General features: G+C 42.7%; 1 protein-coding gene across 4 annotated transcripts; it reads right to left on the bottom strand.

The window, feature by feature from the left end:
* Positions 1–40,143: 40,143 nt before the first annotated feature.
* Positions 40,144–129,177, bottom strand: ZFP64 (ZFP64 zinc finger protein). 4 transcript variants are annotated; one of them, XM_049869191.1, is made up of 9 exons: positions 128,754–129,175; positions 124,332–124,571; positions 105,885–106,046; positions 104,162–104,224; positions 99,490–99,741; positions 60,921–61,070; positions 60,602–60,664; positions 45,410–45,661; positions 40,146–42,101 (listed from the first exon to the last, which is right to left on the bottom strand). In XM_049869191.1, the coding sequence occupies exons 1-9, from the start codon at positions 128,797–128,799 to the stop codon at positions 41,392–41,394; spliced, it is 1,938 nt and encodes a 645-aa protein (XP_049725148.1). In that variant the 5' UTR covers positions 128,800–129,175; the 3' UTR covers positions 40,146–41,391. The 4 variants fall into 4 exon arrangements, with proteins under 4 accessions (XP_049725149.1, XP_049725148.1, XP_049725145.1 ...); XM_049869192.1 differs by lacking the exon at positions 99,490–99,741 and having other exon boundaries at positions 40,144–42,101; positions 128,754–129,177; XM_049869188.1 differs by lacking the exons at positions 40,146–42,101; positions 45,410–45,661; positions 60,602–60,664; positions 60,921–61,070 and adding an exon at positions 89,685–91,308 and having other exon boundaries at positions 128,754–129,170.
* Between the last annotated feature and the right edge of the window lie 15,002 nt (positions 129,178–144,179).

Below are 144,179 nucleotides of genomic sequence, written 5' to 3'. Positions count from 1 at the left end.
TATGAACACACATTTCACTAAAGAAGATATTCAGGCAGCCAACAGATACATGAGAAAATGCTCTCGATCATTAGCCATTAGAGAAATGCAAATTAAAACTATGATGAGATTCCATCTCACTCCAACAAGGCTGGCATTAATCCAAAAACACAAAATAATAAATGTTGGAGAGGCTGCGGAGAGATTGGAACTCTTATACACTGCTGGTGGGAATGTAAAATGGTACAACCACTTTGGAAATCTATCTGGCGTTATCTTAAACAGTTAGAAATAGAACTACCGTACAACCCAGAAATCCCACTCCTCGGAATATACCCTAGAGATACAAGAGCCTTCACACAAACAGATATATGCACACCCATGTTTATTGCAGCTCTGTTTACAATAGCAAAAAGCTGGAAGCAACCAAGGTGTCCATCAACGGATGAATGGGTAAATAAATTGCGGTATATTCACACAATGGAATACTACGCATCGATAAAGAACAGTGACGAATCTGTGAAACGTTTCATAACATGGAGGAACCTGGAAGGCATTATGCTGAGCGAAATTAGTCAGAGGCAAAGGACAAATATTGTATAAGACCACTATTATAAGATCTTGAGAAATAGTAAGAACTGAGAAGAACACATACTTTTGTGGTTACGAAGGGGGGAGGGAGGGAGGGAGGGAGAGGGTTTTTTATTGATTAATCAGTAGATAAGAACTGCTTTAGGTGAAGGGAAAGACAACACTCAATACATGGAAGGTCAGCTCAATTGGACTGGACCAAAAGTAAAGAAGTTTCCGGGATAAAATGAATGCTTCAAAGGTCAATGGAGCAAGGGCGGGGGTCTGGGGACCATGGTTTGAGGGGACTTCTAAGTCAATTGACAAAATAATTCTATTATGAAAACATTCTGCATCCCACTTTGAAATGTGGCATCTGGGGTCTTAAATGCTAACAAGCGGCCATCTAAGATGCATCAATTGGTCTCAACCCACCTGGAGCAAAGGAGAATGAAGAACACCAAGGTCACACGACAACTAAGAGCCCAAGAGACAGAAAGGGCCACATGAACCAGAGACCTACATCATCCTGAGACCAGAAGAACTAGTTGGTGCCTGGCCACAATCGATGACTGCCCCGACAGGGAGCACAACAGAGAACTCCTGAGGGAGCAGGAGATCAGTGGGATGCAGACCCCAAATTCTCATAAAAAGACCATACTTAATGGTCTGACTGAGACTAGAGGAATCCCGGCGGCCATGGTCCCCAGACCTTCTGTTGGCACAGGACAGGAACCATCCCCGAAGACAACTCATCAGACATGAAATGGACTGGTCAGTGGGTGGGAGAGAGATGCTGAAGAAGAGTGAGCTAATTATATCAGGTGGACACTTGAGATTGTGTTGGCATCTCTTGTCTGGAGAGGGGATGGGAGGATAGAGAGAGAGGGAAGCTGGCAAAACTGTCATGAAAGGAGAGACTGAAAGGGCTGACTCAATAGGGGGAGAGCAAGTGGGAGTACGGAGTAAGATGTATGTAAACTTATATGTGACAGACTGATCGGATTTGTAAATGTTCACTTGAAGCTTAATAAAAGTTAATAAAAAAAAAAATAAAGCCCTGATTATCATTTTTTTCCCACCCTTCCTTCTTTTCTTTCTAGTACGCATGTACGAAACATCTCCTATGTTCTAAAACACACACCAAGCAACGTAAAGGAGAGTAAAGAGCAAGAAAAACACGCTGCTCTCATGAAGCTGAGAGAGTTTAGGAGGCAATCAGGTGTTAAACAAATGCACAGATACCCAGACGTGCCTGCCTTGGTGATGGGTACCATGAAAAAGTCATTCTCAACACAACGAGACGGTATAATGAAGGGCCCTGACCCAGGTTTGGGAGGTTTAGGGTGGGCAGTGGAGTGTCCCAGAAGAAGTAATTTTTTGGTTTTCTAGATTAAAAAAAATGAATCTTTATGTCCATATGGAAATGCTTGGGAGTACTATCCTAGAAGACATCATGAAGAAGTCTGATGATTGTTCCAACCAATCATGACTAGGTTTGGATTAGGAACAGAATCAAAATAGGAAAAAATACCTTGAGACTGTTCAATCCCGATTTCTTTCCCCTACCAACAAGTGCCTTCTTGATTCTGTTATCTTCAGCTCATCATGAACAAGGACAAAGGAAAATGGTCCCAGGCAAGTTCACGGTCCTGAGTTTAGGACGAGCCGTACACTCAGGGCCGGGTGTGATATGCCCAGCTTCCTGCTAAGCATCTATGCACGTTGTTTCACTGAATTTTCCCAACAACCATAGAAGCCCCAAACTTATGTCCACTTTGGCTGTGGGACCCAAGGTAATTAAAGGTGGGGGGAATAAATGCAATTTAAAATGAATACGATGACAAATAGGTCTCATAAAAAAACACAAAAAAGGTCTTTAAACTCAACTAAAATAACAACAGAAATTAAAAAGACCATTGAAAGCAGCGACTCAAACAAGCACGTGTGCGCCAACAATCCTGCAACACTATCCACAAAACCCAAAAGGTACACACAAACCAAGTGTCTATCAACAGATGAATGGATAAACAAGAAGTGGTACATCCATACAATGCGATATTGTTCAGCCATAAAGAGAAATGAAGTTCTGATACATGCTACCACATGGGTGAACCTTGAAAACATTATGCTGAGTGAGTTAAGTCACACACAGATGAACAAATATTACATGATCCCACTTATATGAAATACCTAGAGTAGGCAAATCCATGTATATAAAAGATTAGTGGTTTCTGGGGCTGGGGGGAAAGGGAAATGGAGAATTGAAGAAAAAAATAAGACTGGCTATTGAATCAGCATAGTCTCTCCACTTTCTTGGAAATATTAAGCTCCCAAGAAGTAGATTAAAAATGTTATCCTCCATTAAATCCTACAACAGTGAAAGTGAATGATCCATTTCCAACAGTGCCATATTTCCAGGGGGACAGTGATTATGAATCTCTCTTGGATTTGTACGCTTCATTAAGCCCTGTTAGGAAGCATATTCTCAAGTGCCGGGTGACAATTAATATCTTACTGGCAGTGGCATTCTTGAACAGATGACGGGGATTTTAATTACACTTGAGCAGAAAGTAATACTTTCTAGGGCTGGGTAAAAACACTCCTTCGGAAGTAAAGTCGGGGCCATAAAAGGTGGAGATTAGTTAGTCATTCATAACAGGTAAATGGTTGTGTTTTAACTTCCTGGAATAAGGGCTGGGCAAGCAGGTGGGGGCACCTCAGGAGAAGGGAGGAGAGTTCAGTGAGGGAGGGAAAGGTCTTTATGATTTTTTTTAAAGGGTTGTGAATTCATAAATAACAATAGTATACATTGTAAGAAGGACAGAACTTCAGGACTAACCTTTTGACCCATTTGTGAGTGTGATGGCTGAGGTTATGTGTCAGTTTGGCTAGGCCATGATTCTTAGTGGTTTGGCAGATACTATGTAATCATCCTCCATTTTGTGATCTGATGTGAGCAGCCAATCAGTTGAAAGGGGAGTTTCCTTGGGGGTGTGGCCTGCATCCAATATATCTTTATGTTCTGGCAAAGCTCGTGCTCTCTCAACCCTGCATCTGACTCGTCATCCTCTGGTTCTTGGGACATGAGCCAGCAGCCTGTTGTCTGACCTGCCAATTTTGCATTTGTCAGCTCCTGCAACCACGTCAGAAGTCTCCAGTCTGACATGTGACCCATGGATTTGGGACTTGCCAGGTTCCACAACCGTGTGAGCCATTTCCTTGAAATGAACCTCTCTCTCTATCTGTTTATATATACACGCTTCACTGGTTTTGCCCCTCTAGAGAGTCTAGCCTAAGACAGTGAGGAACCTATGCCCCAGTAAAAGAGGCTGTTGTTTGCTCTACCAATCAGTCATTCCTGTAGGACAGGGAAACGTCGCACCACAAGTTGGAAAGAAAAACTGGGAAGCTGTCACCTAATCTTCAAGTGACTTGAGTGGTCCAGCCCACGGGTTCTCAAGTGAGGAGATTTTATCTGCCAAGGGCATTTAACAAAATTTGGAGACGTTGCTGGTTGTCACAACTGGAAGGTGCGAAGGGGAACTACCCTCTATCTAGTGGGTAGAGGCCAGGGATGCTTCTAAACATCCTACAGTGCACAGGGCACCCCCACAAGAGAATTATCCTAAGTAAAACATCAGCAGTGCCGAGGCTGAGAAACCTTGCTCTAGAGCTTTGCTGGATGACATATAGGAGGGAACTCTTCTCTTTGCAAGTCACTGCATTAGGAATTCAGAGCAATAATTCCTTCTTTAGGATGGGGCCTGTCATGGAATGAATGGTGTCCCCCCAGAATGTGTGTCAATTTGGCTAGGCCATGATTTCCAGTATTGCACGATTGGCTACTATTTTGTCATCTTATGTGATTTTCCTTTGTGTTGTAAATCCTACCTCTACGATGTTAACGAGACAAGATCCGAGGGAGATATGTTAACAAGGCAGGACTCCTTAATCTCCAAGATTAAGTTGTATCTTGAGTCAATGTCTTTTGAGATATAAAAGAGAGAAGTGAGCAGAGAGACGGGGGAACTCATTACCACCAAGTAAGAAGATCCAGGAGAGCATGTCTTTCATACCCGGGGCCCCTGTGCTGAGAAGCTCCTAGACCAGGGGATTGATGACAAGGACTTTCCCCAGCACTGACAGCCAGAGAAAGCCTTCCCCTGCAGCAGGCACCCTGAATTCGGACTTCTAGCCTCCAAGGCTGTGAGAGAGCAAATTTCTCTTTGTCGAAGACATCTACTTAGGATATTTCTGTTATAGCCGCACTAGATAACTAAGACAGGGCCTAAACCATGACAGATAATTTCGTTTGGGAAATTGCTCAGATCCCAGGAGGACATTCCATTCACCAGAAAAACACTGGAGATCATTTAGGGAGCAAGGAATATATTATTTGTCTCTATCATAAACACCACAAACCCCATCACTTAAGAAATAGCTAAAAAACATGGAAAACAGAAATAAGATATTTAGTTATTTCCTTTGGTAGGAGTGGTGTAGAGGAAATAAAAAAAACGTTGAAGAAGAAAGTTAGGCTTCTTGGTAATCTCTCACTGATGTACCATTATGTAAAAGTCTTGGAAGGAATTCAAGTGGGTCTGTGAACCTCCTTGAAATTAAACGCAGAATGGAATCTGTATGTGGACTTTACGGGGCAGAGGGGCTACAGTTTTCATCAGCTTTTCATTGGGATCTTTAGCCCATAAAAGATTAAAAACCACCACTGCCTCCATGAACAACTGCCTCTTTTGTCTTGAGAACAGAACTGGGTGGTGTCCAGTTACCATTACTGAACATTTTGATCAAAGATTCTATAAAAGGATCCTGATCAAAAAGGGGAAAATGCAGAACAGAATTTCAAATTCTCATGTAATCCACACTTTCTGGAGCCATGGAGGCTGAAGGAACCCCTGAAACTACTGCCCTGAGATAATCTCTAAATCTTAAACCAAAAATATGCCCTGAAGTCTTCTTAAAAGCAAACAATAGTTTAACCTAACTAATAAAAAAGGTCTGCCTTGAGCATTATGCTCTTTTAAGAACTGTGTATATGGGACCAAACTGACAACAGCAACTTGAAAGATTAGATAGGAGCCTTAGGGGGAAGTGAGTTTATGTTAACGAGGGAGCAACAACTCAGAAAAGGAGGGTGACAATGATCACACAACTCAGAAAAGGAGGGTGACAATGATCACACAACTCAGAAAAGGAGGGTGACAATGATCACACAACTCAAAGAATGGAATCAACACCGCTGAACTGAACAGGTAGAAACTGCTGAATTGGTGTATGTCTTGTTGCATATATTCTCAATAAAAGCCACAGAATAAGTGATAATAAAGAACCACCACTGGAAAGTATCCCAAATACTGCCTGTGGCTCAGTGCACTTATTTTCTTTCTATTTTTTTAATAGACCAAACTTGCACATGACGAAAACGATTTCAACAAGGAAGGGGAACCAGAACTGGGACTCGAGTGAAGCAATGCCTCATTCTACTCAGACGCAGAATTTAAGGGGGTGCCAAAAAATTTGGTAAGCAAGATAAATACTGTTTTGATATAAAGTTTTTTAAAAAACTAAAATTAAAGGAAAAATCCTTGATGAGCGAAATATAAAAATTTAAAGTAAAGACAGAATCAACAATACTGATTTTTGCTTTTGCCTCAGGCTGCAAAATGGCTCGAAGAGCACTCCATGACTGAGCTGTTGCAAGTTTCTAGGGTAGTCTTACTGAGAGTTCATGCAAATGTAAACAAATACGTATATACTTACCACCTGCATGCCTGCTTTTTCATAGCACGATACACGCCATTCTATATCTTGATTTCTTCGTTTACTATATCTTTGAGCCTGTTCCATATTAATATGGAACGTATACATTCATACACTTACATATTAAACACTTATATAAACCAAAACCAACCTCGTTGCTATCGAGTCAATTTCGACTCATAGTAACCCTATAGGACAGGGCAGAACTGCACCATAGGGTTTCCAAGGAGTGGCTGGTGGATTCAAACTGCTGACCTTTTGGTTAGCAGCCGAGCTCTTAACCACTGCGCAACCAAGGCTCCATGTAAGCATATATAAATCTCACTTTGTATATTATAATTATGCAAGAAAACCTACTTATGGTCTTCTCTTTTAAAGTATTGATGAAACTAATTGCATTATATCATTGATCAACCAAAGGCAGAGCATAGTTTTTACTTTAAAATCCATGTCTCTAATAACTTACCAAGATTTTGGTTTGGCAGGTTATATCATATAAACATCCCCAGAGAACTATATTTAATTACTTCTCTATTTTTTAAAAAACATATGCCCCCATTCCTCCCTTGCTGGTACTGGCAAAGTGGCTAGAAACGGTTCGATTGATTTGGGGAGACACCCAAGTAAGTTGAGTATCCTAAAGGGCACGCTGGCCTCCTCAAGTTTCTGGGCACTGTTAATTAGTTTAGAGAGTATAAACCCTTCATATTCTCAAATTCCATTTTCAAAGAAACAGAAGTCTTAAGTCACCACAGATGCGAATGATGTCAGTAAGAGGGGTCTTGTGAGCTGTTGCCGAAAATCACCTGAAGCCGGTAACACGACACAAACCCATGACATGGCCCTCTGTTAATATAATTTAGCCAACACAAGAACCATACCACTTGTCCCTTCAGGAGCTCACTGGACGCCAATAAATTCTGAAGAAAATATGCCTTTTGTTGTTTCAGCTCAAGCTTATGGAAAGAAAATTTAAAAAATATAGCTGGGAATATGGCTTTCATTGGAAATTTGACCACCCCTTTTGCTGGTATTATTGGTATTTTTGTGATGCCAGTAACAGCAGTAATTTAAACAAAGTTTACTTTATGGGTTACAGTGTTGGCAAAGAATATTGAATATACCATGGACTGCCAAAAGAACGAACAAATCTGTCTTGGAAGAAGTATAGCCAGAAGTCTCCTTAGAAGCAAGGATGGCAAGACTACGTCTCACGTACTTTGAACATGTTATCAAGAGGGATCAATCCCTGGAGAAGGACATCATGCTTGGTAAAGCGAGGATCAGTGAAAAAAGAGGAAGACCCTCAAAAGATGGACTGACACAGTGGCTGCAACAATGGGCTGAAGCATAAAAACAATCGTGAGGATGGCGCAGGACCAAGCAGTATTTCGTTCTGTTGTACACAGGGTCACTATGAGTTGGACCAACTCAACAGCACCTAACAACAACAACTTTTTGTATGCAAGTAAATACAACTCCTCTTTATTGGTTTTCTGATGGCAAATTTACTATATGTAGTAATTCAACACAGGTATATGGAGGGACTACTTTGTGCCTGGCATGACTGAAGGACAAGATACAAGGATGAAGACGACAAAACAAATAAAAAAAAAAAAAAACCCAGGGGGACCTCATACCACCAAGAAAGCAGTGCCAGGAGCAGAGCATGTCCTTTGGGCCCAGGGTTCCTGGGCAAAGAGTCTCCTAGTCCAGGAGAAGAGTGATGAGAAGGCCGACAGAGAAAGACTTCACCTGGAGATGACACCCTGAATTTGGACTTCAACCTACTAGACTGTGAGACAATAAATCTCTCTTTGTTAAAGCCAAAAAAAAACCCCAGAAAAACCCAACTGTTAAAAAGAATGTTTCACAGAAAGTTAAGACTATGGTCCCATCCACACCAGGGATGATATATTTGTCTAATTTTTTCTTCTATGCAAATACTAACATTTTATTATTTTACGAATCTGGGTTTTTGTGTGCTTCTACATACGCAGATATGTAAATATTCTCAATAACATTGTGAGAGGAAAAAGAATCCCCCAAATACGGAGACTGGAGGGACCCTGGAGGTCATGGTCCCCAGACCTTCTTTTAGCCCAAGACAGGAACCATACCCAAAGCCAACTCTTCAGACAGGGATTGGACTGGACTATAAGACAGAAAATGATACTGGTGAGGAGTGGGCTTCTTGGATCAAGTAGACACACGAGGCTATGTGTGCATCTCCTGTCTGGAGGGGAGACGTGAAGGCCAAGCGGGACAGAAGCTGGCTGAATGGACACGGAAACACAGGGTGGAGGGAAGGAGTGTGCTGTCTCATTAGGCGGAGAGCAACTAGGAGTATATAGCAAGTTGTATATAAGGTTTTGTATGAGAGTGACTTGATCTGTAAACTTTCACTTAACCCACCCAAAAAACCCAGTTAAAAAAAAGCACAATAAAAAAAAAAGAATCCCCCAAATAATTAAAAAAATATTCCTGTTTAGCTTTAATTTTTACACAGAGCATTTTGAGCCATTCACTATATTTAACAGAATTTCTGCCTTATGATCATGAATTGATATTGTCACTCTTATAAAGAAAATCACACTTATATGATTAAAAACGACAGCAATAACAATAATGGCAATGAGGATGATCCATTACTGAGCTCTCACTATGTGATAAATACAGTACAAAGCATGTCACCTAGGCTTTTTTTTTTTAAATAATAATATTTTATTGTGTTTAAGGTAAAAGTTTACACAGCAAATCAGGTTTCCACTTAACATTTTCTACAGAAATTATTCAGTTTTTTTTTTTTTATTGGTTACATTTTTCACATTGAGTCATCATTCTCATTCATTCTGTTCTGGTCGTACTATTTCCAGTATTCTAGTCTCCCTGCCCCTTCTCGTCTTTGCTTTAGAGTAATTGTTGACCACGTGGTCTCTTTCAGATGATTTTTTAAAGGAAATCATTACCCATGGATAATATTCTTTATTTTATGATCCAATCTGTTATTTAGCTAAAAGGTGGTCTCAATGGATATGCATATATATATATTTTTTAATAATATTTTATTGTGTTTTTGGTGAGAGTTTACCTAGCAAATTAGGTTCCCATATAAAAATTTCTACACAAATTATTCAGTGACATTGATTATATTTTGCAAAATGTGTCAACGTTCTCATTAATTCTGATCTGATTGTCACGAATTTTTTTTCCTTCTAATTTTTATTTATTTTGTAGTTGTTGAGAATATACACAGCAAACCATACACCAATTCAACAGTTTCTATATGAACAATTAGTGAGACTGATTACATTCTTTGAATTGTGCAACCATTCCCCCCCCTTTTCTGAGTTGTGCCTCCCTCGTTAACAAACTCACTGCCCACCAAGGTTCCCACCAATCTTTTGAGTTGCCGTTGTCCATTTGATCCCATACCAATGATGAAGTAAAAGAGCTGAACAGAATATTTCAAAGAGTAGCTCGAGATGGCAAAGTAAGGTACTACAATGAAATATGCAAAGACCCGGAGTTAAGAAATCAAAAGGGAAGAACGCACTTGGTATGTCTCAAGCTGAAAGAACTGAAAAAAAAAATTCCCAGAAAGAATTGGTCAATATTCAGCCATTTCAGGACGTAGCATATAATCAGAAACGAATGGTGCTGAAGGAAGGAGTGCAAGCTGCACTGAAGGCACTGGCAAAAAAAAAGGCTCCAGGAATTGATGGAATACCAACTGAGATGTTTCTATAAATGGATGCATCTTGGGAGGTGCTAATTTGCCTATGCCAAAAAATTTGGAAGACAGCTACCTGGCCAATTGCCTGTAAGAGATCCATATTTGTGCCCATTCCAAAGAAAGACGATCCAACAGGATGCAGAAATTATTGAACGGTATCATTAACTTCACACACAAGTAATATTTTGTTGATGATCTTTCAAAAGTGGTTGCAGCAGTACATCAACAGGGAACTGCCAGAAACTCAAGCCGGATTCGGAAGAGGATGTGGAATGAGGGCTATCATTGCTGATATCAGATGGATCTTGGATGAAAGCAGAGAATATCAGAAAGACATTTACCTGTGTTTTATTGACTATGCAAAGCATTTGACTGTGTAGATCTATTATGGATTGACTGTCCCCCCAAAATATGTGTAAACTGGGCTAGTCCTTGATTCCCAGTATTGTGTGATCAGGCACCATTTTGTCATCTGATGTGACTTTCCTATGTGTTGTAAATCCTACCTCCATGATATTAATGAGATGGACTAGTGGCAGTTATGCTAAAGAGGCAGGACTCAGGCTACAATATTAGGTTGTGCCTTAAGCCAATATCTTTTGAGATATAAAAGAGAGGAATGAGGAGACCTGGGGACCTCATACCACCAAGAAACAAGAACCAGGAGAAGAGCACGTTCTTTGGACCTGGGGTTCCTGTGCTGAGAAGCTTCTCGACAGTGGAAGATTGATGACAAGGACTTTCCCCCATAGCCGACAGAGAGAGAAAGCCTTCCCCTGGAGCTGGCACCCTGAATTTAGACCTCTAGCCTACTAGACCGTGAGAGAATAAATTTCTCTTTGTTAAAGCCATCCAGTTGTGGTATTTCTGTTATAGCAGCACTAGATAACTAAGACAGGATCCTAACAAACTATGGATAACATTGCCAAGAATGGGAGTTCCAGAATACTTAATTGTGCTCATGTAGAACCTAGACATAGACTAAGAGGCAGTTGTTAGAACAGACAAAGGGGATACTTTATGGCTTAAAATCAGAAAAAAGTATGTGGCAGGATTGTATCCTTTTACCATACTTATTCAGTGTGTTCTTGTTGTTGTTGTTAGGTGCCGTTGAGTCAGTTTCGACTCATAGCAACCCTATGTATCACAGAACGAAACACTGCCCGGTCCTGTGTCATGCTCACAATCATTGCTGCGCTTGAGCCCATTGTTGCAGCCACTGTGTCATTCATCTTGTTGAGGGTCTTCCTCTTTTCTGATGACCCTGTACTTTACCAAGCATGATGTCCTTCTCCAGGAACTGATCCTCCCTGACAATATGTTCAAAGTATGTAAGAAGCAGTCTCGCCATCCTTGCTTCTAAGGAGTATTTTGGTTGTACTTCTTCCAAGTAAGATTTGTTCATTCTTTGGGCAGTTCATGGTATATTCGGTATAATATATATTTGATGTTACAATTCAAAGGCATCGATTCTTCTTCGATCTTCCTTATTCATTGTCCAGTTCTTGCATGCATATGGGGTGATTGAAAATACCATGGCTTGGGTCAGGCACACCTTAGTCTTCAAGATGATGTCTTTGCATTTCAACACTTTAAAGAGGTCCTTTGCAGCAGATTTGCCCAATGCAATGTGTCTCTTGATTTCTTGACTTCTGCTTCCATGGGTGTTGGTTGTGGATCCAAATAAAATGAAATCCTTGACAACTTCAATATTCTCTCCGTTTATCATGATGTAGCTTATTAGTTCAGTTGTGAGGATGTTTGTTTTCTTTATGTTGAGGTGTAATCCATACTGAAGGTTGTGGTCTTTGATCTTCGTCAGTAAGTGCTTCAAGTCCTCTTCACTTTCAGCAAGCAAGGTTGTGTCATCTGCATAATGCACATTGTTAATGAGTCTTCTTCCAATCCTGATGCCCCGTTCTTCTTCATGTAGTCCAGCTTCTTGGATTATTGGCTCAGCATACAGATTGAACAGGTATGGTGAAAGGATACAACCCTGGTGCACACCTTTCCAGACTTTAAACCATGCAGTATCCCCTTGTTCTGTCCGAACAACTGGCTCTTGATCCATGTACAGGTTCCTCATGAGCACAATTAAGTGTTCTGGAATTCCCATTCTTCACAATGTTATCCATAATTTGTTATGATCCACATGATCGAATACCTTTGCATAGTCAATAAAACACAGGTAAACACCCTTCTGGTATTCTCTGCTTTCAGCCAGGATCCATCTGACATCAGTTGATAGTCCGTCAATTCCTGGAGACTTGTTTTCGCCAATGCCTTCAGTGCAGCTTGCACTTCTTCCTTCAGTACCATTGGTTCCTGATCATATGCCACCTCTTGAAATGGTTGAACATCGACCGATTCTTTTTGGTGTAATGACTCTGTGTATTCCTGCCATCTTCTTTTGATGCTTCCTGTGTCATTTAATATTTTCCCCGTAGAATCCTTCACTATTGCTACTCTAGGCTTGAATTTTTTCTTCAGTTCTTTCAGCTTGAGAAATGCCAAGCGTGTTCTTCCCTTTTGGTTTTCTATCTCTAGCTCTTTGCATATGTCATTATAATACTTTACTTTGTCTTCTCAAGCCACACTTTGTAATCTTCTGTTTAGTTCTTTTACTTCATCATTTCTTCCTTTTGCTTTAGCTGCTTGACATTCCAGAGTAAGTTTCAGAGTCTCTTCTGACATTCATTTTGGTCTTTTCTTTCTTTCCAAGGACCTCTTGCTTTCTTCATATATGATGTCCTTGATGTCATTCCATAACTCGTCTGGTCTTCGGTCATTGGTGTTCAACGTGTCAAATCTGTTCTTGAGATGGTCTCTAAATTCAGGTGGGATATACTCAAGGTTGTATTTCGGCTCTTATGGACTTGTTTTAATTTTCTTCAGTTTACTTGAACTTGCTATATGAGCAATTGATGGTCGATTCCACAGTCCCACATTAGTCTGTCAGTTTGTGGTACTGTGGGGGCTGGCATGTTGCTGTGATGCTGGAAGCTATTCAGTCTGTATGCTGAGAAAATAATCTGAGAAGCTGGACTATATGAAGAATGCAGTATTAGGACTGGAGGAAGAATCATTAACAACCTGCGATACGGCAATGAAACAACCTTGCTTGCTGAGAGCGAAGAGGAATTGAAGCACTTACTAAGAAAGCTCAAGGACTACAGCCTTCAGTATGGATTGCACCTCAACATAAAGGAAACAAAAATCCTCACAAGACTGAAGTTGTCAAAGATTTCATTTTACTTGGATCCACAATCTCCACACTTGGAAGCAGCAGTCAAGAAATTAAATGATGTATTGCGTTGGGCAAATCTGCTGCAAAAGACCTGTTTAAAGTGTTAAAAAGCAAGGAAGTCACTTTGTGGACTAAGATGTGCCTGACCCAAGCCATGGCCTTTTCAATCGCCTCATATGCATGTGAAAGCTGGACAATGAATAAGGTAGACTGAAGAAGAATTGATGCCTTTGAATTATGGTGTTGGTGAAGAATACGGAATATACCATGGACTGCCAGCAGAACGAAAAAGTCTGTCTTGGAAGAAGTACAACCAGAATGCTCCTTAGAAGTGAGGATGGCGAGACTTCATCTCATGTAATTTTGACACACTATTAGCAGGGACCAGTCCTGGAGGAGGACATCACGCTTAGTAGAGGGTCAGTAAAAGAGAGGAAGACCCTCAACAAGACAGTCTCACACATTGGCTGCAATGATGGGCTCCAGCATAGCAACGACTGTGAGAATGGCATGGGATCAGGCAGTGTTTTCACTCTGTTGTATTATAGGGTGGTTATGAGTTGGAACTGACTCAGTGGCACCTAACAACAACAGCAACAGATAGTTCTTAAAAGTGCATAATGCTCAAGGCAGACCTTTTTCACTAGTTGAGGTAAACTATTGTTTGCTTTTAAGAAGACCTCAGGGGATGTTTTGGTTTAAAGATTATCTCAGTGCAATAGTTTCAGGGGTTCATCTACCCTCCGTGGCTTCAGAAAGCCTAGGGTCCATAACATTTTGAAATTCTGTTCTGCATTTCCCCCCTATTGATCAGGATTCTTCTATGGAATCTTTGACCAAAATGTTCTGTAATAGTAGCTGGGTACCATCCAGTTCTTCTGGTCTCATAGCAAAGGAGGCAGTTATTCATGGAGGCAATTAGCCGCACATTCCATAGCCTTCTCCTATTCTTGACTCTCCTTCTTTGTTGCTCCAGGTGAATAGAGAGCAATTGTCATGCCTTGGATGGCCGCTTGCAAGCTTTTAAGACCCTAGGAATCTTAACTAGGAGGTAGGACAGGAGCACTAAACATGTTATTAGGCTGATTAACTGGAATGTCCCATGAAACGATGACCCTAAACCTCCAAGCCAATGAACCAAATCCCATGAGGTGTTTGGTTGTACGTAAGCAGCCTCAGCAGCTAGTTTTTATTTTTGTCATTGTTGTAAATATATCTATCACACAACTTTTGCCAATTCAACTTTTTATAGGTGAATGGCTTATTGACAGCAAATGCAGTAATCAGTTGTGCAACCCCACCCTTAATCAATGTGATATTTCCATTACCATTAACCCCTCTTCCCCCCTTCTACCTCTGGTAACCACTGATTAACTTTCTTCTCCATACATTTGCCTTTTCTTGTTTTTTTATATAAGTGAGGTCTTAGGATATTTGTTCTTCTCTGACTGGCTTATTTCACTCAGCAGACTGTCTTCAAGATTCATCCATACTGTAGCATGTATCAAGGCTTAATTTTTCCTACTGGCTGAGTAGTATTCAAGCAATAATTTTGGTTTGAGGTTTAAAGCGTATCTCAGGGTGATAGTCTCAGGGAGTCCTCTAGGCTCAACTGGTCCAGCAAGTCTGAATGTTTTAAGAATTTGAGTTCTGTTCCATATTTATCTCCCGTTCTACAAGGATCCATGTATTGTGTCCCGGATCAGAAGAGTCAGTAGTAGTGGTAGCTGGGCACTGGGCTGGCTTTGGATGTCACAAAAGAGCCCTGGGAGGCTTGGAGGGTACATACCCCAGCTGGAGATGGGGTGAGTAAGGCTCAGAGCAACTTATCCATCACAGGCCTGCCTAGTTCCCAAGCACCACATTTTCCACTGCAATGCCAACTTAATAACTGAATGAGTGCCCGTTGTCATGGAGTTGGTTCTGACTCATGGCGACCCCACAGGTGTCACAGTAGAAATATGTTCTATATGGTTTTCAGTGGCTGATTTTTCGGAAGTACATAGCCAGGCCTTTCATCCAAGGCACCTATGCGTGGACTTGAATTTCCAACCTTTCTATTAGCACTGGAGAACCTTAATCATTTGCAGCACCCAGGGGCCCAAAGTTGTGATGTGCAACATGTTTGTGAAAATAATATAGCAATTAAGACTTGAAAAGTATTTTGGAATTAACAAATGTTTCCTTTTCTTTTTTAAAAATATATGCTATCTGGCTTAATTCTCATTGGTCTCTCTTTGGGGTCCTTTGTGTGTGTGTGTGTGTGTGTGCTTTAGATGAAAGTTTACAGAGCAAATTAGTTTCTCATTAAACAATTAATACACACATTGTTTTTGTGACATTGGTTGCCAATCCCACAACATGTCAACACGCCCCTTCTCGACCTAGGGTTTCACATTACCAGCTTTCCTGTCCCCTCTTGCCTTCTTGTCCTTGTCCCTGGGCTGGCGTGCCCCCTTAGTCTCGTTTGTCTAATGGGGCTGTCTAATCTTTGGCTGAAGGCTGAACCTCAGGAGTGACTTCACTACTCAGTTAAAAGGGTGTCCAGAGGCCATACATTCGGGATTTCTCCAGTCTATCAGACCAGTAAGTCTGATCTTTTTTTGTGAGTTAGAATTTTGTTCTACATTTTTTTCCAGCTCTCTCTGGAACCCTCTATTGTGATCCCAGATTAGTCAGTGGTGATAGCTAAGTACCATCTAGTTGTGCTGGACTTAGTCTGGTGGAGACTGTGGTAGTTGTGGTCCATTAGTCTTCTAGGCTAAGCTTTCCCTGTGTCTTTGGTTTTCTTCATTCTCCCTTGCTCCAGACAGGGTAGGACCAGTGCAGTATCTTAGAGGGCCGCTCACGAGCTTTTCAGATGGGGTCTATGTTTTGAATAGTAATCTCATTTTGTAGTTGAGGAGAGGGGACCTGATTCACCTAAATTATCACCTGTGGTCTGCACTGCTATTTGTCAACTGCGGTATTCCAGGGAGGAAGTACCACTAAGGAAAAGGAGACAGGATCTGGATTTTAAGTCTCTAGGACTGCTTCAGCCACTCACCAGAGGGTGATGGTAGGTGAATCAGGTCTCTTCTCCTCAGTTACAAAATGACATTACTACTGAAAACATGGAGCCCTGGTGGTACAGTGGTTAGGAGCCTGGCTACTAACCAAAAGGTCAGCAGTTCAAATCCACCAGCCACTCCTTGGAAACCCTGTAGGGTCGCTGTTAGTCTGAACTGACTCGATGGCACTTAATAGTAACATTCAAAGCATGGACGCCAAAGAGATACCATGAGGAATAAGCCAGATAGTGCATATTTAAAAAAAAAAAGAAACATTTATTAACTCTAACACGCTTCCCAAATTTTAATTACTATCCTTTGGGCACCACAGGCTTTATTATTTTCTCTCTTTAGTAATGTAGTGCTCCCCAAGGACACTAGGCTCTCCCAAGCCCCAGGCCTCTTGCTCATATTGGGTTTCCTGCCCCTTCTCAATCTCATCATTGAATTTCAAAGTTTTACAGTGCGCCTGACAAATTGCCATGGGCATTTATTCACAGTGTCTTTGATATACGTAGGGTTTACAAAGCAAATGAACGTCTGGGTCTGATTGGCCACAAAGCAGAAAATAATCCAGATAGAGAATGTTTTCATTATAACAAGACTTAGTTTTAAAGGTCCCCAAATACTGGATATTTGTACACAAACTTAAAATAATTCCCCTGCTGTTTTTGTCAGGTTGTTTGGCTGAGGATGGACTCAATGTTTACTGCTGAAAACTTCCAGAAATAAAAGTTGAGTTCAACATTTAATTCTTTCTAATCCACTGAAATGTAAAAGACAATTTGAAACCTTTTCCATATCTGATAACTTGAGCTACGATCCCTTTCACAATGTAAATAAGAGATTTTGAGTATTATTAGGGGGAAAGAAACAAAAACAAAACTAAACTGGATTATATGGACCACAGGACCGCAGGATTACTTTTAAAAAACAGTGGATGTTTCCACAGCCACCAGCCCTGTTTCAATTCCCAAACAGGTAGTTTTAGAGTTTCAGAAATAAAAGGTGACCTGGCTCTTCTCTGAAGCCACCAAAAAGCCCTGTATTTCTCCACACTCTTATGAAACGCAGTTTGTTAACGATTACACCAGTAGCAGTATCCAGTGCAAAATGGGGGAAAGAACAGTTCTAACAATGCAAAAATTTCCACAAGTCCCATGTGGTCAGCCAGGCTGCTCCCACAAAGGGAAATGGTATCAGATCTGCATCATAATTGATCCCCCAGATTTCCATCCACAAAAGAAGGATGTGGTCCATAAGAACAAATAACCCAGGGGCTCCAGAAAGAAGCCTTTGAGCAAACTTTCCCCTCCCTCCGCCCACCCAACTCAAACAACCTCCATCAGTTTCTGCGGAATCACTGGAGATAGCATCATGGCGGACGTGTGTGAAACCTTACAAAGGGCAGCGGACGAGCATATCTGCAATTTTTTTCTCACCGAGATGTGAACAGTCAGGTTTTTTTCCCATACTTTGATTGTTCAGAAGCCAAGCCATCGGAGAAGTCAAAGCTTTTTTGGTACTTTGCCTTCACAAGGAGGGGAAAAGAAGGATGAAAGTGAAGGGGAATAAGAGCAAATGGAAGAAATTTGACACAGATAAAAGAAATTAAGCCAGTCATAATGTCTGGGCTGTATTTTAACGGGGCTGTACTGCCTGCTGGGCAGCCTCTAATCCAAGCTGGGAGAGAGGCCCCTGCTGGGTGGCTAATTAAAACAATTATAAATACAAAGACAGTATCAATGGCATTCCAAGACTCAAACAAAGAAACAAAGCACTGAAGATTTAAGTGGTCAGTAGCCAATCTCTCATCAGGCACTTCTAAAGAGAAGTCAGTGTCCCCAAAACCTCCAAACTTCTTTGTTTGGTTACTTGGGGCCCTTCTCCCTCCTTCTATGGAGTTTATAGACATCAAAATGTCAGTGATGGAGTTAAGGGAAATTGTCTTATAAGCCCACAAACACTCCATTGTCTTAGCATGTCAGGAGAGTGGATCTCAGTTGAAAAATAAAACCCTGCCTCAGAACGGCCTGTGACCGTCCTTATGGAATCAATATTTACAAAAACAAGAAAACAGAAAAGATTCTGGGTCCCTTTTGTAGGAGTTCAGTGACAAAACGAAAGTATAGGTAAAATGTGATTACATTGTTTTTAGAAAGTATTTTAGGCCATTGTAGGAATGTTAAAATGTAGCCGTGTGCTAGAGCACTTCCTTTATGTATTTTTAAAAAATGATTTGAAGAATTCAACTTATCTAACAAAAAACTGAATACCTTCCTAATTTTTTAAGCCAAATTTTCCTTTTCCACTTTGGTTTCTTGTAGATTGAACACTCAAAGGGACACTTGAAAGTATAATAACCCATGTATACATACAACGGAATATTCTGCTCTCAAGAGAAATGAAATTCTAGTACATGCTATAACATGGATGAGTCTTGAAAACATTAAGTGAAAAGAAACAAACAAACAAAAAAAGGACAAATATTGTATGATTACACTTATATAAAATATCTAGAATAGGCAAATCCACAGACAGACATCCAAGGCAGCAGCAGTCAAGAAATCAAATGAGGAATGGCATTGGGTAAATTTGCAAAAGACGTCTTTCAAGTGTTAAAAAGCAACTATGTCACTCTAAGGACTAAGGTGTGCCTAACCCAAGCCATGGTGTGTTCAATTACTTCATATACATGCGAAGCTGGAAAATGAAGAATTGATGCCTTTGAATTACAGTGTTGGCAAAGAATATTGAGTGTACCATGGACTGCCAAAATAACTAACAAATCTGTCTTGGAAGAAGTACAGCCAGAATGCTCCTTAGAAGCGAGGATGGCAAGACTTTGTTTCACACACTTCGGAGATGTTATCAGGAGGGATCAGTCCCTGGAGAGGAACATCATGCTTGGTAAAGCAGAGGGTCAGTGAAAAAGAGGAAGACCCTCGATGAGATGGATTGACACAGTGGCTGCAACAATGGGCTCAAACATAACAACAATCATGAGGGTGGTACAGGGCTGGGCAATGTTTCATTCTGTTGTACATAGGGTTGCTATGAGTCAGAACCGATTCTAGGGTACCGAACAACAACAACATAGACAAGAGATTAGAGTTAGCAGAGGCCTCGGTGGGGGGTGGGGTGGGGTGGGGGAGGTGCGGGATAAGGGGATGGGATGGGGGTAGGGTGGCCTGGGAATTTATTGCTTTATAGCTACAGAGTTTCTGTCTCAGGTGGTGAAAGTATTTTGGGACTAGATAGTGGAGATGGTTTGCCCAATGTGAATATAATTAAAGCCACTGAACTGTATATGTAATGTTGGTTAGAATGGCAAATTTTATATTATATAACCTGCTGCCATCTAGTTGATTCCAACTCAGAGTAGAACTGCCCCATAGGGTTTCCGAAGCTGTCATCTTTACGGAAGCAGGTTGCCACAACTTTCTCCTGTGGAGCTGGCTGGTGGGTTCGAACTGCAGTCGTTTTGGTTAGCAGCTGAGCACTTAACCACTGAGCCACCAGGGCTCCTAATATATAGTTTACAACGATGATAATAATAAACAAGTATAAATTAGCATAAATTAGTTCTCTGATTATGGTAAACAGTCTCAAAAAGGGTAGGAAACTTAATACCATGGGCAAGACTGTATCCAGGAAAACGGCAGGCAACTTTGAGTAGCTTATAGCACAGGATGAAATAGGCTTGTCAAGCATTGATTAAAATGTGGGAAAAACAACTTTCCCAACTCCTTTATTAAAGAGCAATCTACCTTCCTGGGAACAATCCAGTCTATTAACCATGGAAAGGATCCCAAATACTGTCCTGCACACACCTTGACACTTCTTCCCAGCCTGTACATCCTGAGAGAGGAGCTCCACACAGCTGAAGGAAGGTCTCCTGACTGCAATCTGAATGGCCCAAATGGACAGCAATGCTTCCAGGTGAGCCCCTTGGGGAGGGTGGTGGGTTTGCTCTCAGGAGCTTGGTGTGGCCAGTGAGAGCCTGCTCTGTGAGACCTGGTCAGCTGCGCTTCAGGAGACAGAGCCCATGTTCCTCCTGAGAAGGAGGTTGTTACAGCTACTCAGGCTGGGCCTTCCTTTCACCGTGGAAGGAGTAACTGCTAAAAGCAAAGCAGGAGGAAGGTAGTTAAAGTCTAGGAGACAGGTAAACAAGAACTCAGGAAGGGTGAGAGTCCTAGAAGTCTCCTTTCCACTTCCTTTTCCCCTCCCTCCGCCTCTTCCTTCTCCAGTTTCTCCTCCTTCTCCTTCTTTTACTATTACTTCTCTTCCTTCTTATTTAAGAACTCAGCTTTTGCCTCTTCTTGCCAGGGGATTGAGACTTTTCCTCTTTAGAAATATCAACGGACTCCTACTTTTTGCCATTGTGTTATTTCTTCACATGTAATTGGAAGACATGTCTCTTTCCTCACATGGAAATATTATCAAATAATAATGTCCGAGGCCTTGGCCCAAAGTACTTTAAACACCTGATGGTGATCACTAAAAAGAAAAATAGGATTTGACCAAAAAGCCTTTTTTTCTAGGGGTAAAAATGTTGCCTGATAAGCCCTTTAGCTGCCTGCAGGGTATTAATAAAAAAAACGTCCAGAAATTTCTCTATTCCTAAATATTCAATTCAAAACTTTTTATTGATTTGAACAAAACTCCATGTAGAGGCAAAAGTGTGTGACAACCCTGCCCACCACCAACAGAGGGTGACAGAGATTGTGCTCTGTCATTTGAGCCTGGGCACAATTTTTAAGCTAAGGCAAGGACTGAAACTCAAAGGCACTCGGGGCGGAGGGGAGCTGGCCAGCAGATGTTCTAACATTTGTGGGCCAGGGCCTCCATACCATGTGCCAGAATGTGTAAAAGTTATAAATCAAGCTAACAAACTCATACATGAAACATGTCATGTCCTCCTTCAGCAAATACGCACTCATAGTGACAAAAGCAAAACGTGTGTAAAACTATGGTTTATGTCTGAACGTCAAAACCATCAAAGATGAAAGAATTTAATTATTCTACATGTCTGGGTGTTCCGTTTATAGGTCAACGATATTATGAGTATGAGTAACAAACATAAAGGTGGCGCAGTAGTTAAGTGCTCAGTTGCTAACTGAAAAGTCAGAGGTTCGAACTCACCAGTGGCTCCGGGGGAGAAAGACCTGGAGATCTGCTTCTTTAAGATTATAAACCCAGAACCCAGTGCCTCTGAGTCGATTCCGACTCATAGCGACCCTAGAGGACAGGGTAGAACTGCCCCGTAGAGTTTCCAGGGAGTGCAGCTGAGGAAGCCCTATGGAGCAGTTCTACTCTGTCACGTGGGGTGGCCGTGAGTCAGCATCGACTGGATGGCACCCGACAACGGCCAATGACTCATGAATTGTTATACATTTATTCTACAGCATTTCTTTTTGTTGCTTCCATTTCAGTGAAACCACAAAATAAGTCGTTATCACCAGGTTTTTACGAAATTTATAAATCTATGGACCAGGGGTTGGGCTGTCAAATGCGTTTTATAGAGTCAGACAGAAAATGTTTAGGCTTTGTGGGCCACATACAGTCTCTATCACACGTTCTTCTTTGTTTGTTCATTTTACAGACTTTTAAAAATATAAGAACAATTTTTAGCTCACGGGCCAGTGTTTGTTAACCTCTGCTATTAACAATGATGACTTAAAAGATGGAAAAAAGAAAAAAAATCAAATGCAGCTCTATTGAAAGTGTAAAAAATTTGAACATTTACTCATAAAAATGTTAAATAAGTGTTAGGATAAATATTTCATAGATGTTTTCTTCTAAAATATTCAAACTTACCTAAGGTTGAAAGGTAAAATACAAATGATAATTAATTGATACCAAGATTTTACTTCCAAATTACTTCAACAAAACTGAAATATATTTACTTTTTTTAAGTTTTAACTAAATCTTATTAAATATTTTTTATAAAAAAATGATTTTCAATCTAAAATTATTTCATCGATTTGACCAGAATGGCTTTTTTCTGGCGGTAAAAATGTTGCCCGATAAGCACCTTTGCTATGTTCAGGTGTTAACAGGATGTACAGAAATTCCTCTATTTATAAATGTTCAATTTAGAGCATTTATTTACGGTGAAACCTGTGAGAGCCAGAATCTGAAGGGGCTGTCTTGATTTTCTGGGTCTCTCAAGTTTTCTGCCTTTGACAGTGTGCAGTCTTACCACTTTTTAATTGCTTGTTTTAGTGGAAAATACTTGGGTTTTTCTTCTCTGACAGTTTCTGCCTTACACAGGTTCTGGCTTTCACAGGTTTTACTATATAAAAATATTTTTCTTCTACTAAAGTATTCAAAATTATCTATGACCGAAAGGTAAAATACAAATGATGATATCGAGATTTACATCTAAATTGTTTAAACAAAGCTAAAATATATTTAATCTTTAAAGAGTATTAGCTAAATCATATTCAATATTTATTATGAAAAATAAAACTATTTTCAATCTCAATGTTCAATGTCCATCTAATCTAGTTGCCAGTGTAAAGAATTTAAGCATTTACATATAGACCCACATATAAGCAAATCTAAGAACAGTATGAATTGTTTAATATTGCAACATGTTCCTCAGCTGCCCTGTGCAACTGTTACAAATACTGGGCTCTTTGTACACATCTTTGGAAGAATGAAGAGGGACAATAAGAAGCAAGAAAGCGGATGCTCAGATATTGCTGGGGATACTTTGCTATGTTCAAGTATCTGCGGCATTCATGCTATGGGAGAGTAGGTGTGGACAGTTAATTCAGTTGTATTTTCTCTTTCCTAAGAGCTTGGCTGCTAACCAAAAGGTTGGCAGTTCAAATCCACCAGCCACTCCTTCGAAACCCTATGGGGCAGTTCTACTCTGTCATTTATGGTCGCTATGAGTCGCAATCAACTTGACAGCAGTGGGTTTTTAATTTTTTTTCGTTTTCCTAAATGCTTCCACTGTTCAAATTCTCCCTCGCTGTAGAATAGTGTCTATCTGAAGTTGGTAGCAGCATAAGACACAACTTTAAGACATTCAGAAACAATTGTCATTTGTTTTGCAGACACAGGACAAGAGGTGTGAAGTGGTTCCCTGGGGCCTGAGCAATGTTCATCAGAGGGTGGCTGTTTAGTGCGATGGGTTGTACAGCGCCATCACCGAGTACCAGATGCTGAGAGACAGATTTGCCCATAAAAGTTTTGTGTGTGCTTTGGTGAGTGGCATCTGGCATCTTAAATGCTAGCAAGTGGCCATCTAAGATGTATCAGTTGGTCTCAACCCACCTGAAGCAAAGGGGCATGAAGGACACCAAAGACACAAGGTAATTATGAGTCCAAGAGACAGAAAGGGCCACATAAACCAGAGACTACATCAGCCTGAGACCAGAAGAACTAGATGGTGCCAGGGAACACAACAGAGAATCCCTGAAGGAACAGGAGAACAGTGGGATGCAGACCTCAAATTCTCGTAAAGAGACCAGACTTAATGGTCTGCCTGAGACTAGAGGAACCCTGGTGGTCATGGCCCCCAGACCTTCTGTCAGCCCGAGACAGGAACCATTCCCAAAGCCAACTCTTCAGACAAGGATTAGGCTGGACTACAGGATAGAAAATGATGCTGGTGAGGAGTGAGCTTCTTGGATCAAGTAGACACACAAGACTATGCGGGCAGCTCCTGTCTGGATGGGAGATGAGAGGGCAAAGGGGGTCAGAAGCTGGCCTAATGGACACAAAAATACAGAGTGGAGAGGAGTGCGCTGTCTCATTAGGGGGAGAGCAACTAGGAGTACATACCAAGGTGTATATAAGTTTTTGTATGAGAGACTGACATGATTTGTAAACTTTCACTTAAAGCACAATTTTAAAAAAAGAAGTTTTTTTGTGTGCTTTTTATAATCTGAGCCACTAAAGTGAGGTGGTCAGGGCAGGGGCCCCTCTTGCTCAAGTCTAAAGGTAGACATCAGGTTAGACTTAAAAACAAAAACTCAAAGGGGACATAAAGGGTTGCCGACCCTGGGCATCAGGATGAGATGACAGGAAGTGGTATAGATGGTAGTGATCTGGGGACCCACGTCCTCTAAAGAGAACAGCTGGTATTCTGCTCTTATCGAGTACTGACACATAGGAAGTGGACCTAGCACTGCTGGACTGTCGGATTTCTCAACAGAGAGCCACATTTTAGATGCTTATGTAAGAAAAATTGATATTGTCAAATAATTCAAATTAAAAAAATAAAGATAAAAAGCCCAGGTGGGGAGACGGCTTCTTTAGGCTAGGTTTGCTGCCAAGGCCCCCTGTTCAGCCTATTCTTCTGTTGCATTTTGCTGCATCTGTGGTTACTTTTGAGACGTTTATGATTATTAATTCCTCATTTTGGACAAATACTAAAGCAATGACAGGGTCAAAAGCATGGAAGAAGAGGGGGTATATGGTTAGGTTAAGTTTACACAGGTGTGAGCACAAGGGTTCCCTTATACTGCCACTTTGATTTAGCAAAACATAGACTCAGCAATATTCTGTTTATAAAGAAGCTTCCATACCTGGAAATATAAGTCTATTTTTGGTTCTGCCACTAAATTCAGAAAGTTTTAAAAAAATCTTCATAGTTATTGTTTGCTGTTAGTCAATTCCGACTCATAGCGACCCCACAGGACAGAGTAGAGCTGCCCCATAGGGTTTTCGAGGCTGTCATCTTTATGGGTCAGAGCTTGGAACCCACTAGCCGCTCTACGGGAGAAACATGTGGCTGTTGACCTCCATAAAGATTTACATACAGCCTTGGAAACCCTACAGTTCTACTCTGTCCTGTAGGGTCACTATGGGTCAGAATCGACTCGACGGCAATAGGTTTGGTTTGGGTTTTTTAACCTTGATGGGAGCAGGTTGCCAGGTTTTTTCTCCCACAGAGCTGCTGGTGGTTTCCAACTGTTCTACCTTTCAGTTAGCGGTCCAGCACTTAACCAACTGCGCCACCAGGGCTTATCTTCATAGTACTTCAACTTATTTTCAGTAATAGCAGAGTGAGTGGTGAAAAATGTGAGATTAGAAAGTGGAAGAATGGAGCTAGATAGCTGGGGGGAATATTTCCAGATATGGGGATTCAGGACATGTGGTTACAGCCCTGTGGCCCTGGGCAGGCAAACAGGAGATAAGGAGCAGGGGAGCAGGAGAGGGAGGGGAGAACAGAGCAGGTTATGTTTTAGGCATCTTGGAACACAAATAAGATGGCCTAATGTGGTTCAGCATTCAGACTGTCCCAAGTTCAAATCCCAGGTTTAGCACTTAAAAGCTGGGAAAAGTTGTTTCTCCCTCGGAGCTTCTGTTTCATCACTTGGAAGAAGGTAATAATGAGGGCCTACCTCAAGGGCTGTTGTGAGAAGTAAATAAGCTAATAAAAGTCAAAGGAGCCCTGGTGGCACAGTGGTTAAGCGCTCGGCTGCAAACCGAAAGGTCAACGATTCGAACCCATCAGTCGCTCTGTGGGGGAAAAGACCTGGCAATCTGCTCCTATAAAGATTATGGCCTAGGAAACTCTATGGGGGCAGTTCCACTCTATCCTATAGGGCCACTATGAATTAGAATTGTCTCAAGGGCAACAGATAATGAAAGTCATTCCTAAGTGAGTACTCAATAATGCTGGCTATTATTAATAGGAGAATGATTGGGATTAGTGGTGGGAATTTGGGAATCAATGTGGGAGGGAGGGGAGGAAACAGTCGAAACTTGAAGGCAGAACCCAGTGTTGGGGGCATATGTATTTGGGAATGTATGTATTTAGGGCACAGGGGAAGGAAGCAGAACCCCCAAAAGGATCAGAGAAGAGTCAGGAAGATAGGAGGAAGGCCAGCCACATGAAAATAGAGACCTATTTTCAGAATACTGCAGTGCTGAGAGGGAAAGTGACATTAGAATGACATTTTAAAAGCTTTAGGGTACTTAAGAATCACCTGGGGTGGAGGGAGGGTTGTTACTGATGGGTGCCATGGAGTCAGTTCCAACTCATAGCGACCCTATGAGAGGAGAACTGCCCCACGGGGTTTTCTAGGCTGTAATCTTTACAGGAACAGATCGCCAGGTGTTTTCTCCCATGGAGCCGCTCCATGGGTTCGAACCACCAACCTTTCGGTCAGCGGCTGAGCACTTACCCATTGCGCCAGCAGGACTATCTGTCCAAGGTCACACATCTGGCAAGTGGTGGGGATGACGATTCATTCCCAGTTTTGTTTGATCTCAGGAATTCGTTCACTGCCTCTGCAATCCTAAAACATGCGGTATCCATACCGACAAGCTAACGCTGCCTTGTCCACTTTTTATTTTGGGTTACTTGGATTTACAGGAACATTGCAGTGGTAGCACAGTGAGTTCCCATACACACTCCACCCATCTTTCCCTACTGTTAACATCTTACATCACCGTGATACATTTCTCAAAACTAAGAAGTCAACATCGGTACATTACTAACTAAACTATGGATTTTATTTGTATTTCACTAGAGTTTCCATTAATGTCCTTTTTCTACCCCAGGATCCAACTCAGAATACCACGTTGCATGTCGTATCTTGTACTACCTTTCACTATTTCTCTTCTGTATGTTTACCTCCCCAACTACTTCATGAAAGCAGAAGTGGTATTCAACATTTCCCTTGGGTTTTCCACCCTAGTGTCCTAGGGATAGTGCTGGATTCCATACAGGGAGTCAACTACCATGTGACTTGATTTATCAGGCTCATCCTGATTTACTGCAGTTCTGGCTACAGAAGAAAACAAAGATCCAGGGCTCCAGAATATCAAGTGTGCTAATGGGAATCTTGTAAACCCAGGTAGGGCACATCAGCACCTTGTCTGCCAGGTGCTGGAGGAAGTGGGAGATTTGTTCATAACACCAAGTCATTTCCTCCTTCCTGTCCTGACTGCCCAGTTCTCACCCACAGCCAGGGGAAGCCATGGCCAGATCACGTAGTGACATCTTAAGGTGAGACAAAGAACTGACAGGGCATGCTGGTCCTGAACTCTGAGGCTGCTGTTGTTGTTGAGTGTAGTTGAGTTGATTCCCACTCATTGCGAACCTACAGGACAGAGTAGAACTGCCTCATAGGGCTTCCTAGGTGGCACAGTGGTTAACTGCTCATCTGCTAACCGAAAGGTCAACGGTTCGAACCCACCAGCTGCTCCATGGGAGAAAGATGTGCCAGTCTGCTTCTGTAAAGATTTACAGCCTTGGAAACTCTATGGGGCAGTTCTACTCTGTCCTATAGGGTTGCTATGACTTGGGATCAACCTGATGGCAATGAGTGGTTTGGAATCTTTACGGAAGTAGATCCCCAGGTTTTCTTCCATGGAGCCATTGGTGGGTTAGAACCTCCAACCTTGAAGTTAGTAGCCAAGTACTTAACCGTTGTACCACCAGGGCTCCTGAATTCAGAAGGAATCCTCCAAATCCAGAGTTCCCTTCTTTTGATGGGTTGTCACATTGAAAAATGAGAAGTCCAGATACTGAATGGACATCAGAAAATAATGAAAGAATTTTTTTGCTACGTAATTTTACCTGACGTCCATGGTTACACAATACCTAAGGAGATTTTTTTTAAACATGTGAGGTTCATTCATTTATACGCTCAACAAATATTTATTGAATACCTACTATGTTGTTGTTGTTGAGTGCCATGGAGTCAATCCCGACTCATAGCAACTCTGCATATACGACAGAGAAGAGCTGACCCATAGAGTTTCCTAGGCTGTAAACTTTACAGGAGCAAATCTCCAGGTCTTTCCTCCTGGCGAGCCAGTGGTAGGCTTGAACTCCCAAAGGTTAGTGGTCTAGTGCTTAACCACTGCACCACCAGAGCTCTTTCTACTACATTAGGGTCTAGGTATTAGCAGTAAAAGATATAGTCTTAATTCCTGCCCTGAAAGAGCTTATACACTTATGTAGGTATAGGAGGTACTTCCTCAATCTATCAATAAAACAGTAAACTGAGAAGCCAAATGTTAGCCAATTGTGGTAAATGTTACATTTGTTTAATAAATATTTGAGGATCTCTGTGTGCCAGGCACTGTTCTAAATCCTAGATATGTAACGGAATAAAACAACCCTTGCTTTTAAGGTTAGATGGACCTTAATAAGTTTGTTGTACTACAGTGGCTTGGGTGTTGCTACGATGCTGGAAGCTATGCCACTGGTATTGCAAGCACCAGCAGGGTCACCATGATGGATGGATGTTAGCAGAACTTCCAGGCTAAGACAGACTAGGAAGAAAGGCCTAGCAATCTACCTCCAAAAATTAGCTAACGAAAACTCTATGGATCACAGGATATCGTCCAAGATTTTGACTTGCTTACTTTGGATGTGTCATCAGGAGGGACGGATCGCTGGAGAAGGACACCATGCTTGGTAAAGTAGAGGGCCAGCAAAAGCACAGGATCCCTCAATGAGCCGGGCTGATACAACAACCACAACAGTGGGCTCTAACATACCAACGATCATGAAGATGGTGCAGTGCTGGGCAATGTTCCATCCTGTTATACATACGGTTGCCACGGGTTGGGGCTCGTGTGACGGCAACTAACAATGTTTGACGCTTTTTAAAATTATAATAAAAAACAGAAATAAGATTACCTAGAAGAATACAAATAAATCATATATCAATAAGTCTCTCTTGTGCCTTCCAGGGTCTTGTACAATGCCAGGCATATGATATTTCTGAACCGAAGGCACCGACTTTTCTGTTTTCTATATAACAGTATTAAAAGCAATAAATTCTTCATGGTAGCTATGGCATCATTACGGTATTTTGGGATAAGATCATAATATTAAAGGTTTTGTTCTCTTGGTGCCGTTTTTTTTAGTTAAATTACACAAAAAACCCATTCTATGGATATAGAAACAGAAATGTTGGATGTCAGATTATCTATTTGAAAAATGAAATCAACAAACCATGTACACCCTTCATATCCTTTTACCATGGATGAAGCCTTTTTTGTATCATAGGTTTTCAGCTATGCTTAAAAGAAGCTGTTTTGTGCCAAAGCCAAATCTTCCAAATAATTAAACGAAGTTTCTGAATTGAGCACAACAGGCGGCCCTTCATAAATACCAGACAAGCATGTCTCCTTCCTTTGCAATATGGCAAGTTTAAAGGGGTCGCTTACGCTGTATTCCCTCCGTCCTCCCCTTCCCCTCCCCAACGTGGCTCCCATTTATCTTCCGACATAAGGAGCTTTGTCAATTCCTGCACATTCCAATGTTCAGGTTGCCCTCAAGAGTTACTGAAAATCCCGCAAATCTGGGCATTAATTTTATTGTAGTGCCCAGCCCCCGGCCCTTTCCTTCATCACAGCTTTGTCTAACTATCAAGATTTACATTGAAATATAGAAGTAGAAACAGTCTTTGAGGCTATTAGCAATGAAAGGTAATCAATTGGAAATGGTTCCCTGCCGGGCAAGTTTCAGGCACAGTCATCATCAAAAACCAATTGTGCCGGCAGCTTTTGGTCATCATGAGCATCGCTGTCCAGTTAGGAGTCACGGCATCTGCTGAGTCCTCTCATTTACACACTGGTGGTATTTAGTGTTTTTTAAGCAAATCAAGGCCCATGGGATAAAATCCCAACATTGTGGGGACAAAAAGGGAAAGATTTGTAGAACTAATTTCTCATTTTGCTGGTTTCTACAAGAGTTATGAGCTCAATGAAATGGTGAACTTTCAAATGATTTTACATATACATAGAATGCTTACTAAGTTCCCCGACTAAGGGCTTGGTAGATTTTATATCTGTGTATTGATGTCTGGTCTTCACAATACTCATCATTCTTGATGTTTCTGGTACACTTTTGTTAAATGTATTATTACTTAAATTATGTTAAACATGACCATGTATGAATTAAAAAAAAAAAAAAAACTCTTCTACTAACACCATTAAAAATTACTAAGCAATAATAATTATCAGCTTATCTAAGTATATTCTTAAAAAAATAATACCCATTTCTGGAGAAGGTGACAGTAAACTGAGCTGTTTGGAGATTGCTGGTAAAAGGGCAAACTGGCACAACCTTTGTGGACAGCAATTTGGCAGCATTTAGCAAGAGCCTTAAAAATGTTCATAACCTTTGACCCAGGAATTCAATTTCTGGGAATCTAACTGAAGAAAATAATCTTCTACACGGAAAGAGCTTTCTGCATTAAGATGATAAATGTGCTTTATTTGTAGTTATAAAAAATAAGAAGAAACCCAAATGTCCACTAAGGGAGTAGCAGTTAAATAATTTACAATTATAAGTAGTATATAATCACATGGAAAAAATGCCATGTTTGGCTTTGAAGAGGTGGAAATATAATTTTCATATTGTAGACACGTTAACATACATGATGCAATGACGTAAAACTAAAGTAGGCAGAGCAAAAGGCTAAGAAAAGAAAGCAAGATGTCAGTAGCTGTTGTCTATGGATTTGGGACTAGATTATACATGATTTTACATTTCAGTATTATTGAATATTTTCCAAATTGTCCACAAGCATGAATTTATATAAAAAATAATTACAATAGTTTATAAATTAAGCTCAATAATTTATTTTGATGTTAAAGTATCGTTAATACATTGTATTGTCTCCTAATGCAATATTAACTGTTCCTAAGAGATGCCTTTGAATTACGGTGGTGCCAGAGAATACTGACTATACCATGGGCTGCCAGGAGAAGGAACAAATCTGTGTTGCAGGAAGTACAGCCAGAATGCTCCTTAGAAGCCAGGATGGTGACACTTTGTCTCACATACTTAGAACATGTTATCAGAAGAGACCAGTTCCTGGAGAAGGTCATCATGCTTGGTAAAATAGAGGGTCAGTAAAAGAGAGGAAGACCTTCACCAAGATGGATTGACGCAGTGGCTGCAACGATAGGCCGAAGCGCAGCAATGATTATGAGGATGGTGCAGGATCGGGAAGCTTTTCGTTTTGTAGTACATGGGTCACTATAAGTCAGAACCAGCTGACGGCACCTAACGATGACAACAGATGCCAGAATGTTCTTTGGGAATATTTTGTTAAACCAAACCACAAGAGTAGAAGGTAAGTTATAGATGGAATCAGGGGAAACAAATTCAAATAGATTCACTCTCTGACTGCACTTTTTTTTTGCAGAAATAAGGTTGTCCGCTGAACTGATTATTGCACTAATTGAATAAACTCCTATTTTATCCTGAAGTTACAATCTCAGAGGAATCACAAAGAAACCCATGAATGCAATCAATCTTTCCAGGCTTTCCTTTGGAAAGAAGGGGGATCTGAGCAATACACCAACTGAATCTTATAGTCCTCTTTTCAGTTTGTCATCCAAGTACTTTCTAGAGACTGGGGGGAAACGAGGTCAAAAATGCCCAAAAGGGGAGGTTGAAAGATGAGTACAGAGGCAGAAACAAACAAAAACAAAACAAAACTAACATTCTTGCAAGAAAGAAGTAAAATACAAGAAGAGATGTTCACAGGATGTTTAAATTCCAAAGGGTTTTAGACATTTTATTTAATGTATCATAGATATTCACAACATGGACAACAAGGTGAATACATCAGTATCCGGCAGATAAATTTAAAAAGTATTTTTTAAAATTTATTTATAAATTAGTTATAATAAACTTATAAATAAATTATAAATATAATCTATTTAATACTTGCTCGTAAAAAGTCTAAAAGGAACAGAAAGGCATTCCAATTTTAATAACTCTCTCCTTGCTCTCTGTTTGCTTCACTCTCTAGAGGTAGTTGAGTGTTGTAGAGTCAATTCTGACTCATAATGACCCCATGTGACAGAGTAGAACTGCCTCATAGGGTTTCCTAGGCTGTAATCTTTTTGAAGCAGATCACCAGGTCTTTCTCCTGGAGCCACTGGGTGAGTTCGAACCACCAACCTTTCGGTTAGCAGGCAAGCACTAGCCACTGTTAAAGTTATTCCTTATCTTTTGAGACAATTTCCATGCATCTACCTTCTTTTGCTTTTCTTTTTACTTAATAATTGACCTTCCACCACTCTCCACATAGACACACATGAATCGACCACACCTTTTAACAAGACTGAGGTCATCCCCTGCATGGCTGCATCATAATTTGACCAACCCTTTTACTCAGGAAGGAGTGGTCAAGCAGTGGTGGTGCAGTGGTTAGCCACTGGTGGTGCAGTGGTTAAGTGCTTGGCTGTTAACCCAAAGATTGGTGGTTCAAATCCACCAGCAGCACCAAGTGAGAAATGTGGTAGTCCACTTCCGTAAAGATTACCCATTAAAAAAAACCCATTGTAATCTGTAAAGATTACAGCCTTGGAAATCCTACAGAGCAGTTCTACTCTGTCCTATAGGGTCGCTGTAAGTCGAAACTGACTCCATGGCAACAGGTTTTACTCATGGAAATTTAGGTTTTATTCATTTAACTGCTCTTATGGACAGTAAAGAGCTTAACAGAAGATTTCAAAGGGCGACTGGAGAAAACAAAGTAAAGTATTACGATGACACATGCAAAGACTTGGAGATAGAAAACTTAAAGGGAAGAACACGCCCAGCATTTCTCAAGCTGAAAGAACTGAAGAAAAAATTTAAGCCTCAAGTTGCAATATTGAAGGATTCTACAGGGAAAATACTAAGCATCAAAAGAAGATGGAAGGAATATACAGAGTCACTGCACCAAAAAGAATTGCTCGACATTCAACCATTTTAGGAAGTAATATATGATCAGGAACCTATGGTACTGAAGGAAGAAGTCCGGGCTGCACTGAAGGCATTGGTGAAAAACAAGCTCCAGGAATTGATGGAACCTCTATTCTATTGTGCCTACTCATTCCAAGTTTGTCATTTATTTTCAAAGTACAAGTATCTTTTGCTTGACCAAAAAGTAGGGCGATAAAGAAAGATCTGTGTTGTTGTTAGGTGCTGTTGAGTCGATTTCGACATAGCGACCCTACGTACAACAGAACGAAACACTGCCCAGTCCTGCGCCATCCTCCCAGTTGTTGCTATGCTTGAGCCATGTGTCAATCCATTGTTGCAGCCACTGTGTCAATCCAATTCAAGTATGAGCATTAGAAATTATAATTAGCAAAGTAAATCCAATATAAAAATTATATAATAAATTCCAAAGTCACATACAAATGATTTGAGGATTAAGGAAACTCTCGCACCACCTCACAAACCGAAAACCAAACCTATTGCCCTTCAGTTGGTTCTGACTCATAGCGACTCTATTGGACAGAGTAGAACTGCCCCATAGGTTTTCCAAGGACCAGCTGGTAGATTTGAACTGCTGACCTTTTGGTTAGCAGCCGAGCTCTTGACCACTGCGTCACCATAGGCATGGGTAATCGAGAATCGTCTGCAGTTATTAAGTGCTCATTTCAAAGTATAAATAACAATTAGCTATTGATCTGGGGCTCATTACAGGCCAGGTACTGTGCTAGTTCTTTAAATATATTACCTCATTTAATCTTTGCGACAACTCTGTGAGGTAGGCATTGTCATTATCTCATTTTATAGATTAGAAAAAAATGTGGCACAAAGGTCTTAAGCTGCGTGATCTTGGTCACGTTGCTACTTCCATATTTTCTCCATTTATCATCATGTTGCTTATTGGTCCAGTTGTGAAGATTTTTGTACTGTCCATAGTGTTTTTGTTGCTAGGTGCCACTGAGTCGGTTCTGTCACATTGCTACTAAAACAATGAAGGCAGAATTCAAGCCGGGCACCTTGACTGCAGCCTGTGGGCTCTTTAACTACCATGCTGTATTCAGAGTTCATCTTTAAGAAATAAGGATTCACTCCAAAGCTCTCTACAAAGCTTTGCATCATAGCATTTCCAAAAGGGAAAAACTGCAAGTTCTTTACTTGCCTGAGGGCATTTGAGTTGGAGGTGCCCCTGATATCAAGCACATTGCAATGGCTGGATTTTAAGTTTTAATTTCTAGCTTGCTGGTCTACCTGTCCTCCAGTGAGCACGTATTGCTTTTGTAATCAGCAAACAAGGTTACTTTAAAATACTGAAAGTTCTTAAGGCAGAGCACTTTCAGTACCAGAAATGGCTCATCTTCCTGCCAGTGTCTCATCCGACCTCATGTGCAAACAGCCACTTAACATTGGGAGTGTTTCATTGCATCAAACAACAAAACCACTTAGGCACTCAGAGGCAAAGTATCAAAATTCCTGGTTGTAAATTATACCAGGTTGGTGTTTCATACATTTCATATACAATTCAACCAACCTTCACAGTCTGCCCCTAACTGGTGTGCGCTCACAGAACCTAGCACAAACTTGAACACCATAGGAGTTTACCACTGGAAGGGACTAAGATGTACAAAAAGATAATATGATGAGAACTACTGACTGCTTTGAGAAAGAAGAAAAAGAAAGGACTTCTAGTTGGGGCAAAATTACGTGATGGCATTTGAAAAGGGCCTTAAAGGATCAATAAATCAAAAAAAAAAAAAAAAAACCCAACCCCATTGCCATCAAGTCGATTTCTATTCAGAGTTACCTATAGGACAGAATAGAACTGCCCCATAGGGTTCCAAAGAGCTGCTGGTGGATTCGAATTGCCAACCTTTTGGTTAGCAGGTAAGCTCTTAACCACTATGCCATCAGAGTTCCAAAGGATGAATAAAATTCCAATAAAGACTGTAAAAAAGGAGCCCTGGTGGTACAACATATAAGTGCTTGGTTGCTAACTGAAAGGTTGGCAGCCTGAACTCACTAGCTGCTCTGTGGGAGAAAAGACCTGGCAATCTGCACCTGTAAATATTCGGCCCAGGAAACCCTATGGAAAAATTGGTGTCATGTGGGATCGCTATGAGTCAGAAATTGCCTTGATGGCATACAACAACAACAAAGACAGTAAAGGTGCTGTTAAGTGCTGCTTTGGGGCCCTCAGAATACATCTCATTCAATGTAATTTTATGCTTAACTTCATCTACTGAGTAGTACACACAGCACTTAGAATGTCTTGTCCCCACTGACGCTGAGTTATGGCAGAAGAGACTTGGAGTAGGTCAGTGGTTAACGCCACTTCATCTCAGGCCCGGTTGCCTGGGTTGAATCCCAGCTTTACCACTTACTATCTTTATGACATTGGACAAGTTCCATAGTCTCAGCTGACTCATCTGTAAAATGGGGTTAAGAGCGTTGATTACTTCATGTAGTCTTGTGACGACTACACGAGTTAAAGTAGGTAGAACACTCGGGAGAATGTCTGGCACATAGTAATCACAAAACGTGTGTAAGCCGTTGTTACTAGAGGGATTGTCAACTGTGGTAGGTTGCAGTGGGGTCAGCAAACCTTATCTGTAAAGGACTTTCCAGGCCAGATGATCTGTGTGGTAACTACTCACTTCCACCAGTGCAGCACAAGAATGGCTATAGACTATACATAAATGAACGGGCACGGTGTGTCCCGGTAAAACATTATCTATAGACATCTAAGTGTGAATGTCACACAATTTTCACGTCGCAACATATATATTTTTTTTACCACTCAAAAATTTAAAAACCACTGTTAGCTTGCAGGTTGTACAAAAACAGGTGGTGGGTCATCATTGGGTGAAACCAGACAAAGTGTACAAGGGATCTCTTTGTATTATTTCTTACAACTGCACGTGAACCCTACAATTACCTCAGCTGTAGGTTGAGACTCTAACAAAACATTTACAAAAGCAGAGGGCAGGCTGGATTTAGCCTGGGGGCTATAGTTTGCTGACCCCTGGATTAGACTAGGGTCCCAGTTCTTTACTTCCCTGCACTATTTACCTGTGGATTAAACATCCACACCCTTTGCCATATAACTCTGCAGAGTCCTCCTACTGAAGAGGAAACATCTCATTGCCTCATTGACGTTGTGCTTGTTTTGGCCAATGGACGTGGCGCAAACAGAGGCTTTCAACAGGTCTGCTGGGATTCCTCTTGCACTCCTGCGGACCTGCCATGAGATGACTATGGTAGTCACTGACTCATGGAAGAGACTTGAACCTAGCCTGAAACCTGAGCTAAGCCCATTTAACCAGAAGCCCAAACCAGAGACACAACAGTCAACTGTAAGCAAGAAAAAGAAACTTGTAAGCCACTAGGTTTTGGAGAGTGGTTTGTTATACAACAGTATCTCAACAATAATGAACACACCATCTAACCCTCTTAGCCAGTGAGCACTAGGGTGTTGCTTTCCAGTTTGAGTGGCCCGTGTCAGGGTATACAGTTTGGTCACTCCACTGCAGTCTGCATTTTCTACATGAAGCGTTATTGATAGGCAAATAGTCTGACTAAACGTACATTAAAAAAAAAAAAAATACATGGGAGCATTTTAATAGTCAACCATACCCACTGAATACAAAAGTGAAAGAGGAGGAAGAGATGATGAAGGTCAGGGGATGTGTGTCCTGTTTGTCTTGGCCTCCACAAAAACAATTTTAGAGAACTTAAATAACTTGAAAGAACAAGAAGAGCACATTAGTCAGTTCATCTTTAGAGGGATGATTACAAGCGATGCGCTATAATCTGCAGAAACGCATCTCATGGTGACTTCGATGACCCTTGGGGCAGCCTAGTGTTGCATGCCCATCTCAGATGGGACACATGTATAGCTGGAAGAAGTACAGAAGGAAAAGTGGGGGGATGTCAGCCATAAGGAAAAGTGGGAGGATGTCAGTCACAAGGTGGGAGAAACAAGGATTGATGCTTCTTGGTGTGCAACAAAGAGTTTAGGGGACTAGAAGGAGCTCAAGGGTAGAGAGAAGGCCTTCAATGCCATGCCGAGGCACTTCCATGCAGGCGATGGGAAGTCATCACAAAGTAGTGTCTCCTTTGGCAGTAGGGACATCTCCTGGGATCACTGCCTGTATCTGATTGCTCTTCTCCCAGGAGCCTCATCTGTAAAGTGGAGTCCGCATCACCCATGTTGCAAAGTTGCTATGTGGAGTGGAGATGCTTGCCGGACTCAGAGCAACATCTGGCACTGGTAGCTACTGTAATTATTTTTGGCAGCTCATCCAACACAAATACAGTCACAATGACAAACTTTAAATCAAATCTTTTATAGGTACCCAAGACACTGCTAATGGTGACTGCCTCTTGAAAGGGAAAAGGAGAAACAGGGATGGGAGACAGACAGATCTTTCACTGTATATTCCTTGGGTGTTGCATTAAAATATTTCATGGTTAGAGTTTTTGGTGCCCTTCAATTTAGTGCCCAAAGTGAGTGCCTTGCTTGCCTCCCTGGAGTCCCAGCTCTAAACAGCACCTGGGGAGAATCAAAGAGGTGAATATAGGTAAAGTTCTTAATAGAACTCCGGGCTCATCACGAGTACTCAAGTGGTGATTAGTCATGACAGCAACATGAATTGAAGCTCAGCCTTTTTCTTTGAGGAAACAAAAAAGTCATGTGGGAGCAAGAAAGTTGAAGCAAAAGAGGGTGAAAGAGGGTATCACCTTGATTTCTGGACTCTTCACTGGGAACTGTATGTTGTTATTGGGTCCCGTTGATTCCAACTCCTAACAACCCCATGTAAGAGTAGAACTGCCCCATAAAGTTTCCTAGGCTAAAATCTTTATGGGAGCAGATTGCCAAGTTTTTCTCCTGCAGAGCCACTGGGTTGGTCTGAACTGCCAACCTTCCAGTTAGCAGCTGAGTGCTTAACCATTGCACTACCAGGGCTCCTTGGAGATTGTATAGTTGATCTGAATAAAGATATAGCAACAAGCTATGCAAAAGGGTCCAGATTTGCCGAGGACGCTTCCTAGGACCCAACTATGTGTTGCATGAAGCAGCACTTTGCTTCAAGTGGCCCCAGGAAATGTAGCATTCTTAATGCTTTTTCCCTGTCCTTAATCCATGACCTGTGGCTTACACTCAGTGGTCTAGCTCAGGGCTTAGCAAACTATGGCCCAAGTAGTAGCCCGTTTTTGTAAACAAAGTTTTATTGACACACAGCCAAGCCCAGTCATTTACATATTATCTATGACTGCTTTCCTTACCGTGGAAGAGTTGAATAATTTTGACAGAGTCTGTCTGGGGCCAATAAAGCCCAAAATATTTATGATCTGACCCTTTACAGAAAGTTTGTGGACCCCTGGTCCGGGTGTAGTCAAGCTGCAAACACAATCAATTTCCCTTTCTGGATCCATTTCGGTTTTGCAGACCACCATTCCCCACATTTGCAGCCCCTCAGCCACGAAGGCTGTTTCCCAGGTCCAGACTACTGTTCTCTGTACATTTTAAATCTCATCCTAGCAGGCTTAGCCAGTTCCCTCTCCTGCTTACTGAATCATTTAACCTCGTCCACTGCCACGTTTTAGTTTTCTTGCCAATAAAAAAGGAGTAAAACCACCTCATCCTCCTAGGAGTTCGATTCTTGGTTTCCCTTATAACCCACTTGTTTCCGAATCCTCTGATGCCAGTCTCAACGTTCTTTTTTGAAGTTTGTATATTTGTACAGTCCTAACTCAACCTCACTCACTTGAACTGAGTTCTCAGCTTTGTGCAAGTGTTATTTATGTCTCTCCCAGAAACGTCAGTCTCTCCTCACATGTTCTGCAAGTCACACTTACCCAGTCAGATAAAAACGCTCTACAGCCACCAGCTGCCCATCGAGTCGATTCTGATCCATGGCAACCTCATGTGTCAGAGTAGAACTGTGTTCCATAGTGTTTTCAATGGCTGGTTTTTTGGAAGTAGACTGCCAGGCCTTTCTTCTGAGGCACCACTGGGCGAACTTAAACCTCCAATCTTTTGGTTAGCAGCCGAGCATGTTAGCCTTTGCACCACCCAGGGACTCTTGCTCTATCACCAACCAAAACCAAACCCGTTGCCGTGAGTCAATTTCAACTCATAGTGACCCTATAGGACAGAGTAGAACGGCCCCATAGGGTTTCCAAGGAGCGGCTGGTGGATTTGAACTGCTGCCCTTTTGGCTAGCAGCCATAGTTCTTAACCACTGCACCACCAGAGCTCCTGCTCTACCTCAGGGTTTGGCAAATTATGGCCTGTGGGCCGAATCTGGCCTGCCACCTGCTTTTGTAAAGCTTTACTGGGATACATTTGTTCTTTTACTTATTGCCTATGGCTACTTTTGTGCTAAATCACAGAATTGAGGAGATGCTAAAGAGACTTGATGGCCCCACAAGGCCTAAAATATTTACTATCTGTCCCTTAACAGAAAGATTTTGCCGACCCCTACTGTACTCTGAATCCAAATTTACTAGGCAGTACTAAGGTGAATCTAAGCCCTTTAACTGAGGAGAATCAAACAGATGAATACAGATAAAGTCTTTAGTCCAGTGCCTCGTTCATCATTACTACTGAAGTGTTCACTAGTCATGATGGCACCATGAATTGAAGTCCATACAACTGTTAATGTCAATAACAAAACAGTGCCATTTTCTAGAAAGGTTGATTATCTTTCCTGTTTATCTGAAGAGTTAAAATTCCAGAAGTTCAAGGAATATTTATAAGTAGTTTTGATCTATTGGTTCCCACTATGGGTCAAAGACCCTTCTGTTTCTAGAACAGAAAATGTAGATAAGATTCATGACCAACAGCATCAAGGTAACAACAGTATCTGTACAATAGCACCGACATTCACCAGCCACTTTTCTGAACAGTCAAAAACAATAGTTCCAAAGGAAAGAAATGATTAATACCATCATAAAGTCTCTGCCATCATTTTAATCTTTTTTTCCCTTACAATAAAGAGATTCAACAGTGTATTATCACTGCCTGATATAAGGTTTAAATAAATGGAGTCGCATTTGTTCAAACAATTGTCATAACAAAATAAGCTATGTACCTCTTGCTATTTCATAAGGGAACTATCCCCACGCAAACAATCTATAAAAATTGGTTTTCACACCCCTTTTCCTAATTTATCGAAAACAACGGAATCTAATCTATTCGAAAGCATAGGTGTTTCGTTGGATAAGGGCACACAGGAATTTATATTTAACAAAGACCGTGTTTGCAAAAAGATGTCGGCATAGACCAAACAAAGCAGCATTGGATAAATTACATATCTACCAGGGTGCCATAGTTTCTAAGCTTGGGTCAGCTGAAACGTTCATTGATGTAAGGGCTGGGTTTTCACTTGTGCATTGGTTCAGCAAACATTAAGTGCTTCCTGTGGCAAAAACCACGCTGGTCTGTCCCACACATCACATATCCCAGAACTACGCTCAGGGCCCACTGGGCTCCTAGTCTTTCCTCTATGAGAAAATATGAATGAATTTTGAGTCTCACAATCACTGGCTGGTCTAGTGTTACCTTGATCTTTGGCGCCACCTACAGATTAAACTGCATTTCATTTCACCGTAGTACAAAATTGGATTTCCTCACTCCCACTGACAAAACCCATGTGCATTTATAATTCAGTTACTGAAGGTGGGCATGGAAGATGTCACACTATAACCAGTTTATGGAGGAATGTAAAAAAAAAAAAAAAGTGTCCCTCTTAGTTTGCCTTTTTATGGTAAAACAACAGATCAAGGAAACCACACAAACATGTACAAGGTGAAGACTCTTGAGGCTACCACCCAGGTTAGGTACTAGAATATTTGCAGCCATCTGGGACCCTCCACGTACCCGTTCCCATCTTAACTCTCTTCTACTACACGGGTCAGTTTTCTTTTTCTACGCCATCTAAATAGTTCAATAATTCCCTCAGAGAATTTTTTTTTTTTTTTTAAAGATTTAGGAATTCCAGGTCAGTTTTAAGGCTGGAATCCATCATGAAGAAGTTACTCCTACTGGACAGAGCAGCACCCCGTGGCTCCCACCTTTGAAAGACTGAGCCAACTGGCTTAGATCATTCTTGGAGGGAAGACGGCAACAAGGAGGAGTGTCTTTACCATGTCATTTGGTATCTGTCCTCACGCCAGGGTCACTTGAGCCATTAATTCTAGAAGCCTGAAAAGTAGACAACAGGCATTGTCGGGGCTTATGGCCAGTCTGGCTTGGAGGGTTGGGCAATAGCCTTTGTTTGGGATTCCTGACAGCTGACAACCCTCCTTGGTTGACCTAGAGGCCTTGGCTGGGCTCCAGGGGCGCCTCAAGCTGCCCAACAGAGACCAGGGTGCCAGGCTGGCTTGAGGCACTGCTCTCAGATGGGAAGGTGACCAACTCCGAGTTCTTATTCTCACTCTGGTCACTGTGCTGCTTCTTATGGCATCTCAGAGAGTCGTCCCTGACGAAGGAGGCGCCACAGGTGTCACAGCGGAAGGCCCTCTGGGTCACTATTTTGGCCACGTGTTGGGAGCTGCTCTCTCTGGGCCCGTCTTTGCCCGCTGGGGCCCGGTTCTCTATTCTGGCCTCATCCCGGTGCACCTTGTCAATGTGCTTGGCCAGGCTGCTGGGCCGCTTGGTGTCGAAGCTGCAGAAGTCGCACTTGAAGGGGCGGTCGGTGCAGTGGACCCTGCTGTGCACACGCAGGGCGGCCGCGCTGGAGCAGGAGTAGCTGCACTCGGGGCACTTCTCGGGGTGGTCAGCCTGGTGCAGCCGGCTGTGCTCCAGGAGGTCGGCCCGGTCCCGGCCCTGGAAGGCACAGTGCAGACACTTGAAGGTGTGCTTGATGCGGATGTGGGACTTGAGGTTTGCCTTCATGGTGCAGCGGACGTCGCAGAATTCGCACTTGAAAGGCTTCTCCCCCGAGTGCACGATCATGTGCCTTTTCAAGTCCGAGCTGATTTTGAACTTGGCGCTACAGAGCCAGCACTGGAAGGGGGTGTCCCCTAGCAATGGAAGGTGTGTTTCCATTAGAGCAGGCAGGCAAAACACAACTCCCCCCAAACATGCGTCAGAATACCTGGCTGCAATGAGACCGCTGGGTCTTTTGAATTCCTACTACCCTGCAGCCTCCTACAGATGACAACACGTACTGAGCTTTCCTGCAGGTGCCGGTCACTGTGCTAAGCACTTTATGCATATTAACCCCTGAATCCTCCCAAGAATCCCAAGAGTGGGCACTGTTGCCTCCACTTTACAGATAGGAATACTGAGGCTCAGAAGTCAAGTGACTTGACTCAGTCAAACAGCAGGGATTTGAATCCACCAAGCATCTTGGTATCTAAATCCACACTCTTAATGAGGACACTTTGTCAATGTCAATTCTAAGCTCTCATTTGGCTTGATGTCTCAAAATTGCACATGGAAGACGGGAGATTTAAGTTACATATAACTGTCCCAAAAGAAGCTGAGACTTAGGAGCTTGCTTGCCGTAGTGCTTAAGTTACATTTTATCAGGGAATTGGCTTGCCTTACTAGTTTCATCACTTAATAACTACAGAGTGAATTTTTTTCTATAAAATTAACACAGGAATATGGTAGTAGGAGACAGGGCTCAAATAATGAAAAGTCTCCTCACTAGCTTACAGACCCACTCCCAAGAGGCACTGCTAATGATTTTCAGTTCTTTCGGAAGTTACTTTAAACAACCATCAGTTGATGGTAAGCAAAGATGAGACACTTATTCTGTACCCCCGTACCTCCAACCCCCCCCAACTCCTCCCACAACCTCTTGGTTGTGATTTTTACTTTCTACCTTTACCTTTTAACCAAGCAAGGGCCTCACATCTGTTAATCCACTAGCTTGACAGGTTCTTTGAGGACGCCTCTTCTTTCCACTACTCCCCGCTTGTTGGAAAGAGCTTTATTTTTACCTCTCAGTTCAATAATATTTGCATTCTGCCTTGTGAATTCTCATGCTTTATCTAGTCATTTTCAATTTTCAACTTTAGAATCAAATTACAAGTAATTCACATCATGACTCTTGTCGCTGCTGTCATGTGCCGTCAAGTCGATTCTGACTCACAGTGACCCTATAGGTCAGAGTAGAACTGCCCGTAGGGTTGCCAAGGCTGTAACCTTTGTGGGAACAGATCACCAGGTATTCTCTCCCGCAGAGCAGCTTTTGGGTTTGAACTGCTGACCTTTTGGTTAACAACCAAGCACTTAACCATTGTACCACCAGGGCTCTTACATTATGACTGGGTATGTGATATTCACCAGAGCCAAATACTATTACCTCCTCTCTACAGGGTCATATCACACCTGGGTCATTTGACAGTGTCCCTTAGTATCAGGTCAAGCCAATTTATCTTACATGCTCATTTTGTGCCATATTTTAACTTGCTTCTTGATTGGATCATGCACTTCGTGAGGAAAAAGATTCTTCCCATAATCTCAAAGTCATCAGGTCTCTTGATTATATAAACGTCATATGGAATATCTTACAGATTTTCTGAATTTCTGATCTACTGAATTTCTTAAGTTTCCATACAGGTATCACCCTGATATTTCCTTTTATTGCAATCTCAGGTATGTAGTCATATATTAAATATCTCACACCAAATTTTGTTTTTTCCCCTCACTTAGTGAGAGTTTATCTTCCAGTAACCTCCACTGAACGATGGCTGGGAGTAATGTCGTTCAGTCCTTGCGTTTCTTTGTCTATTCTGCCCTCAGACTTGAGATAGTTTGGCTGGGTATAGGGTTCTAAGTTCAAACTCATTTGCCAGCTTTGAGGATGCTCTTCCACTGTCTCCTAGGAGCCAAATGACAGAGAAGTCTGCCTACGTAGGGATCTCCTCTGCTATTCCTTTCGTCCTGCTTGGCATCTCATGAGGCCTTTCACTCTGAGGACACATGGCTCCTTAGAATTGGGAAATTCTTATTTCTCATTTGAGTTCCTCATTTCTGTTTCCTTTTCTTTCTAGACCTAGTCAGAAACCAGATATCCAGCTTCTTATTCTTTCTCAGTTCTCTAACCTAAATTTTTTGCTCCAATCTCTGGGAAATTTCTTTAACTTCTCAGCAACCCTAGCTTAATCCAATACCTCTTTGTTCTCATTAACTTTCCATAGAATCCTATTTGGATACAACATTTCTGCCAGTGGGTGGATGCCAATTAGAATTTAAGAATAGTTGTCTATTATTCAAGTTACCTCCGGGGTTAGTTATTTACGAGATTTGGCCCATCTTATGCCACTCATTTCCCTCAAATGACTGGCAATACTTGGCTGACTATTTAGATTTAGGAAGAATGGGTTGTTGTCATGGGTTCACCTGCTAGTGGGTCTATGTTGGGCTGTTTTGCTGCTAGGCTTCTCCCTTGAGCTCTGCAGTCTTGCCAGTCTATATGGTGGTTCTAAGTCCAGAACTTTCAGGCCAGACAGACATTGGCTGGAAAGGTTGGCTCTCACGTCTGGCCTCCTTCCATTTGTCTGCTAGAACAGGTTTTTTTATTATTATTATTTATTTATTTTTACTCAATTTCAAATGTAAGCAGACTCCTATCTCCTTGCCATCTTTGACAAATCCATCAAAAATTCTCATCTGCTTACAAACCTTCAAGTCCTATTTTTATGTGCCATGATGGATCTATTTCTTTTGTATCTTTTTTTTTTAATTAAAAAAAATTTTTTTTAAACTATCATTTCAGTTGGGTCTCAGAAATGGAAGAAAAAATTATTTGCAAATTCTAACTTCTGGATCCCAAAGTTTATGCTATGCAATTACATTCTAACTGATTTTGCTGCATGTTTCTGAATTAAGTCATACAACCAGAGAATAGGTTAAATTATTGAAACACTTAGCTTATACATCAGACATTTATTCAAGATATGCCCTTTGCTTCTTGATTGCGGTATTGGGTACCCATCCTTAGCTGCATTCTACGTCCCATATCCATTGCCGTTGAGTCAATTCTGACTCATAGAGACCCTATAAGACAGAGTAGAACTGCCCCATAGGGTTTTAAAGCAGCAGCTGGTGGATTTGAACTATCGACCTCTTGGTTAGCAGCCATAGCTCTCAACCACTACACCACCAGGGCTCTGCATTCTACATACTCAAGTTATAAAACTCCGCTATCATACTTGCAGGTTTTACCGAAAGCTATTGTCCTGGCAATAGAAATGCCACGAACCTCACAATCATTGCAAAAATTCCAAATACTTTTACTTATACCACAAAGTTACTTGAGTTGCTTGGGTTTTAAAGTAAATGAAGGACAAGAACTTAGAAAGGGACAGGGACTTACCCGTGTGGGATCGGAGGTGGACGGTGAGCTGGCTGGAGTTGCGGCTGGCGTAGGGGCAGAGCTGGCACTTGTATGGCCGCTCGTCAGAATGTATCCGCAGGTGTTTCTTGAGGCTGCTGCTGTCCACGGCGGCATAGTCACAGAGGTGACACTTGTGGGGCTTCACACTGGTGTGGCACCGCATGTGCATGGTCAGGTTGTCCTTCCGGCTGAAGCATTTGTCACAGAACTCACACTTGTGGGGTTTGTCTCCTGGAAAGACACAAGGACTCAGAGTGAAGGGTTTCCATACTGAGACGGCAGCACAGAAAGCTGACCAAGATGGTAGCCTGGGCATATAGGTTTTCTTCCTCCTTCTGCCTACATGCCCAGAGACAGGAAGACACTGACGTGTCAGTCAGCACACTGGAAAGAAGAAGGGATGCCATTGATAGCTCAGAAATTTTGAACAATCCTTGAGGCAGACTAGATAAAAATCAGATTGATTGAAAAAGCTTCGTTTAGGAAAATGGGAATGGCTACAGAAGTATTCAAGATGAGAGGTGGCAGGTATAGGGATCTTGGGACAATTTTTCAGCTCACTGGTTGATGAACTATGTGGATAGTAGTCAGGTTTACTGCTTTCCTCACGTGTTATCTGTGAAGGAAAGGTATCTGCCCCCAGACTGTTAGCAAATCAAGGTGGTTAGGCCAGAGAAATGATGCTAGGGTCCCAGATGGCTAGAGATAACCCGACACAGAGCACCCCATGCCCAGAACACCTCCACCCAGCTGCGTGTGTAATCTGTCCCCTATAACCACTCCAGGTTGATCATGTCCAAATAAAAATGAATATATGCAATAACCAAATACTTGGGGAAAGCCAGAGCCATGAAGACAAACCCAACTCAAGACCTTGAGGAAAGTTATTAAAATAAACAGGAGGATTGAAATCAATCATTATAGAAATGAAAATTATGATTGTCCAATTAATAAGTCGAATGGCAGAAAAGGTGTTAAAAAATGATATAGAAGTGGTAGATAGAGCTAAAAAGTTTCCAAAAAGGCTGCATAAGAAGATAACAGGGCAAGTTTGGTACTAATAGCCTCTTAATATGCCCGTGGGGCCCTGGTGGTGCAGCTATAGCTGCTCACCAAAAGGTTGGCAATTAGAATCCACCAGCCACTCCTTGGAAATCCTATGGGGCAGTTCTACTCTGTCCTGTAGGGTCACTATGAGTCAGAATTGACTCGACAGCAATGTTTTTTTTTTTTTTTTTAATACACCCACGGAGCCCTGGTAGCACAGTGGTTAAACACTGGGCTGCTAACCAAAAGGTCGGCAGTTCAAATTCACCACCCACTCCTTGTAAACCCTATGGGGCAGTTTTACTCTGTCCTATAGGGTCAGCATGAGTTGGAATTGACTCAGTGGCAATAGGTTTGGTCTGGAATATACCCATGTCCTAATCCCCAGAATATGTGACCACGTTATAGTTGACATGGCAAATAGAAAGTAAGGCTTTAGATGGAATTAAGGTTGTTAATCAGCGGGCCTTGAGATAATAATCACAAGAATAATCACAAGCGTTCTTATAAGCGGAAGAGAGAATCAGGAGAAGAGAGGGTTGCATAGGAATGACTCAGCCTGATGTTGCTGGCTTTGAAGATGGTGGGAGAACAGGGCCATGAGCCAAGGAATGCAGGCGGCCTTAGAAACTCGATAAGGCAAGGAAACGGGTTTTCCCCTAAATAGATTCTCCCCTAGAGCCTCCAGAAAGGAATACAATCCCGCTGACATCTTGACTTGCTCAGTGAGACTCATTTTATACTTCTGATTTCCAGAATTGTAAGATAATAAATTTATATTATAAATATAAATGTATATACATTTGAATGAATTGTAAGGTAATTTTTATACCAAGCTTGTGGTCATTTGCTACAGCAGCGGCAGGAAAACTAATACAGGCAGTATGAGACAGACTAAGACACGAAAGCTCGTTCTAGATGTCTCAGGATGAAACAGAGAAGATAACTATTTCCCAACACAGAAGACAGACGTGAACCTAAAGACGGCTTATCTAGAGGCAGGGTGGTACAACTTTCAAAACACTAAGAGCAGCAAGATCTTAAAGCGTCCAGGAAGAAAAGGCCCCTCTAAAATGCTCAGATTAGGCCAAAGCTCCTCAAACAGCACTAAATACTAGCAAAATAAAAACGGTATCTTCAAACCTCTACAGAAATTATTATAATGAAATCCTATACTTGAACTAGCATTAAGTGGAAAGAGAAAATAAAGCCAGTTTGACAGGTGACTCAGGGTATCATATTTGAATCATGAAAAAGGGCAAGAATGCCTTTATCTGGTGGGTTTCGGACAGAGGCTGTTCCACCAGTTGGGTCCCGGAAACCAGGCTACAAGAGCAGAGCCGTACTGACTCCTGGTGGAAACTGGTATGAGCAAAGCAGTCTTCGGTGGCCTTGAGATTGAGATTGTTATCACACACTCCAAAAAGAAGCCAAAAGCAGAAAGATTATCATAAGCAAGTTCTATGTTTGGTTAACTGTTTAAACAGAGAGAAGACAGAAAATGACTCAACTCACTTTGTAATAGATTTATAACAGATTAACTCTGATATAAATGCCAAATAAAGAAATACAAAATAGGATAATAGGAACCTTATAAGTCAATCTTTCATAATGTTAAATAAATATCATAGGACCATTAAAACAAAACAACAAACGGCTACCATTACGGAACATTTTGATCAAAGATTCTATAGAAGAATCCTGATCAAGAAGAGGAAAATGTAGAACAGAATTGTAAATTCTCATGGAATCCAGACTTTCTGGAGCCATTGAGGCTGAATAAGCCCCCAAAACTATCACCCTGAGATAATCTTTAAACCTTAAATCAAAAATATTCCCTAAAGGCCTCTTTAAACCAAACAACAGTTTAACTTAACTAATAAAAAAATGTTTTTCTTGAGCATTGTACATCGTACTCACTTAAAGCGTACCGTATTTTTACACAAATAACGCGTGTCTTCTAAGTTTGCTAACCAAGCCCTCCCCTGGCAAGGTATGCAATATGTTAAAAAAAAAAAAAAAAATTGGCACAGCAACACTTAGGAAAATACCTTAAGGGAGGGTGGGTGCAGTCGGCAAAAAACGTAGAAGGTGTGTATTATTTGCATAAAAATGCGATGTTTATGTGGGATCAAATTGGCAATAGCAACTCAAAAGATTAGATAGGAAACTTAGGGGGCTGTGAGTTAATGTTAATGGGGAAGGAACAGCTTGGAAAAGGAGGGCGAGAATGGCTGCACAACTTGAAGAATATAATCAATCTCACCGAACTGTACATGTAGAAATTGTTGAACTGGTGTATGTTCCGCTGCATACATTCTCAACAAAAAATAAATAAAATTATATACATATAAAACAAAAGCAAAATTGAACCATCATTCCTGATTCAAAAAACCAAAACACCCACCTTAGCAGGCTAAGAATAAGAAGCTTCTTTAACGTGATAAAGGCTTTCCACGAGACTCCTAAGGCATCTAACCTGAGGAGGTGTTGTAAAATCAAAACATTCTTCTTAAAGTAAGGACTAGATATGGTTTATATTTTCACAGCTCCTCTTCAACTTTGTATTGGAGGGCCCAGGCCAAGGGACTTAAAAGCAAACATAAAGATGGAGGAAAAAAATTGTCATTGTTTGCTTATGATAATCCTGGACAATCCAAAAGGATCAATTTAAACGATTAGAATCAAAATGAGAGGACAACCAGGAGCCTGGAGATATTAACACCCCAAACTTATTTTAATATAGCTTTGCTACCTATTAGCACTCTATACAGGGTCTGTCTCCCCTGTACCCATATCTCCAATCCTAGACTCCCTAAAGATAACAGGATTTCCTGAATGGGTAGTGTGGAGGGAGGGCATGGTGATGGTTACATTAAATGCCAGGCGATATGTGGTACTCTGTGATTCACTTTTTTTAAATATGGTGCTTCTTAGCCAGCCTGATGAGGAAGATAGAGTATTTGTGTTTAATTTGCATTTCACTGCTTACGGGCTTTTCATATGAATGTCAGCCTTTATATTTCTTAGGTGAATGGCTTGTTCATACCCTTTTTCACCGAGGGTGGCTGTCTTTGATCTGTGGGAGTGCTTTGTGTGGTCTGAATACTAACTCCATCCCTACAGTACACATTTCTTCTTGTGGGTCATCTGCCTGAACTTCTCTGTTTAATGGTGTCTTGTTATTTGTAAGTTTTAACTTCGATTTAGTCATATTTAATCCACCCTGTTTGTGATCTCTGCCTTTTATTTGCCTGTATGCCTATACTATATCCACCCTCCTACCTTTCCTGACTGGGTTACAGACTGTCACAATTAACTAATTTATTACATTTGGAATTTGTGAACGGTGAGGTAAAGAACTATAACCTCTACCCCCCAAAACTGTCAACTGTCCCAGCACCATGAGTTCACCCATCCTTCCATCGACTTGAAATGCTACTTTTATTAGGTATCGAATTTGCACGTGTACCCAGGTCTGTTTCTATTCTCTAAAATCCAAACTCGTTGCCATCGAGTCAGTTCGGACTCATAGTGACCCTACAGGACAGAGAACTGCCCCATAGGGTTTCCAAGGAGTGGCTGGTGGATTCGAACAGCTGACCTTTTGGTTGGCAGCCAAACTCTTAACCACTACACCACCAGGGATTCTCCTATATGCTATTCTGGCCCTATTTGTCTATTCTAGTTACAGTAGCTTTATAGAATCTTCATTTCTGAAAAGGCAAAAATTTGATTGCCCAAGACCTTTTGACTACTTTCGTGCTTTCTCTCTTCCAGATGAATCTTATTATCCAAAAAGCAGCTGGGATAGCGACAGGGCAGTGCAGATGGCAAAAGGAACTCATTCTGTCACTGCGGACTTCCAAACATTATAATTTATTCATCTTTTACTGGAATGATAAAAACACTGACAACAGGAGCAACATATATACTCCACTTAGAAACTAGGAGAAAAAGAATTCAAGCTGCTCTTAAACCCTCTATCCAGAAATAATTACTGTTAATGTTATGATGTTTCTATTATTTTTTAAGATTTTCCGTGGGGAAAGATTAATAGGACCCTTCTGTTTTCCACTGGCTAAAAGACTTGGACAACTAGAGCAGCTGAATACCCTAAGCATCTGCTAGGGAAGTAAGTATTTCTATCTTATCTTTCCTCCCTCGCCCCCTATGCTAAGCCCTTTCCATTATGTATTTGAAAACGATTTAGCTTTTTTCTTCCAGGACAAACTAGGATTTAAGTCACCCCCCACTCCCCCAAAAAGCAAAAACAAAAAAACCCAACATAACTTCAGAATAACGGTATTAAAAATAAGATCAGGTCCAAGTTCTCAGCCTGGTTTCCCAAGACCTCTCCAATGTGATCACAACCTGGCTTTCTAATTCACAAATGAGCCCTTATCAAGCTGCATTCTAGGCACCCAGCTGCTTTTGCTGGTCTCCACCTGTGTCCTGTTCTTAGCCATGTCTGTATTTGCCTATCCAGGGCCCGATTAAGACACGTGAGGGCCCTAAACACTGTATCTGTGACGTTCCCTGCCACCCACGCATTTGAAAAGGATACGTGAGTTACATATACGGGTGTGTCTTAGCTATCCACACTGTAACTTTTTAAATGGGACTATAATATTAGCAATTGAATGCAAAAGCAGCGTATGCCACCTTAGCGGAATGAGATGAATCAGATTATAAAATTTGTAGTGGATGTGGGATACTAAGGTTTTTACTATATACCACACATTCTACAAAAAGAACATTCCACGTATTCTACAACAAAGAAATTGAGTCAGTGAACTCAGTTGTTCCAACAATCAATGTAAAAGTCTGTTGATCTCCCACGAGGAAACACTGACTTTCACTAATTTTGCTTTAAATGACTCATACTTCAATTTTGATGCTTGTTTCGTAATAAATGCCATAACTATAAATGAACAAACGAAAAGATGTCATAAAGAAAAATTTAATAAAATACAATAAAATACTGTATTTTGGGATAGGCCTTTCACATCTAACATGTTATAATTAAAAACATTTTTCATTTCCTCTTACAAATTCAATGATTTTGCCACAATTCAGCTGTCCAACAATGTTTACTTTCAAACGTAAGAATAATGAATGAATCGAGTCTTTCTTGAATCATTGTTGTATGCTCAGGGTTTTTGAGTCTCCTTAGGAACAAAAATGAGTGTTCTGTTGTGCAGTTTGTGATCATTAAAGTTAGGAATATGCATAAAGCAATTTCAATATTGGGAAATACACACTGCATTCAATCTATTACGGAATCATACCTGCCTACATGAGTAAAACTGCCTTTCCTGAGTCTGTAAACTTAGTTCGCACGTAAAGATGAAATTGAAGCAACTTCTCCGTAAAGGCTTGTATTTGTCATTGGGATAAGCCTACGCTAACTTCTTGGATGTCTTCACACATTCTTCACCAGGTATATCCGCATTGTTTAAGACGGAAAACCTATGTGAAAGAACTTCATACACTTTTCGCCCTTCTTTTCATGTAAGATTCAAGTGTGTCAATGATGGTGTCGTATGTTGGTTACGAAAAATTGATCTCTGGCACTCAATACTTCTGAAACACTTCCATCATTTCCTTGGACCTTTCTAATGCATCTGTGATGGTGAACTGCTTCATCATCAGTATTTGGTAGTATTTTTGTTGTATCTTCAAAATTTTCTCTTATATTATGTAAATACCATGTTAATGATTGGTAGAAACCTGCGCATGTCTTTAAATTTACTGCTGAATCTTGGGCAGCTTGACTTATCCAATGAAAATGCTACAATACATTATTCCACATAAAAAACATAAACGTGTCCTCTAGCGTCTGCATTTTGTTGGCGATGTTTTTAGGTTCTTTTGGTATCTTTTTGTGGCGGATTTCCAGCAATATTTTCTAAGGCATCTAGGATCTGAGTGTATGATTCCAGGGCTGCACTCGTTGCTACAACATGCGCTTCCCAATGTGTTTTAGAAAGACATTTTAACACCCGATAGGCAGCAAAAAAACATGTAGAGTAACTGAACGGTAGGAAAAAAAAAAAAAAAAAATCAACTGCTTCCGAACAACAATCTGTTGTGCTGCATCCAAGGAGATTAAGTGAATGTGCAGCACATGGTATGAAAATGGCGTAATTATTACGTTCTAAAATTTTCTGCTGCTTGCCTTTATAATGCCCCAACATATTGGCAGCATTGTCACAGGACTGGCCTCTGCACGTAGAAAAATCAATTTTGCAAACTTCACATAAATAGTGAAGTGCTTGATTTGTAATTTCTTCACGATATGACATTTTAAGCTAGTAAATGTGATAAATCGCTCTGCAGGTTTTCCACCTGTGGAAGATATGGATCTTAAAACAATACTTAGCCGGCCTGTAGGAGAAAGATCAGGAGTGGAATCTACAAACTGAAATATCGAGCTATAACTTATCTCACTGAAAATAGTTGACCAAACTTTATCACTTACTAAGTTTATTCATTCTTCACACATTGTTTTAGACATGTATGATGGGTTGCCCTTTGTGTTACCATATTTTAAGATGTGACCTGCTAAAAATGATCAAACTGAGCAACAAGTTCAAGTAAACCTCCAAATTTCCATTTTGTGGGTACCCAAACACTTCATTTCTTCCTTGAAAAGATAGGCTTATAAATGGCTTTCCAATACTGATACATTAATTTGTGTTTCCAGTTTATGAGTTAAACCAAAACCATGTCTTTGGTTTAAATATGACAACATACAATCTCTGGACTGGTTTTCATGTTTATCATATTCGAGTTGAGCCAATGGCTAAATTCACCCATAGCAAATTGAGAATTAAATGATGTAGGACCAAATAGTTTGCAGATGACACAATATATAGAGCTGACTGATGGGGAATACAGTAACCACTCCCTCTTATAATTTTCATCATTAGGTTTGTACCCTAGAAATATATTCTGGCTACAGAACCTTGTCTACCATCCAGAAATTTTCGACACAAATTTTCAAGTGGTCCACTGCGATAATGACAATCACATGGCCCTCTTTCAATCCAATAATTTACATCATTTAGAAGAAAAATTATCCCACAAAACAGGATATGTATTTCTGTTATTTATGGGATCTGCAGATGTGACAATTTCAAATTCTAAAATAGGGAAATGGAAAAAACATTTACACACTTTTTTTTTTTTTAATTTAAATACTCATTTATTTCCTCTAGAAACTGTTCAATTTCCCTACAGGGAAATACTCTGATAAAATACGTTCTGATAAACGCCCTTTGTTGCTGTTTTGGAAGACGAATGTAGAAACTCGTTGTTGTAAACAGAAACATTTTGTACAACACTGAGTTCTGCATCCCCTCAACGTGCCTAATGCTTTGTTTATTAGCATACACAGAGTAATACCGAGCACTGTGTCCCACACCGACAGACAGTAAGCTCATTTGATACCTAAATTAAAACTTTCTGTGTCAGAGAAATATTAACATTTCCAGTATTTTTTGGACATTTGCTATGTTAATACTCTATTAAACATACACCAGATTGCGTCCATGTGTAAGCCAAACATACTTTAAAGTTACAAATACTGTTTACAAAACTTAGGACATAACTCTGTACAGAAACACTACCCTTTAAAAGTAACCTGACTGAATTCATCGCAGTGGTCGACTTATTGGAGTTCCCTTGCTTTTGTGCGTCATCTGGGGCTAGAGTTCCCAGTGGTTGTTTACTAGGACGTGCGTTAAGGGCGTACCTTCGCGTTCATATCGTGGCAAAGAGCACTGCTGGTCCCCTTGGATGGAGCTGCTGGATCAACAGACAGACATGTACAGGCAGTTCTCTCAGAACAGATCAGAGGCCTGTTGTCTATTAATATAATCCGTCCTTGCCCAGTGACCATTCATGTTGGATACAGTTGCACATTGGCTACATGTAGCAAAAGTTAGACTTAACAGCCCACCCCCATCTCTTGTTTATTAGAAAGAAATAATGTATTCACAAGAGACTCGCTGAGATAAGGAGTTTCAATTACATGGGAGGGGACCATAGGAGACAGATGTCAATGAAGGTGTTGAAGTGGTAGGAGCCTTATAGCTTAAACAACCTTCTGTTCGGGGCCCTTGTGACCCTGTGGGAACTTTATTTCTGGCCAGTACGTTCTCATGCACTGGAGCTGGTTATCAATTTCACGTAGTGCAACGCCAGTTCCCTTCCACTGCAGTTCTTACTTTTTCTTGTGTCCTCTCTTCTTAGCATCTCTGGGTCTTTGCTTTGGACAACTGGTGCCCCTGTTTTGTTGATGCCCTAAGCACGTGCTTACCTTGCATATTGGGTAATCCGTCCTTGCGCCTGTCAATTTTACCTGCAAATTCCTGAGGGTCCCCAAGATTCTTATGATTGAGTCCATGGTCAAAACTATTTTTATAATACTAAACGTGATTTGCCTTTTTCATTGTTTACATTTGCGCTAATGATATAGGAGCAATGGTGGGTAGAATTGCTGGTGTCATGAGGTCACCATGAGTCAGGACTGACTCAACAACTGGCTGGTTAGCATGATTCAAGGTAGTGGTACCCACTATACCAGCATTCATGGAATTCCTCACCACCATGCTTTCCCATTTAAAAAAAATGCCAGTCAACAACAATAAAAATACTTTAAAACAAAAAAAGCAAAATGAAAAATTCTCAACCAGCATTTAATTTCAAATCCTGAAAGAAGCAAACTTCACCAACATGCCATTGAGTTTATAGCTGAGCAACGTACTAACCTCTATCATCGTACAGTGGACAGAACACTTTTTAAATGGTAGTTTATTCTGGCAAGATACATGAAGTTAGCATGGGTCAACAGTTAAGGGTGGACTCTAACATCCTGTATCTTTCTACTTCTATTCGATCTAGAACTAAAAACCTACTGCTGTTGAGTTGATTCTGACCCATAGCAACCCATTACAGAGGGACAGAACCACCTCATTGGGTTTCCAAGCCTGTAATCTCTACAGAAGCAGACTGCCACATCTTTCTCCCCTGGCGCTGCTGGCAGGTTCGAACTGCTGACTTTTTGCTTAGCAGCCAAGCACTTAACCACTGTACTACCAGGGCTTCTTCAATCTATAGGTATATTTATAATTTAAGAATTGCTTTTCAGCTACTTGAACAGGATAAAGGCTTTCTATGAGAATCCTAGGGCATCTAATCTTATAAGAGGTTGTAAAACCAAAGCATTCTCCTTAAAGTAAGGAATGGGTATGGATGGTTATTTTCATAGCTACTTTTCGCGTCTGCACTGGAGGGCCACAGCCAATTACAGCAAGCTCTGGCTTTGGACTATTTGAAAGATAGGTACATTTCATAACATTTTTTGTACATTTTAAACAAACTAGGCTAACAACATTTGCCTCGTAAAACTTCTCAGAAAGATTGTTTTTATATATTTATTATATATTATGAGTTACTGTATATACTGCTAGTTTCATTTAGGAATATCCTTGATGAAGCAGTAAAAACTATTAATCTTATCAAATCTCTACCCTAAGTCTTTCGTATTCTGGGTGACGAGATGGGAAGTGTACACAGGAGCTTCTGTTGTACACCAAGTCGACGGCTGGCCTGTGTGATGGTTTGCACTGCACATTGAACTAGGCCGTTTTTTCCATGGAGCGCCATTTTGACTTGAATGGCAGACAAATTTGGTAGTCATTTTCTTAAAAATGAACCAAGTCAGGCTGTCATTTCAAGGAAAATTACTGATAATATTTGTTGTTAAGGATCACATTTGAGTTCTCAAGTGAAATCTAGGGTTTTGGAAAACTTATCCACTGCTCAGGTTTCCAGCTTCCAAATACCAAGATTTTTCTGACGAGATCAGTGATGTTAACAAAAATTATTTGTTGTTCCTGTGGTATAATGAAATGGGACAACATTTGGAAGAATTACATAAGCTACAAAACCGGTGGAAACCCTGGTGGCGTAACAGTTAAGTGCTACAGCTGCTAACCAAAGGGCTGGTAGTTCAAATCCGCCAGGCTCTCCTTGGAAACTCTATGGGGCAGTTCTACTCTGTTCTCTAGGGTCGCTATGAGTCGGAATCGACTCGACGGCACTGGGTTTGGTTTTTGGTTTAGAGAACCGGTACTTTTCAAAAGACCGGTGTAGGCTATGATAAAATCAAGTATGGGTAAGGCTCATTCAAAATGCAAAACCAGCGGCGGATTTTAGTGTAATACAACAAGTTGAAAAATACCTTGCAGATTCTACACTGCAACTAACCTTTAAAACAATCACCATTTGTTGCAGTTTTATATAGTATCAAAGAAGAATATCAACAATTATCTGAAAAGGCTATCAAAATATCCCTCCATTTCCAATTAGGTATTTGAGTCCAAGGAGCCCTAGTGGCACAACGGTTAAGTGCTCAGCTGCTAACTGAAAGGTTGGCAGTTCAAACCCAACGGGGACCCCATGGAAGAAAAGACCTCACAATCCGCTCCCATAAAGACTGTGGCCCAGGAAACCCTATGGGGCAGTTATGTCACATGGGGTTGCTATGAGTTGAAAATTGACTCAACGGCACCTAACATCATCCAAGTCCAGATTTTTTTCATATACTTCCAATCAAAATAACACATTGCAACAAATTACCTACAGAAACAGATGTGAGAATCTAGCTGACTACTAAGCCAGACTTAGAAGATTTGTAAAAGTATAAACAGTACCACTTTTCTTACTAAATTGTTCCTGTTTTGTTTTAGAATTGGTTATTTTCTCATAAAAATTTTATTTTAATATATAATAGATTTACTAGTGTTTTTAAGTGAATAAATATTTTACCACTTGTTTTAATTTTTCCAGGTAAATATTTTTATGGAAACCTTGTTGGCGTACTGGTTAAGAGTTTGGCTGCTAACCAAAAGGTCGGCAGTTTGAATCTGCCAGGCTCCCCTTGGAAGCCCTATGGGGCAGTTCTACTATGTCCTGTGGGGTCGCTATAAGTTGGAACCAATTCGACGGCAATGGGTTCGGTTTTGTTTTGTTTTTTTTTTTTTTAATGAGAGTATAGCATTGATAGCACTTTCTAAGGCATGTGCAGATGCCATAAATGTTGTGTTTAAGGCTGTCATTATTTTTGAAAATTTGTCTTTCTTCTTTTTTTAAAGTCAGTTTTAATTTTAATGAAGTAACTATAGACAGAACCCATACAAACACAAACTCTTTGGGGGGCGGTCTTCAGTTTTTAAATGTACAATGGTTCTTAGAGCAAAACGTTTGAGAGCCATCGTTCTACCAGCTAGGCAAAGGTCCAGCTCAAGCTTTAGTTAGTTACCAAAGTACACATTACCATTCCTGCCTCCCACCTCCAGTGGTGCCAGAAACACTGCCCCTCTGTCAGTTCTCCCTCTTTTCCATGGTGGTACCAGTTCCCGTTGTGTTGATTCGGACTCATGGTAACCCCATGTGTGTCAGAGTAGAACTGTGCTCTTTGGGGTTTTCAACGGGTCATTTTCTGGAAGTAGACAGCTAGGCCTTTCTTCCAAGGTACCCCTGGGTGAACTTGAACCTCCAATCTTCAGTTAGCAGCCAAGTGCATCAGCAATACCACCCAGGACTCCTTCACAGTAACAGAACTTTCTATTTGTAAGTGGCTGGGCACATGGACGATCAAGGTTTCATTTCCCTGCCTCCCTCACAGCTGGGAGTGGCCATGTGTCTGGCCAACTGGACATGAGCCCAAGTGATAGATGCCTTCTAGGAAGGGTGCCTGCCCTCGTTTCCCCGCCTGTAGTGCAGCCATAGTGGTGGTAAGCCATCTCGGACCTTGCCTGTAAGAGCTATATTCCTGGATGGCAAAGAAACAAAAACAAAAGAGCCTGGGTTGTAGGAACCCTGGGAGTAGCCACCATTGTAGCCTGACCCACGTACACCTGTACCGTCACATGGCAGAAAAACTTTGGCTTTAGGTCCCCATTCGTTGTGTCTCACTATTCTACTAGTCACAAGGGATGCCACTTTTGGGGTTGTATCCTCCTTAGGGAGGAATGTTTGTGAGCTCCCCAGACCCTCTTCTATTTTCCACTGGCTAAGAGATTCCAAGAACTATAGCAGCTGCTTTGGACCCAGAGACGTATCCTAAGTATCCAAGAGTAGTAACAAGTCAAAGTTTACACCTACAAGATGAGTGATTGTCTGCCCCACATTTGCACTATTCATGTCCATCTGCTTCCCTGACTCAGTGAGCCCCACCAAGGGCAGGGCCTTGCCTTACACTTTTCTGTATTCCCCAACATGCTCTATGATACCTCAACAAGCCATCATTAACCCAGCCTCTGCCTATCTCTCTAGGTCAACCTTGGCACTATTGACATTTCAGGCCAGATAACTGTTTGTCATGGGGGGCTGCCCTGTACTCTGTAGGATTTTGGCAGCATCCCTGTCCTCTACCCACTGCAGCCTAATACAACACCCACCCCTGAGAACCACTCTTGGGTTATCCTCAGGACAAAGCCACCCACTTTGCTGCCTAAACCAGCCATTTGGTGGTGCCTCCCCATCGTTTCTCAAATGGCTCTTGCAATCTTCAGGTTCCCACCAGTGTTGTCATCTGGGCAGGCTCATTTTTCACGGTGAGAACCGAACATTTCCTTCACTCAGAGGTCTTTCATGAGCCACCCACCCCAGGTAAAACTGACCCTTCATTTCCATATTTCTAGAGCACAATGTCTACTTCTGGCAGAGCCTGTTAACAGTCCAGAAGGATCTGTCCTCTTCTCCTTAATGACAGAGCTCCATAGTTTTAGCAGAACATGTGGCTTCCCTTTCTAAAACCATTTCCTAGTCCCCATTGATGCTGGGCCTGGCAGGTGACAAAGTGTTCCTCACATTCCCCTAGACACAGAGGATGCTACTTCTGGGTCATGGCCTCAGGGAGGGATGTTTGTGAGCTCCCAGGCCACCCTTCTACTTTCCACTGGCTGAGAGACTCAGGGAACTAAAGCAGCTGCCTCAGACTCCAAGATGAAATCTGACAGTAAGGATGGCAGAGCCTTCTACCAGCTGTGGACGGCTTGCTTCTGAAATGCTACCTGAGAGAAAAAGACTTCATTATCTTGTTTAAACCACTTCTTTTGATTTCCATAGAGCAAGCAAACCAATATGCTAACTCATCCAATCTAGTATAGAGTCATACTATAGGCCAGGAGTTGGCAAAGTTTCTTGTAAAAACCAGAAAGTAATATTTCAGGCTTTGTGGACCACATGGTCTCTGCCACAACTACTCAGTTCTGCCATTTTAGCGCCAAAGCAACCACAGACTACATAAATGGGCGTGACAAGTAGGCTGGGTTTGGCCTATGGGCTGTAGTCTGCAGACTCCTCTTAGGGATAAAGAATCCCTGGCTTGGTACGAATGGTTAAATACTGGGCTACTAACCAAAAGGTTGGCAGTTCAAACTCATCCAGGGGCATCTTGGGAGTTAAGGTCTGGCGATTTGCTTCTGAAAGGTCACAGTCATGAAAACCCTACGGGACAGTTCTACTCTGCACACATGGGGTCTCCATGAGTCAGAACTGACTCGATCCCAACTGGCAACAACAACTTATAGACAATGGCATTCCGTTACTCCAGCGTATCTTACTTCTCTGCATTCTAAGCAGTCAGCACAAGGGCTGCCCTAGTCACACCTAATCTTACTGATCTTATCTAAGACTGCTACAGCCACACCACCTCTGTGTGGTCCATCCTCCTCCAACCTCTACAACTTCATCTCATACCCTTTTTGCTCCCTCCCTCAAGCCTTTGCACCTGCTGTTCCCTCTGCCTAGAATGCTTGTCTTTCTCTTCCTTGTCTGGATACTCACCCCTCTTTTATACTTCAAGTCAAGGGTCACTTCTACGGAAAGCCTTTGCCTGACCAGCCTAGATCAAGTGACCTACTATAGGTTCTCCAAACTCGTCTTCCCATTGCTGCCTTGGTGACTTGAAGGTCACCGCCTACTCCACTAAACTGAGTTCTGTGAGGAAGAGACTGCCTTGTTCACCGCCATGTTCCCAGCCCTTGACTCCTATCTATTTCCTTGCTTCTTCACTAACACGATGAACAAAAACGAAGGGGTACTCACCCGTGTGGATTCTGAGGTGGCGGTCCAGATCTTTCATGCCATGAACAGTTCTGAAGTGGCAACCTAGAAGAGAAGACAGAAAACACAGCTCTTCTTAAAATGCAACCTCGCAAGGAAGCTACTATAAAGCTGATGTTCTGGGAAGTCCCTGGCTGAGCTCTGGGTGCCACAGGATTCAGAGCCCACAGGGAGGGCGGTGTGTGCCGGCATAGACGCTCCTATGCCTTAACCATGCAGGTAACACAAGGATCAGCAAGTCAATTAATGAAGAGCTTGAATTTAACAGGGCTTGGCCCAGAGAAAGGGCTTTATCCTCTACCTGGATAGCAACAGTTGAATGTCCTCTCTCCAAGGGTAGTTGTTTGTTCCTTTGCCTCTGAGGGAAGAGAGGTGACAGGGGCCTTCTGGGTGTCAGAGCTTTCGGTGGAGAGGCCGGCTGGCTTTGAAACATCATTATCCAGTTCTGCAGCTGAAATTAGAATGTGAAAGCGTTACTTATTTTCTCAGACATAACCATAAACCATGGTAAGTCTTCTAGTATAGCAGGAGTGGGCTTATTTCACCTTCTTTCCATACCTTGCCAAGATAAACCTCATAAAATGAAAGCCGTGTTCAGCCTAACCAGTCTTATAAAAATCCCGTTCCTCCAATTACCAATTCAGAGGAGAGAATAGGGGACAGAAGAACATGGTAACATCATGAAGATGGAGCTGGCAGAACCCGGGCTGCAAAACTTGACGGCAGCACTTCTCAATCAACGTTTTTGTTTAAAATTTCTGATCCGTGGCAGGCCAGTATTTTTGCAAAATATTGCCGTTGATAGCTGCCATCAAGTTGGTCCCTGTCTCATGGCAACCCCATGTACAACAGGATGCGACCACTGTGATTTGTTGTGTTTTACTGGCTGATTTTTAGAAATGGATGGCCAGGCCTTTCCTCCTAGTCCATCTCAGTCTGGAAACGCCACTAAAACCTGTTCAGCATCATAGCAACCCACAGACCTTCACTGACAGATGGGTGGTGGCTGCATGCGAGGTGCGTTGGTTGGGAATTGAACCTGGGTCTCCTGCATGGAAGGCAAGAATTCTACCACTGAGCTGTCAACTGCCCTCCTTTGTAAAATAACTATGAACTATGAGCAAAGTGAAATGAAGATGACATAAAAGCCTGGACAGTATTATTAGCTGCAACCAAGAGCTGGATGTCCTGGCAAAGTCAAGTTGCTGTCTCCAAAGGCTTACTTTCCGTTTTGGAACTTGATTGTCTCACGCCAACAACAGATCACAGGACACACATCAAGCTCCACCCTCTACAGGACAAAATGCAGCTGATTCAACAACTAAGGAAAAAGATGAGGGAAAGCCACAGACTAAAGACTAAGGAGACAATCTGCAGTATCAGGACCTCATCTGGATCCTGATTCAAACATACTTTAAAAGCCATGTGAGCTGCCTTGAGCATTGTGTGCTTTTAAAGAACTATCTAGATGAGGTCTAACTGACAACAGCAACTCCAGTGGCTGAATGACAAGCTTAGAGGGCACTGAGTTTGTTGATGGTGAAACAATTCAGACAAGGCTATGAGGAAAGGGGCACGACTTAAAGAACATCATCAGTGTCACTGAATTACACATGTAGAAATTGTCGAACTGATGTGTGTTTTGCTGTGTATGTCTTCACACACACACCAAGCAAAAACCATTTCAGACATTCAGAAACCAACACTGACTGAAAAGGAATTTATGTTTTTTTAAGGTGTGAAAATGAAGTTGTAGCTATTTTTTTAAAAAAAAATCCTGATGTTTTAAGGATACATGTTGAAATATTTATGAGTCATACTACACCTCTAATTTTTTTTCCAAATTATCTGAGGCAGGGGAATAGGATTTAAGAAAAAACAAAAAACAAGTTTGGCCACAAGTCATTAACAGGTGAAGCTGAGAAACGGGTACCTGGGAGTTCACTGCACTGGTCTCTCTGCTTTAGCAACGTTAAACCATGTGAAGCTGCCTTTTCACAGGCCAAAATGGTCAAAGAGCAATAATTTCATATGGTTCGATCCGAGAATACATAGGCTTAAAAACCTCTCGAACAAAGTACTCCCAAGATAGCTCTTAACCAAACAGACTTCAATCAAGGAAAACAAAACAAAAAAGTGCTACCAATGTCTGATCTTAATTTTTAAAAAATGAGATATCAACTCGTTTATAAATTAAAGGCCAGTGTCTGTGGCAACCCCCCCTTCCACCCAGATTATAACAGAAGGTAGACTCCATCTTCATTTTGAGATCAAGCTGCACTTTAACAAGAGGCTCAGGTGGTTCCAATGTACATTAAATTTTGAAAAGTACAACTCACAGCCAAAAGCCAAAACCTTTGTCATCAAGTCGATACTGACTCATAGCGACCCTGTAAGACAGAGCAGAACTGCCCCATAGGGTTTCCAAGGCTGTAATCTTTATGAAAGACTCCCACACTTTTCTCCCGCGGAACAGCTGGTGGGTTCATACTGCTGACCTCTTAGTTAGCAGCTGAGTGCGTTCACCACTGCGCCACCAAGGCACAACTCCTACCCAGTGGTTCTCAAACTGGAGCATGCAGGAGAATCACCTGGAGGGCTTATAAAAACACCGATTGCGGGACCAGAGCCTTTGTTCAGTAGGTCTGGGATGGGGCCTGGGAATCTGCATTTCTACTAAGCGCCCTAGTGAGGCTGATGCTGCTGGTCTGGGGACCACACTTTGAGAAACTCTACCAGAAAGGAAACTGCCTCATAAGATGCTCAAGGTTGCAGAATAGAAGTTTTCAGCTGCTGAGAACCCCCACTTGCCAGATCTAAAGCCCAACCTATGCCCATCAGGGGAAAACACAAACAAAACCTTACAACTACATTGCAGTTCACATACAGCTACATTGGAATTGACACATTAGAGGAGTAAACTGTCAAAATTCTTGAAAGTTTTTAATCCTACAGAATTAACAAAATGCCCAGGTAGTTCCAATGCTGAAATCTCAATGAGAGATTGTCAAGCACACTGGTTAGTTTTAAATTCCAGTGCTATGGCTTGGCTATGGGACCCTGGATACATTACTCAACTTTTGCTACTCCTCAGTTTCTTCATCTGTAAAATGGGGATCCTGGTTCGTATCTCATTGGCTGGATGAAGATTTAAATTCCTCAGCACATGGGAAAGAATCTTGTACATAGTAAGTCAGTACTACATACACGTTACTAGTTTTATTCACTGATGAGCTACCAGATTCTCCGGGGAGAGAAATGCATTTTGCAATGCAACCTTGAAAACAGACACGTGGAGACCGTGGGTGGATTAAAGCTACCAGAAAACTCTATGTGTCTAACACTATAAGGATCGCCCAGGTGGAAGTGTCAGGAGCAGACCAAAGAGACTTCCTTCTTTAAACATCCAGGAAACCAGGCAAGGTCTGAAGCCCACATGCCCTCTTTAGAATGTGTTATGTAGGGGCAGAGACCCTTTCAGTCTGAAAAGTGGGGGTGGGCCACATTGGCCCTAAGAATCCAGTGTAGCCCAGTGGGCATTTTAACCCCTTAAGAAACTACTGACACTCCCCTTTGTAAGACTGTTTTCTTGCCCCGCCCCCGAGACTGGTGGTGACAGGAGGTCTACCAAATGACCTGTTCCTCACATTTTCCTCCAAAAGCTACTTGAGTTGGCAAGTCACACGCCACTTAAAGTGGCCCAATATTAGAAAAAAAAGAAAAGGTGTCCCTCTTGCTCAGCATCATGGACCTAACATGCAGGGATAAGACATATCAGTTGGAAGAGACTCTAGGATGACAGTGGGTTCTGCTCTGCCACCATGGGAGGGCCACCTCAGTACCATATAACACAGATTCACCCCTTCTGCACCATTCCCCCCCACAGGCTGTGGCTGTGGGAGCCCTGTTCCCCCACTCCAGGAGGGCCCTCCAGTGTTAAAACTATCTACCCCCATTGTACGGCTCTGGTAGCTCAGTGGTTAAGAGCTATGGCTGTTAACCGAAAGGACAGCAGTTCAAATCCACCAGCTGCCCTTTGGAAACCCTATGGGGCAGTTCCACTCTGACCTATAGGGTTGCTATGAGTTGGAATGGACTCCAAGCAACAGGTTTTGGATACTCCCATTCTAGGCCTTAGGTACAATGGGAAGGGGAGGGGCTTCCCTCTAATAACTTTAGTTATGGTGATTCCATCCAACAAAGGCTTTTTAACAACGCCTCCCCTCCCCCAAAGGAAAAAAAAAAAAAACCAAAACCATGGCAGCGGAGTCCATTCCAACTCAGGGGTGCTATAGGACTGTGTAGAACTGCCCCCACAGGGTTTCCAAGGCTGAAATCTGTCTTGGAAGAAGTACAACCAGAATGCTCCTTAGAAGCAAGGATGGCGAGACTTCATCTCAGGTACTTTGGACATGTTATCAGGAGGGACCAGTCCCTGGAGAAGGACATCATGCTTGGTAAAGTAGAGGGACAGTGAAAAAAAGGAAGACCCTCAAGGAGATGGGTTGACACAGTGGCTGCAACAGTGGGCTCAAACATGGCAAGGATTGTGAGGATGGCATGGCACTGGGCAGTGTTTAATCCTTTTGTGGTGGAACAGACTGTGGTGCTGAACAACAAACTTCTACATAAGCAGACTGTCACGTCTTTCTTCCAGGGAGCCACTGGTGGGTTGGAACCACAGACCTTTCCCTGTTAGCAACCCAGTGCTTAACCGCTGAGCCATCAGGGTTCCTTTAATACACAGTATTAGTTGAGAAAGGAGCCCTGGTGATACAGTGGTTAAGTATTTGCCTGCTAACCAAAAGGTCAGCAGTTTGAACCCACCGGCTGCTCCTTGGAAACCCTATGGGCCAGTTCTACTAACTTCTATAGTGTTGCTGTGAGTCAGAATCGACTCAACAGTAACTAGCCCTTTTTTTTGGTATTAATTGGGGAAGAGCTTCATTAAGTTATGTGCTCTTCCACAAGCTCCCGGGAAGGTGTGGTCACCAGAGCCCACCCAACCGACTGCAGAAGTTGCAGTTGGTGCCAATGAAAGCAGAGCCCACACCCCCGAGGTCTGTGTCTCCCTGAAAAAGGGACCCTCTTCGAGCCAGGAAAATGAAGGGGAAAGAAGAGGAGAAAAGTCCAGTTAAAGCCCCCTCCTCTTGTCCTTGCTTTAAAAAGGCAAAAGGAAGAGGTATTAGCTTAACCTACGCTGTCCCCATCTGGGTGCAAGACAATCGAAAGGGGAAGCACCTCAGAAATGCAGATACCCGACCCCACCCCACTGAGATTCCCACGGATGCCAAGGCACTGCCCGTGGGTAAATGAGGGGTTCAGCTAGCGGGAAAAGTCCAGGGGCCTGCGGGAGCCTGCACCATCTAACTCCCTCCCGTCACCTCTCTGACCTCAGCACCCCTCCGTCCGGCTGCAGCCTCGCTGAGCCCCGGCCTTCGCACCTGCTGTTCCCTCCGCCTACTACGAGCTTCCCCGGCAATGATCTCCGCGGCTCCATCCTTCACATCCTTGGGGTCTTTACTGGGAGGTCCCCTTCTCGGTGAGGCCTCCCCAGCACCCCCGTCTCATACCCCGCCTTCTCTGCTTTATTAGGTTTTTCCCTAGACTCACTCCTAATACACTTCACTTGCTACCGATTTAGCCTGTACGGTTCTTTCACTTCCCACCGGACAATAAACACCCTGTTAAAAAACCCGTTGCAGCCGACTCGTAGCGACCCTACATAGAACAGAACAGACCTGCTGTATGGGTTTTCAAGGCTGTAATTTTTATGGAAGGTTACTGCCACATCTTTCTCCCAGAGCGGCTGGCGGGTTCCGACCGACCTTAAGCGTCTGTGCCACCACGGGCCTGACCACCGTAGGAACTCAGACGTGTTTCGGCTACTCCTCACCCCCCGCCCCGCACCCCCAGGACCAAGCGCCCAGGACACGGGACCCGGAATGCCCACCTTGCAGCGCGCCAAGGAGGTCGGGGATCCGGGTGGCCTCGCACCTCGAAGACGGGGTGGGGGTGGGGGGCAGTGTCGCAGCATCCTTCCAGGGTGTTCCGAAGGTTTCCTAGTTCTCGGGGGCAGTGGCTGGCTGGAGAACTCCATGTGGGGAGGGCCGTAACTTACCCGAGGAGGGTGTCATTTACCCGAAGATGTAACTCACAAAGGGAGGGGACGCTCAGGTCTGAGCCCCAGAACTCCAGCTGGAAGCTTCGCCCGCCCTTCCACGCCCCCTGAGTGGCCCTCGCACCCGCGCGGGCCGGGAGCACGTCCAGGAACCCGTCCCCCCGCGCGGCCAGGGGTCCGCAGCGCCACTCACCCGGCTGCCCCGGCTCCCCCGCCGCCACCTCTCCTGTCGCCGCCGCCAACGCCCGACGCTCGGGCTGCAGCTCCTCGGAGTTGAGGTGCTGAGGCTTGGCCTGCTTGCGCCTTGACATGGTGTGCGAACCGAGGCTCCCGGAGAGTCCCTCCAAGTGGCCTACTTCACACAACGAATTCCCGGAGTTGGCAAATTACGTCCCACCGCCCCCCCCTCGGGCGGAACGCGCATGTCCCGGTAACCGTGCTCATCTCGGCGCAGCAGGATTTATCAGGAGCCCTGACGGCTGCTGGCCCGGAGCCAGGTCCCCAGGTTGGGGTGGCGCGCGCGCGCGCTCGCAGCCTCCGCACCACCTAGGACAGGTTAGAAATGCAGACTCTCGGGCTCCACCCGCGAGCCGCTGAGTCAGAATCTGCATTTTAACAAGATCCCTAGGTGATTCGCAGGCACATTAAAGTTTTGAGAAACCGTGTCTGCATTTTAACGAGATCCCCAGGTGATACATGGGCCCATTAAAATTTCAGCAGCGCAGCGCTCCTCCAACTTTAATGTGCTTGGAATCACTGGGGAGCTCGTTAAAATGCAGATTCTGATTCCGTGGGTCTGGGCTGGGGCCTGAGCGTCTGTATTTCTAACAAGCTCCCAGGTGATGGCGTAGCTGCTGCCGCCGCACAGGTCACGCTTTTCGATTCTCACTTAATTGGTTTGGCCTGGGACCTGGGCGTTGTTTTTTTGTTAAAGCTTCCCAGGTGATTTTGATGTGCAGCCATGGTTGAGAGCCACGCGTGGAGGTTGTGCTTGGCTGAGAAGCCCAACTTTTGCCCACAGTTCTCCACTTCGGTTGCGGACTCGAATTTAAAATTTAAATGAGGCTGGAGAGCCTCCAGCTTCAGGGCGATCCACCGTTACAGGAGGAACCAGTTAAAAATGCAGATTCCGAAAGCTCTGGATTCTGCCGGCGGGGCCAGGAGTCTGTACGTTCGCACAGCGCCCTCTCCCCGCCCCCCACCTCGTGACTAGCGCCAGGGTCTAGGACCACACAGGTGAGGCCTCTGGGGCCCACAGGAGCGCCGGGCCCCGCCCAGCAGGTGACTAAGGCTTGGTCCTCGGGGAGGGCTGAGCTAATTAGGGTTCGTGCTCAGACTGGCTGAGGCCTTGATGAGACCCGAGGAGACCTCTCCTTGCACTAGATGTGCGACACCCAACAGGGAGCAAGAAAGCCACCTCCTCCCCCCAGGTGTTTACTTTCTGCAAATTGGGGAGTTACTTAAGGTAGAGCTGTGCCCGGAGCGTGCCCGAACCTGAGAGTCAGGCGGAGCTCTCGTTAAAAACGATCCAAGTTCAGCTTTGAAGCAGAGGGGCGGGCCTGGGAATCTGTATTTTCAATCAGTGCCGCGGGTGAGTTTTAGGATGTGGCAAGTTAAAGAAAAGACAGCTTGCACTGGCCCTGTGGGGTCTGGCAGCGTCCTGTAAGGCACCTTTTGTGTGGTTGCCTTTGGGCAAACCTCAGGGGAGAAACTGTGAGAAGAGCATTTTTACTTGATTTTTTGCATGTCTCAAAAGCTGAGCTGTTTTCCTCCAACTTCGCCTTCATTTTCAAGTTGTGAATTGACTTCAGGGATGTTTGTATAACGCTGGGTGAAGTCACTGGAGGTTAAATCTCTGAGACTTTTTTTTTTAAAAACAACTTTTAAAGCTTTCTTTGGGATGTGTGTAAAGACATTTGAAAAGATATGTGCTGGTTGTGTTTAGGAGCCCTGGTGGCACAGTGGTTAAAAGGTTGGCTGCTAAACAAAAGGTTGGCAGTTTGAATCCACCAGTCCCGATGGGGCAGTTCTACTCTGTCCTAGAAGGTCACTATGGGTTGGAATTGACTGGATGGCAACGGGTTTTTCGGTTTGTGTTTATGGTGTCTCCTTCTGAGACTGTCTCAAAAGGCGGCTGGATAACCTGGGAACAGCAGCTGTCTCTAGAAAAGCTGAATGAGGCGGGGGATGGGAGAATCCAATATCCCTTTACAGTGGTTGAGGGGTGTGTGTATACACACATAAACCTGCAGATGTATACGTGCATAACATACATATACATACATACACATACATACCTACTCATATATGCTATTGGGTGTCCTTCTGACTCAGAGTGACTCCATGTGTCAGAGTAGAACTGCCTCATAGAGTTTTCTAAGCTGTAATCTTTACTGAAGCAAGTTGCCAGGTCTTTCTCTCTAGGAGCTGCTGGCTGGGTTCAAACTACCAAATGAATGCTTAACAGCCGAGTGCTTAATCATTGTGCCACCAGGGCTCCATATATGTATAACCAGAGCTCAGGCTCTCCCTCTTCATCCTTAAACCAAACTCATTGCCTTCTATTCTGACTCATAGCCATCCTATGGGGTATATATATACATAAAAAATATATATATATATATACAAAAAATAAATATATATGTATAACCTGGGGTGTTCTCTCTTTCTGTATATATATATCCTTAGTGCATGCAAGTGGATTAATCAGTCACATGGGGTCACCATGAATCAGAATCGACTCCAGTCACATGGGGTCACCATGAATCAGAACCGACTCCAGTCACATGGGGTCAACATGAATCAGAATCGACTCCAGTCACATGGGGTCACCATGAATCAGAATCAACTGTTTGGCAACTAACAGCAATAACGATCCTTGCTACACCACACATTGTCATCATGGGCCCACTGCTGGCCTACGCCTACATTTATTTGGTTGCTTGTTTGCACCTTGGCTTCTAAGATATAATGGCACCTAGAAACTCACCACCCACAACTAGGACCTCAACCATAACCTACATCTCACAGTATGTTCCCATCCCAACCCCCGTCCCCTCCCCTGCATTTGATAACAATCAACCTGAATCCTGCTTACTTCATTCCTCTGCTTTTTCTTTTAGCAAGTTTCCTTACACCTACATGTATTCCTAAAAAGTAGACAATCTTAATTTTTTAAAAACCTTAGAAAAAGGGTATGTAATCTTCCAGGATTACTTTTTTCCCCACTAATATTATATTGCTTAAACCCAAAACCCACTGCCATCGAGTCGATTCTGACTCATAGCGACCCTGTAGGACAGAGTAGAACTGCCCCATAGTTTCCAAGGAGCGCCTGGTGGATTCGAACTGCCAACCTTTTGGTTAGCGGCCATAGCTCTTAACCACTACGCCACCAGGGCTTCCTTAGGTCATCTAAATTGCTGTCATTGTAGTTGATCCATTTTGACTGATGTGAAATATTCCATTGTGTGAAAATACCAGGGTTTATTCACCTACTCTCCTGTTGACAGACACTTGGGTTGTGTCCAGGTCTTTGCTATTGTGAACAGGGCTATGATCTTTCTAGTAGGTGTTAAGAGTTTCTCTTGAGTGGATGTAGGACACAGTTTACAAAAGAATACTACCAGTTTATACCTGTACCAGCAAGGTCTAAGAGATATGGGGATATATCTTGGTAATAGCAAACATTTTAATTTTGCCAATCAAATTAACATAAAATGGTGGCTCATATATGGGAACTCTTCGTACTTTCTGTACAATTTCTCTGAAAACCCAAAACTGGCCTTTATTTGCATTTTCCTGCACGTATTATTTTATTAAAAAGTGAAAACTATTAATGTTTTCCACAAATATATTTAATGACAGCAACTGATTAAGTCTGTGTCATTTTTTGAAAGCATTGTTTTAATATTTTGCAATACATTCATTCAAAGCACTGGTCCTCAGTTTTCGTTACCAGGCTTGGTTTTAATGACTTGATTTCAAGAGTCATAACTCACAAGAACACATAGATTTGAATGAAAGAAAGCTATGCTTCCTAAGCCATGATTCTTTTTTTTTTAATCCCATTCAACAATTATACAATTGGCCATTCCTTTTGTTGAAATCCAGCTAGGAAATTTCCATCTTTCCTAATGGTCAACCAGGGACCTTTGCAAACTAAAGTGAAGATGGGGCATCATTATATCTTTAACATGTTTAAATGAAAAATGTTTAAACAGGTCAGAAAATTCTGTTGCCAGGTTTAAGCACGCAGATATGAGTTTTCATAGGTGGCAACTTTTCATTGTTTTTCAGCAACAAAATCATGTAACAAGGGAATCATGGCCAAACGTGTATTTCAAAATTTTCTCTTTAGAATGGTGCTATTGAAACTATTTTCTTTCTTTCTCATCCTTTATAATATAATCGCCTTAATCCTGATGAGTGGTTTGTTTGTTTTTTAATGATTGTTAGGTAGTCCCTTGTCTTCACAGAGAAAGTTTGCAACCTTTGTCGCTTATGAAAGAAAAATAGAGACTATCTGTAATTTTGATGACTCAAGTATTTAACCAAGAGATAAACAGTGCCCCTCTGAATTCCGATTCGGCAGCAGTGGTGGTTTTTTCCTCTGAATTATACAGAGATTCTCCTGGTCACTCTACATCTCTTTACAAGGCGATACCAGTTACCATCAAGTCAGTTGCAACTCATAATGACCCCCAGTGTGTCTGAGTAGAACTGTGTTCCACAGGGTTTTCAATAGCTGATTTTTCAGAAATAGATTGCCAGGCCTTTCTTCTGAGGCACCTCTGTGTGCACTCAAACTGCCAGCCTGTGGTTTAGCACCATCAAAATTCCAGGGGCAGTATAATGTAATAACTGAGAGCACAGACTAGAGCCAGCCTGAGTTAGAATCCTGGCTCTGTTACTTACCATCTGCATGGCCTCGTGAAAACTGCTCTGTGCCCCAGTTTCCTCATCAATAAAATGGAAATGCTAATACAGCTAGGGTGGTTGTGAGGATGGATGAATTTATATGGTAAAACCTGCAAAAGCCAGAACCTGTGTTAAGGCAGAAACTGTCAAGAGAAAGAAAACTCAAATATTTTCTACTAACAGAGAACAATAGAAAAGTAGTAAGACTGCACCCTGTCAAAGGCGGAAAACTAGTGGCACCCAGAAAAAAAAGGCTGTCTGGTTGAGTTCCAGCTCTCACAAGTTTCACCGTATATGTAAGATGCACAGGACAATGTCTAGCACATGGGCAGGACTTCCTAAGTGTTAGCAGCTATTGTTTATAATAATAGGGTAAGGGCTATGTTTATCTAATTGACTATAATAATAGTTAGCGCTCATCTATAATTGATCATTCTACTTAAGTCGGCACAGATATTCTGTTTTCCATGGAAATAAATTGGAAGTCAACAAGACCATGGCAACCCTACTCAACCTTTCCAAGTTGTGGAATTCTCTGTTTTTGTCCTAGTTTTGGAAAACCTGGTGGTGTAGTGGTTAAGTGCTATGGCTGCTAACCAAGAGGTCAGCAGTTGGAATCCACCAGGCACTCCTTGGAAACTGGATTGGGCCGTTCTACTCTGTTCTATAGGGTCACTATGAGTCGGAATCGACTCGATGGCAATGGGTTTGGTTTTTTTGTTTTTCTACCAGTTTCTACCTGTATATTAAATGAGTGAAGTTTTTTTTTTTTTAAGAAAAAGAAAAATATAAATAAATTATAATGTGTCACTGAACCCGAGCGGGTTGTCCTGGGTCTTCCATGGGTGGGAGCACCTGCTTGGGACATGCTTTCCTAAACCACCTCATGTAACTCATCTCATTACTGCCCCTACTCCCCACTAAGAACACCTGAATGAGCAAATGTTTACCTAGGTACACGTGACTCCAAAAAGAGGTGTGAAAGCTAGACAGGGACAAATCTTACTTCTTCATTACTTTTGCTCATTTTATTCATTTGATAATAATATTTTGAGCCCATGCTATTGTCTGGCCCTGTCCTAGGTGTTACGGATATAATGATGTACAAGACAGATAAGGTCCGCCAGGGGCATCTGAGAAGGAACCAAGCAATGAACACACAAGACCATTTCAGATAGGGACAGGGCTATGGCCAAAATCAAATGGAGTAATGTGATCAAGAGTGACTGAGTGGTAGTGAGTGGGGGGGTTTATCTGAGTTCGGGTGGCCAGAAGTAACCTTTGAGCTAGAGCCTACATCCTGATGAGGAGAACTAGGGAGAGAACATTCTTGGTAAAGGGAACAATGACTTGGAAGACTCTAAAGGAGGACAGCTTTAAAGCAGGGCAAGGAGATTCAGTGAAGAGGTAGGTCCCAGCAAAGAAAAATATGGCTTGTAAAAATTCGGAAAAAATGTTTAAGCTCACTTATATTTAAAGTTATAATTAAGCTGCAATTAAAAATGTTCATGTTCACTTATATTTTCAAATTAAAATAAATTGCAATATTGTTTCTCATCTGTTTGAATTGCAAAGATTGATATATACATGTACGTAAGGGGCGGAAAAAAGGCCTGGCATCTACTTCCATAAGATTGTTGTGTGCCAAGGAGTCAATCTGGACTCATAGCAACCCGATATGACAAAGCAGAACTAACTGTCCCATACGGTTTCTTAGGCTGTAATCTTTACCGGAGTAGATTGCCAAGTCTTTTCTTCCTCGGAGCCATTGGGTGGGTTTCATTGCCTTCCCTTCCCTGCTGACCTCTCAGTTAGCAGCTGAATGCTTAATCCATTGTGCCACCAAAGTTCCTTAATAAGGTTACAGCCATTGAAAACCCTATGGAGTACAGTTCTACTCTGATACACATGGGATCACCAGGAGTTGCAATCCACTCAGTGGCAAAGAGTTTGGTTTTTTGGGGGGTGGAGAAACAGATGCCATCAGATATGTGGAAGAGTCAATTTGTGCAACTTCTTAGGAAAGAAATTTGGCAGCATCTACCAAAATTGTAAGTGCACCTACTCTCTGACCTAGTAATTTTAATTTTTGCAGTTCATCCTGCAGATATATTCACTTGGGCTCAAGGAGAAATACATGTGGGTGGCTATTACAGCAGTGTTTGCAATAATAAAACAGCCTCATAGTCCTTTTCTAGGGGACTAGATAAGTAATTATTGCCAATATTCATGAAAAAAAAAAAATCAGATCCCTAACTCACAGCATTCACACACACAAAAAAACTTCTAGCTGAATAAAAGACCTAAACAACAACAAAATGCAAACATACAAACAAAACTATAAAGAGCTAGAAGGACATATCCCCCCCAAGCCCCCTCCCCCCCCCGCCCAAAAAACCTATTACCATAGAGTCGATTCTGACTCATCGCAATCCTGTAGGACAGAGTAGAGCTGCCCCATAGGGTTTCCAAGGCTGTAGTCTTTAAGGAAGTATTTTTTCGCCTTGGAGCGGCTAGTGGGTTTGAACCACCGATCTTTTGGTTAGCAGCCAACTGCTTAACCACTGCACCACCAGGCTCCTCCACAAAACCAAAATAACATTGCTTAATTTTGCTTCTTTTTGAACTTCGAGAAGTATTTTTTTTCAGTGACTTGCTTCTTTAAGTCTATGGAATTCAACACTTTACTGCATGTAGCTAGTTCATTCATCTTCACTCCCACTTAACCTCCGTTGTGTGAATATAAACCCAAAACCAAACCAGTTGCTGTCAAGTTGATTGCAACTCACAACGACCCTGTGGGACAGAGTAGAACTGCCCCATAGGGTCTTCTAGGCTGTAATCTTTACTGAAGCAGATCTCCAGGTCTTTTCTCCTGTGGAGCCACTGATGGGTTCGAACCCCCGACTTTTCAGTTAGCAGCAGAGCACTTGACTACTGTGCCACCAGGCTCCTTTGTGTGAATACGCCTTAGCTTACCTAAACCTCTGCTGCCAACAGTCTTCCAACTTGGTAATTAAGGGCAATGTAGTGAGGAACACTCTTGCACAGGTTTCCTGATTCACATGGCAAAGAGTTTCTCTAGGCCCAGAATCTGCACCTCGCCACAATTCCTAGGTGATTTTTCTGCAGGTTTAAGTTGATAACAACTAGAATCCGAATCTGCATTTTTACACGATCCCCAAGAGATTCTAATGTACACTAAGCTTGAGAAGCACAGTGCTGGAGTGGAATAGCTGGGTCATAGCTTATGGTAAGATCTACTGAAAAAAGCAAGGGGTAGAGCTGAGTATACAGTATGCTACTTTTTGTGCAAAAGGGGAGGGAGTCAAGTAAATATATTCATATTTGCTTACATTTGCATAAGGATACACTGGAAGGGCACATGAATGTAGCAAATGCTGATGGCCCTTCACCCATGTCCCCTCGCTCTAGCCGCTCTGGGGCATCCTGGAGTGGCTTTCAATTACCAGCACCCAGATTCCTTGGCTTGAGGGTTTTCTCTGATGGCCAGCACCCGCTCTGCCCACCTATGCAATAGGCTATGAATGCCTCTCCCCCAACAACCATGACAGCAGTCCTCAGTCAATGACTGTTGGGCGCTGGTGTATAACACCCCAGCTATTCCACATCACTCCTCAGGTGGGATAACTCCGATGCACGTGGTCCACGCTGTCTCCCAGAGCTCCCCGGTAGGATTAAGCTCCAGGTGCCCACAGTGGTAAGCACGCTGGTAACACACCCTGTCTTGGTTGCCTTCCCTTCCCTGTCTCACTTCCCCACTCTCCTACTGGTGTTTCCTGGCTTGCTTCCCAATAAACTACTTGCACTCTATCCTTGTGTCAAGATCTGCTCCTGAGGAAACCCCAACTAAGGCAAAAAGAAATGAATGAAAGTGGTTCCCCCTAGGGAACAGGAAGGGAGCACAGGACAGGAAGGAGGCTTCTCAGTGTTTACCATTTTATATGATTTTGATAATGCGAACACTGTCAATGTATGAACTATTTGTAAAAGACCCCACAAAAACCTCAGGGGTTCCAGTCCTAGAAAAAAAAAAAAAAAAAAAGAATAGCAGACTGGTACAGCATCCACTTGCCATACTGCAAAGGTGTGAGTCTCCTCCCATCTCCTCGTGCACTGTTCTGTTTGGGGTACGAGTCCAAGGTTGTGAGTGAAATGGGAAAGTTGAGCGTAACACTGAATTCTACTATGGCTTTGTGGCAGGACTACTGGCTGGCTGGCACAGAGCACGGTGCACTGGAGCTGAATCCAAGGTATATCTCTCCATGACGACCTCTGGGCAGGGGCGGACAGAGTAGAAATGCCTCATAGGGTCTCCAAGGCTGTAATCTTTACGGAAGCAGACTGCGACATCTTTCTCCCACAGTGCAGCTGGTGAGTTTGAACCACTGACCTTTCGGTTAGCAGCCAAGCCTTTAACCTCTGCACACAAGGGCTGCTTTTCTGAGGCAGTCATTGGTTGCTGAATCAATCAATCTGTCTATGGTAAATATATTTAACTCGAGGTGGTGGGCTTGTGATAGAGTGTACAAAGAAGTGAAATGCGTGGTCTATTCTCCAAAGAGACACTAACCTAGGGAAGTGTAGCCTAATGAATGTTTACAAGTGTAGACTTTGATAAAAGACAGATCTGGCGAAGTCACAGCTCTCTAAGTCTCGACAGATGGCTGAACATTTCTGGGCTTGGTGTGCTCCTGTGTAAAGGGGGCACTATTACATTATCGACAACATCCAGCTGCCATGGGGACTGATGAGATAGTCTCCACAAAGGGCTTGGCACATCACTTGGCACAGATGGAGTAGTGGCCCCTGAGACTAAGATAGAATGCAAGTAGGTTATTAGGAAGCAATTCAAGGAAACTCCAGTAGGAGAGTGAGGAAGTGAGACAGGTGAGGCAAGGCAACCAAGACAGGGTGTGTTACCAATGTGCTTACCACTGTGGGCACCTGGAGCTTAATCCTACCGGGGAGCTCTGGGAGACAGTGTGGACCACGTGCAGCACAGCTATCCCACTTAAGGAGCGAGGGTGATAAAAATGACTATTTCCCCCCCCTCCCCATCAATTATCAGAGAAAGCCACCCCTGGCCATGATGGGCTCCTTACAGCTCACTGTGTCCCTCTGACCCCAGAGCTGCTCTAGCAGTAAGCCTGTGCGCAAGTGAGCCCCACTGGTGACCTTTCCTGGGGCATTTACACCTGAAAGCAAAGAGAGAACCACCCTCTGGGTTTGCTGAGTGGGGATGATGAGAAGCTAGAGTTGCCCATTTTCTGCCAGGAGCAGAAAACTCGTTTACATGAGGAAAGAATAAAACCAAACAAAGGCCAGCAGAGATGAGAATGAGCATAAGAAAAGGGAGGCCCCACAATGACTGCCTCCCTGGGCCTAGGCCCCAGGCTCCTGGAGCGCCTCATGCCTGTTTTTCTTCCTTGTTGTTGTGTGCTGTCGAGTTGATTCCGACTCACAGTAACCCTATAGGACACAGTAGAACTGTCCCTCAGTTTCCTGGGCCGTAATCTTTACGGGGAGCAGCTGCTGGTGGGCTCAAACCACTGACCTTTCAATTAGCAGCCAAACGATTACCATTGCATCACGAGGGCACCTTGTATTTTTTTTCTTAGATTCTGAGAACTACCCAATACTCATCTAGAAGTCCGCTTGATGCTTTGGCTTGTTTTCTTTTCTGTTACTTGTAACCGAAAGAAGGCTGTAACGATTTGATCAAATTGTAGACAAGGACCAGAGAGGTATTCTCCTCACCTGAAGTCAGGAGGAAGCAAAAACCCTCAAGCAAGCCATTATTGAACATTTTGATCAAAGATTCTATAGAAGACCAAAAGAGGGAAAATGCAGAATAGAATTACAAATTCTCCTGGAATCCAGGCTTTCTAGAGCTGGATAAACCCCCAAAACTATGGCCCTGAGATAATCTTTAAACCTTAAACCAACAATATCCCTTGAAATCTTCCTTAAACCAAATAATAATTTAGCTTAACTAGTTTTTTAGTAAAGGATGTCTGCCTTGAGCATTGTGCTCTTTTAAGAACTATACAGGATCGAACTGACAAAAGCAACTTGACAGATTAGATAGGAACCTCAAGGGACAGTGAGTTTATCATAATGGAGGAGGAACAGCTCAGAAAAGGAGGGTGAGAATGGTTGGACAACCTGAAGAATGTAATCAGTGTCACCGAATTATGCCTGTAGGAACTGTTGAATTGGTGTACTGCTGTGTATATTCTCAACAGCAACAACAAAAATAAATTAAAAAACAAAAAACCCTAAGCAAGCAGGAACCAGGAGTTATATACATTCTGCTACTACTTCGGTCTTACAGGCATTTGAGCCCTGGTTTAATGGGCCCTTACTCTACCTACGGAAACCTGGTGGTATAGTGCTTAGCTACAGCTGCTAACCAGAAGGTCAGGAGTTCAAATCCACCAGGCACCCTTGGAAACCCTATGAGGCAGTTCTACTCTGTCCTATAGGGTTGCTGTGAATCGAAATCGACTTGATGGTAATGGGTTTGGGTTTTGGGGTGGGTATTCTACCAATGGAAACCCTTGTGGCGTAGTGGTTAAGAGCTATGGCTGCTAACCAAAAGGTTGGCAGTTTGAATCCACCAGGTGCTCCTTGGAAACTCTACGGGGCAGTTCTGCCCTGTCCTATAGGGTCTCTGTGAGTCGGAATCACTTTTTTTTTTGTTACTCTACCTGTAAAAAAAAAACCTATTGTCCTGCAGCTTGCCTTTTTCCTTCCACTTATCAATGCAGCTTTTAAGGATAAACTAGTTTCCCCTGATTTGATATGGAATGCTTTCTGAATCTGGAGCCCTAGAGGGAGGAGTTTCCTTGTTCAAGTGGTGCCTGGTACACAGAGGGTAGGAAGGCCCCTCAGCTTGCTGTATTCTAAGGCAGTGACTCACTGATGAATTTGTTTCTTTTGTTGAAAATGATTTTAAAATAGTGTTGTAGGGAAAACATTATTTCATTCATCCAAATTCATAATGAATACCATATATGACAATTCTGTCGGAAATCGCAAATTAAGAATATTCACTACTAGTCTACTGTGTTAGCTTTTGCTGTTTAACAAACAACCTCAAATTCTCAATGGCTTTCCATTACAAATATTTATTTTCTTTTTATGGGTCTGAGGATTCACTGTGGCTCTGCTGGGCTTGGCTCCAGGCTCCGGGTTCAGGTTTGCCTGTGTGTTTGCTCACTTCTCCTCAGTCCATCAGCTACACAGGGTGTGTTCTTCTCATGGCAGATCATGAGAGCAAGGGAATGAGCCAAACCCTACCAGCACATAGAACACTCCTCTCTTCCCATTGTTGTGTTGTTGTTGGGTGCCGTCGAGTTGATTTTTGACTCATAGTGGTCCCATGTGACAGAGTAGAGCTGCTCCATAGGATTTTCTAGGCTGTAATCTTTATGGGAGCAGATAGCCAGGTTTTTCTCCCATGGAGCTGCTGGGTGGGTTCAAACTACTGACCTTTCAGTTAGCACCCGAGTACTTAACCTTTGCCCCACCAGGGCTCTTTCTCTTCCCATGAGGTCCAAGTCCATTGGCAAAGCAAGTTACATGGCTTTGCCAAGGCCAATGGATTTTGAAAGTTCCATAAATATACCCAGAATGAACCCACCAATGGATGGACGATACCATTGCAGCTGAAAGTAGCAAGAACATTCACCCTATAGTGTCTTTTCCTAACGGCTGTAACACCCAATTCTATCCACAAAATTCCTGAGTAACTCTTCGGGAAAGTGGATACTAGACGAGTAAAGCCCAGGAAAAATGACTATCATCATTGCCTAAGAATCACAAAATCAGCATTAAAAAGTTAACCAGCTTCTAAATTCTTGAAATTTTATAGTCAGCATTTTGAAAAAGAGGCTTGTTAAAGGAAGACTATTCCAAAGTGCTATTTTACTTATACTTTTTTTGTCCAAAAAATCTTGACTGTCCTAAGAAACTGTGTTTTAAAAGATACCTTTGCATGTTATAAATAAAGCCGGTAAATGTGATATATATATATATATAGATTGATGGGTTTCCAGAGAGCGAAGGAGTGCCGATATTCTGGAAGAAACCTCAGAGCTTTTCTCTGGTTTACTCTTGATTTTTTGAGAGTTGGAGGAAGGCAAGTAGTTAAATGCTTAGGCAAGTGCTTGGCAGACAAAGGTGCCCAGTAATTGTTAGCTCATGAAGAGAACAGAGTAGCCTCTTGGCTGGGCTCCTCCAACTCTCCTACTCCTCTAAGAGACACATGTACTACCTCCTTGCCATGCCCAACCATTCTGCTGTTGGCCACTGGGCTAGAATCAACTGCTTTGTCATTGTGTTCTATGCAAAGATAGAGAATGCTTCCCCCTCTTTACTAGAGTTCCACCATCCATGGTGATTAACATTTGAGTGTTGGCTCTAGGTTTAAACCTCTTAGGGCTAACAGCTCTTACCATCTCCAAGCCCCTGGTTCTTTCTCTTGGTATTGCCCATGTTGCCTAGATCAGAAAAATCACTTGATTTAAAATACAGATTCCCAGGCTGCACCCCAGATGCATGGCACCAGAATTCTAGAACTGGGCTCTGGCCATTGGTATTTTTAAACAAATTTTCCAGTGAACCTTACACCAGGCAAGTTGGGAAATACATCTTTCTCTGCAAAATGTGGATAATACCTTCCTTATGGCCTGCTGGGAAGATTAAATGATGTAATTATATATAGCATTTAGTACTGTACTGGCATATAAATAAATGCTGGCTTTTAAAAATTATTACTGCCATTTATATTTGGATCAACAATCAACATCCATGACAGCAGCAGTCAAGAAAGCTAATGATGTATTGCATTGGGCAAATTGGCTAGAAATGACCTTCTGAAAGTTTTAAAAAGCAAAGATGTCGCTTTGATGACTAAGGCGTGGTCTTTTCAATCGCCTCATATGCATGTGACAGTTGGAATACAGAAGAGGAATCAATGTGTTCCAACTTTGGTGTTGGCGAAGAATACTGAATATACCGGGGACCGAAAAAAGAACAAACAAGTCAGTCTTAGGAGAAATCTAACCGGAATGTTCTGTAGAAGTGAGGATGGTGAGACTTTGACTCACTTACTTTGGGCATGTCATCAAGAAACACCAATTGCTAGAAAATGACATCATATTTGGTAAAGTAGAGGGTCAGTGAAAATAAGGGAAATCCTCAGTGAGATGGATTGACATAATAGTCCTAACAATGGACTCAAACATACCAGTGATCATGAAGATGGTACAGGACTGGGCGATGTTTTTTGTTCTGTTATGTGTAAGGTCACCAGGAGTCCGAGCCGACTTGATGGCAACTAATAACAATGCCATTTATATAATAAATATTCATAATGTACCTATTATGTGCCAGAAACCCTGGTGGTGTAGCAGCTAAGTGCTATGTGCTGCTAACCAAAGGGATAGCAGTTCGAATCCACCAGGCACTCCTTGGAAACTCTATGGGGCAGTCCTACTCTGTCGTGTAGGGTTGCTATGAGTCGGAATTGACTCAGTGGCAATGGGTTTGGGTTTTTGTTTTTTATTATGTGCCAGGTACTATGCTACGTACTGGGCTATAATGGTGGAAAAGACACACTGTTCCTACCCTCATGGAGCATGCTCACTGCAGGTGGGAACAATGCGTATTAAGCAAATAGTTACACAGATAAGTCTTTAATTACAATTGTGAAAACTGCCGATGAAACTAAGGTCCCCTCTGAGAAGCCTCGGAAGAAAGGCCTGGCAATCTGCTTCTGAAAGGTCACAGCCATGAAAACCCTGTGGTGTGCAGTTCTGCTCTGACACACATGGAGTCACTATGAGTCTGAATCCACTTGACATCAACTGGTCAGCTGGATAGCTGGTTGGATAAAAGCATTTACTTAACCGAAGCTTAGGAAGAAATTTAATGGGATTTCAGAGGGGTAGGAGGAAGGAGAAAAGAAATTTCTAGACAGAATAGAGAAAGCATGGAAAGAGGCTATCAGTGCATTGCAGACACGGAGAGGAGGTCTGTTTGCTTCTATTTAACGTCCTTCCTTTGTACTAGGCATTGGTCTAAGTCCGGCCTTCTCAGCCTGGCACTACTGATGAACCTGGGCAGATCTAAATTCTGCGGTTCTTTCCTCTCCAGGATACCTAGGATGCCATACACATCTCAAACACGAGATTGCTTATTTCGCCACTTGTAGCAACATGCTGTTTCTAAACTTTCTTTGTAACAATACTTTCATTTGATCTTCAAAGTAATTAGGAATTACAATCACTCCAAAGCAATTGTGGAAATTGCAACTAGGAACAGAAATCAGTTAGTCATTAAGATAAATCAGGACACTCATGTTCATTTTTAAAAGCATTTCCATTAAAATGAAAATCTGAATTAAAAGACAATGTGCTTTTGTATTCCCTCCTAAGAATACACGGAGCCCTGCTATTGTAATAGTTAAGCACTAGGTTGCTAACTGAAAGGTTGGCAGTTCGAACCCACCCAACGGCTCCGAGGAAGAAAGATGTGGAGATACGCTTACATAAAGATTGTTGTTATGTGTCACTGAGTCGATTCTAACTCATAGTGACCCTATGTAACAAAGTAGAACTGCCCCACAGCATTTCCCAGGCTGAAATCTTTATGGGAGAAGATCGCCAAGTCTTTTCCCGGGGCCACTGGGTGAATTCAAACCACTGACCTTTGGGTTAGCAGCAGAGGGCTTAACCATTGTGCCACGAGGACTCCTGACCTGTAAAGATAACAGCCTAGGAAACCCAGTAGGCAGTTCTACTCTGTCACATGGAGTTGCTATGGGTCAAAATCGACTTCAGGGCACCTAACAACAACAACCACCACCTAAGAATACAGTCAAAGACTCTTCTTTTCACCTCCCTCCCCACAAGAATCTGTGATCTCAAGTTTGAGAAAGTCTGATCTAAACCAATCCTCAGGTGATCTTCTGTGATGTTTTCAGAAAGGGAAGTATCAAGGGCCACACACTGCCCTGTGGCTTTTCAGGAATTTATGGGCCATTTGCAGTGGTTAAGCATTGGGCTGCCAACCAAAAGGTTGGCAGTTTGAAGCTACCAGCCACTCCTTGGAAACCCTATGGGGCAGTTCTACCCTGTCCCATAGGGTCGCTATGTGTCAGAATCCACTCAGCGGCAATGGATATGTTTTTTTGGTCCCACAATAGGATGCAGGGTGACTCTCACCCCACGGGAAGGGGTTTGTTTGTTTAATCAGATGCTGCCAATTATCATTATCATCCCCCCTAAAGGCGATCTAATATTTAAATAGAATATTCCAATATAAAAAGTTGCCATAAAATGCAAATCCAACCTAAACACCCTTGGGTGCCTCACCTTCTGGGATGTGTTTATATGTGCATGTTACCTCCTAACATCAGGGGTCAGGGCAGAGTCTAGAGCAAGGGGGCTCTAACAAAATCTTCAAAAGACTTTTTAGGGGGAAGGGCTGGATAAAAGGACAGTTTATTTGCAAGAATAGATATTGAAGAATTTCTAGGAGAATTTTGGGAAGGAAGAGCTAGAAAGAGGCTGTGTAAGTCTAAAATATGTTAGGGTTTAGCTTGTTGTGTCTCTCTGAGTCAAGACCCACTCATAGCGATCCCATACCTTAATGCTAATATAATCAGAACATGCGACATTGGCAAACTAGAAAAGATAAAAAGATCAGTGGGATAGATACGAGGTTCCAGAAACAGAGACCAGTCTGTATGGGAACCTCACCTATACTAAAGGTGAAATTAGAATCTCAGTGCTGAGGAAAAAGAAATTTTACTTAACAAATGGCCCTGGCATTAGGGTTTAGCCAAAGCCCTACCTCATACATATATAAATTCTGGCTGTATTGCGAAGTTAACTAAAAAAACAAAACACACGCACACACAAAAACAAGCAATCCAATAAACAATAAAAATATTGGAAGTTGGAATCCTTCTAATCTCAAAGAAAGAAGGCAATTTCTTAAGAAAGAAAATACCAGAGTCACAAATGAAGCAAAAGAATAATCTGACAATATAAAAACAGTTATTTTTGGATGGGAACGGCACCATAACAAAAGTCAAAAGACAAACTACAGAGCGGAGAAAACTCAGCAATACGTGACAGATGCGGGTTAGTACCCCCAATGGCCCAATAGCCCAACGAGAAAAATGAGGTAGTATGAGTCGGAAGTTTATAGGAAAGTGCGAGGGATCAACACATTCATGCAGTGATGTCACAGAAATGCGGACCAAAACGCCAGGTGGGGCTCCTTTGCCATGAGACTGGAAGAACTGGATGGTTCCCAGCTACCATTACCGAACATTTGGATCAAAGATTCTATAGAAGAATCCTGATCAAAAAGGGGAAAATGCAGAACAGAATTTCAAATTCTCATAGAATCCACACTTTCTGGATCCATGGAGGCTGGATAAACCCCCCAAACTATGGCCCTAAGATAATCTTTAAACTTTAAACCAAAAATATCCCCTGAAGTCTTCTTAAACCAGACAATAGTTTTGCCTAACTAGTAAAGAATGTCTGCCTTGAGCACTGTGTTCTTTTAAGATTTATCTGGGATCAAACTGACAACAGCAACTTGAAAGATTAGATAGGAAACTTAGGGGGAAGTGAGTTTATGTTAACGGAGGAGGAACAACTCAGAAAAGGAGGGTGAGAGTGTTTGCACAACTCGAAGAATGTAATCAATGTCACTGAATTGTACATGTAGAGACTTGAATTCATATGTTTTTGCTGTGTATAGTCTCAACAACGATAACAACAACAACAAAATAAAATAAATTATAAAAGCAAAACGAAATCACCAGCTGGGGAAATGCATGAAGACCAGATAACCATGTTCACGCACTCATCGGATGGATAACATCCAGGAAGGGTGATGGCTGGGGCTCATACCACAGATGAGACTACCATTTTGAAAAAGTAATCTGATGGTACCCATGCAAGTACAAACTATGCAACCTTGCTGAAACTCATTTTTGGGACACTAACCTAAAAAAAAGCCCAAAAAACCCTTAAGGTAAGGAACTATGTAGGATGTTTACTGTCGAGGTTTTTAATGGCAGAAAATCTCCAAATCTCTAAATGTCAAAGAATAGGGAGATCATTGAATAAAGAATGGTATGGGTCATACTACTGAATATTATACCGCTCTTAAAAAAAGTCGGGGATATTTGTATTGATCCACAGGGATGTCAGTAAAGGGAATAATAAAAGCAAATTTAACAATCTATGGAAACCCTCACGGCGTGGTGGTTAAATGCTATGGCTGCTAAAACCAAAAGGCTGGCCGTTTGAATCCACCAGGTGCTCCTTGAAAACTCTATGGGGCAGTTCTACTCTCTCCTATAGGGTCACTATGAGTCGGAATTGACTTGATGGTAATGGGTTTTGAGTTTTTAACAATTTCTGTACATACTGTTTAGTGCCATTGGTTACATTTTCCACAATGTGTCAGCATTCTCATTACTTCCATTCTGGTTGCTCTGTTTCCAATAATCTAGCTTTCCTGCCCCCTCCCCCCCTGACCTTCTCATTTTTGCTTTAGGGCAAATATTGACTGTTTGGTCTCATACAGATGACTACTTAAAAGAAGCACAGTACTCATGGGTGATATTATTTTGAGCCAATCTGTTATTTAGCTGAAAGATAACCTCCAAGTGTGGCTTCAGTTCCAAGTTTAAGGGTATCTCAGGGCACTAGTTTGGGGGTTCTTCTAGTCTCTACCAGTCCAGTAGGTCTGTTCTTTTTTAGAACTTTGAGTTTTGTTCTACATTCTTCTCCCATTCTGTCTGATACCATCTATTGTGTTCTTTGTTAGAATGGTTGTTAGAGGTAGCCAAGCACCATCTAGTTCTTTTGGTCTCAGGATAGATGAGGCCATAGTTCATGTGAGCTGTCAGTCCTATAGACTGGTTTGTTCTTTGAGTCTTTGGTTTCCTTCTTTCTCTTTTTCTCCAGATAAGTACAGACCAATAGTTGTATCTTAGCGGCTGCTCCCAAGCTCTTCAGACCCCGGATGCTACTTGCCAAACTAGGATGTAGGACAATATCTTTATGAACTATGTTATTCCAATTGATGGAGTTAGGACTTCATGGATTTTGAAAAGGAAAGGAATGCTGAAGAAGAAAAAAATAATGAGGAAGAGGAAGGAGAGAAGTTGTCAAAAAAAAAATCGATAGTGAAAGGATTAGCTGGAGTTTTTTCTAAATTAAATCAGGGGCTTCAGCTTCGTGAAAACATAGACCCAAACACTGAGTGCTTTGCTAAAGTCAATAGACAGATTCGGGAAGCAATGAGATGTTACTGTGAAATAGATGAAATAAATAAATAAAAGGACCATACAGACAACTCTCACTAATTTTCTGAGTAAAAATGTCATCCCCATTCCTAGGAATAATCCAGATGATCTAGAACCTTCCACAAGTGCAGTTATTACCACAACTGACAACAAGCCAAGGTCATCCAACTCTCCTTCATCGTTGGAGTAAATTTTTATGATTTTTGGAATTTTTTTTATGTATGTATGTATTAAATTATATCTGGAAGTTTACGTGTAATGTTTCCAACCCCCAAAGACACAAAAAGATCAAATTTATAAAGATACTAATAAAAGGCAATAATGATGAAAACTAAAATAAATAAGGTATTTGACTTATGTCAGAACGGACTTATGACAGAGTCGTCAGAATGCAACCCCGTCATAAGTCGGGGACTACCTGTATATAAAAAGAAAATGGTATGACCAATTCAACCCAAACTTTATAATTAGAGTAGAAAATATACATATATAAGCATCGAAAAGAAGATCAGAAGAAAGTCTATCAAAATGGCTATGATTTTTATGTCTGGGTGGTAAGATTATTAGTGATTTTAATTCTTTCTTAATATAAATAGTCCCTGACTTACAACGGGCTTCTGTTATGACATAAGTGGAATACCTCACTTTTTTTTTTTCATTATTATTGCCTTTCATTATCAGTATCTTTTTAAATCCAATCTTTATTTGCTTTGGGAGTTGGAAACATTACATTTAAATTTACAGATATGATGACATCATCAAATTATGCACTCCAACATTGTATGTAGTACATGTTACTAATGATAAGATATACAAAAAAACATGGACGCGTGTAAGTGCAGTTCCTCGTAACTCGAATACGTTGTAAATCTGGGACTACCTATAATATGGTTTCCTGAACTTTTTATCTTGAACACATATTACAATTATAATTAGGAAAAAAATCACTTAAAAGTAGAAAAAAGGGGGACTCTTGGGAAAAAGAAAGATGTAGAAAACATTATTCACGATGACAGAAGTTTCCCAGCTAAAATTCAAGAGCCAAATAGTTTTTCTAAAGAACTGCAAGCAATATTTCCAAAGTGATGAAATGATTAAAATATGAATTTAGTATGCTCAAAGCTTTTTCTATTTCTCATCAAAACTGTAGCTGATAATTCATTAGTACTCTTGTTGATATGAAAATAAAGAAATTCTGGCAAAGAAAACACAGGGAGTTATCAGAATTGTGTTAAAATATTAAGTATCAAAGAACGAAGAGAGCGATCCAGCTCTAACTCCACTGCTATTTCCTAGGGGACGCTGATTTTCCACTACTAACACAAACTGTCGAGGTTTCCAAATCAACGTTTTGTATTCCCTAGTTAGTTACTGGAGTCCCTGGGGGGTGTAAACGGTTAAAGTGCTCGGCTGCTAACAGAATGGTTGGAGGTTCGAGCACGCCCAGAGGCACCTCGGAAGGCCTGGCAATCTAGTCCTGAAAAATCAGCCCCTGAAAACCCCACGGAGCACAGTTCTACTCTCTCACAAACGGAGTCACCATGAGTCGGAGCTGACTTGATGAAATGGTTTAGTTTATTAGCAAACAAAAAAATGGTGTGTGGCGGGGGAGAGGAAGTGTATTTTCATGCAAAAATGCCACTATCTATATGAAAATTTTGACTAAATTTATGTGCATAGCAAAGAATAAAAGTGGCAACAACGCTGGTAAAAATGTATCTAAATTACTGGTTTCAGTGGAGTAGATATGGACTCTTGGTGATCCCACGTGTCAGCAGAACTGTGCTCCAGAGGGTTTTCAATGGCTGATTTTCAGAAGTAGATCACTAGCCCGCCTTTTGCTTTGCAGCTGAGCGCACTAACCATTCGCACCACCCAGGGACTCCAAAAGGGGAAAAGTGTATCAAAGCCTTCTCATAACATTTTAAATATGCTTCTCTTAAAAGTGCACCCTCTCCTCACCAGCCCTTGCTCACACTCTGTAAGAGCATGTTTCATTCATTCAGTATCTATTAACTGCCCACCATGAGCAGAAGATCACTCTAGAGGCCGGGAAATCAGAGATGAAAGAGCTATCACAATCTTAAGGAAAGAATGTCGTTGGACGTCAATATGGGTTAATGCCAGCTTGCTCTCTGGCGCCACCTACTGGCCAAACAGCATTTCAAGCCAAAACAATAAAATTTGCATTTCCCTGTCCTTAATACGGAAACCCTGGTGGTGTAGTGGTTAAGAGCTACAGCTGCTAATCAAAAGGCTGGCGGTTCAAATCCACCGGGCACTCCTTGGAAACCCTATGGGGCGGTTTTACTCTGTCCTATAGGGTAGCTATGAGTCGGAATCGACTCGATGGCAACGGGCTTTCTCCTTAATATGGTCCTTCAAAGTGAGGACTAAGGTACGCCTGACCTATGCCATGGTATTTTCAAGTGCCTCATCTGCGGACAATAAATAAGGCAGGCTGAAAAGGACTTGATGCATTTGGATTGTGGTGTTGGCCAAGAATACTGAATGTACCATGGACTGCCAGAAGAATGAACAAAGCTCTTCTGCAAGAAGTACAGCCAGAACGTTCCTTAGAAGCCAGTGTGGTGAGAGACTTCATCTCACTTACTTTGGACATGTTACGAGGAGGGACTGGTCCGTAAAGAAGGACATTGTGGTTGGTATAATAGAGGATCAGGAAGAAGAGGAAGACCCTCACCAAGATGGACTGACACAGTGGCTGCAACGATGGGCTCAAGTATAACAACTGTGAGGACAGCACAGGACGGGGCAGTGTTTTGTTCTGTTGTGCATGGGGTCACGATGAGCCGGAACTAACTCGAGGGCACCTAACAACAATAAAGTCTCTGCTTTGGAGAAACCTAGGTGCTTTTACAGTGCCGTTCATCTGGACCCTGTGTCTGCTGCACGAATATCAATACCTATGAAGTGGCACCCTAGAAAGTTCTGTCCTAAATATTAGTAGACGCTTACGTCACCTGTGCATATAAACAAATGGCAGGATTAGTCAGTCTGGGGTTTCAAAATGCAAAGACAGCTGAATCACTTTAGGTTCCACACATATTTGACTGAAGGAGGTAAAATGCATGTTTAATATTTATGCTGTGTTGTTGTCAGGAGCTGTCAAGTCCATTCCAACTCATAGCGACCTCACGTGACAGAGTAAACTGCCCATAGGGTTTCTCAGTCTGAAATCTTTATGGGGGTCTGTCTCCTGCAAAGGTGCTGGGTGGGTTCAAACCACCAACCTTTTGGTTAGTAGCCAAGTTCTTAACTGTTGTACCACCAGGGCTCCTTGATATTTATGAGAGGGAACTAAAAACCTTTCTTTGCTTCTTCTGGTTCACTTTAACTATGATGATCTCCACCCTCAAATCATGCCTTGACTCTGAAGACTTATTAACATTCAGAATATTTTAATCATGTATCAATTTATTAGTAAACCATTTCTTTTTTGCTTATTAGCACTAAGCATTTTTTTTGGGGGGGGCTCAAGAATTCATGTAACATTATATAAAAAACAGTCCATCATGTCAACAGATCTGTAGCCACGTACTAAACTAAAAAATGAAAACCCCAAACTCTGTGGGATATTTCAAAATGGGGGCTTAAGAAGCTAGGAAGTACCATCTACTACATAGATTTAATGAGATAAAAAAAAACCTTTATTAGAGTTGGGAAATTGATTGGAAACAAACGAATGTATTCATGACTACTCACTGCATTTAATTTCTTTCCTTCCCCTTAACAGAAGCATCTAGGTGGCATTTGAGATTCTACAACAGTTATAACATGGTGATTCAGAGGTGGTCTCAAAGTTATTACAGTGTTAAAAATCACGGTAAACCATATAAAATTACAATTTGTTTCTCCCAGGGGGTCCACAACATTCCTTAAAAACATTTAGAGCAAACCTCTTACAGAATTCTAGTTAGGATTTCTTTGCTTTGCTTTGTTTCCATTCCTTTTTCTTTCCCAAGTACTAGTCTGGTATGGAATCTGCTGGACAGAGCAAAGCGGGGTGGGCACCGCCTTGAATGATGGAGTAAGTCTGCTTGGGGATCTCCTGCTGGGAAGAGGAAGAGAATATGGGGGGCGCCGTGGTAGCCACGGCTATGCTCTGCCCACGGTCGCTCACCACTGTCACTTCAGCTGTCCCCTCCTGGATCAAAGCGTTAAGGCCTTCAAAGTCCGTGCAAGTAATGCCCGAGCTGGTAATGAAAGTCTGGTTGCTGGAACCTTCTGGGGGGCCGCCGGGGGCGGCGGGGATCAATGTCTGGTGCAGTGCGGCTCCCTCTGCCTGGTCGTGGGTAGTCAGCAGGACAGCCGGCTGGGCCATCGCCCCCGCCTCGCTCGGACACCCCGAGGCCTGAGGAGGGGCGATCAGACTGACCTGGCGCAGGATCTGCAGCCGGCTGTTCCCCGGCAGGTCCTCTGCGCTCTGTGCCACCAAGGCAGGGGGCACAATGTTCACGGCGGCGGCCGCGGCAGCGGCGGCCTGGACGACGGTGTTGGTCTGGGGCACCTGATGCCCAACGATGATTTTGACTCTCCCGTCGCTGAACTGGGGCACCTGGTTGGGTTGGAGGGGCACTTGGAGATGCCCCACGGCCAGGGGAGCGGCGGGCTGCTTGCTGGGGCCAATCTGGAACTGCAGCACGGTCACGTCCGAGCTCTTATTCTCACTGTACTCACTGTGCTGCCTCTTGTGGCTGCGGAGCGAGTCCTCCCGCATGAAGGAGGCGTCGCATATGTCACAGTGAAAAGTCTTCTTGGCATCCAGCTTGGCCACCTGCCGGCTGCTCTGTCTGGTCGTGTCCTTTCTCTCCAAGGCCTCGGTCTTGACCATGTCCCCATGGAACTTCTTCACATGCTTGCTCAGGTTGCTGGGCTGCTTGGTGTCGAAGCTGCAGTAGCTGCACTTGAAGGGGCGGTCGGTGCGGTGGATGCGCTCGTGGATCCGCAGGGCGGCCTTGCTGGAGCAGGAGTAGCTGCACTCGGAACACTTCTCGGGGTGCTCGGACTGGTGCACCCGGCTGTGCTTCCGGAGCGTGGCCTTGCTGTCGCCCAGGAAGTCGCAGTGCGGACACTTGAAGTTATTCCCACTGTGCTTGATGCGGACGTGCGACTTGAGGTTTCCCTTCATGGTGCAGCGGACATTGCAGAATTCGCACTTGAAAGGCTTCTCCCCCGAGTGCACACGCATGTGCCTTTTCAAGTCCGAGCTGATTTTGAACTTGGCGCTACAGAGCCAGCACTGGAAGGGGGCATCCCCTGTCAACACAAGGTGAGTTTCGATAAGAACAGGCAGGCAACAACCACAGCGGATCCCCCCGAAGCACACACCAGACAATCGCTTATACCAAGGCAGGCAGGTGGAGGCCTTCTAAGTGCAGCCCCTGGGAGAAGGAAAAAACAACAGGTGGGGGGGGCTTCTCTTTCCCCAAACTAAACCAGTACCATGTGCTTTGGCGACACCACCAAAGGTACAAAACCCAGAAGACAAAAACCGGAGATTGAGAAGAGCTATGTTATTGTCCCAAATAAGCTAAGATTTGCAAACATACTTCGTATGTTTGTAGAGAACAATCCAGCTACTGTTCGGAGAGTTAGGGTGCTCACTCAACTAGTGAGTGATTCGTGCTCTGTAACTGTGTCATCCATCGATTGCCATGGAGCTACACGTTGTCACAGAGTCAAGGACACATTTTCAAATCACACTGCTCCGTGCTGCCCTCCACAGCGTATTTGTTTTTAAAATGATTGAAACACCCAACTCATACTTCCTGCAGATCTTCATTAATAAAGACATATTTATTGCACAACAGTTATTTATCCCACACGGCCAGCTGCTCTTTACTTGTGAAGTTATAAACCCCAGCTGCATTTAGGAAAAAAAAAAAAATTCTGATCCACTCAAAGTTGAGGAGGGAAAGTGAAACTGCAAAATGTCTGAGTGGACAAGAGATTCCAAGCTTATTTTCTCAACGATTGCCAAGTCTAAACGATCTCGGGCATTGATAGTTGAAGTAAATTGGTGACCCCACCCATTCTAAAATTGTTTAAGCCAGTCAAATGACAGCAGCTGACATTCTTCAGTGGCGTCTTGGATGGCAGGAGCTACCTATGCTAAGCAGATCATGAGAACGTCCTCACCTGATGCTCACGACGTCCCATTGAGGTAGATGCCGTTACTCCTATTATTATTAACTAATGTACGAATGAGAGGGAGGCCCAGAAATATTATAAAACTTGTTCATGATCACCCATAAGGTATGGCAGGCAGACCTTGGATTCCAGTCCAGGCTTCAGTCCAAAGCCAGTCTTCTTAATTGCTAAGTACGTTATCTGTATATGCAACCAACGTTTGCTGTCCTAGGCAAGGAGCTCAAAAGAGCGAGGATTGTGTTCTAGCTGTTTGGGATAGGGCCTGCAACATCAGCATACGCTGCTTAATAAATGCAATTAAAGATGGCAGGGAATATTTAACAAGCTCCTATAAATTGAGAACCCTGGTGATGCAGTGGTTAAGAGCTCAACTGCTAACCAAGCGGTCAACAGTTTGAATCCACCAACTGCTCCCTGGAAACCCTATGGAGCAGTTCTATGCTGTCCTATAGGGTCACTGTGAGTTGGGATCGCCTTGATGGCAACGGGTTTCGTTTTTTGGTTTTATAAGTTTAGAAACCTACACCTAAACAATGCTTTGCTTGACCAAGTACCACAAAGATCATGGATATTAAATGCTAGAACAGGAACCGAGAAGCTACAGCCCTTCACCTGTGTTAGCAAATAAAGTTTTATTGGAACACAGGCACACTCATTTGTTCATGTATTGTATATGGCTTTTGTGCCAAGATGGCAGAGCTGAGGCGCTGTGGCAGAGACTACCTGGCCCACAAAGCCTAGGATGTTTACTATCTGACCCTTTACAGAAAAAATGTGCTGAGCCCTGCTCTGGAGTGTTTTTCTTAATCTTTTTCATGCAATTTAGTGACTACTACAGGCCTTTTCTCAGAATAATGCTATAGATGCATAAAAGGAACAAAAATAAACATCAAAGGGAATATCAAAGAAATCAATTATCTTGAAATAGTTATCAAAATATTGAAAGAAAAAAACTGTGATATGACCACGCATGTCCTTCATTAATGCATTAAATAACAAGCTATAGCGGCGGGTCCATGATTTCTAAGTAGAACAGGATATAAAAGAGATTTTGATCTATTGGAAACAACTGTGATGTTTTATGAAAATATCTGATTTCAACTTGTGGCAAGGTCACATGCACTGTTATCAGATTTCTTGCCTATTTTCATAATTGTAGGACATGACAAATTTCAGTAGAGGTTAGTGGAAGGAATGAAAATGTCATTTTTTTTTCCCATCCAAGTTATGGACCTTCTGAGCTCTGTTCAGGAACCCTTGAGGGGAGGTGTCTATAGGCCCAGATTAAGAATTCCTGCTTCTGCTGGAGAAATGGATACGAAAAGAGAGAGTAGAGGGAGGGAGCTGGCTGTAACAGTAGGGGGAGAGTAATTGGGAGTAAGTAGCAAAGTGTGTGTAAGTTTTTGTGTGAGAGACTAACTTAGTTTGTAAACTTTCACTTAAAGCACAATAAAAATTATATTAAAAAAAAAAAAGAACTCCTGCTTCTGAATGTTCTGTTAGGTTATTCAGTGACATCCCTGCCCAGCTTACAGGATGGGCTTTATACTTCTTTAGCAACCAACAGAGATGAACCCCAGAAAAGCCAGATAACCCAATCTCACAGCTGAGTTGCAGAATTTAACACTTCTTGACATGAAAGCAAAGGGTTTAAATCCCTTCTTTTCTTTTCTTTAACACAGCTTTATTCCTTAAATTAGGCACCCTGGTCAATAAACAGATCTATGGACTATACACTTGCTGAAGCAAACAACTATGCCTGTTCCTGTCCATGACCTGCTCCCCACAGTATCTGGTACATAGCACAGATTCAGTGTTTGTTGAATGACTTAGTGTAAGCGACTAATATATGTAAGCTGAAAGATCAATCGAGTTGAGGTTGCAACGAAGACAAATGACAATGCAGTTGATCAAATCTATGGGAGAATAAAAACAAAACCCTATTAACTTAAAATTTTACAAGTGCCACAGATTTATTTAAAGGAAAAGGTGTATTCCATAGACAGAGTGCATACATGACACACAGAGAAATTTTTAGAAAACACACCTTTTCTGGACCAATTGAAAGGTGCTATAGAGCCGCTGTAAGTCGGAATTGACCTGACGGCAGCAGGTTTTTTTTTTAATAAATGGCAAGTTTATCCTTATAAGTCAAAATGATTCTCAACTACTTTCATAAATAAATCCTTCAGCTCCTCCAACTGAGGCTGGGGAAGATTTCCAAAGACAATCACTTGGGCATAATTATGCCAATATCTTAACTTGCTGTAGTGGATTAAGAAAATGGCCCTACAAGAGATATGAATAGACACTTCACTAAAGAAGACATTCAGGTAGCTAATAGGTATATGAGGAAATGTTCACGATCATTAGCCATTAGAGAAATGCAGATCAAAACTATAATGAGATTTCATCTCACTCCAACAAGGCTGGCATTAATCCAAAAAACACAAAATAATAAATTCTGGAGAGGCTGCGGAGAGATTGGAACACTTCTACACTGCTGGTGGGAATGTCAAATGGTACAACCACTTTGGAAATCCATTTGGCGCTTCCTTAAAAAGCTAGAAATAGAACTACCATACGACCCAGCAATCCCACTCCTTGGAATATATCCTGGAGAAATAAGAGCCTTTACACGAACGGATATATGCACAGCCATGTTTATTGCAGCACTGTTTACAATAGCAAAAAGATGGAAGGAACCAAGATGCCCATCAATGGATGAATGGATAAATAAATTATGGTATATTCACACAATGGAATACTACGCATCAATAAAGAACAGTGAGGAATCTGTGAAACATTGGAGAAACCTGGAAGGCATTATGCTGAGTGAAATTAGTCAGTTGCAAAAGGCCAAATATTGTATAAGGCCACTATTATAAGAACTTGAGAAACTGTTTAAACTGAGAAGAAAACATTCTTTTGTGGTTACGAGAGGGGGAAGAGAGGGAGGATGGGAGAGGAGTATTCACTAATTAGATAGTAGATAAGAACTACTTTAAGTGAAGGGAAAGACAGCACACAATACAGGGGAAGTCAGCACAATTGGACTAAGCCAAAAGCAAAGAAGTTTCCTGAATAAACTGAATGCTTTGAAGGCCAGCACAGCAGGGGCAGGGGTCTGGGGACCATGGTTTCAGGGGACATCTAAGTCAATTGGCAAAATAAAATCTATCAAGAAAACATTCTGCATCCCACTTTGAAGTGTGGTGTCTGGGGTCTTAAACGCTAGCAAGCAGCCATCTAAGATGCATCAATTGGTCTCAACCCACCTGGATCAAAGGAGAATGAAGAACACCAAAGACACAAGGTGATTACGAGCCCAAGAGACAGAAAAGGCCACACTAAGCAGTGACTACAACATCCTGAGACCAGAAGAACTAGATGGTGCCTGGCTACAACCGATGACTGCCCTGCCAGGGAACACAATAGAGCCTCTGAGGGAGCAGGAGAGCAGTGGGATGCAGACCCCTAATTCTCGTAAGACCAGACTTAATGGTCTGACTGAGACTAGAAGGACCCCGGTGGTCATGGCCCCCAGACCTTCTGTTGGCCCAGGACAGGAATCATTCCCGAAGCCAACTCTTCAGACAGGGATTGGACTGGACAGTGGTTTGGAGAGGGATGCTGGTGAGAAGTGAACTTCTTGGATCAGGTGGACACTTGAGACTATGTTGGCATCTCCTGCCTAGACAGGAGATGAGAGGGTGGAGGAGGTTAGAAGCTGGCGAAAAGGACACGAAAAGAGGGAGCGGAGGGTGAGAGCGGGCTGTCTCATTAGGTGTATATGGGTTTTTGTGTGAGAGACTGACTGGATTTGTCACACAATAAAAATTATTAAAAAAAAAAAAAAGAAAATGGGCCTAAATCTCTTCCCCCTGACCCCAACCTGACCCTCACCTGTATCCATGGCCTCTGCTGTGTAGTTCTGCATGCTCTCCCCACAGGGACAGGTAGACCTACCACAACCCCTGACACTAGGATCAACCACGTCATTTGATTTGGCCAATGGCTGTTAAACGACTTGAAATAGGCCTTGTGTGCTGGGGCTTGCTTGCTTGTACCTCCACCATTGCCATGAGAAGGTCAAGCCTGGCCGAGCCCACTGGTCCCAGAAGGAGGCTAAGAAATATGCGGAGCAGAACTAGACCGCCCCAGCCAAGGCCAGTGGACAGCCAGCCCACAGCCAGGAGACCCCCAGACATGTAAGTGAGCCCACCCCTGATCAGCAGACCTGCCCAGCCAATTCCCAGCTGACCCAGAAAACATGAACAAAAAAGGCTTATTGTTTGCTGTATGTCACTGAGTGTAGTGACCTAGTGCTGCAGTAATAGAGGTACTACAAGTGGATGGCTTTAACAAAGAGAAATTTATTTTTTCATAGTAAAGTAGGCTCAAAGTCCAAATTCAGGGCATCAGCTCCAGGGGAAGGCTTTCTCTCTCTGTCGGCTTTCTCATCAATGTTCCCCCAGACTAGGAGCTTCTCCATGCAGGATGCACTCTGCTCCTGGCACTGCTTTCTTGGTGGTATGAGGTCCCCATCTCTCTGCTCGCTTCTTTCTTTTATATCTCAAGAGATTGCCTCAAGACACAATCAAATTTTGTAGACGGAGTCCTGCCTCACTAATACAACTGCCGCCCATCCTCCCGCATTAACATCAGAGGCAAGATTTACAACATATAGCAAAATCACACAATACTGGGAATCATGGCCCAGTCAAATTGATAAACACATTTTGAGGGGGGGACATCATTCAATCCAGGACACTGAGGTTTTGTGTGTGGGTTTTTTTTTTTTTTTTTTGGTTTCACTGCATTGTTTTGATGATAACTGATACAGATGTTGGCACCTAGAAACAGGGTGCTGTCATACAGAAACATCCCTGAATGGCTCAAATAGTTAAGCGTTCAGCTGCTAACCAAAAGATTGGCAATTTGAGTGCACCCAGAGACATCCTGGATATTTACTGGTGACCTACTTCTGAAAACTCAGACACTGAAAACCCTCTGGGGCACAGTTCTACTCTGACACACATGGGGTCGCAGTGAGTCGGGATCGACTCAATGGCAACTGTTGTCTTCGGGATTGGGTAGCAGATAGAGACTAGAAAAACGGCAAGTCATACTATTTAATGACAAAACATTTGGTAAAACTGTCACCGGCAGTAACTTAAGAAGATAGAAAATGCACCTAATGAACTTTTGGGCTTCAGGAAAGAGATTCATTCCAGTGTCTTACAAGCTGCATATGGTACGGTCCTACAAGAAGGAGACAAGTCAAAAAAGAACTGGCCGTTTTCTAAGCAGAATTTAGAGGGAATGTAGAAAGTCCGTGACTTGCTGGGCTGGCAAAGTTTCTCATCTCTAGCCTTGCCAGCCAGAAAAAGATTTTTACAGTAAGATAAAGCCTGGAGACAAAGATTATATCCAGGGAACGGATTTTAGTGACGCTTTGTTAAACCCTCTAAAAGAATTAAGTTGGTGCCGAATTGGCTCTCTCAGTAGTACAAAAGGATTTCCAGAAATCTCAAGGAATGGAGCCCACAGAAGCATGATATGACGACAGGGCCCATAACTGAGTTTAGAGAGGGAGGCAAGTCTTCAAAAGAATTAGGGGTGTGGCTTTTGGCACATGGATACACAGGAAACTCACAAAGTTTTTAAGACAGCACCACTGACAAAACTTTTGTCAGCCTAGACTAAAACAAAATGTAAAAAGCTTTCCATAGGCAGGAAACAGGCTGAGAGTTTCTCAAAGCACATAGCTAAGGAAGATGATGGGAAGGATGTTCCAGGAGGCAAGAGTCAAGAGCCAGGGAGCAATCGAGAAACACTCCCTGTCCCCAGAAGGGTTTCAGAAACGCTATGGACTGCTAAGTGCTTCTCAATCTCTCCCTTTTGAATGTCAGGATTATCACCATTATCCTGGCTCTGTTTCACCATTGCATGATGGCTGTGTTAGGGCAGATAACTTATCTTTTTACTTCAAAGGCCTTTAGATCAAGAGGAGCCATATCCTAACCTGACAAAGATCCCAGGATACTGTTCTTTAATGATCCTATGATTGGATAAGACTTGTAGCAGTTTTGGGAGGGGGTGAGCGCATTTTGCACATGGGAGAGATGTAAATGATGGTGGGTAGGAAGGTAGGTGTGGTCCTTTGTAAACATGGCCACAATTCTTTACTCTTCTTTATATCCCTAACCTTTGCCATGTAACCTTGTGGTGACGACCCACGGTGGGTAAGCTAAACCCCACCAGGTCCACCCATGCAACATGTTTTAGCCAATGGGATGTTTTCATACTTAATGCAGGCAGAGGCCTGAAATGGGCTTATGCGCTGGGGCTTGCCCCTCTGCCATCACTGTGAGACCAACTAGCCTGGGCTAGTCCACTGGTCCCAGTAGAAGGAGGAAAACTCTGTAGAGCAGATCTTGATTACCCCAGCCAAGTTCAGCAGACATCCAGCCCACCCCACACATATGATTAAGCCCATCCAAGATCAACACATTTGTCTAGCCAACTCCAGCTGACCTCATTATGGCATGTGGGCCATAAATGCTTATTATCATATGCCACTGAGGTTTTGTGGCTGTCGTTACACAGTGTCACTGTGTCAATAGCTAACCTATACACTCACCAGAAGGAAAATCTGTGTAACTTGTTGAGTTACTGACTCTGCTGCCTTTTCTATGTATTTTTCAACCAAGCTTTCCCATGCTGAACTAAGCAGAGTATACTTGATAAAGTGAAATGCTTAGTTCACACGTTACGTAGAAAGTGGTTAAAGATGCATTGTTTATGTCTTGATTTCACATAGCGTACTTCCTCAATTACATAATTTACTAGTGAACAAGTTAAAAACTTATATAGAGCTATGTAAACACACATATATACTTATAAATTTGACTTCCCTCCCCGTCTTTTATTCAAAAGGAGCCCTCGTGACGCAGTGGTTAAGAGCTCGGCTGCTAACCAAAATGCTGGCTGTCTGAATCCTCCAGCTGCTCCTTGGAAAACCTATGGGGTAGTTCTACTCTGTCCTATAGGGTTGCTATGAGTTGGAATCGACTCCATGGCAACAAGTTTGGTTTGGTATTTTCCTCAAAAAGGCTCTTCTGGACAGATGAAAGGCGAGACTGCAAACGCTGGGATGACTACACATTCCCAATTCATTTAGTTACATCGTGACTAAATTCGTCCAGGTGCTTTAAAGATGCGCTCATGATTTAAGCAATAGGAAGTTAGGAGCATCAGGAGAGAACAACCTGAGGGACTTACCCGTGTGGGATCGGAGGTGGACGGTGAGCTGGCTGGAGTTGCGGCTGGCGTAGGGGCAGATCTGGCACTTGAAGGGCCGCTCGTCGGAGTGTATCCGCAGGTGCTTGTTAAGGCTGCTGCTGTCGGCTGCGGCGTAGTCACACGTCTTGCACTTGTAGGGCTTGACGCCGGTGTGGCACCGCATGTGGGTCTTCAGTTTATCCTTCCGGCTGAAGCACTTGCCACAGACTTCACACTTATGGGGTTTGTCTCCTTCAAACATATACACGGATGCATCAGGAAGCCAGGTTTAAAAAGAAAAAAGCTTACTTCCCACCCCTCTTATGAAAAAAGGAATACAGTCGCCCCAGAATATTTAGAAAACTCAAAGCTGGATAACTGGCAATCAGCTAACATCTTGGGAGAGGGGAATTTCCTCCTCCTGTTTTGCTGATGGAGCCCTGGTGATGCAGTGGTTAAGAGCTACAGCTGCTGACCAAAAGGTTGGTAGTTCAAATCCATCAGCTGCTCCTTGGAAGCCCTATGGGGCAGCTCTACTCTGTCCTTTAGGGTCACTATGAGTTGGAATCGACTCAACAGCAACGGACTTGGGTTTTTCTTTTTAATTTTGCTTATTGGTATTTTCTGTTTTTCCTACAGTAAATGTGAATTTTTTTGTTATTCAAGACTAGAAAGCAACTAAAAGAACATGTTAAGGTACAGCTAAGTAAGAACTGCTCATTGTCCCTTGTATCCATTCTCCCCTTCTTCCTCTTCACAATAGAGCCCCGCTCTAAAAACTTAGACTCTCTAAGTTTTAGCAGATCTCATGGCTGACCAAAGGAGCCCTGGTGGCACCAACTGTTAGCGCTTGGCTGCTAACAGAGAGGTTGGCAGTTTGAATCCACCCACCAGCTTTGCAGGAGAAAGACCTGGTGTAAACATTACAGCCAAGAAAACCCTATGGGGTGGTTCTACTCTGTCACATGGAGTCACTGTGAGTCAGAATCAACCAGCCAGCACCCAAGAACAATGGCTGACCAGTTGTAGATCCCATTTCCCAGCCTCCCTTGCAGCTTAGTGTCAATCTGTGACTGAGTTCTTGCCAATGAATGGCAAAGAAAGTAAGGTATGTCACTTTGGTAAAAGGAAATTGCCTGTCCTTCACTTTTTCTCTTTTCCTCTTCTTGCTAACTGAGCCAGGCGAGGGTAGGACACCTGCAGGCGATGGAGTAATATAATCTAAGGTAACGTAAGGCACGGCAACAAAACGCAACTCAGCATCTTGTAAATGAGATAGAAGGAACTTAAGGCCCTGCATGATCTCGTAGGCAGAGCTGCCTGCCTGCCTAGACTACCTGCTTAACAATGGGCAGTTATGTGAGAGAGAAATACACCTCTACCTTGTTTAAGCCCCATAAGCTTCCTTGTTATAGCAGCTCAATGTTACCTCATTAATACATATACCAACTTGCCACCCACAAACTGCTAATTCTCTCCTGTATATTTTTCCAGTCTTCTTTGCACGTGTGTGTACGTGTGTGGTTTTTTGGTACAAAAAGAACCTCTTGTCCCACCCAATTTCAACACCTGCTTTTTGAAAGGCATTGTACCTTTGAATCATGTTATTTAATCTTCTCAACAGCTGGGACTACACCCAGGATGGTCTTGCCCTCTTAGCTACAATGCCACCCTGCCTCTCCAGTGACTACTTTTCTTGCATGTGAAACCATTTCAATCATTTTTTTCACATCCTTAAACATCCACAACGCGACACCATTTCACCGTAGGTATGTGTCGTCAATTAAGGAACCAATTCCCTACTTGGCCGCTGAAAAGAAGGAAGCAGATGTGGAAAAAACTAAACCAAGCCCATTGCTGTCGAGTGGATTCCGACTCATAGCGACCCTACAGGACAGATTAGAACTGCCTCATAAGGTTTCCAAGGCTGTAGTCTTTACAGATGCAGGCTGCCACCTCTTTCTCTTGTGGAACAGCTGGTGGGTTCAAACTGCTGACATTTTGATTAGCAGCTGAGTGCTTTAACCACTGCACCACCAGAGCTCCTTAAAACCAAAACCAAACCCATTGTCATCAAATCAATTCCAACTCATAGCAACCCCAAAGGACAGAGCAGAAGTGCCCTGTAGTGTTTCCAGGGTGCAGCTGGTGGATTCGAACTGCCAACCACTTGGTTAGCAGCCAAACTCTTAACCGCTGGGCCACCGGGGCTCCTGATGTGGAAAGACATCCAACACTAAATGGAAAAAAGCAAGTTGCAGTGATAGCGTATATTGTTGTTGTGTGCCACTGAGCTGATTCTGACTATCAGCAACCCTATAGAGCTGCCCCTTAGGGTTTTTTAGGCTGTAATCTTTACAGGAGCAGGTCGCCAGGTCTTTTCTCCCACAGAGCGGCTGGTGGGTTCAAACCACTGACCTGCTGGTTGGCAGCTGAGTACTTGACTACTGTGCCACCAAGGATCCTTGATAGTGTATACAGTACTAACTTAACAAAGGAGGAAAAGAAAATAAATTGTGTGTGTTTTTAGGCCCAGTATAGGTATGTAAAAATTTTGGCATGATACATACTAGACCATCAAGGCTGGTAACTTCTGGGGCATGGGATTAGAAGGAGGTGGGTTGCGGGTCAGGATTTTCACTTTTTTACTTCACATCTCAAGGGCAGCAAATCCATATTCTGGCCGAAGCCTTGATAGTTAAGTGCTAAAATCAGTTGTCAGCCAAAGCTGATCGCTTTCATCACAGAGTGAACATCTGGAATTTAAAACTATCTCTAAAAGTTTATTTAAAATAATTTGATTATTAAAACTTTTAGCGGCCAAATTTTAAAATTCAGGAACAATTAATTTCTCAGCACCGTCAGCTGCTAAGTAGCTCTTGGTGTTGCCATACTGTGTATCTGTGTGATGGTGGTGGAGCTGGGTTGTTTTCAGCTGGTTCTACCAATAAAGAGCCCTGCTGTTGTTACACGGTTATGAAGCACATCTTCCTCCTTGAAAGTAACTAAGGAAAGGAAGGACACCATCTTAGCAACTCTCCAGCGTGAAGACAACAGAGACCCTGCAGTTACGTGGAAACGATCCCAGATTGGAAACACAGGATTGGCTAACCGTGTGAAGAAGAGGATTTCTGAATGTCTGCGGAAACAGACTTAAGGTCATTACCCTCCTTTATATTTATACAATGCTTTTTCAATCATTATTAATAATTAGAGTGCTTTACTCTTTCAGTGATAAATATGGTATCATGGACTGACGGAACTTTGACAAATGAAACTGAAAGGCGAGTTTCATTCCTCGTTATATTGAAAATGCTTACCAGTATTTGAAACTTAATGTTTGGGTAAGTATAATAATTCCAAGTGATCTGATGCTGTGAGGCTGATTAGATATGATAGTGACCCCGATGCAATAAGGCAATATTGGTCATGGCCAAGGGACAGAAGAAATAACCGTTAGCCATTTCATTTTCCAAAGGCTGAGGCTGAACGGCAGCCTTTGGGCAGTTTATGAAGCCAAAGCCAAATCTCAATGTGGTCCTGCCCTGTATGCATTTATACTCTTTGAATTCAGACGGCACTGGGTTTTTAATACTTTGCTAAAAGTAGCCTAAAAGCAAATTCTTCTCCATGTAGGAAGTCTGGGAAGCGTACAAATAATATATTAAAGAAAATTAAAATCATGAGACATGATCACTTTTTTCTTTTTCCACGTATTCATCTTTTTCTTTCCTTTTTATTTTATTGTGGTAAAAATTTGCCATTTCAACATTTTTTTTTTACATGTACAATTCAGTGACATTATGTTCATCACGCCATACAATCACCACCACTACCCGTTTCCAGTTTTTTCCATCACCCTTAACAGAAACTCAGAGCCCCTTAAGCAACGATTCACCATCTCCTCCCGCTTTCCGCCTTTTTAAATAAGGTAGTCCCCCTGACTTGCGATGTATTCGAGTTATGACAAACCCCACTTAGGACCACCTTTTTTTTTTTTTTTTTGGTACATATTATCATTAGTAATATGTACCACATACAATGTTGCAGCATGTAATTTGAGAATGACATTATCATTCTCAGATGTTCACTCGAGATGTTCAATGTTATGGTTTATAAAGACACTGATAATAAAAACAGTAATAACGAAAACTAAAAAAAAAAAACAAAATGAAGTATTCGACTTACGTCAGAACAGACTTATGACAAAGTTGTTGGAATGGAACCGCATCATAAGTTGGGGACTACCTCTATTACATTCTCCACGATTGTCAAAATAACACAAGCTCACTGTATCCAATGATAGAGCAAAAATTACTTTCTTCCCCCTTATTTTTCTCTTTGCCAATTTTACACAAACTCATACACACACAGGTACATTTATTTTTACAGGAATATCTCCACAAAATGAGAATATGTGCATTCACATTGCAATTAATTTTGCCAGATTAGTTTTCAAAACGTCTATAGTAAGCTCACATTCCCACTAGCAAAGTTTTCTCACATCCTCTCTGGCACTGGATTTTATTGCTTTAAACATTTTCTGCCAAAAAAAATGTGTAAAAATGAGCCTCTTATTTTTAGTTAATTTTTATTTGAGCCAATGAGGTTTTGCATCCCAGCTCCTAGCACAAAGCAGGTGTTCAACCCGCATGTGGTAAGTGTTACTTACCCGTGTGAATTTTTAAATGCCGCTCCATGTCCTTCATGCCATAGGCCGTCTTGAATTGGCAACCTAAAATAAAATCCAGGAAAGATCAATTACAAAAGGATACATATAATCTTTTTTTTTTTTTTTTCCAGTTGTTGTTGTTAACATACACACAAAACATACACCAATTCAGCCGTTTCTACAGGTACAATTCAGTGACATTGGTTACATTCTTTGAGTTGTGCAACCATTCTCACACTCATTTTCTGAGTTGTTCCTCCCCCATTAACATAAACTCACCGCCCCCTAAGGTTCCTATTTAATCTTTCAAGTTGCTGTTGTCAATTTGATCCCATATAGAAATTATGGAAAGAGCACAATGCTTAAGGCATACATATTTTACAAGTTAAGCTAAACTACTGTTTAGTTTTAAGAAGGCTTCAGGGGATATTTTTGGTTTAAAGTTTAAAGATTATCTCAGGGCAATTGTTTCAGGGGCTCATGGATACGTACAATCTTTAGAGTAAAGAAACCTGGCAGAAACCACCGTAGCCAAATGATCGAAATTAACGTCACAGAACTTGGACAAACAGGTAACAGGTGCCTCCTGATATAATGCACCAAGAAGGATATCACATCGCTTCCGAGGTTTCTGCTAAGATTGCATTAAGTAGATCTAATCAGACAAGCCAAACTGCGGGCATATGCTACAAAATAACTGGTCTGTACTCTAAAATAATGTCAAGGTCAGGAAGGGCAGAAACTGAGGAACTACTCCTGATTAAAGGAATCTAAAGACATATAAAAGCAAAATGTAATGTGTAATTCTGAATTGGCTTACAGAGGAAAAAAAAATGTTTCTCTTTTGTTATAAAGGACATTCATGGGATAACTGGTAAAATTTGAATCAAGTCAATAGAATAAGGTCCGTAGATTCGATAATACCACCTGCCATCAAGCCAATTCTGACTCTTGGTGACTTCATGTGTGTCAGAGTAGAACTGTGCTCCACAGGCTTTTCAATGGCTGACTTTTCAGAAGTAGACTGCCAGGCCTTTCTTCTGCAGTGCCTCTGGGTAGACTTCAACTGCCAACTTTTCAGTCAGTAGCCCAGCGCTTAACCATTTGCACCCAGGGATTCCAGATTTGATAAAAGTATGTATAAATGCTGATTTCCAGATTTGATGATTGGGTAGATAAAATAATTTCCTTGTTTTTAGGAAATACACATCAGTAAAACGGAAGCATGCCTACAACTCAGTCTCTAATGGTTTGAGAAAAAACATATGTATATGTGGCGAGAATGACCAATACGGTAAAATATTAACCTTTAGGGAATCAATATGAGAGGTACACAGAAATTTTTTTGTACTGTTTTTGCCACTTTCGTGTAAGTCTGAAATTATTTCAAAATGAAAAGTTTTTTAAAAAAGAAAGAAAAGGAAGATATCTTTCTGGGTATCTTCCTAAGCTACAGCCCAGGAAGACAAATTCACAGAAAGCTGAATCTCCTAAGTCCCATTGCAAAGCCCACAAATATAAAATTCTTAACATCCGTATGCACAATGATGAGGGTCAGAGACAGAGTACTCAGAAGTGCCAAGGTAAATGGTATAGGGCTTTTAAGCCAGGGATGGTAGCCTGGAGCACGTCAGCATCCAGTTGTCGGGAACCTGGGAGAAGAGCTTGAAACTTGGTTAAACGTCATATTCTTTGCACAAACAGGACGTACTGCTCCCTTTACCTGGATAGCAACAGTTAAGCCTTTTCTGAGCAGGTGGGGCTGCGGGCTTTTTGACGCGTGACTTGGCAGGGAGAGAGATGACGGTGGCTGTCTGGTTTTCGTTGCTTTCCGTGGGCAGGTAAGTTTGATAGCCATGTTCGAACACAAATTCTGGAGCTGAAACTAAAAGATATCATAATTATTAACTTTTGTAATATGAGCGCCCAACAGCTATTCCTTTGCCTGTCCCCCTTTGTAGAGAATAAACATGCTAGATTGAATTCCAAGTCTCCCTTGCTGCTTACGGCCGGTCATGGAACCCAGATCTGGCCAATGAGATGCTACAGAATAATTGCTTGGAGCTTCTGTAAGAGAGTTCCCTCCTTGATTCATTTTTAAAAAAAGGCAGGGGGAAAAAGAGAGGCAGTTGAGGAAAGCTCACTCTTGCTGCCTTGGCTACCCCTTACTCCTGTCTTTGGACATGCTAGAGTAAAGATGTGATGCCTGGATCTGTGGCAGCCATTCTGTAAACATAAGAGGAAAGCAAGAGAATCAGATGTTGACCCACAGCCCTGAAACCACCCCAATCCAGGCTTCTTGTTAAATAAACAATAAATGCCCCTATAATTTACTCTACGTAGGTTTTTAGTTAACTGCAGTCAAATGACTTCTAACTGATACAGGCACTTTCATAAGCTGTATCAAAAACCCTAATAAAGTACCCAAAAGGAGGGAATAAAAGGAATTCTGGGCAAAACTAGCCTTACAAATCTAAATAATGCTCTCCTGAACATAAGTACCCCTACCAAAAAATCCTTCAGCCCATACTGAAATTTATTTTTTAATTTTACTGTAGTAAAATACACATAACAAAATGCCATTTTTATCCATTTTTAAGTGTACAATTCAATTAAATGTGTAATTAATTATATTCACCATGTTGTGAATACAACCATCATCAGTAGGTATCTGTTTCAAAGTGCTTCTCATCACCCTAAACATAAACTTAGTAGCCCTTAAGCAATAAACACTAATAAGCGTCTATATGGCCGAGTCTAGATATTTCGTATAAGTGGGATCCTACAATATTTGTCCTTTTGTATTTGACTTATTTCACTCAGTATAAGGTTTCAAGATTCATCCACGTCGTAGCATGTGTCAGAACTTCATTTTTCTTTATGGCTGAATAATATTCCACTGCATGATTCCCTCACTTTTTTTTAAATCTATTCTTCTGTTGATGGACACTTGGATTGTTTCCACCTTCTGGCTATTGTGAAGAGCACTGCAATGAACACTAGTGTACAAGTATCTGTTTGAGTCCCTGCTTTCAAGTCTTTTGTGTACCTGCATTGAAGTTTTTGAAGGAAAAAAAGCCCCCAAAACCTTCAAATAGGAAATACTATAAAATATGTAGTAGGCAGTGTCAAATTTCTTTTTCTTTTCTTATAAAAGAATTTTGTGACTACTTTGTTAATGAAACAGCCTATGGTCTGGTGCTTGGAAATATTTTCTTTCTACCTTTATTATAATTTGTTACGTAAAAATTTGGCTTAAAATGAGGCTTGACTACAACTGTTTGGGGCTTGTTACTGAGTGAACTTGTCCAGCAGAGAGGACATAATAACGATTTTACGTTAAAATAATTTTTATTGTGCTTTAAGTGAAAGTTTACAAATCAAGTCAGTCTCTCACATATAAACTTATACATACCTTACTTACTACATACTCCCATTTACTCTCAGCCTGCTCCCTCCTTCCAGTATCTCCTTTTGTGATTGTTTTCCAGTTTCTAACCCCCCCACCCTCTCATCTCCCCTCCAGACAGGAGATGCCAACATAGTCCCAAGTGTCCACCTGATACAAGTAGCTTATTCCTCACCAGCTTCCCTCTCCAAACCATTGTCCAGTCCAATCCATGTCTGATGAGTTGGCTTCGGGAATGGTTCCTGTCCTGGGCCAACAGAAGGTTTGGGGACCCTGACTGCCAGGGTCCTTCTAGTTTCAGTTAGACCATTAAGTCTGGTCTTTTTATGAGAATTTGGGGTCTGTATCCCACTGTTCTCCTGCTCCCTCAGGGGTTCTCTGTTGTGTTCCCTGTCAGGGCAGTCATCAGTTGTGGCCGGGCACAATCTATTTCTTCTGGTCTCAGGATGATGTAGTCTCTAGTTCATGTAGCCCTTTCTGTCTCTTGGGCTCATAACTACCTTGTGAGCTTGGTGTTCTTCATTCTCCTTGGATCCAGGTGGGTTGAGACTCATTGATACATCTTAGATGGCCACTTACTAGCGTTTAATACCCCAGACGCCACTCTTCAAAGTGGGATGCAGAATGTTTTCTTAATAGATTTTATTACGCCAATTGACTTAGACATCCCCTGAAGCCATGGTCCCCTTACCCCTGCCCCTGCTTTGCTGACCTTCGAAGCATTCAGTTTATTCAGGAAACTTCTTTGCTTTTGGTTTAGTCCAGTTGTGCTGGCCTCTCCTGTATTGAGTGTTGTCCTTCCCTTCACCTAAAGTAGGTCTTATCTACGATCTAATCAGTGAATAACCCTCTTGTAACCACAAAAGATTGTGTTCGTCTCCGTTTAAACTATTCCTCAAGATTTTATAATAGTGGTCTTATACAATATTTTTCCTTTTGCAACTGACTGATGTCACTCAGCATAATGCCTTCCAGGTTCCTCCATGTTATGAAATGTTTCACAGATTCATCACTGTTCTTTATCGATGCGTACTTTTCCATTGTGTGAATACACCATAATTTATTTATCCATTCATCCGTTGATGGACACCTTGGTTGCTTTCATCTTTTTGCTATTGTAAACAGTGCTGCAATAAACATGGGTGTGCATATATCTGTTCGTGTAAAGGCTCTTACCTCTCTAGGATATATTCTGCGGAGTGGGGTTGCTGGGTCGTATGGTAGTTCTATTTCTAGCTTTCTAAGGAAGCACCAAATCGATTTCCAAAGTGATTGTACCATTTGACATTCCCACCAGCAGTATAGAAGTGTTCCAATCTCTCCACAGCCTCTCCAACATTTATTATTTTGTGTTTTTTGGATTAATGCCAGCCTTGTTGAAGTGAGATGGAATCTCATTGTAGTTTTAATTTATGTGTCTCTAATGGCTAATAATCGAGAGCATTTCCTCATGTATCTGTTAGACGCCTGAATGTCTTTAGTAAAGTGCCTGTTCATATCCTTTGCCCAATTTTTAATTGGGTTGTTTATCTTTTTGTGGTTGAGTTTTAGCAGAATCATGTAGATTTTAGAGATCAGGCGCTGGTTGGAGATGTAGCTGAAAATATTTTCCCAGTTTGTAGGTGGCCTTTTTACTCTTTTGGTGAAGTCTTTGGATGAGCATAGGTGTTTGATTTTTAGGAGCTCCCGATTATCTGGTTTCTCTTTGTCATTTTTAGTAATGTTTTGTATTCTGTTTATGCCTTGTATTAGCATTCCTAACGTTGTCCCTACTTTTTCTTCCATGATCTTTATCGCTTTAGACTTTAATTTTAATTTGATCCATTTGGAGTTAGTTTTTGTGCATGGTGTGAGGTACGGGTCCTGTTTCATTTTTTTGCAGATGGATATCCAGTTATGCCAGCACCATTTGTTAAAAAGACTGTCTTTTCCCCAATTAACTGACACCGGGCCTTTGTCAAATATCAGCTGCTCATATGTGGCTGGATTTATATCTGAGTTCTCAATTCTGTTCCATTGGTCTGTGTGTCTGTTGTACCAGTACCAGGCTGTTTTGACTACTGTGGCTGTATAATATGTTCTAAAATCAGGTAGAGTGAGGCCTCCACTTTCTTCTTCTTTTTCAGTAATGCTTTACTTATCCAGGGCTTCTTTCCCTTCCATATGAAGTAGGTGATTTGTTTCTCCATCACATTAAAAAAGGTAGTTAGAATTTGGATCGGAAGTGCATTGTATATATAGATGGCTTTTGGTAGAATAGACATTTTTATAATGTTAAGTCTTCCTATCCATGAGCAACGTATGTTTTTCCACTTATGTAGGTCCCTTTTAGTTTCTTGCAGTAGTACCTTGTAGTTTTCTTTGTATAGGTCTTTTACATCTTTGGTAAGATTTATTCCTAAGTATTTTATCTTCTTGGGGGCTACTGTAAATGGTATTGATTTGGTGATTTCCCCTTCAATGTTCTTTTTGTTGGTGTAGATGAATCCAACTGATTTTTGTATGTTTATCTTGTAACCTGAAACTCTGCTGAACTCTTCTATTAGTTTCAGTAGTTTTCTTGAGGATTCCTTAGGGTTTTCTGTGTATAAGATCATGTCATCTGCAAATAGAGATAATTTTACTTCTTCTTTGCCAATCCAGATGCCCTTTATTTCTTTGTCTAGCCTTATTGCTCTGGCTAGGACTTTCAGCACAATGTTGAATAAGAGTGGTGATAAAGGGCATCCTTGTTTGGTTCCCGTTCTCAAGGGAAATGCTTTCAGGCTCTCTCCATTTAGGATGACGTTGGCTGTGGGCTTTGTATAAAAAAAAAAAATGTATAGATGCCCTGTATTACGTTGAGGAATTTTTCTTCAATTCCTATTTTGCTGAGAGTTTTTCTTATCATGAATGGGTGTTGGACTTTGCCAAATGCCTTTTCTGCATCAATTGATAAGACCATGTGGTTTTTGTCTTTTGTTTTATTTATATGGTGGATTACATTAATTGTTTTTCTAATATTGAACTAACTTGCATACCTGGTATAAATCCCACTTGGTCATGGTGGATTATTTTTTTTGATATGTTATTGAATTCTACTGGCTAGAATTTTGTTGAGGAATTTTTGCATCTATGTTGTTTTTTATGTTCATGAGGGATATAGGCCTGTAATTTTCTTTTTTTGTGGTGTCTTTACCTGGTTTTGGTATCAGGGATATGCTGGCTTCATAGAATGAGTTAGGTAGTATTCCATCCTTTTCTATGCTTTGAAATACCTTTAGCAGTAGTGGTGTTAACTCTTCTCTGAAAGCTTGGTAGGACTCTGCAGTGAAGCCGTCCCATAATAACAATTTTGAGAGCCACTGTTACATTCCATTTCCCAAACTTCAGTCCCAAATGTACCACCTTCAACATTTTTGCCATTTTGCTCACTGAATACACTTACAGGTAGTCCCTGACTTACAATGGGGTTCCTTTGTAATGATTCAGTTTTAAGCCAATTCTGATGTAAGTTGAACACCTCTTTTTTTTTTCTTTGTTTTCATTACTATTGCCTTTTATTGTCAGTATCTTTATAAAACCCATCTTTATTTGTCTTTCAGGGTTGGAAACATTATATGTAAACTACAGATACATTTTAATACATAGACATACATAAAAAATACATAAATCATAAAAATGTACTCCAACAATTAAGGCGAGCTAGACGAAGTTGGCGTTTTATCAGTTGCTGTAGTAACTCCAACTGTGGAAGGTTCTGGGTGATCTGGATTACACCTGGGAATGCCGATGGCATTTCTAGTCAGAAAATTAGTCACAGTTGTCTATATGGTCCCTTCCTTTTTTTCTTCGTATATTTCACAGTAACTTCCCACTGCTTTCCAAATCTGCATACTGACTTTAGCAAAGCAATCAGTGTTTGGGTCCATGTTTTTAAGCAATGGAAGAGTAAACCATAAAACTGAGTATCTATGAGTGACCATCTGAGAGTAACACCAGCCACTTACGCTCTGCAACGTTGTGTATGTAGTATTTATCACTAATGATAAGACGTACCAGGAAAACGAAAAAAAAGGATGGTTTTAAGTGCGGTTTGTGGTAACTTGAACATGTCATAAATTAGGAACTCCTTGTATGTCAACCAACGCAGGCCTAACATCACTACCTATTTTGGCTTTGGCGGAACTAATTATCCACGCCACAGGTGTGAGGTGCTAATTACATTCTGCTGTACACATTAAAACAAATACCATATTTCTTCGGATCTAAGATGTTACAGGTTGTAAGATACACCATTATTTTATGGGCCATTAATAAAAATAACAAACACATCCAAACTCATTGCTGTTCAGTCGATTTTGATTCACAGCAACGTTACAGGACAGAGTAGAACTGCCCATTGGGATTCCAAGGCTACATATCTTTACAGGAGCAAACTGTTACATCTTACTCCTGTGGAGCGGCTGGTAGATTCAAACTGCCTACTTTTCATTAGCAGCCGAGCACTTTAACCACTGCGCTACCAGGGCTCCTAGTAATAAAAAATATGCGGCTTATTAAATACATCACGACATAATGATTTCATATTTTTAGAAATTTCATTTTATATTGATTGGCTGAGCTCCTTTAGACATCTTTGGACATTTGATATAAAACTCAGGCTCCTGGTCTCCATCTCTAAAGGAACTTTGGCAATAACAGGATAATCCTCATGCATCTCAAAGGACACCTGGATGTGTCGGCACTTGGTATTTGAGTGAGCTCTGGCGGTGCAGTGGTTAAGTGCTTGGCTGCTAACCGAACGGTCGGCAATTTGCCCCTGCCAGCTGCTCCATGGGAGGAAGATGTGGCCGTCTGCTTCCATAAAGGTCACAGCCTTGCAAAACCCTATAGGGCAGTTCCATTCTGTTTTACAGGCTTGTTATGAGTCAGAATCGACTTGATGGCAATGGGTTTGGTTTTGGTTTTTGGTGGTATTTGAGGAAATGTATGGTTGCAATGTTCTCAGTTGGGATGTGTCACAGGAAGTAAAATGGCTTTTGTTTAAAGTCAGCAGACAGCTTCTGACAAACTGTCTTAAGGCCAGGTCTCTGTGGCATGAATCGACCACACCTGCCTCTTGTTGAAATGTTTTCATCTACTCTCTGGGATATGGCTACTGCTCTTTCTTTTATGGGTGTGGCTTGGTTCTCAAAGAGTGGTTTCTTACCAGGAGCAACGGCATCACTTGGGAACTTGCTAAAAAGGCAAATTCTTGGGCTCCATCCCAGACCTCCTATGATGGTGAATGTTATGTGTCAACTCGGCTAGGCTATGATTCTCAGCGGTTTGGCAGACACTACTATCACCTCCCATTCTGTGATCTGATGTGAGCAGCCAATCGTTTGAAAAGGGAGTTTCCTAGGGGGCGTGGCCTGCATTCATGATATAAATGGATCCTCTGGCAAAGCCCACTCTCTTTGGTTCCTGCAATCTTCTCAGCATCTGACCCTGGTTCCTAGGACATGCGCCAGCAGAGGGCTCCAGCCTGTCGCCGGACCTGCAGATTTTGGATTTGCCAACCCCTGCAACCATGTGAACCAGCGAAGGTCATCAGCCTGTCATCTGACTTACTGATTTGGGACTTGCCAGTCCCCACAATTGCATGAGACATTTCCGTGAAATCAAATCTCTATATCTATTTAACATCTCACTGGTTTTGTTCCTTTAGAGAACCCAGACTATGACACCCACTGAATCAGCAACTCTGGCACTGGGGCCCAGTAATCTGTGGCCCAAAAAGCTTCCAGGTGATCCTGATGCACATGCAAGTTGGAGAACCACTGGCACAGACAATCCTTATCCAAGCATCTCAGCAGCAGAACTTAACCCAGCTTTGCCTAACTGAGGGAATCTGCCCTTCTTGGGGAAACTCTGCTGGCATAGTGGTTAAGTGCTACAGCTGCTAACCAAAAGGTCTGCAATTCGAATCCACCAGGCGCTCCTTCAAACTCTACTGGACAGTTCTACTCTGTCCTACAGGGTTGCTATGAGTCGGAATCGACTCAAAGGCAATGGGTTTGGTTTTTTTGAATGGCCCTTCTTGGTTGGTAACTTTGTAAGAACAGACCTGCAGGTGTTCCTCTAACAACAAACATTTGCTTCATTAATATCCAATTGACCTCCGCTACTGTTTCCAGGCATTTCTGGGTATAGAGAGTCGTTACTTTTTGTCTTAAAGCTGAATCTTCATGTCATATCTTAGAAGACTTTTTGTTTTTTTAATATTAAAAAAAATTTTTTTGTGTGAAAATATACACAACAAAACATACACCCATTCAACAATTTTTACATGTATAATTCACTGACAGTCGTTGCCAGGACATACTTCACATTGCATCACCATTCTCCCCATCTCTGCTCATACTGCTTTACCACCCTTGGCTTAGACTCTCTGCCCCTTAAAGTTCTCTGTGTTTTAGAGTCACTGTTGCCCACTTAATCCCATATAGGTAATTCTTTAAAAGAGCCCAATGCTCAAGGCAAATGTGCTTTATTAAATGAGCTATATTGTTGTTTGGTTCAACAATGTCTTCACGGGATAGTTTCTCAGAAGACACTTTAAACAGCAAATGAACTCAACACATTGTGTAGTTCCAAAAACGCACACAACTCTGAAGTGACAAAAATGTGATCAATTATGACCAAGTTTGTTCACATGCACAACTTTCTTACAACTGCCTCTGGACGGACAGCAGTTTCGTCCGTTCTAAGACACCTCTCCATTTCAGATATGTTACAACATGCCCTTGAATTGATGAGTCCAGGTTTAGCCACTTACCTCTTCGAACCTCAGTTTCCTCACCTGTAAAAGGGATAATCACCGTGCCCACTTCATAAAATTGTGAAATTTAATGAGGCAGTGTACAGTAGGGTACGGTCATGGTCAAGTTCTGATGAACGTCAGCTACTACCTTTGACTCAGGCACCGCTTCCCAAACTCAACTGGACTGAGTACGAGCTGGGGTGACCAACCATCCCTGTTTGTCCAGGACTGAGGGGTTTCCCAGGACATGAGACTTTTAGTGCTAAAACCAGGATAGTTGGTCATGCTATCACGACCTGCCAACTTTCTGAACAAGTGGCTCCTGCGGCTGGAAGGTGCTCAGAGTGGGGTGTGGGTGGGAACAGCAAGGCGGAAGCACTACCAATGGCCAGGTCCTTGTCGTCCTCAGAACCCTTTTGAAAGGTCAGTGCCCCCTTGAGCCTATGACTTCCTTTCGTCCCAGGACCTTGGTGGGGCTTTATCTCCTAATTGCCCACCTGGCCCTCCACCACGAGCCTCAGCTTCCCTTTACTGGCAAGTCCCAGCAGAGGGAAACAGGAGTATCCCGGTCCTGACAGGGAGTCTCAGGGAGGCAGCAGGAAGCATCCTGCGTGGGCAGGTTAAACACAGCAAAGGGGATCAGACATCCAACTGCTGGTCTAACTTTAGGGATGGAGCTAACTACCTGCAACATGTGAGCTACCCCAAATTTGGATGGCTACAAGAACAGCTTGGGTTCTGAAGTCTTTCCTCCATAAGCCTCAGTTTTCTCACCTGGAAAGTGGGGGAAATTTCCATTCCTATCCCCTAGGGCTGTTGAGAGGATCCGAGATCAGGCATGTAAAACTGCTATCACTGTTGTCATCACTCATTAATTTATTCAGCAAATACTTACAGAGTACCTGCTGTGCACCAGGCCCTATTCCAAGCACCTGAAACAAGCAACGAGCCAAAAGGATAGAAATCCCTGCCGTCATGGAGCTGACTTCTAGTAGGAGGTGAAGGATGGGTGTAGACAATAAATAATTTACTATATAGTATGTCCGGGGGCACTGACTGCTATGGAGAAAAATAAAGCAGAGAAGGGTGCAAGGAGCACTGAGGGGTGTGTATGTGTGTGTGTGTGTGTGCAATTTTAAGTACAGGAAAGTCTCAGTGAGAAGCTGACATTTGAATATAAAACATGGAAGCACATAATTAAAGCTTTAATAATAGTCTGTTGCATGTGTCTGGAACTGAGCAGCAACAAAGGGCCACTGGGTGACAGGGAATCTCACCCAGCTACCCAGTCTTGCTAGCTTAATCACCCCAGGGTCCCCTGGATCTGGGGTGACCCCAGGACCCCCTGCGACCAGAAGACCTGCAGGAAAGCCTTCAGGTGGACTTGATCACTGTGGGGCAGCTGGTGACCAGCAGTCTCCCTCACCTCCTCTGGCTATTTGTGTGCTGTTTCACACTGGAGTAACCCCTCATTCACAGGTTGAGTGTGAGTATGTGGGTGTGTGTGAGGGTATCTGTTAGAGTGAGAATATATGTGTATGAGTGTGTGTGTGACAGTATGTATGTGTATGTATGTGAAAGAATATGTGTATGGGTGTGTGAGAAAATATGTGTGTGTGAGAGTGTGTGTAAGTGTAGTCAGATTGATCTGAGACCAACTTCTGTCTCCACCACTCACCAGCTGAGGGACTCTGACTTAGTCACTCACATCTCTGCTCTTCAGTTCCATTGTGGGCAAAATGGGGATGTTCAGGGCGTTAGCGTTGCTCTAGTAAAACTCAAATACACATACAAACGGCACTGTGAGCTGGATGCCACAGTGCCAGACAGGTGTCAGCTGCTATTGTTGTAATTACGAAAACAGTAACAGATTATTATTCAACGGTCTATACTTGGATTTGGCATGAAGAGTGGCATTGGCCATGGGAGGCCTCAGAGTGTCCAGCAGAAGTGAAGGCAGCAGGGACAAACCCCCAGCACCCCGCATCTGCTGAGATTGATGCTTCAGAGCCTTGGGTGGGAAGTGCTTCTAGCAGAGGTGTGACTTGCCCCCAGTAAAAATGTTCTCTAGGCCCTCCTTTCACTGAGAGGGTAGCAAGGGCCACCACTTTCTGTGGGAGTTTCATTTCCAACTTCTTGCCAGAGCACGTGGGCCTCATCCCCTACCCTGGTGTGACTGTTAAAACCAAGTCCCGTTTAGAGTCATTATGACGCCCCACCCCCAGCAGCACACCACCTCACACACTTGCTGCCGGCTTTCAGTTTGGTTTTCTGGCCCCTTGGTATTTCCCCTGCTTTCCAGCATGTTCAGGTACATCTAAGAGGCTGTCCGCTTTATTAAATCCTGCTTTGCAGCAGGAGGGTCTTGGGTCTTCATGTTATTCATTTATGATATTGCTTAAAAGGTGAGACTGCTACATGAATTTCACCGAGCACCAAAATCTTTTTCTCTGAAGCTTCTGCTCATTGATCTCTGAGACCCACCGAGCTCAAATGGACTACAGGCGGTCCCCGGATTATGAATGAGTTCTGTTCCTAAATCTGTCTTTAAGTTGAATTTGTATGCAAATTGGCAACAGTTAGGTACAGTTCATATCCAACATCAGTTAGTCAAATCTTTGTCTTAGTATGTAATGTAACTTCTAGGCATAAAAAACATTAAAGAAATACTTCCAGACAAACTAAAATATCTTTAACATAATAACACAATTATAATAATGTTTCAATGCATGTTGTAAAGTAGGGCCCGTTTGTTATTATGAACCATTGTATGTACCTCAAATTTTTAACAGGCTTTGTGGGCTTGGCTACAACCATGGGCTGTATCTAAGTCCAATGTTAGTAATCCTGGGACTGCCTGTAATTGTAGCTCCTTTTCTACACAGCTTTTACATCTCTCCAAGCCTCGTGGCTTCCTCAGTCTTCTCTCAATTTTAAATGCTCCCCATGCCTGGGACTGTGGGGAGCGGGACTTGGGGTGGGGGGGAGGTAGAGCTGTGGGGGCGGGGTTGCTGCTTCTATCATTCTCATGGAGCTGGCACAGGTCCATGTAGGGTATCTGCTGCCTTAACCCTGACCCTGTCTGAATTTGCTTCTCTGGCCAATTAAAGGCCCAGGTGGGGAAATACAGACACCAAGACTGGAAGTTAGCTGCCCAAGGTCACATAGTGAGTGGTATGGTCAGGATACAAACCCAGGCAGTCTGGCTCAGGACCCCAGACTCTTAACTACCAAATCCAATTGCCCCTCTATTTATTCTTGTCTCCACTTTAAAATGAGACACCAAGGGCTCATGTAATTTGCCCATGGTCACCCAGCTCCTAAGTCCCTACGCAGCTAAGTTTTAAACTCAGGAGCCTGACTCCAAATTCCGTAACTTTAAGCCATGAGCTTAGAAGATGCATGTGGGGTGCTTACTTTTTTCCCCAGTATCAACATCTAGGAGTCCTGGTGGTGCATCGGTTACACGGTCGGCTGCTAACCAAAAAGTCTGTAGCTCAAGCCCACCAGCCACTCCATGGGAGAAAGATGTGGCAGCCTGCTTCTGTAAAAGAGTTACAGCCTTGGAAGCCCTATGGGGCAGTTCTACTCTGTCATATAGGGTCGCTATGAGTTGGAATCGACGGCAATGGGTTTGGTGTTTTTTTTTAATCAATACCCAACATTACTGCTCCCATATGAATGTGGAGCCCTGGCGGCTCTGGTTGGCAGTTTAAATCCACCAGCCACTCCCTGGAAACCCTATGCATCAGTTCTACTATGTCTTATAGGGTTGCTATGAGTGGGAACCGACTTGACAGCAACCCATTTGGTTTTTTGGGTTTTAAATTTAAGTACTTAAATCAGCTGCAACAAAAGGCAGCTTTCAAAGCCAACGGGCAGAGAGTTTGTTTTATTTTACACTCAAGTATTACTAGACAGGGAGGGGGACACCAGGGGCTGTGTGACAGAAAAGGGTTTGGCTTAATGAAGAGCTGAAGAAAGGAGGAACAAGTTCTGGAAACTGTCCAGGTGAGGGGTCTCTGGAGAAAGCTGCTGGTTTGGGGAGGCGGGGGGTCAGACTGTACCCTCGGGTGGTGAGTAACTTCAAGCCGGCTGAGATCTGGAATCACCAGGAGCTTGTTAAAAATATAGATGCCTGAGCCTCAGGCCCAGAGACTGGGGTGCAGGCGGTGCGGCCTGGGCACCCGTATCTTTAACAAGCTCCCTGGGGATTCTGATCCACCTGCAGATTTGGGAATTACTGGCTAGCAGAACCTTGAAGCTCAAACTTGGGAGAACGTGGATCCAGAACACCAAACTACGTAACTTAAAAAAATTAAAAAAAAAAAAAAAAACAACCAAAGACCAACATACGAAAATGAGATTCTAGTTTATATTAACGGGGGAGGAACACTCAGAAAAGGAGGGTAAGGATGGTTGCACAACATGAAGATTGTAATCAACGTCACACGTAGAGACTATCGCTTTGGTCTATGTTCTGCTGTGTATATTCTCAACAACAATTAAAAATAAAATAAAAAAAAAAAAACGAAAAAAACCAGGGTTCTGCTTGCTTTGCTGGCACAGAAGCTGGACCGATTAGGAGGAGAAGCTGAATCGGCCAGAGAGGAAAGAAAATATGGACGTTTGGTTCGCTCGCCATCCATCCACACATGTCCATGAGTCTCTAAGTTAATAAAATCTCTAAGTTAATAAAAGCAATCACTTATTGAATCCAAGTTCTCTGTCCCAGGCCCTTTAGATGGAGTACAGCAGAATCCTTGAAATAACCCAGTCATGTAGCTACTATTATTGCCCTTGTTTGTTGTTGTTAGCTGCTGCTAAGTAGGTCCCAAATCATGGTGACCTCGTGCCAAGGGAAAGAATCTCTGCCCAGTCCTGCACTATCCCATGATTGCAAATTAGACCATTGTGATCCATAAGGTTTTCACTGGCTGATTTTTATAAGTGGATTGCCAGGCCTTTCTTCCTAGTCTTAGTCTAGAAGCCCCACTGAAACCTGTTCTGCATCATAGCAACCCACAAGCCTCCACTGACAGATGAGTGGGGTGGCAGCTGCACATGAGGTTCACTGGCCAGTAGTTGAACCTAGGTCTCCTGTGTGGAAGGCAAGAGTTCTTGTACTGAACCAGCATTGCCTTGCCTTAGCCCTGTTTGTAGATGAGGCAAATCAAGCTAGAGAGATTCAGTGAGTGGCCCCAGGCCAGGGCAGGCTGGGATGTAAACCCAGAGTCTGTCTTCAGAGCTTCTAGCTCCTTCAGCGCTGTGCAGTGTGTGCCACCATGAGTTCAGGGCAGAACATGGCAACACAGAATGCTTGCAGGGCAGAGGACACGGTAAGAGGCAGGGCACATCTTTGAATTAAGAACTTGGAGCAGCTCTCTGGGTGTGCAGCCAGCTTCACCAATGGATGTGAAATGTGAGCAGTTGTTATTTACTCAGCAACATAAAGTGTCTTTGCACAAGCACCGTTCTAGGCACTGAGAATCCAGTGGTGAACCCGAGGGGGACAGGTCCTGACTTCACGCATACAATTTAGTAATGGGGACAGACCTTAAGTCTATCTTAGGATTTTTTTTTTTTTTTTAAAAACACACAGCAGAAACGTTATTTTGGATGGATTAAGAAAAATGACTGCAAAACTTTGTTTATTGCCAAAAAATTCAAAGATCACACCAAAATGAAATTCAGAAGGTAAAATTCTGCTCTCCTGCTCATACGCCCACCACTCATCTGTCAGTTTGTTGTCCTGTAATGGCTTGTGAGTTGCCATGATGCCGGAAGCTGTGCCACCGGGTCACCCATGGTGGATAGGTTTCAGTGGAGCTTCCAGACTACGACAAACTAGGAAGAAGGACCTGGCAGTCTACTTTCGAAAAAACTGGCCAGTGAAAACCTAACGAATAGCAGCAGAACACTGTCTGATACAGTGCTGAAAGATGAGCCCCCCACGTTGGAAGGCACTCAAAATACGACTGGGGAAGAGGTGCCTCCTCAAAGCAGAGTTGACCTTAATGATGTAGATGCAGTAAAGCTTTAAAGACCTTCATTTGCTGATGTGGTATGACTCAAAATGAGAAGAAACAGCTGCAAACATCCATAAGTAATTGGAATGTGGACTGTACAAAGCATGAATAAAGGAAAATTCGAAGTTGTGAAAAATGAAATGGAACACTTGAAGGTATATATCCTAGGCATTAGGGAGCCGAAATGAACTGGTATTGGCCGCTTTGAATTGGACAATCATATAGTCTACTATGCCAGGAATGACAAATTGAACAGGAATGGCATCGAATTCATTGTCAAAAAGAACATATTATGATCTATCCTGAAGTACAACGCTGTCAGTGATAGGATAATATTCATATTCCTATAAGGAAGACCAGTTAATAAAAGGATTATTCCAATTTATGCACCAACCACTAAAGCCAAAAATGAAGAAATTTTTATCAACTTCCACAGCCTGAAATAGATCAAACCTGCAATCAAGATGCATTGATAATTACTGGTGATCAGAATGCAAAAGTTAAAAACAAAGAAGGATCAGTAGTTGGAAAACACGGCCATGGTGATAAGAAAAAAAAAAAAATCAAAAAACCTGCCAGAGATCACATGATAGAATTTCACAACAACGATGACCTATTCATTAAAAATAACTTTTTTCCAACAACATAAATGGCAACTATACTCATGGATGTCACCAGGTGGAATGCACAGGAATCAAATCAACTATACCTGTGGAAAAAGACAATAGAAAATCTTAATATCATCAGTCAGAACAAGGCCAGGGGCCGACTGCAGAACAGACCATTGACTGCCTTTATGCAAGTTCAAGTTGAAGCTGAAGAAAATTAAAATGAGACCACGAGAGCCAAAGTATGACCTTCAGTATATCCCACCTGAATTTAGAGACCATCTCAAGAATAGATTTGACACACTGAACACGAATGACCAAAGACCAGACGAGTTGTGGGATGACATCAAGGGCATCATACATGAAGAAAGCGAAAGGTCATTAAAAAGACAGCAAAGAAAGAAAAGACCAAAAGGAATGTCAGAAGACACTCTAAAACTTGCTCTTGAATGCAGAGTAGCTAAAGCTAATGGAAGTAATCATGAAGTAAAAGAGCTGAACAGATTTCAAAGGGCATCTTGAGAAGACAAGGTAGAGTATTAAAATGAAATGTAGCAAAGACTTGGAGGTAGAAAACCAAAAGGGAAGAACGAGCTAAACATTTCTCAAGCTGAAAGAAATGAAGAAAAAATTCAAGCCTTGAGTTGCAATTTTGAAGCTTGAGTTTTGGACAAAATATTGAACAACGTGGGAAGCACCAAAAGATGATGGAAGGAATACACAGAGTCAGTGTACCAAAAAGAAATGGTCGGTCTTCAACCATTTCAGGAGGCAGCATATGATTAAGAACCGATGGTACTGAAGGAAGAAGTCCAAGCTGCACTGAAGGCACTGGCGAAAAACAAGGCTCCAGGAATTGACAGAAAACCAGTTGAGATGTTTCAACAAACGGATGCAGGCCTGGAAGCACACACTTGTCTATGCCAAGAAATCTGGATGATGGCTACCTGGAGTGACAGAGATCTGTATTTGTGATCATTCCAAAAAAAGGTGAAATTATCAAACAATATCAGTAATATCAGGTGCAAGTAAAATTTTGAAGATAATTCAAAACTAGTTGCAGCAGTACATTGACAGGGTACTGCCAGGAATTCAAGTGAGATTCAGAAGAGGACATGGAATGAGGGATATCACTGCTGATGCCAGATGGATCTTGGCTGAAAGCAGAGAATACCAGAAAGATGTTTATGTGTGTTTTGTTAACTATGCAAAGGAATTCAACTGTGTGGATCATAACAAATTATGGATAAACACTGAGAAAAATAGTAATTCCAGACAATTGTGCTCATGTGGAACCTGTGCATAGAGCAAGAGGCAATCATTCAAAAAGAACAAGGGGATACTGCGTGGTTTAAAGTCAGGAAAGGTGTGTGTCAGGGTTGTATCCTTTCACCTTATGTATTCAATCTGGATGCTGTATGCAGAACAGGGTATCAGGATTGGAGGAAGACTCATTAACAACCTGTGATATGGAGATGACACAAACTTGCCTCCTGACAGTGAAGATAACTTTGAAGCACTTATTGATGAAGATCAAAGACTATAGCCTTCAGTATGGATTATACCTCAACATAAAGAAAACAAAAATCTTCACAACTGGACAAGTAAGCAACATCACAATAAACTGAGAAAAGACTGAAGTTATCAAGGGTTTCATTTTATTTGGATCCACAATCAATGCCCATGGAAGCAGCAGTCGAGAAATCAAACGGTGTACTGCATTAAGCAAATCTGCTGCAAGAGACCTCTTTAAAGTGTTAGAAAGCAAAGATGTCACTTTGAAGACTAAGGCGCACCTGACTCAAGCCATGGATTTTCAATTGCCTTAAATGCACATGACAGCTGGACAATGAATAAGGAAGATCGAAAAAGAATTGACACCTTTGAATTATGGTGTTGGTGAAGAATATTAAATATACTGTGGACTGACAAAAGAACAAACAAATCTGTCTTGGATGAAGCACTACCGACCTTTTGGTGAGCAGCGGAGCGCTTAACCACTACGCCATCATGGTGCCCTCCTATAGATAGATAGACAGACAGATAGGAACCCTGGTGCCGCAGTGGTTAAGCGCTCATCTGCTAACCAGAAGGTTGGCAGTTCGAATCCACCAGCTGCTCCTTGGAAACCTTATGTGGCAGGTCTACTCTGTCCTGGAGGGTTGCTATGAGTAGCAATCGATTCCATGGCAATGGGTTTGGTTTTTTTGTTTTTATATACATACATATATATAGGAAATCCTGGTAGCATAGTATTTAAGAAATATGGCTGCTAACCAAAACGTCAGCGGTTTGAATCCACCAGGCACTCCTTGGAAACCATATGGGGCAGTTCTACTCTGCCCTATAGGGTCCCTATGAGTCGGAATCGACTCGACGGCAATGGGTTATATATATATATATTCTTTTTTTTTTCTAAGGAGACTTGGTGGCGCCATGGTCAAGCACTTGGCTGCTAAGTGAAAAGCTGGCAGTTTGAACCCACTAGCCACTCTGTGGGAGAAAAGACCCAGTGATCTGCTCCTATAAAGATTACACCCTAGGAAACCCCATGGGGCAGTTTACACTGTCTCACGGCATTACTATGAATCAGAATCAGCACACAATGATCATATATACTTTTAAATTTAAAATTTGAATGCCTTTAGCTAAGCAAGGCTAAGTACTAACTATCTCATAAATGGGTTACTTTAAACTTTTAAAGTTATCTGCTTGGCCGCTTAAGACAAATTATATACGTTTACCAAGAAAGTGTATGTTTGGGTATGTGTGAAATATTAACTCTAGGACTTTTCCGGTTTCATTTTGCCCATTTAAGTTTTGGATCCATTTGTAATTTGCTTTGGTGGAACCAGCCAGCACGACCAAGAGTAGGGACAGGTCTGTTTTCCTGGTCGGCAGCACTGGGGAGGGAAGGCATCAATACCAGTTTGTATGTTTTTTTAAAAAACACTTTTTTGTTCCTTTACACAAGTAATGCAGACCCAGGGGTCACCTACAGACTCCTACCACCCAAAACAACCACTCCTAATTGTGATATATTTCCTGAAAGAATTTTTTTCCTTAATATATAGGTTTTTGTTTTAGAAGCCTGCTTTTTGTCTATTTGATGTCTTTAACATGTGACAATACTTTATAACAGCTAACACTTAATGTTTTAACCCAGCAGTTCCTAAACCTGGCTAGGCAGCTGGCTTCCCAGTGGAGCTTGTTAAAAATAATGAACCAGCAACTCTAGGGGGAAGGATCTGGGAACCTATATTTTTAACAGGCTTCACAGAAGCGCTTGGTGCAAAACGAGGCCAACTCTAAGCGACCCTTCAGCCCCCAGCGGTACCTGTGATTGTCTGCGTTTCCGAGGTGATGGTTCTGGTGGTGGTCTGAGTCTGGGCGGCAGGCACTGTTTCCTCCGATACAAACTGGACTGTGCTGGGGGCCGCCCCCGGCGTGCCGGTCAGCTGGCAGCCACTTTGCTTGTGAGCTACAAAGGCATCCAGGTTGTTAAATTGCTGCTTGCAGATGCCACAGATGTGGATGTCAGGAGTCAGCTCAACCAGCACCGTTGTGCCACCTGGAACTCCACGGGACAAAAGAAAGTCACAGATCAACTCCAAATGGCTTTACATTACAATGCAAACCAGATTCCACAGGAGGAAAAAGTGGCATACTGGTGGAAGCTCTGGATGGCTCAAACAGTTAAGTGCTTGACTACTAACCAAAAGGCTGGTGGTTCAGGCCTACCCAGAGGTACCTTGGAAGAAAAGCCTGGCCATCTGCTTCTGAAAGGTCACAGCTTTGAAAACCCTATGGGACAGAGTTCTACTCTGACACATACGGGGTCTGACACACATGAGTTGATGATTGGTTTAGTTTGACAGCAGTCATGGCCAGCTCCTGGTTCAATGTCCATTCTACTTCAAACCAAAACCAAAATGAAATCAAATCCATTGCCGTTGAGTCGATTCCAATTCACAGTGATGCTATAGGACAGGATAGGACTGCCCCCACAGGGCTTCCAAGGCTGTACATCTTTATGGAAGCAGACCGTCACATCTTTCTCCCGTGCAACCATAGATGGGTTCGAACTGCCGACCTTTCAGTTGGCAGTTGAATGCTTAACCACTGCACCACCAGGCGCCTTTCTTCCTTGCAAACAGAATCTCAATTCTGTCCTAGCAACAATGTACCCAGACCCAAGTGATGGCTCATGATGCACTGTTGGCCATGCGGCCGTTATTGGCATTTTGGGCAGGAAAGTTCTTTGGCGAATGGGGCTGCCTGTACTTTGCAGGACCATCAGCCATCTCCTAACTAAAAGCTAGTTGTACCTTCTAGTTATTATGGAAACCAATCCTTCTACATTTCAAATACCTCTCCACCCCTACCCCCATGAAAAACCGCTACTCTAAATAATTTTGATCCTCTAAATACTTGGGAGCCCCTCCAGCATGGTGCTAGAAGAGTTTCTGGGAAAATTTTGGATTTCCAGGAAAAAAATAAAAGGGAGCAGACATGGCTGGTACTGGCTCCTGTTTCCCTCTTCTTTGATCTTGAATACAGATGTGATGTCAGAGGCTTCTGCAGCCATCTTGTAACTATAGGAAAATGCTAAAATCCCATCAGAAATGTGGGCCCTTACTTCACTGACTCCACAAACCAACCCTGGAATCATCCATCTACCTCCAGATTTCTTGTTAGGCCACTACATTTGAGTTTTCTGTTATTTGTAGCCAAAATTCATTCCTACAGACAGGGACATTATTTCATGGTAAGAGTGATACTAAGAGCTAATATTGTCTTAATACTTGCAAAGCACTTAGCAAAGTATCAGGCACCACATTAAACAGTGCTATAAAAATGTCTGTTAAAAAAATACATACGACTAATTAATAAATCTCTAAGAATCGACTCGGCGGCACTGGGTTGGGTAAATAATACGACTACCTTAATTTTTAGATTTTTTATTCTTTGCCTGATTCTAAGGTAACTCATGTTTATAACCGAAAATTTTGAAGAAAAGAAACAAAGAACCAGGAAGAAAATCATCAGTAACAATCTTCCCACCTGTATCTACCAAAAACATTACGAAATACTTCCATGTTCTTTACACTTAAAAAAGTTGCATAAGAGCATAACGTACTGTAAAACTAATCCTTTTTTCACATATCATATAAGCATTGTTTTATATCATTTAGAGCTCTTTATACATATAACTAAGGACCCCGGTAGCACAATGGTTAAGTGCTCGGCTGCTAACCCAAAGGGTGGCAGTTCAAACTCACCAGCTGCTCCATGGGAGAAAAGACCTGGCAATCTGCTCCTGTAAAAATCACAGCCTAGGAAACTCTATGGGGCAGTTCCACTCTGTCATGTGGGGTTGCTAGGAGTGGGGATTGATGGCACACAACAGCAGCATAAAATTACTCAATGGCAACACATTATTCCATGTGTCATAATCTTCTGAACAAGTATGTAGTACTGACGTTATTTCCAATTTTCCCTAAGTCTAAATAAAATGAGAAGCATCTTTATGCATAGATGGTTGTCCAAGCATCATAATTTTCTTAACAATTACAAGATATTTACATTTTCTTCAATTTTCCCCAGGTCAGAGACAAGAAATCTCTGTGCAGAACTACATTGCTGAGGAAAGCTCCTCAGGGCTGGGGCAGAATGTTCTATAAGCCACCTTACTGAGTGCTTTGTGCACTTTGTTGTTGTTGTTAGGTGCTGTTGAATTGGTTCTGATTCACAGCAACCCTGTGTACGACAGAACGAAACACTGCCCTGTCCTGTGCCTCCTCACAGTCATTGCTATGTTTGCAGTCTTATTTTAAATGCCTTCCAACCTGAGGGGCTCATCTTCCTGCACTATATCAGACAATGTTCCCCTGCTATTCATAAGGTTTTCACTGGTCAATTTTTTAAGAAGTAGATTGCCAGGTCCTTCTTCCTAGTCTGTTTTAGGGCTGAAGCTCTGCTGAAATCTGTCCACCTTGGGTGACCCTGTTGGTATTTGAAGTACTGGTGGCATGGCTTCCAGCCTCACAGCAATACACAAACCACCACAGACTGAATGCCAGACTGACAGACAAGTGGTGGCATGTGCACTTAAGTCCTTTGAAATCAATGCACAGAAGAAACAAAGCCTTTTCTTCTCGTGGGGAGCACCCCCCCCCCCCCCCCGTAGCTGCTGAGGTGGCCATGGAACTGAGAGGAAAACAAGGAACCAAGAGATGAGGGGGCTTGCATCATTGACGATTCCTTAATGACAGACAGGACTGATATCCAGGCCCAGTTTCTCACAGGGATCTGAGAGGGTTTTAATAACAAATCATGTCCCCAGTATGGTGGAAAGTGTACAAGTAATGACCTTGACTTGCACTGGAGTCCTGACACTGCAACTTAGTAACAAGGGACTTGGGCTTGAGTTTCCTCATCTTTAAAATGGGGAGAAGTTCCTACTTCACAGGGTTGTTGTGAGGATTAAAGGAAATGGCGCTTAAATGAAATGGCGCTTAGAAGAGGCCAGCTCAGGGGCCCCCACAGGGTTGTTACCTGGCTATGTGGTTATCACTGAAGCATCTTTTTCACTTTGCAAGTAGCCCCACTGAAAATTTGGTATGATAAAATATCCGCTACCTTGTGGCGAGAATTAACTGAGATCAAATTTTAAAAAGGGGCACAAGGACGTGCTCACCACCCCTGCTTCCTTTATCTGTCACAAGGTCCTCCAGCCCTGTTTCAGTCTCAGAATGACCTGAGGGCATAGATGGGGGAAGGGGAGGCGGAGGGGGTGGTTAAACAAGCAGGGATCTGAGCCACATCTGGTAGATACTGAGACTTAATGGGGGTGGGGCGACGAGGCTGGGGCTTGGGAAATCTGTGCTTCTCACAAGTCACACCAAGCAATACTCAGGCAAGTTTGCGTGCTAACGTCTCCACAAGTGTTAACACTAGAAGCTCACAAGCTTAGTGCTTACTATGTACCAAGTGCCTGCAAACCCCTGTGCCAGGGGTTCTCAAAATTTCTGTGCTTCGGAATTGCCCAGGCAGCTGAGGAGGACGGCTGATTCCTGGGCCCCACCCCAGAGAGCTTACGAGTCGGGCGGGGGAAGCTTTTCTTAGTGAGCGCTCGCGCTCTCAGGTGGCTGGTGGGCGCTCTGCCTCTGGACCACACTTTGGGAAACAATGCACCGGGCGAAACCAGGGGCATGATAAGGTTGCTGCCCTCACAGGAAATTAAAAAGGAACCCCAAACTCAAAGAAAGCGGTACTGTCCCCGTTTCCCATTCAGAGCCCCACGTTTAAGGTGGAAAAGCCTTTGCAACGAGCCAGCCAGCCCTCACGAAATCCCTCCAATCCTAGGCTCCAAGAATTTCGAGCCATCGAGGCAGAAGTTTTCCCATCAGCGTTGCCCCGGTTACCCGAAATTCCCCCCCAAACTCCGCCTGGGGGGCGGGGTATGCCCCGAGGGGTGGCGATCGTCTCAACGGCATTACCCCCACCGCTCCCTTGCTAGGGGTCTTGCCAGGCTGTAGAGCGCCCTCCGGCTGGCGCTGGGTTGTGTGCGCCCACCCCGAACCCCCTCCCGCGCCCCCTGAGCCGCGCGCCCGCCGCGGTCCCCGAGAACCGGCTCGCGGCCGTCACCCCGATTTCGGGGCCCCGGGCCTGCTGCCTGCGGCGCAGACGTGCTTGGGCCCGGGCCCTGGAGCGCGCACTGGGCCCTGGAGCGCGCGCTCGCCGGAGAAGCACTTACTTTGCACGGAGCCCGGGAAGCTCTCGGCCTCGCTGCTGGCGTTCATGGCCGCGGATGGGGAGCCCGGGGCGGCCGGGGCGCCGAGGCGGGGCGCGGAGTTACATGGTGCGGGGACTTTTCCTTTTATTTTTCCACCCCCCCAGCCGGCCTTCTCCCAACTCCGCGAGGCGGGGAGGACGGATGTAAAGCCGGCGCCACTTCCGCTGCCTAGAGGGCGCTGGCCGCGCCGCCAGGCCTACTTGCAGCGGGGCTCCCCGGGGAGCGCGGGGAGCCCCGAGGCCGAGCGCGCGGCCCCGGGGACCTGATACGGAGTACGCGTCCCGGCGGCTCCGGGGACCCCCGGGCGGCGAGGGGCGCACCCGGCCCGCACCCCGCGGGGCCCCCCGGGCTCGCCCTCCCGTGCACCTGCCGCCCTCGGCGTCGGGCGGCCCCCGGGTCGCCTCGCTGGTTTGCAGAGAGACCGCGTCCGGGTGCAGGTGGGGGTGGGGGTGGGGGTGCATGGGCGCGGCGGGCCTGGGAGAAACCCCTGCTGAGCGTCTGCACATGACAAATCAGGAGGGCTCTGGGCGGTTCCCCTGCCCAGGTAGAGAAATAGAGGACAGGGCCGATGTACAGGATTAGAGTACCAACTGTGATCGCAGCGCTGAAGAGCCCACCTCGCCCCCACTCTGGAGGCTTTCCAAGTTTATTGTGCACCAGAATCACCTAGAGGCTCTTAAGAACACAGACTGTCCCCCCCCCCCCCCCCCCCCCAGTTTCTGATTCAGTAGTCTGGGATGAGACCTGAGAATTTGCATTTCTGAGTTCACAGGTGAGGGGCCCTGAAGCTGGTCGGAGTACACTCTGGGAGGCACACCGCCCTCTCTGATCTGTGCCTGCTCACCTACCTCCTGCTTCAGCCCGATGAATCTCTGCTGACCTCCCAACCGGCCAGCACATCCCCACCTCAAGGCTTTTGTTGCCCCTGCCGAGATAGCCACCTGCCACCCTCTCCAACGCCTTCGGAACTGGATTCAAATCCCCCTTCTGGAGAGGCGTCCTTGGGCAGTCTATTTGAATACTGCAACGCCCTATCCCCCCACCCACCCACTCCCTAGCTCCATCCTGGCTGCTGTATCTTTCTTACTACCTATCACATCTAATGTGTGTCTGTAGCTGTTGTAGATGTCTATCCATCCATATTAAAAAAAAAAAATGCTGCCTTACAGCCCGTTCTGATTCATGGCGACCCCTATGTTTTAGAGGGTAAAATTGCTCCATAGATTTTTCTTGGCTGTCATTTTTATGGAAGCAAATCACCAGAACTTTCTTTCACAGTGCCACTGGGTTTGAACTGCCAACCTTTCAGTTAGTAGTCAAGTGCAAACAGTTTGCTCCACCCAGGGATTGTCATCTTCTCACATGTTGTTGTTTCAACTCGTGGTGACTGTATGTACAACAGAACAAAACACTGCCTGGTCCTGCGGCATCCTCACGATCGTTAGGCTTGAGCCCACGTGGCAACCACTGTGTCAATCCATGTCATTGAAGGTCTTCCTCTTTTTTACTGACGCTCCACTAAGCTTGATGTCCTTCTCCAGGGACTGATCCCTCCTGATAACATGCCAAAAGTAAGTGAGATAAAGTCTCACCATCCTTGCTTGTAAGAAGTATTCTGGCTCTCTGGCTGTACTTCTTCCAAGACAGATTTGTTTGTTCTTCCGCAGTCCATGGTATATTCAAAATTCTTCGCTAACACCATAAGTCAAAGGTGTCAATTCTTCTTGGTCTTCCTTATTCATCGTCCAGCTTTCCCATGCATATGAGGTGACTGAAAATACCGTGGCTTGGGTCAGGTGCACCTTAGTCCTCAAGGTGACATCTTTGCTTTTTAACACTTTAAAGAGGTCTTTTGCAGCAGATTTGCCCAATGCAATCTTTTGTTTGATTTCTTGACTCCCCATATAGATATAATTTACTCTTCTTATGTATTATCTGTTTCCCTCCACACTAATCCTTCCCCCTTATATTTTATGAAAATGGGGTTTTTTTTTTTTTTTTTTAAGTCTCTTTGCTCTCTGATGTATCCCTAGTGACTGGCATAGCACCTGGCACATAGTAAGCTCTCAGTAAATATTGCTTGTATAACTAATGGAATTTCCCTTGCGGCTTCCTTTAAGGGTCTGTTCATTCCTTCAGCAGCTATTTATTAGTGTTCGCAGTGTGCCAGGCACTGTGCTAGGCCGGGAATTACAGGCCTGAACCAAACAGAAGCAGCAGATGTGGTTCATGTCTAAGAGAACCTGGCTTGTGGCAAGGCAGGCAGCCAGTCCTAAACAGTCAATCTGCATGTAACTTCTGATAGTGATAAATTTCCTGAAATCCACAAAACAGAGATGTGGTAGTGACTGGAGGGAAAGACCCGGGAAGGCTCTCTCAGCGTGTAATATTTGAACAGAGAGCTGCGGAGGAGACAACCATGAAAAGATGAGGCAGGGAGGGGCGGACTTCCAGGCTGAGGAGGTGCCAGGAGCAAGAGCCCTGAGGAAGGACCAAGCTAGTTGTAAGCTGGCTGTCACACACCAGTCCCACTGCAAGTCTTACTATTTGCCCCTTGCACCTCTCAAACCAGCTACACTGCTTCCTTGTTCAAACACTCCCAGATCTTCCTGCCCCAGGGACTCTGTGTCTGTTCCTCCGTCTACCTGGGTTTCCTTTCCCTGGTCGTTGCAGGACTGGCTCCTTCTGGTCATCCAAGGTCAGATAAAATGTCACCTTCCAAGAGAGACTTTCCTGTCTCCTGTCTAAAGTGCCCCATTTCTGGGGCTGTATACCACATCACCATCACATACCTGCCCCTAGGTAACATGATCCAGAAAGGCACTGTAGCTTAGGGCAATATTTTTTATTGCCTGATGAATATTCACATATGTGTACACCTGGATAATCCCCACCCAGATCAAGATACAGAACATTTCCAGCCCCCTGTTGGCTCCCTCGTGCCCCTCCCCAATTAAGGTAACTCTCCAACCTGTAGAGGTATCTGCCATTCTGCCTCTGCCACAGATTTGTATTGTGAGGGCAGTAGTTTTTATATTTGCCAGACAAGAAAAAGCACCTGGAGGGCTTGCTCAAGAGAAAATTCTTGGGTCCCAAACCAGACTGAATACACCAGAACTTCTGAGGTGAGACCTGATAATTTGCATACATTTCACAAGTGCCCCCCGCCCCCCTGGTAATTCTTGTCATGATGTGCAAGCATTAATGGCTTGCTGGTTTTCTGCATAGGTCCTGGAGTCAGACTCCAAGGCTGTACTAATCCCCATGCTGCTGTTGCGGTGTCCCACTGAGTAGATTCTGACTCCTAGCATCCCCATGTGACGGACTAGAACTGCCCCATAGGGTTTCCAAGGCTGTAATCTTTACAGGAGCAGACTGCCAAGTCTTTTCTCCCTCAGAGTCGATGGTAGGTTCCAACCACTGACATTCTGGTTAACAGCCCAGCACTTAACAGTTGTGCCACCAGGGCTCCTTAATCCTATACTATACCGTAACTAGCTACTATACTATACCATAACCTGCATTATACTGTACGGTAACTAGTTGGGTGACCTTGGGAGAGAGACTCCATAATCACTGTATAATTCTGTTTTCTGTAGATTGGAGATAATAGTAGTAACTATTAAGTTGTTTTGCAGAGGAAAGGAGTCGACAAGTATCAAGTGCTTAGAATAGTGCCTGGCTCTTATAGCTGCTCAACAAATCCCAGTATGAATATTTTTAAAATTCAACACCCAGTTGCCATCGAGTCAATTCTGACCCTATAGGACAGAGTAGAACTGCCCTGTCAAGTTTCCAAGGAGCACCTGGTGGATTCAAACTGCCAAACTTTTGGTTAGGAGCCATAGCTCTTAACCACTACACCTACTCCCTTCTCCCGCTTGCTCTCCCCCTATTGAGTCAGCCCTTACAGTTTCTCGTTTCGTGCCAATTTTGCCATCTTCCCTCTCTCTCTATCTTCCCATCCCCCCTCCAGTCAAGAGTTGCCAACACACTCTCCAGTGTCCACCTGATTTAATTAGCTCACTCTTCATCAGCATCTCTCTCCCCTCCACTGACCAGTCCTTTTCATGTCTGATGATTTGTCTTCGGGGATGGTTCCTGTCCTGTGCCATCAGAAGTTCTGGGGAGCATTGTCTCTGGGATTCCTCTAGTCGCAATCATACCGTTAGGTATGGTCTCTTCTAGGGTTGTTACATTATTTGTCTTCAGAGTCCCTGGGTGGTGCAAGTCATTAACGTGCTTGGATGATAACGGCAAGATTGGAGGTTTTCCTCGGGAAAAATTCCTGGCGATCTACTTCTGAAAAATCAGCCATTGAAATTCCTATGAACCCAGTTCACTCTAACACATATGAGGTCACCATGAGTTGGAATCGACATACGTACATATGAACATACATATGCATATGTATACACACAAATTATATTCACATACCTTATTTAAAAATGTGATAATAATTTACTGCTGTTTTCAGCCTCCTTTTTATTGAACATATTATTATTGTTAGTTTTTGTTTTTTGGACAAACAACACATGGCTCCCTGCATTACCTCCCTTACCTGGACTACGCCATTTACTCCCCAGAACAACACTAAGAGGTAGAAACTATCGTCAGTATTTTACAGGTGTGGACACTCCATCTCATAAAAGGTAAACAAATTTTCCACAGTCAAAAGACCAATAAAAGATTAAGAATCTTCAGTGCAAGTAACAAACTGTAGAATAAAAAGATTTGCCTACTGTTTCAAAATAAATTTACTAGATTTATTTATTTGCTTCAATAATTTCTGGCAGGAGACTTTCAGAACTTTCTTAAATTATCAAGAAAACAGTTTTTTTTGGTAATGTTAATTGTAAGAATAATGAGGTCATAGATAGTGGGTTTGTGAGCAAATATAGCCTTCTCTTAAGAAAATAGTTTACAATTTCATCTAATCAAATTTTTTTCCTACATAAACGTTCCAACAGCCTCCTATAGTAATCATGGGGCCCTTGTGATGCAATGATTAAGAGCTCAGCTGCTAATGGAAAGGTTGGCCATTTGAACACACCCAGTGGCTCTGTGGGAGAAAGGCCTTTCAAGATAGCCTATGGGGCAGTTCTAGTCTATCACGTGGGGTTGCTATAGGTCAGAATCAAATCAACAATAGCAATCATTCTTGTAACAGCCACTTATTATACTAAAATTTAAGTTTTTAGGGCAGGAACGCTTATTTTCTTCCTTGTTGTTTACCAGAGCTTGGAACAGTGCTTGGAGTACAGAAAGGAATGGACGGACGGACGGACGGATGGTATCAAGGTTGCTGTGGAAGATAACTATTAAAGCTAACCTTTGACCATTACAGGAAAGCATTTGCCTGTTTTTAGTAAATAGACAGAGTGTGAGACGATGACAGAATTCATAGAGTGTAGGTTTTATTTAAAATTTGTGGTAAAACTGAAAAAACTAAACTCATTGCTGTCAAGTCTATTGCGACTCATAGCGACCCTACAGGACTGAGTAGAACTGCCCCATAGGGTTTCCAGGGTGTTAGCAGCTGAGCAGCCACCAGGGCTCCAAATTTATGGTAACTGCTATGCAAATATTTTCAAACCTCCTGATTTTTCTAAACAAGGGCTAAAAATGGCTAACCCAGGGCTTTGCTATGGCAAAAGCATTTGTGCCAACAGTGTCTCTACTCACAGTTTTTCATAAGTACCACAGAAGCCCTTGTAGTGCAGTGGTTAAGCACTCAGCTGCTCACTGAAAGGGCAGCAGTTGAAACTCACCAGCCGCAACAAGGGAGAGAAGCCCTGGCTATCTGCTCCTGTAGGATTATAACCTAGGAAACCATATGGGGCAGTTCTACTCTGTCATATAGGGTCACAAAGAGTCAGAATTGATTTGAGGCACACAACAAGATTTCAACTATACATTTAACCAAGGCAAGTGGGCCGTCCTGGGTCTATTGCCCTCTGATCCAACCCATGATGTCCCCTGCTCTGTTCTGCTCTGCTCTGCAAGGCAGGGGAACAACCTCTGTTGGCTGCATTTTCCAGACTTCTGGACTTCTAGCTTCCTGCTGGGTTTGTGCAATAGGTGGAAGGGGGAAGCCAGGGTATTCCCCCACCTGCACCCCTATCTTGATGGCAGTGGCTTCGTTTCCTCCATGGCTCCAGGTCGCAACAAGACAGGCCACTGGCTCCAGGTCGCAACAAGACAGGCCCACTATGCTATGTGGCCTCAGCTTCTGCCAGGTGACTCTGGTTCCTGGTGGCTGAAAACACCTCTCTCCTCCTTTTGTCTTTTCTCTGCTCCCCCCGCTCAGGAGAAGGGGTAAGTGGTTTTCAGCTATTATTAATCTCTGAATAGCCTAACCATAGCCATTTTGTTTTCCAGACCTTTCATCATCTCTGCATCAAATTTCCTCCATTAAACTTACTTAAATCCTCAGAGTTGCTTCTCTTTCTGGTTGAAATGGAATGTTGGATTAAAACATGTGGGGATTATAATTTTATTCTTGCTTTTCTGGACACTCTGTGGGTGATTCTTAACTGGAGAGTGTCTCAGAAACTCCAAGGGATCTTGTTAAGGACCCACGTGCCTGGGCACCACCCAGATCCCCTGGAACAGAATCTCGGGGTGTATGGTCCAGGCAGATAGTGTGGAGACATGCCTCAGGGGACTCTAGAGAGCACCTCCTGATTTCAGCATCACTGAAACTTGATCTGACATTTTGGAAGAAGACCAGTAAGAATTTATTTTTTTAATTCAAAAACTGATTCACTAGCAATATTTAGCAACTGCCTGCCATCCTGTACCTAAGTATAAAAGTCAATGAAGAAACACTTGAAACTTCAAATAAGCACTAAAAACCCCCTATACTATGACATGATCAAGACTCAACCCGTTGAGCATTAAGTGGTGGTTACGCAAACAATTATTTTGATGAGAGCTGACTTTGAGTCCTACCTGGCTCCTGACTGAGGTCAGCACACCTGTCTTTTAATAGGCTCCTTACTTACCTAATTTCCTATGAACAGGCATGCACAGAACTGATTTTTTTTGTTCCTTTGTGTAGGTAATGCATGAGCGGTGCAAAAGGTATCCAGTGGAAAGTGGACGCCCCTTCAGCCTCCCACAGTTTCCTTTCCAGGAAGCAACCATTGTTACCAATTGGGCATCTTCCAGAACTTTCCTAAATATATGCAAAAAGGTATATGTGTATTCATCCCTTTCTTTTCTTTCCTTTTTTAAAAACCAAATTAGATAATGCGAACAGCATTCTACATCCTGTTTCTTCTTCTCCTTTTTTTTTTTTTTTAACATAGCAATGTATCTTGGAAAGCGTTGCTTCTAAGTGAATCTAGATTTGCATAGTTGCTTTAGGCAGAGTTCTGTTTTCCACTTAAATTTATTTAAATAACTCTTGCGATGGACACGTAGTTTGTTTCCAGTGTTTTGTTACTGCAAACACAGCTGCAACAAATATCGCTATCTGTAGCTATGCATGAGAAAGTATACCTGTGGAATAATTTCTTCAAATAGATTTACTAGGTCAAAAGATATGTGCATCTAATATTTGGGAGCTTTGCAATGGGGCTGTACCACTCAGAACTCCCACCAACAGCATACGGAGAACACCTGTTTCTCACACCCTCACCTACAGGGTATTAGCAACCTTTTGATCTTTGTCAATCTGACGGGTAGAAAATGGTATGTAGTAAATTTAATACGCTCTTCTCAAATTATGCTACAAGAATGAATTTAAACAAACAAAAGCAAACCCTTATCCCCCCCCCCACGCAGAAGAAAACAGTGTAGTCACAATCTTTGTATTACTGACTCAGAAGAGGTTCAAACAGATGCAGAGACGGGAAAGGAGACACTTTCTTCCAAAGTTCGAATGTGAAAGACTGACCTTGAGAATACAGGTGAACTTGGCGGGGTGCCTGATGTGTGAAAAGTCAGTATGTAATACATTTGAGTGTGTGGTTTTCAAATGGTTTTAATGATCTGTCAAAGACGAAGTACAAATCATTTGGTGAACTATAGAAGCCCCATCAGTGACATGACTGAAAACCACCGATCTAATTTTCATTTTATAGAAGGGGAAAGAAACTGATGCCTTTCTCCTTCTTGTGGGCTCCAAAGCTATTGGTGGAAATTAAAAAATTTTATATTCTTTTTTAAAAAACACTTCTTAATTTTGAAATAATTTAAGAGTCACAAGAAGTTGCAAAAATAGTAGAGGGTTCTCATGTACCCTTCAGCCAGCTCCCTGCAATGATAAATGACATCATATTCTTTTTAAGTTTCCAGGATGCTGAGGTTGATGGCAGGCAAGGATTATAAGGACCTGAGTTTCTGCTAATGTTGCTGAGCCATTGAGCCAACCCTGGGATGCCTACCTCCTGGCTTTTTATTAAACAGAATAATAAGTGTCCTCACCATTTAAGTCAGTTCTCCCCATCATTTTTCACGTTATGGTACATGACTAAAAATGACAACAATTGTACAATACATTGGGGTAAAATGCCAGAAAATTTGAGGAATTTATGTGGAGGCTGGTGAAAGAAATTCATCGTACTTTATATTATTTCCCTAAAAAAAAAAAAAAAAAACACAACATCAAATACAACGTTTTAGAAAGTAATTAAATACAACATTTCTACAAAACTTCTAGTTATAAGACATCAGAGTTTTACATGAGACATTTGAGCTTGCTTCTATGGACGCAACTTTGGTGTGTCAGAATTTATGCTGAAAGTAGCTCCTTGCAATTTCTGCTCAGGCCTTTTTAATGATGATGCTGTCAAATATTTGATAGGCGCCATCAATGAAAAGCCTTATTAGCACGAGGAGACTATATAAAAATGTAAAACTGCTTCTTAAAACTACCTTTCAGAAGTTTCCAACACTAACATTTTTTTTAAAGGCTGTAACAGCAAGGATCTCCTCTTCTTTCATTAGAAGTGTTGGAATTTTTTGCGATAATGCAAATAGCTTTCAAGTCCAATCAAGTTATAGACGCAATAGTGTATCTTCTACAATGATGAAGAAGGTGCCATTTGAGGAATACCCAGACATAGAGCAATTCCCTGCAGCTAGCTTGAATCCACTAAAAAGGCGCAGTGGAGAAAGTACAGAAGTAACCGAATTATAAAAGGCAGAGATCAGGACCACTACTTGAAAATGAACCAAGCAGGAGTTCCCACCACTAACCAATTGCGTGTTGGGTTGGGCACCGTGCTCCCTGGGCATCTGAAACACAATCTCTTCCAGCAGCTCCATGGCCTCACGGTTGCTGTAAGGAAAAGTGAGCTCTGCAGGTGGCAATCGGTAGAGAACCTTCTCAGCCACACGTTGAGCTCCATTAGTGCTGTTCACTGGAGGACCTAAATGAAGACTGTTGGTGCTTCTATGCAAGGAGGGTCCATAGCTATTGTGTTTGTCAGGATTCTTGGCTACAAATGAGAGACACCCATATCTGAACTGGCTTTAAACAAAAAGGAGCCTCTAGGTGGTGCAAACGGTGAAGGAACTTAGCTGCTAACCAAAAGGTTGGAGGTTTGAGTTCATCCAGAAGTGCCTCAGAAGGCCCGGCAATCTACTTCTGAAAATCACTGAAGACTATATGTGCCAGTTCTACTCTGATAGACGTAGGATCATCATGCGTCAGGGCTGACTCAATGATAAGTGGTTTAGTTAAGCAAAAAAAGGGCATTTATAACTAACTACAGAAATGGCTGCCATCAAGGACTTTGAAGACATTATCAGAAATAGTTCTCTTTCTCTTAGCCCTAAGTTAGGAAAACAAAACAAAACAAAAAAACAACACTCCATCGCATTTACTTTCTAAATTTAGGTTTAATTTTATCTATGTTATAAAGGCACCTAGTTTAAAGAGTTAAATAATTCCTTGCCCTTATTTGCCAGGCCCCAGAGGAATTATAGCACAATTATGTTTAGAGAAATACTGAATGGTACATTATGTAAAAATGCTAGTCATAGCTGAGGTAGAGTCAATTCTGAATACTTTTACTGTACAACTTTTTGTTTTCATTATAGTTAAAAATGTCCTTTTTTGTTTGTTTGCTTACTTTTCTGTGCACTGATTCATCTGCATGATTCAGTGCTGGTTGTATAAACTTCCTCCCAATGTTTTTTTTTTTTTTTTTTTTTTAATGTGTTCAAGCACATTAGAATTTCTACTGATTTCGTCTTTTTGAAGAAGGTTCTTCAATCTGGACTGGAGCAGCTGAGTGGCTGTTGTCTTGGGATTTGTCTTCACCGTCATCCTGAGGAATTTCTTATGTTTCCTTCTCATTCATCCTGAGGAATTTCTAATGTTTCTTTCTTATATAAGATCCCTCTGGTTTTATGGACTTGTGTCTTTACCTTTTTGATTTATTCCTCTTTTTGCTGGAGTAGATTCCTGTGGAAAAGTAAAAGCGTGGTACATGTTAAGATTCTACATGTATGAAAACGTCTACACTCATACTTTATTGGTATTTTGACTGTTTAAAATTCTAGGACAGATGCAAGACTATTGTTATTGGGTGCCACCTGGTCAGTTCTGACTCACAGGGATCCTATACGACAGAGTAGAACTTCCCCGTACGATCTTCTTGGCTGTAGTCTTTACAGAAGCAGATCACCAGGTCTTTCTCCCATGGAACTGCTGGGTGGGTTTGAACCACCAACCTTGGGGACAGCAGCCAAGTGCTTAACTGTTGTGCCACCAGGTCTCCTTAGGTGGAATGCTGCTCAGCAGTAAAGAGGAGCAACCTATTGATGGATATAAAAACACAATCTCTGAGACATGCGTGTGAGAGGAGTCAATCTCAAAAGGTTACACACTGTACAATCTCAAGTACATGACATTTTTGAAAAGACAAAAGTATTGTGATGGAGAACAGATCAGTGGTTGCCAGAGGTTAAGGGCTTTCGGGGGAGGGTGTGACTACAAAGGAGCAGCACAGGTTTTTTGGGTGTTGGAACTGCTCTGTGTACATCCTGAGCCTGATGGTGTTTCCACAAATCTAACCAAGTGTTAAAATTTTTAGAACTGTACACTGAAAGGAAAAAAAAAAAAAAGTCAAGTTATCTGTATTGTAAATTAAAAAATACATAAAAACATTCTAGATTAATGGATAAACAAAATCTGGTACATACATGTAATGCAATATTACTCAGCCATAAAGAGAAATGAAGTCCTGTTACGTGATACAGTGTGGATGAACCTTGAAAACATTATGCTGGGTGAAGTAAGTCAGTCACAAAAGGACACTAGAATTTGTGCATTACTGCTGCATTGGATGCTATCGGTGTCCAAGTCCCCTTCCTCAGGCTGTCACACCCATTCCCAGTGCTGGGAGTGTTGGCTGCTGCCAGTTTACAGCTGGATCCTTTTCTGGGAAATGGGACACTCCCTTCACCCTGCCCCAACCTTTCCTCTCAGCCACCTGCTAACGACTGACTCACACAGCTGTCCAGTTGCCTTGAGGAGGGATGGACCCTGTGGCCAATTTGTGTTCCAGGGCTCCTGGTGGAATCAGATTGCAAAGAGTGTCCAGTCAAGGTCATGGCCTTAAGTAGCTGTTTACTCTTGCTCTGTCCTGCTTTCCTCATGCCCCTTCTCTTCACAGCCCTCCCTCAATAATCACTTCCACAGGAATTCCCATTTTAGGCTCTGCTTCTAAACCCACCTAAGACATGTGCTCGTAAGACCTGAAGTTGAGAAGGCTTCACCCTTGGAAAAGTGTCTATTCTGGACCTCTGGAGCTAGGCTCTGTGGTGGTGAGATTTGAGGGGCAGGGTGGGAGTGTTTGTATTAATGGAGATCTGCATGTTTTTTTTTGGTTGGCATGTATGCTGTACTAGAGGCAAGATGGCGCCATGTTTTCCAACTCCCCCTCTGCGGTAGTCAGAAAAATGACCCCCAAGGACATCCAGGTCCTAATCCTGAAACCTGTGACTGTTACTTTACATGGCCAATGAGATTTTGTGTATGTTTTAAAGATCTTGAAGCGGGGAGATTGGCCTGTGTTATCCAGATGGGCCAATGCAATCAAAAGGATTTTTTTTTAAAGATGGAAGACAAAAAATCCTTTGCTGTCAAGTTGATTTCTACTCACAGTGACCCTATAGGACAGAGTAGAACTGCCCCATTGGGTTTCCAAGGCTGTAATCTTTACGGTAGCAGACCGGCACATCTTTTTTTCCATGGAGCAGCTGCTGAGCACTTAACCATTGTGCCACCATAGTTCCTTAAGAAGGAAGCAGGAGGGTCAAAATCAGAGAAGGAGATGTGATAATGGAAGTGTGTGTGTGTGTGTGTGCGCGCGCGCTCGCACAAAGGAGGAAGGAAGGAAGATTTGTAGATGCTGTATTGCTGGCTTGGATACCCTGGTGGCGTAGTGGTTAACCAAAAGTTTGGTGGTTGGAATCTACCAGATGCTCCTTGGAAACTCTATAGGGCAGTTCTACTCTGTCCTACAGGGTTACTCGGAATTGACTTGATGCTAATGGGTTATACTGCTGGCTTTGAAGATGGAGGAAGGGGACAAGAGCTAAAGAATGCAGGTGACCTATAGAAGCTTTTTAGAAGAGCTTCTAGAAAAGGCAAAGAAAGGGATTTCCTCCTATGGCCTCCAGAAGGGACGCAGCCCTGCTGACATCTTGATTTTAGCCCAGTGAGACTGGTCTTGCATTTCTGACCTCCAGATCTGTAGATAAATAAAATACCAAGTTTGTGAGAATTTGTTACAGCAGTCATAGGGAGCTCATACACCTCCCTTCTGCTTTGGGACACAAACGGAATTTTAGTACTAGTGCCTGATATGAAAAGATTGATGTAGAGAAGTCCTTGAAAAACTCACTAACAATAAATTACTCAAGCAAAGTCTGTAGAATGAATTAAAGTAAACCTATATGATTTTTGATATGTGTTCAAGTCTCCAAACTCATATTAATGTAACAGAAATTCATCTAAAACAGTGAGGAACGAGGATCCCATTGGGTCAGCATTTACATCTGACTCAAGTGAATAAAAGGTTTGCAAACCTTCCTGGAGTAATAGGAAATAAAGCTGATGTTCATGAGGCCACGCCCAGAAGGTGTCAAAGGTAGAACAAAGTTATGCATCAATAGTCACAGACATTAATCTCTTCCCACCTTGCACAGATGGCTTCACAGTTGAAACATCACAACTGGCTTCCTTTTTGATTTTTACCGGAGATTTCGTCCTTCAATTCATTTTTTGCTGGAAGATATAAGTGATATATTTTCTCCCAAAAAAACTTATTCAGCACTTCACAGTGTCATTACTCTTTAGTCTAGGTTCCTAGTGTATTGGGCTCAAGTTTAAAATAAAAATGACTTTGGCCTGTGGAGTTGGCTGGCTAGCTCTAGAAGAAAAAGGAAAAAGAAAAGTGAACAGTAGAAGATTCTAGTAAGGCCTCATAATGGCTGATTTCAGGCATAAGTTCTACACATTTATTTCTTGTTTTTTTCTTAATGGTCTTCAACCTGGGAGACGCTTGAAGAGACATAGAGATAACTTAGCTCAGGGCATAGCTTCTCAGTCTTGGCACTACTGAAATTTTGAGCTGGGTAATTCTTTGTTGTGAGGACCGTCCTGTGCATTTTAGGATATTTAGTGGTTTCCCTGTCCTCCACCCACTAGATGTCAGTAGCATTTGCCCAGTTGTAGTAATCAAAAATATTCACAGACATTGTCAAATGTTCCCTGGGGAGGGGGCGGGGAGCAAAACCCACTACCTCCCCTAAGTTGAGAATTACTGGTTTAGGGAGATGCAAATCAAAACCACACTGAGATGTCACCTCATTCTGTTAGAAAGACAATGAAAAAACAAACAAAAAAAGGAAAACGACAGATATTGGCAAGATTGGGGAGAAACTGGAACCCTCACCCATTTCCTCAAAAAGCTGAACATAGAACTATGACATAACCAGCAGTCCTAATACTGTGGTTATGCCCTGAAGAAGTGAAACAGGACTGCAAACAGAAGCCTGTCCACTAATGTTCATTGCAGCACTTTTCACAATAGACAAAAGGTAGAAACAACTGAAATATCTATCAACAGATGAATGGATAACCAAGACACGGTATACACACACAATAGAATTGTATAAGCCATGGAGAGAAATGAAGTCCTAATGCACGCCACGATGTGAATGAACGTGGAAAACATCATGCTGAGTGAAATGAGTCAGTTGCAAAAGGACAGATATTGCATGATCTCACTTACATGAAATAAGCAAATACATAGAAAGTACAGATGATTATTGGTTACCAGGAGTGGGAGGGAAGGGAAAAGGGGAGAGTTTTGCTTGAGGGGGAGGCACTGAGTTTAAATTAATGGCGGTGGAATAATTTGGAAAAGGATAGCCACAAAGATGGCACCACGTGAAGGATGTAATCAATGTCACTGAGTGTACGTGTGGAAATTGTTGAATCAGTAAGGGTTTTGTTGTGTATATTTTCACTGAAAAAATGCAGTGAAACCCATGAGAGCCGGAACTTGACGGGCCTGCCTTGTTTTTTCGCATCTCGCCGAGTTTTCCACCTTTGACAGGCTGCAGGCTTACCACTTTTCTATCACTCATTTTAGTGGCAAATATTTGAATTTTCCTTCTCTGCCAGGTTTCAGCCTCACACTGGGTCTGGCTTTCACAGGTTTTACCATAACGATAAAAAATCATGTGTGCCCAAGATTTCTCAGTCTATTGAAAAGTTTGTCATGGCTTAAAAATGTGATGGGAAATTGCTGGAGGCCAGTGTTTTCACATTTACTGAGCATAGATATCATCTGGGGATCCTGCTAAGGTGTAGGAAAGGACCCAGTAGACATGGAGTCCTGCATTTCTAACAAGCTCCCAGGTGATGCTGACGCTGTGGGGCCATGGAGCATCAGAGCAGTCAGGCAGGCAGCTCATTCTGTTTATGAGAAAAAATGAGAGCTAAGGAAAGTAACTTCTCCAAGGCCACATGGCTGGCTTTGGGGCAGAGTCAGAACTAGGAATTCCAATCATATGTGAAGTCCAAAGGCACAAATGAAGAAATGGTTGGATCAGATCCCAATGTGCAATAACAAATACCAAGATAATTTTTTAAGGTAATCTTTGATCCACATGTATTGATAAATGATCGTGGAAACTAGTGTTTCTTAACGTTTTGTCACTAGCTTATTACTTTCACAATTTTTGCTACATCAATGTCTTAGGCTGAATTCCACAGAAGCAGAGGCTGAGACAAAGAAGGTGTGAGAGTGGCTTATTATTAGGTTGTGATTCCAGGGAACCTGATGGGAGGTAGGGTTTTGTGACAAGGAAGGAGGTCAAGCAATGATACAGTGTCAAGCAAACTTCCATGGAGGG

Source organism: Elephas maximus, chromosome 25 (assembly GCF_024166365.1).
Source record: "Elephas maximus indicus isolate mEleMax1 chromosome 25, mEleMax1 primary haplotype, whole genome shotgun sequence".
NCBI lineage: Eukaryota > Metazoa > Chordata > Mammalia > Proboscidea > Elephantidae > Elephas > Elephas maximus.
The sequence above is the reverse complement of the archived record's forward strand: the minus strand, read 5'-3'. Positions and strand labels throughout refer to the sequence as shown.

Bases quoted from the DNA above. Each gene is read 5' to 3' on its own strand.
- ZFP64 (XM_049869188.1), bottom strand. From the start codon at position 128,799: ATGAACGCCAGCAGCGAGGCCGAGAGCTTCCCGGGCTCCGTGCAAA. The intron at 124,572-128,753 runs GTAAGTGCTTCT...TGTCCCGTGGAG, and splicing joins CTTCCCGGGCTCCGTGCAAA to TTCCAGGTGGCACAACGGTG. The intron at 99,742-104,161 runs GTAAGTAACACT...ATATGTTTGAAG, and splicing joins GCATTTAAAAATTCACACGG to GAGACAAACCCCATAAGTGT.